Here is a 144,179-nt window from a genome sequence, read left to right as displayed (position 1 = left end):
TTGGGTATTCATTGTTAAGAAATCAAAACATGATAAAACATATTATATGCAGACCTAGACACAGTCAGGATATCTTAAAGGATGACATCAATATACTCACCTGTTATGATGAATCGTTGTGCTTACCTTGATCGCGGGGGTATGTCTTGGAATGGGACACACGGGCATAATAGTATAATATTACCTTAAGCATATCACGAAGTTGAAAAATTGAAAGTTGAGCGTTAAAGTTTAAGTGGACAAACATATTGGCAATCGCATAGACCAGTTTGATTAGGCTCGTACTGAAAAGTGTTCCTTAGTCTGCCTAAGAACGAATTTTGATCCCATTGCAATTGTAATTGTATATTATGGTAGTTGTTTATATTTTGATTTTTATTTGTTTTTAGTTCTTAAAATTAAAAAAAATAATTAAAAAAAATTGAAAAATTCAAAAATCCAAAAATAGAGTGCTTATTTGTTTTTCTTAAAATTAAAAATGTAACCGTTCTTGAAGATTAGACTGATCATCAAAAGTTGAAAGAATTTAAATTGTGAAATCCGAGTGCAAGTACTTGGATGTACCAAGTGTTCATATGGTACTCTCCCTGTTGCATAAGAAATGTTTGCTTATGAGTTTGTGAGCATGTGCAGAACTTGATTTCAATCAAGAACAGGGATTGATGAAGACTGAGATGCTGTTAGTTGCTAAAGAAGCCTAAAGCATCACAACAACAAGATGTACCTGAGTCAGAAGAACTGGATACGAGACGCCGTCTGACAATGAAAGTGCATTTGAAGAAGTACCGTGAATCTGCTTGAAAGATAAAGATTGAAGAAGAAAAGAGCTGCTGAGAATCCTCCTCTCACATTCTTTTTGACAAGATTTTCAAGCAAATGCTGATCGTGATCCTGATATTAAGCTAACCACAAAATCTGAAGAAAGAGACCCAATGCTGAGAGTTCAGAAGTCAAGAACTTCCACAACATCTGCAACATAGCAACAACCATAGATTTCGTTGAAGACGTGGCTGAATTCAAGTTATGAAGACAATTTGATGGCATCAGTCTAGGGGGGGATTGTTAGGCCCTAAAGTGTGAGACTGACGCATCAAATTAACACAACGGGTTATGGTTACGAACTGGGCTTTACCGGGTTAGTTTATATTAGGTTGTGGACCTTTATAGGTCACTTGGGCCAAGCTTTAGGCCATGTGGGCCAAGCAGGCCCAAGGGGAGCCCATGTAGGGAATTGGGCTTGAGTTAGTATATAAACAAGTTATTAACTTGTTTTAGGTTTTGAACCTCTTGGAACTTTATTGTTACAGATTTCCTAGAGAGAGAGCTAGAGAATTCGATTTGGTTGTGAACACTTGTACCAGACGGTTTTGCTTTTCAAGTAATAGAATCGTGTGCAAGTGTTTAAAGGTGATTCGGTATTGTTCTTGTTTTTCATATTTTTTCGGTTTATCTTGAATCATCTTGTGATTGGATTCCGCACTCTTACAAGATTAGGTTTGATATCATTGAAAGATCCGTTTTACGGGACTTACAGGGTGTGACCCACCGGAAAGGCGGCGCCGGAGGGGTCGCCGGAACCCTAATCCGGTGGCCGGATCTTAGAGAGAGAGAGGGAGAGGTGTCTTGGGGGCTAGGGTTCCAAAATGAAAGGGATGAGGCCATGAGATGAATTTATAGGCTAGGGTTTGGGGTGTATGTAAGTCGGGTTGGGCTTGGCCCAGGTGCACGAACCCGTTAGGCGTCATAACCCGTTAAAACAAATTGACCCGTTTAAATTAGCTCTTAAATATAATCGGGATTTGAGAAGATATATGCATGTGTGCGTTATGTTGAATATGTCCGGTTCGGGGTATTCGGTTAAATGGTACGTTTCTCTCGACGCGGTTATTATTAAATAATAATAAATAATCATAATAGTAGCAAAAATAATGTGAATCTAAGTAAAGTACCCTTTTCTCGACGACAAGAGTACGGGTTGTCACATTCTCCCCATGTTACAGGAATTTCATCCTCGAAATTTAAGCAACAGTCATACGATTTGTTAATAACCTTATTGTTATATCTAACTACACGTAGTCCACGAAAGTTCACAAGATGAACATCTAAGCCACATAGCACATAATATCACACAGCACGGATGTAAGCCACGTAGCACATAAGGTCACACAGCACGTGAAATCACATAGCATTATATTCACAAAGTCGTACGTATCTCACACAGTATGAATTTTCACAAACTTAACCATAACATCCAAGAAACGTACAGGAAAATCCGAAGTGTCACATTATCCCCAAGTTCAAGAAATTTTGTCCCGAAATTTAGCACGCAGCCACTGACAAGCTAGTGTGTTTAAACGTTTTCGTGGGGTGTCACATCATCCCCTTGTTGGCTTGAAATTTCTTCCCGAAATTTCGGCTGTAGCTTCAGCGCTGGGAGTAATGTCTGTAGACAACCGGGGATACGTGCGCATCAGTTGGTTTTCCCGTTCCCAGGTGTACTCTGGGCCATGGCGCGAGTTCTAATGAACCCGGTCGGTTGACATCTGGTTGTGCTCGAGGGTCACGGTCTCAACCGGTTCCTTAATAAGGTGGTAGAGCCAAGTCTATTAACTAACATCGAATATTAACCAAAAATGGTTAGGTATTCCTCGCGGGAATAGCAGTCTTAAAGGCATTCCTCCCAGGAACAGTAGTTCGAAAAGTATTCCCCCCGGGAATAATAGTTCGGTTGTCCATCCGTATTCGGGTGATAAGCAGTGCTTATGTTTAACTGAGAGCCAAAGGAATTATGCATAGCCTGTCACAACTCGGAAGTAAAACGTGGGTCTCAATCAAAGACAATAGAGGTTGGCACCCCGTGCCTAGCAATTGCTTCCTACAAGTAGGCAGCTGCGAGTTTCGAAAACCTGCCATTCCCTTTGTTCATAAGGAAGTGCGCAGTCTTAGTCAAACGATTTATGATCCCCCAATTGGGCCTTGAGGTCGTGATGCATCTTGTCCGCGTCGGGATGTATCATGTGGACTTGTGTGCTTCGCCCATCACAAGCTCTCGAAGATTCCCGTAAGATGGAATCCAGATACATTCCATAAAGTAGTGAGCGCAATTGCCTTTGAGTTCGAGCTGCTTCCCATGCCCCGCATGGGCTCAGCCAAAGAATTTTTCCGCTTGCAGAGTTTCTACTAGAGCGTTTCAGGTTTGATCAGGAGGTTCGAAGGAATGGTAAACTGTAACACACCTACCTGCTTAAGTTTAGTCTCCTGTTAGCCTAGTCTGGATGATGCCTAATCGCGCATTCGTGATCGTTTAGGAGTTCGACCCCGTCGGTGCTGTCGCGTGTTCAAGGACTGTGCTGGAGACTCTCGTGATCGGTGTAAATCGTGTAGTTGGTACCGTACGAGCAATGTCTCCCCATTTTGAGCGCAAGGACTACGGCTCCCAATCCTGAACCGTGTGTAGAGTAGCCCCCTTTCGGGAACTTTGACGTGAAATGCGAGCGATCGAGAAAAGCGGGCCTTGCGATGCCAAAAGTCGAGCGTTGAAAACTTAGCGTAAAGCGGTTTGTGTCGTAGAGATTCTAGGGTTAAGCGTGAGAGTCGTTCGGATCACCTACTGGTTCTCGGAGTAGGTTCAGATGTCGTCGAAGGAGTCAGGCGTCAAACTTTTGACAAGGTGGGATAAATTCGAAGTCGTGACTCGGTGTTGATCGTATCAAGTTTGAAGGACCGTGCTTGCGATATCTTTACCTCCGGGGCACCCTTGGCTCGTTGTCCCATCGAGTAACGTTCGTAGAAAGTATTTCGTCCAAACGGAGGTTTGTGCAGAATAGGGTAGGATAAGGATCAGGGAATTCGTGAAGCATAACGCGGGTAGCAAGAGATTGTGCAAGAAGGGTAGTCGCAATCGATGCGTCCAACTTGGGGCAAACATAAAGGCTTTGGGATCAATAAGGATCTATCTGATGTTGATGAGGTAGCTGGTCGTACATAAGTTGCATGTGGTTAGAATAAAGAACGTCGCTTGTCGATATGGAGTGCTACGTCGATGTGGTTAGCACAATAAGAAGCAGCTAAAGAGGGATGATCGTCGTGCAGACTCGTAGGTTTGAGGATTTACTGAAACGCCTGGCAGGGTGTGATTTCCCAAAGCGGTAAGAAACCAAAGGCACCAAGTTCGAGCGGATTGTTCTAAGTCGGGTAAATGAGTTCGAAGCAGCGCTTGCGTCGTCAATGGTTTTCGATATGGAACTGCGAAAACAGGTTTTTGAGAAAGTATGATTGAAGTAACACATTGCTGGATTTCAAGGGCTGGAAAGTTTGCCAACTATAAATCGAGTTTGCCGAATTCACTAAACCGAAGAGAGGTTTGGTCAAAGCTTCTATATGAAGAAACGTGGATGTCGCTATAAAGAAACGCCAGAAGTGAGGATACCACCCCAAACAATAATTGCTGGTTCGTACGAAAGCTAGTGAAAGGATTCACATGATCAGAAAAGTCGTCAAAGAATAACGGCCCTTGGAAAAGGAAGGATAAGGTAAGCATCTAGGTCACCGTGCTCGTCGATGGGTTGTCTAGTTTATCTCTTCGGCGCGTCACGCCCCTAGCTATGCCGATTTGTAAGAAAGATATCAACTTGTGGGGTTTTGGGGCGTGCTGAGGTATAAGGTTGAACTGGAATAAGGTTTCACCACGTAATCGAGGAATTTAGGGAACTAACTTCGTGATTGATGGAAGCGCAATACGATCGTTGGCACTACAATGAAAAGCATACATCGCGCACGCTTCTTGTGTTTTGAGACGTGTAAACAGGAATCCGAAAAGTTTAGGCTTACTAAAGTGCTTTAAGAATCCATGTTATCAGTCGGATGTGGGAATGCGTCTCAATACTCAAGTCGGGAAAGAAGTACGTGAATACAAAGGGTGTGAATGAAGTCGTCGATCCTACTAATCTTGGCTAGTTGCTCCACACATGAAACCAAATAGTTGTGCTACTGCGCCATAGCAGTTTGTTTCCCCCAATAACGCGTGATTTAGAATTTGCTATCTTGTGTCGCTTTGCCATAGAAACTCCTTTCTAGGATCCGCAGCGGGCTCCTAGAGGTTCATCACGTCAGTTTGTTCTAGCCCAGAATAGAAATCGGAAAGAAATGCGTGGGCGAGAGAGCTAGGGATAACTGGTTCCTTGCCCTCCACGTGTTGTGATTTCGAATCGAGGTTAGGAGATTCCACTCCCGCTTAGCGCACATCAGGGTTGCGTAGTTTTCGTATGATTCACAGTACTGAATACCAACTATACAGCTACGTATTTACGCACATATGCTACATATATACATACACATTTACACATATATGTGTGCACAAGTAAATGCCGATGACTATAATTACCATGTGAGTACCTGAATCTGACGAACCTTGCAATCCGGAGTGTGGTGTCATTGTGGTTTTTAATAAGGAACGGTTATAGTCTGGTTTCCATATAAAAACATTTTTCATCTTAAAAATATTTTATATCTTAAACCCAGTTCACTATAACCAATGGCTCTGATACCAATCTGTCACACCCCCAAAATCCACATGCGGAGTACCACCGCTTGGAGGCGTGACGACCAGGATCTTAGCCACTAATTATTTTGAACGGATTAGTTATTGTCCCAAATAAGGGTAAAATTAGCGACCAATTTAAATTTTTCAAAACATAGTTTAAGTTTGCAGCGGAAAGGAAAGGAGAGCATATCGTAATTTAAAACCACAAGTTTATTAATTATGCAACTTACAACCACGCACTCCAGCCGATTGCAATGTCCGTCCTAAACTGTTTCGAGCAACCTGCAAAGCATGCAGTAAGGTGTCAACATAAAGTTGGCGAGTTCACGAGTTGTCCAGTTTTAGTTTTTTGAAAACGTGAGTTGTTTAGATATACCATTTACAATCACGTTATGGGGAGCTACCCCATCTGTAAGCTCACTAAACTGTAGATACCGAAACTGTTGACGGAAAGTTGTTGTGCCCCGAGTCAATGTCTATCATCATTGACCAAGTTGCAAGGTCTACTAGTTCACGCCCGATTCCCCCGGTCACGGTGTGAGGTTGTCAAACCTAATAGCGCTATCAACTAATAACCCGTTCGCCCCCGGCGATTAATCGGTATTGTAAGCAGGGACTTAGTGTGATAGAGTTTCGTTTAGTTTTGCTAGTTGTGATTTATAAATAATATCCAAAAGTATCTCCCCCGGAGATAGTAATTTAAAAGTACCCATTCGTATTTCCCCCGGAAATAACAGTTCGAAAGTGTTTTTCCCAATGTTGGCAGTTTATCCGGGTAAATGATATCCAAACGTATCTCCCCCGGAGATAGTAGTTTAAAAAGTGCCCATTTGTTTTTCCCCCGGAAATAATAGTTCGAAAGTAAGTTTTCCAAATATGGCAGTTTGTCCGTGTCCGTCCCTGGGACGCATGCTTTTAGTGTGTGAACTCGCCTTGGTTTGCTCGGCAGACAATTTACTTGTGTTAGGTTGGTCAACCATACCCTATTACGGTTATACATATTTATTAGGTTCGTGTGCAAGTAACGTCTCATATAAATTGAATGTATCTAACACGTAGCACGTAAATCCACATTTCATATAATACACACACTTTGTATAATATACAGTAATGGCAACAGTAATACGTATCATACCAGCATATATGTTTTTGGGCCTCTCTTAGCATGTGAACAGTCAAACAGTAACAGTTAAGCAACAACAGTAGCACACAGTCCAAGCACGTCATTACACATTGTGGCCCAATAAATAAGCAAGGAAGCCCAGTCGAAACCGGATAGTCTCGACTCGAGACTATGAGGTCTCGAGTCGCAACCACTGGATTCTGAGTCGTAAACGGGAGGTCTCGAGTAGTGCGGTTATGAGTCGCAACCACTGAGATCTCGAGTCTGGTATCGAGTCAAGATCAGGACATCTCGAGTCGCAACCTGTCCAGTCTCGAGTCCCCCGAAGTGTATATCCTGGTCTCGAGTAGTCACTAAGTGGTCTCGAGTCGAAACCACTTGATCCTGAGTCGCAACCACAGATGGGATCTTTCTAGAACCCTTATCCCGATGTACGAACCAATCATAATTCCTTAACATATTTCATTCTTCCGTACAATACCAATTTGGATCAAAACCGTATATTTCAAATGTTCATAACATATTCAACAAGTTCATTATTAGGGTTTTCAACATCATCCCTGTTTGATTAAGGCATGGCACTACATTTTTCATATCATCTAACATAAATCTTATTAGCCTATCTCCACAGTTCTAACCAATGGCATCTATAATCAAACAAATCAACATATGTTGCAAGAATATTATTAAACACCCCATTTTTCAAGAGTTAAGCAACATCAAAATAGTTAACCTACCTAATTGTTCAACAATACATCAGTCATGTGTGTTTTTATTTCACAACCAAAGCAGCCCTTTTTATTATTATTGTATTCATTTGCAAACACAGTTAACATTTATTCATATACTCAAAACCTCCAAAGTTACCTACACTATCACATAACTAAGAGGAGGAAAACACAAGACTATTTGACAAATTTCTACTGACCGAAAGTTTATGAAACATATATTAACACCTACTGACCAACATTTCACACATGCTTTCATTCTATAATCAAGAACCTCATACCAACGAATCCAACCAAAACACATTGCCACAATAAACATAAGGAAATCACAAAGTATAAAGTAATTTCAGCTAATCATCTACTGACCGAGGTCTTAAGGAGTGAAAGAGGGTTGTCCGCCGCCACTGCCGCAGCTTGATTCGGAGTTCCGGCGGTCCACCGCCGCGGGTGGGTCTCCCCCCACTGACCCTACTCGGAACACCGCTGCTCCCGTCTCTTCTGCTGACGCTATTTCACCGTTGCAGCCCCCTCCACTGCCCCCGACGTTCATTGTGGCTGCTACCTACTGCCGAAACCCCTCCCCTCTTGCTCGGAATTAACCGCCCCAAGCCAACCACCACAGCGTCACCGCCTGTGGTGGGTCTGATGCTGCTCAATGTTGTGTGCCGCCACCAATTGGTGGTGGCCGTTTGTTCCTTTAGCAGAGAAATAGAAGGGCGAGAATGATGAAGGAAGTGGGCAACCGGTTTGTTTGGGTGTGACCCACCGGAAAGGCGGCGCCGGAGGGGTCGCCGGAACCCTAATCCGGTGGCCGGATCTTAGAGAGAGAGAGGGAGAGGTGTCTTGGGGGCTAGGGTTCCAAAATGAAAGGGATGAGGCCATGAGATGAATTTATAGGCTAGGGTTTGGGGTGTATGTAAGTCGGGTTGGGCTTGGCCCAGGTGCACGAACCCGTTAGGCGTCATAACCCGTTAAAACAAATTGACCCGTTTAAATTAGCTCTTAAATATAATCGGGATTTGAGAAGATATATGCATGTGTGCGTTATGTTGAATATGCCCGGTTCGGGGTATTCGGTTAAATGGTACGTTTCTCTCGACGCGATTATTATTAAATAATAATAATAATCATAATAGTAGCAAAAATAATGCGAATCTAAGTAAAGTACCCTTTTCTCGACGACAAGAGTACGGGTTGTCACAATCATGATCCCCATCACTTGACTCGTCCAGTTCTTCACGAATAAACTCTACATTAGACCTAAATCTCTGCATATCCACTTTAATATCATACAACATATTATCTTCCTCGACATATTCATAATCAGAATCATCATTAGTATTCTCAGCTGATCTACCATCACTGCATTCTTTATCACTTTCATTTTCATTCTCAATTGCATTTTCAGTGGCAACATTATCAGTGGAATTTAAAGAAGCAATGATTAGGGTAAGGTCTTTTGGGGTGCAACAAATTTAGCATTCTCAACTAAAAAAAGAAGGTTGAACAACTTCTCCTGAGGGACCAAATTCATCTTATACAAATTGCAACATAACTATTGACTTCCAGTGTTCAACATACATGTCAATCATCTTAACACCTTGGCACACATGATCAAACATAGGTTCGAAATTAGTATCGCATCTTAGTATTCCAAGCCCAAAATCTAAAAACATATAAGGTTCCTTATAATGAATGTAGAATATGTTACCCTAACTTCTTAATCATCTCCTCTAAAACATCCATATTCAGTACAAGAATGTTTACATGATCAATGAAGTTAATTTTTTCATCTACATATTCCCGACTTGGATTATCAACAAAATTACCTCCATGGTGCACCCTCATTGAAAATTGTCTGTCATTATCATCTGTAAACAAACAACATCACATTAAAACAGCAAAAGCTTGAATTTTTTTACTTAAGAAGATGTTGCATGTTACTTACAGTACATATCGCTTGGTTTGAAGTACTGATCATCACCTCTAATCTTCCATAAATGATGATCCATTCTACAACTCACTGAGATTCAACTTCAATTCGTTCACTTGGTACTGATTTTGATGAACAACGACCGTCTATTTAAGAACTAGGTTAAATTGAGGGTTTGGGATTAAACAATGAGGAAAAACCAGGATGTAAGGCTGTGTTTGTGGCGAAAGTACCAAAATACCCTTGGTGGTAACATTCAAACAGACAACAAAATGACTAAAGAGCCAAGATTAATTGATTCAATCGGCCAGATGCGAGGGGTATGACAACATTTTTCTGAAAATACAAGGTAGAGGTGTCATTGCCTTCAAACCACAGGGGTAAAACTGCAGTTTACTCTTTTTTTTTTTCTTGTAAAACTTAGGTAGTTAATATGTACTTATCACCAACATCCGGGTATATTTTGATAAAATATGACCCAAAAAAGTTATAAAAAATATGTTTTTGTCCTTGTTACTTACAATTGGAAGTAGGAACATAAAGCTTATCCACAATCCACAATCAAAGTATGAAAGTGACAAGGGTAACTTGCACATGTAATTATATCCAGCTCATAAACCCAATCATCTCACTCTTCTTCTTCTTCTCTCTACATATACAGTCCCTTCATCAATTCCCACATGTAACACACAACCCCTCACCACCACTTCACTCCAGGTAGCTTTCTCTCTTTAATTTCTTCATTTTTTTCATTAAAGTTTTGTCCTTTAAAATGTCGGTGGCTCTTATTATGTCAAGCAATTAAGGTTTATACAAGGTTAGTGACTGCTAATCAAATTATTATTTGTTGTAGATCTGGGAATTTCTTGATTTTACTGCATTGTTGTTGTTATAGTTTCACTAATGGTTTTGATTTGAGAATAGATCTTGTTTCTAGTTCTTGATCTCATTGGAATCAGTAGTAGTAGATGAGTTAAACTTTGATTACAAGTTTGATTTCGGTTTGAGATTAAAATAATTGTGAAAATAGAATGAAGAAAATGATGTTTTTGAAGTTAAAGCAAAGACTAGAAGGTTAAAAAAAAGTAGAGTAAATTGCCATTTTCGTCCCTGACTATTGGTCCAAATTGCCATTTTAGGCCAAATAGTTTTTTTTTTCTCATCTGGGTCCCTGACTTTTCCATTTTCTTGCTATTTTGATCACATTGCCTAACTCGGTTTAAAAATCTGGTTATAACTAGGGGTATTTTTGGCATAACTATTGTGTAGTCAGGGGCGAAGGATAAGAGGGGCGGGGAGGGGGCGCCCGCCCCCCGAATTTTTCGCTCAGTAGTGTTATATATGTAGTTTTCGTATAGAAATTTGTGGGTATATACGTTTTCGCCCCCCCCCCCCCCCCCCCCCCCCCCCCCCCCGCGGTTCTATAGAAATTTTTGGGTATATACGTTTTCGCCCCCCGACCGAAAAATTCAAGCTTCGCCACTGTGTGTAGTGATAACCAGGGGTAGTTTACAACATAATTTATAAACCTCATAATAATTTAATACCAAAAATACCCCTGATTATAAGTTAGGCAATGTGATCAAAATGGCAAGAAAAACGAAAAGTCAAGGACCCAGAGAAGAAAAAAAACTATTTGGACTAAAATGACATTTTAGACAAAAACTCAGGGACTAAAATTGCAATTTACTCAAGAAAGTACCACTAGTTATATAGTGCCTGCTTACCTGGCACACAACTATGTAAGTAAAGTAGTATATGGGTCTATAAAGTAACATAACATGTTGCATTCTTTTATTTAGCAATCTAGATCCCATTTTATTTGTCTATTTAGTGTTGTTATTATGTGGGTCCCCGTTCTATGATGATTTGATTGTAGAACTTGTCTGGCACACGGCCCGAAACATGACATGAAAAATGAGGTTTTGGGTTGTCATTTCTAACCTTTTTAATAAACAGGTTGTGTTCGGGTTGACATGTTTAATTTAACAGTCGACCCACCAACCCGTTTATGATCTGTTTAACCCTTTTTGTTACATTCTGTTTATTACCCGCCAAGCGCCAACACATTTGACTTGTTTAGATAAATGGGTTATGCTGGTCGTGTTTAGGTTGCATGATTTTAAATGTGTATGATTAAGGGTTGATGTTTTTGATGGAAATAAATGTATGGGCCGTGTTCGGGTTCATCAATTGAACCCGTCAACCCAAAACGCCACACTACTAACACGGGAACCCCTACTTTGGTGTTATACATTTAAATAATTTTTTCTTTTACTGGTTTATGAAAGAAGATATGCCCCGCTTGCGGTATGCTAATGTATATATGTGTGGGCGCTCGCGCGGGGGGGGGGGGGGAGTGAAAGTGCACTAATTTTTAACGTTACTATACAAATTTCGTGAAAACAATGTTAAAAGAGGGGGATGGTTAATCATGCATCATGTGGTGGCGTTGATAGCCGAAAGACAAGGGAGTACATGCACTAATTGGCCTTTGTCTTAGTTGCCGAGTGTTGTGTGCCTTAAGTCCAAGGTTTGATGCAAAACTACCATCGAGCTGGGGGTCTCACTGGAAGCAGCCTCTCTATTCCTACGTGGTAGAGGTAAGGCTGTCTACATCTTACCTTCCTCAGACCCTACCTTAGCTTTGCTATTGGTGGGATTTACTGAGTATGATGATGATGTTTGTGGAAGAAGAATATTCGTAGTAATAAAGCTAATTAAGATGCTAATAGCGACTTCCTTGACCGGTTATTCATCTTTTGCGATTGTTTGGCTATATGTCATGATTTCATTAGGTACACCAAGTTTTTAATAGTATTAGCTATTAAGATGTAACAATCTTATTGCACAGAGAGTAAGAAATGAGAATCTTTTTTGTTACAAATAAGCCAAGTGTTTATTATTTCCAAACAGAAGCTGATATTCTCCAAATAGGAATAAAATTTCTCCTAATTGTTGAATTTAAATTAATAAATAAATAAAACGCGTTCCAGCCTGTATTCAGCTGGATTCGCTTCTTTTTCAACAATTTTCTCATGTGATGACACGCGTCGTAAAAAATTTCCGCTGTATCACGTCAGGCTCGGCTCTAAGTCTTCTTCTTTACTACGGCCACCAGAATTTGTGTTATTTTTGGATACAAAGCTTCATTTAATTTGTGGGCTAAAATGAAATTTCTAATATTTGTGAATACCTTCTTTTTTTTTTTCTTGTTTGCGGTTATTGCTCCACCGCATAGTTGTTAATGACAAATAGCGATTAATAGCGACTAGGTACCTATATGCTACATAGTGAATAGCGATAAATAGCGTGTGCTATTTTATAAATAGCCATACACTAGGAAAAAAAATTATATATATATATATATATAGAAAGTATATCGTACATTACGGCTTAACGTACTTCACGTACAACAATGTGCGTGATTTGTTCTATAACATGCGTGATTAATGTTTTCAATATGCGTAATTATTGTGTTTCAACATGCGTAATTTTGGATTTTTGAGTTATAACGTGCGTGATTTTAAAATGAATGTGCGTAATTACCTGTCGTACGTGAAATACGTTAAGCCGTAATGTACGTTAACCTTCCTCTATATATATACATATATATTATGTCAGAATACCCTGGTATATAAGCTATTTTACGTATATATTTAACGAAAACCTAAAATCCAGCTATTTCATAGCTATATTTAATCGCTATTTATATTAAAAAAAAACTGAAATCCCGCTATGTATGGCTACATACCTTGTAGAGACCTTCGACCTATACGCTACAGTATTCGCTATAGCGACCATAGCGACCGCTATTTCCAACTTTGATCCACCGAGATTATGTATTAGCGGGTCAGGCAGGTCTGGTAACAGGTCAAAACAGTTGAATTTTGTTACATGTTGAAACGGGTCGGGTTGAAATTGCCACGTCTACAGTCATACATTGTTCACTGACCCTGTCTTTAAACTCGATGCATGCATGCCTATTTTTGGCATACACCTATCGGTCGAACTCAAAGCACCATCATCTTATCTTTTTTAGGTGGAATTAATTGCTTTTTTGACCTACAAATGTACCAACTATTTATGATAAATAGACATCTTTCTTATTCCACAACTTATTAATAAATCACATTCTTGTTTCAAGATTCTAATAGTTATTCCATAGCCAGATTTTACCACCATGAAGGCACTTATTCTTGTTGGAGGGTTCGGAACTCGACTGAGACCGTTGACTCTCAGCTTCCCAAAACCGCTTGTTGACTTTGCAAACAAACCTATGATCCTGCACCAGGTGTGTAATCTTGACTCTTATTTCTTGAATATTAGCTCATGATTATGATGCAGTTTAGATTTAGAGTTAAATGCCATTTTAGTCCTTGTGGTTTGGGCCATTTTGCCAGTTTAGTCCAAAGGTTTCATTTTTCGCCTGTGGGTACAAAAAGATTTCACTGTTGCCATTTTAGTCCACTGGGTTAACTTCATCCATTTTTTCTGTTAACGAGAAGGGCAATTCAGTCATTTTATATGTAATTCTATTAACTAGAAGGGCAATTCGGCCATATAAAATTACCGAATTGACCTTCTAGTTTACAGAAAAAATAGATGAAGTTAACCCAGTGGACTAAAATGGAAACAGTGAAACCTTTTTGGACCCACAGGCAAAAAATAAAACCTTTGGACTAAACTGGCAAAGTGGCCCAAACCACAGGGACTAAAATAGCCTTTAGATTTATTTATCTATTGTTTTGTGTTAGATTGAAGCTCTTAAGGATATAGGAGTCACCGAAGTGGTTCTGGCTATTAATTATCAACCTGAGGTAAATTTGATGTTTTTTTCGGTTAATTTCTATTTTGGTTTACACTTTATTTTTACTCACAGAAGGCTCAAATTTTCAAAATAACTTGTAAAACCTCAAACTTAAAAATAAAAAAAAGAAGAAGAAGAGTAAAATGTTATTTTTCGTCCTTGAGGTTTGGCCGTTTTGCGACTTTCGTCCAAAGGTTTGTTTTTCCGCATCCTGATCCAAAAGGTTTGAAATCTTGCTATTTTCATCCGGCTCGTTAACTCCGTCCATTTTTCTCTACTAAGTCAGGGGTATTTTCGTCTTTTTTGTTAACTTAAAGGGCAACTCGGTCTTTTTCAGGGGTATTCGCTCATTTTCGTCCCTAAGGTTTGGCCAGTTTTGCGATTTTTGTCCAAAGGTTTGTTTTTCCGCATCTTGATCCAAAAGGTTTGAAATCTTGCCATTTTCATCCGGCTCGTTAACTCCGTCCATTTTTCTCTGTAAAGTCAGGGGTATTTCCGTCTTTTTTGTTAACTTAAAGGGCAACTCGGTCTTTTTCAGGGGTATTCGGTCATTTTACATAACGTGAAAAAGACGGAAATACCCCTGACTTAACGGAGAAAAATGGATGCAGTTAACGAGCTAGATGTAAATGGCAAGATTTTGAACTTTTTGGATCCAGATGCGAAAAAACAAACCTTTGGACAAAAATCGCAAAACTGGCCAAACCTCAGGAAAGGGACAAAAATGGCATTTTACTCAAAAAAAAAAAAAAAAAAAAAACCCTTGTCTGCAGAGAGGGTGTGGAATCTTAGTAACGTTGACCATGTTGACTTGTTTCGGATGTGGTTTAACCTTTATGTCACGAATAAAGTTTTAAACTTTTTTGTGCAATTTGCCTCGTTATCACACGATACGATTGATTCTTATGTTCTGGATGAAGATTTGATATATTTATGTTTATGCAGGTGATGCTTAACTTTTTAAAGGATTTTGAAAGTAAGCTTGGGATAAAGATAACATGTTCACAAGAGACTGAGCCGCTTGGAACCGCAGGGCCCCTAGCTCTGGCTAGAGATAAGCTAGCCGACGAATCCGGTGAACCGTTTTTTGTTCTCAATAGTGACGTCATCAGTGAGTATCCCCTCAAAGAGATGATTGCGTTTCACAAGTCTCATGGTGGTGAAGCTTCATTAATGGTGACCAAGGTAATATTCACTTATATAGTTTCCTTTGGTGGCACGATTTGCGGGCTAGGTAACGAACGGGTCAAGACAGGCCATTTTTTTGCAAGCTGGGTTGGGTTGGGTTGATTTGTCTTGACCCATTAATTGGTACATTTTTTGTTGCTATACTATTTAGGCCTTTAAACAACCGAACGTTCATGAACTGTACGTGAACTTGTTCGGCGGGAAGTTTGTTTATGTTCGTTCATTTAATAAACGAACGAGCATCAACACATTTTTCTGTTCATTTAATTAAACGAACAAACATGAACACACGTTTTGTTTGTTTATTTACGTTTGTTTATGTCTGTTCGTTTCAATTTAAATACATAAGTAGTTATATACGTATATGTATATAAATCTTAAATATTAAATGAACTTTCTAATTACTTATAGAGTAAATTACGATTTTGGCCCTGGTGGTTATATCAATTTTACCCTTTTAGCCCAAAAAAGAATTTTTTAACATCTGAGCCCCCAACGTCTTTTTTTCTAACCCTTTTGGCCCCTAACACTAACCCTATCCATTAAATGTTAGGGGCAAAAAGGGTTAGAAAAAAAGACGTTAGGGGCCAAAATGGTTAGAAAAAAAGACGTTGGGGGCTCAGATGTTAAAAAAATTCTTTTTTGTGCTAAAAGGATAAAAGTGGTATAACCACAGGGGCTAAAATCGTAATTTACTCTTACTTATATAAATGTAACTAATTGGTAATTGGACGTCTTAGTAATAAAAATGGGTTTTCCAATAGAATTAATCGTTCGTAATTAATCACTAATTTATATAAAAAATTACTTTATGTTTAGTCAACTGTGTTCATTTATGTTTGTTTAATTATGTTCATTTGTGTTGTTTATTGTTTGATAAATTATGTTTGAATAAGTTTATTTATGTTCGTTTACGACAGTGAACTGTTCGTTTAGGTTTTAAACGAACGAACATAAATGAACACGAGCATGCCCATTTTCTTAATTAACGAACACGAACAAAAAAAATGTGTTCGATTATATGTTCGTGTCCGTTCGGTTCATTTACAGGCCTAATACTAGTTTTAAATTTTTATTTTTATTTTTGTAGGTTGATGAGCCTTCAAAATATGGTGTAGTTGTAACGGAGGAATCAACCGGGAAAGTCGAAAGATTCGTCGAAAAACCAAAAATATTTGTGGGTAACAAAATCAACGCCGGGATTTATCTTTTAAACCCGTCTGTTCTTGATCGAATCGAGCTCAAGCCCACGTCAATCGAAAAAGAAATTTTCCCAAAAATCGCATCCGCAAATCAGTTATTCGCTATGGTTTTACCCGGGTTTTGGATGGATATCGGTCAGCCAAAAGATTACATCACCGGATTAAGACTATACCTCGACTCGTTAAGAAAGAAGACGCCATCCAAACTGACTAGCGGGGCCCACATCTTAGGTAACGTTTTGGTTGACGAGGGTGCGAAGATCGGTGAAGGGTGCTTAATCGGGCCCGATGTTGCAATCGGGCCGGGATGTGTGATTGAGTCAGGCGTCAGACTCTCCCGGTGCACCATAATGCGTGGGGTCCGCATCAAGAAACACGCTTGTATCTCGAGTAGTATAATAGGGTGGCACTCGACTGTCGGTCAGTGGGCCCGTGTTGAAAACATGACTATTTTGGGAGAAGATGTTCATGTTGGTGATGAGATCTACAGCAATGGTGGTGTGGTTCTGCCACATAAGGAGATCAAGGCTAGTATCTTGAAGCCAGAGATAGTTATGTGAAAGATCATTTTGTGTTCATGCTATAAGATAGTTGTGATGATGTGGTTTTTTTTTTTTTTTTTTTTTTTTTTTTTTTTTTTGTCAAGTGTGGTTTGCTTTAATCTTCAACAAGTGTATGTTCTCTTGCAATTTGTAATTTTGTGGTGTAAATAGAATAATAATGTGTTCATATGGATATTATTTATAATTTTGTTTAAAGTGTAATATTTGTAAGGATTAGGATCAAATACAAAGGATCCTAATTGTAAGAAGGATTCATAGAGTGACAAGTGTCTAATAACCTAAAAAACCCACTACACAAAAAAACCCCACTACAAAAAAAAAAAAAAAAAAAAAAAAAAAAAAAAACCTTAAACATTCACCACCACCAAAAACCTAACCCCCCCCCCTCCCACATCACCCACCCAAAAAAAATATATATATATATTTTTTTGCTGAGGGGGTGGGGGGCGGGGGTTTAGGTTTTTGGGTGGTGGTGGTGGGGGTGGGTATTTAGTTTTTTTTAGGTTTTGGGGGGTGAGGTGGGGGGTTAGGTTTTTTGGGGGTTTTTTTGGTGAGGTATAGTTTTTTTTTTTTTGTTTTTCTTTTTTTGTTTTTCTTTTTGCCAGGGGGTTTAGGTTTTTTTTTTTTTTTTTTTTTTTTTGGGGGGGGTTAGGTTTTTGGGTGGTGGTGGGGTGGGGGTGGGTGTTTAGGTTTTTGGTGGTGATGTAGTGGGTTTAGTTTTAGCTTATTGGACACTTGTCACTCTATAAATCATTCTTACACTTCTTACAATTAGAAGCATTTGTAGAATAACTTGACCCATATTTGTAAGTTCTGGTGTTGGGAACTCATGAATCCCCTACGATTACGAAATGAACATGTTTATGAACATTTACCGAATGTAGACGAACACAAACGAATACAAACAAATATTTGTGAACATAAATTAATACAAACGTACATTATACATTTCTTTAAAAATACAATTTACATACTAAAAATAAATAAATAATTACTTAAACATAATTAACACAAAATAAATTGGAAGTTTTTCAAACTTCAAAACACACTGAAATTGAAATGATGAAGTAAGGGATGTTGACGGAGGTGTATAGTATGATCAGTGTTGTAGAGATCGCTAGGCGCTAATCGGGCGGTGAGGTATCGCCTAGGGATTAATTGGATTGGACTTTTTATGTATATTTTTACAAAATTATATAAATATATAGTTAACTTTAAACTTTTTATATACAAATTTACAAGTTTGGGACCATATGTACAGTTGTGAAATACTCAAACTTAATTAAACCTAACCCACCATCTCTTTCATTACATGTCGCTTTTCCCCCTCTTATCAGACATGGCGCACAAGAAAGAAGCAGTAGCCCCTATTTCAGTTCAGTTTTGGTCCCAAACGAGGTAAGAAATCATTCCATTAGATCGATTTGGTCCAATTTTGACCGATTATATCCAATTTTTGACTGATTTCCCCAATTTTTGACCGATTTTGACCACTGCCGCCTAGTTTGGCCGATTTACCAAAATCTAGGCGGCAGACCTCCGATGACCGTTTAATCACTGCCTAAGCACGATTTCTGGAACACTGAGTATGACTATGATTTCAAATTTTAGAAATTAAAGTCAATAAAATTGAATTGAAATGATCAAGTAAGGATGTTGGCGAAGGTGTATAGTATGACTATGGTTTCAAATTTTAGGAATTAAAAATAACAGGCTTTAAAGTTTGAATTTTAAAAACTTTGATTTTTTTTATATAAGTTACTGTTCAAAAAAATCGCTCGAGACCCACAAAACAAGCGGACCTCCCCTCCTCTGGACCACCTAGTCATCAATCCACCATCGATGCGTTGTCCGTTCGGGTTGTTTGTTGAGTGGACCGCTTGCTGTTGATGCTCTTAGGCTGGGTATGAGGGTCATGATTGGGTCATGATTTGCCACATGGGACCATTATTCATGCACTACACCATCCCCCTAATTAAATCATGGTGGTTCGCGTGGATTAAACCATGACAACCACGACCCTCCCATTTAATCATTTTAAGACAAATAAATTAAAAAAATAAAAGGGATAGTAGTTTGGGTCATGACCACACCCTTAGGGTAGTAGTTTTGAATGGTGGATTAGAGGTGGATGAAATGGCGCCTATGTGGAGGATCATAGTGGTCATGACCACACCCTATAGCCTTATGCGCATATTTCAATTGGCGGACAATGGCCAAGGCCCAATCTTGTTAATTTAATTTATTATAGTTTAACTAGGCCCAATAACATTCATCAATTAGTTAGGCCCAAGCTTGATTACACACCCAAATTCGTTTAAACAATCAAGTGTGTCATTCCTGATCTTAATCAATTAAAATTACCAACATGAATTGATTACACACCCAAACTCGATAAAACAATCAAGCTGAATCAATTAATTAATAACGAGACCTATTCAACAAGTTAAAACATAATATTTACAGGTGATTCATGTCGGTAATTTTAGTGATTATCGACTTATATAATAATGACATATAATAACATAATACTAATGTTAATATAATTATAGTGAAACATCTGTCAATATCCTCATGAGCATATCTTGACTTTATTTTTTTAGTTTTCACTTTTGGTTGTTATATTGAGTATCGGTATCGTATCAAACAATATCTATATCTGTTTCTTTTCTATAAACCATACAAGAACACATGTAACTAAATGAGGAGCTATCCCATTTTGTTATAATTAGATTAGATAATTTTTAAGCTTTAAATATATTTTTTAAAAATTCAAATATAACTTGGAGAACAATCAACAATATATATATATTTAGTAAATATATATAAAATCGCCCTACACCACTTATTATAAATAAATACCTTCTAAACCTCTAAACTTCATTAAACCCTTCTAAAACCCTAATTCTTGTTAACCAAAAATGGCTTTGAGTACCATAATTCGACGGTCTGCTCCCACTGTTGCTGCCCGACTACTGATCGGTCAGCGAGCCTTGATCAGTCACCAATGCGGTAGCGCCTTGTTGGTCTCCGTGAATCGTTCTAAGAAGATCACTACTGAGGATTCGTTTTTGGGTCCGTCTGTTTCTCGCTATTCTTACTCGGCTTCTACTGCTCTCGCTCGCTCGAGTTCCGATGACTCGCTCCTCCGAGTTATTGAGTCTGAGATTAATTGCTCAGAAGAAAGCTTCGAACCGGTTTGTTTTTGATAAAAGTTGTCGTTGGTTGCATGTTTTTAGAAATATGTTTTGACTTTAGTTTTTTTTTTCATGGTTCGAATTATAAATATTTTTTAAAAGTGTAAAATATTTAAACTGGTTGATTATTTATAAAATGTTTTTTGATTGAATTACAAATATTTATTCTTTCATGGTTCGAATTATAAATATTTTTGATTGAATGTTTAAACTGTTTGATTATTTATAAAGTGTAAAATAAAAGTTTAAAAATAAATTGGTACACTTTAAAAATACCCACCTAAAAATAAATTTAATATGAGAATTAAGATTAATTCATTTTTAATATGAAAAAAATAAATAAATTTCTTTTTTGGGTTGTTGTGCCAACCTACAACAATTACACGAGTCATGTTCGGGTTGACGGGTGTGACACAAATTTCATGTTTGTGTCATGTTCGGGTCGCACAACCTGTTTTAATTAACCTTTTCATATTATTTTATTATTTTAATACGTTTTGATTGAATTAGAAATATTTTTTTTTTCATGGTTCGAATTATAAATACGTTTTGATTGAATGTTTAAATTGTTTGATTATTTATAAAGTTTAAAAATAAATTGGTACATTTTAAAAATACTCACCTAAAAATAAATTTAATATGAGAATTTTACGATTAATAATTTTTAATACAAAAAAAAAAATTTATTTATTGGGCTGTTGTGTCAACCTACAACAATTACACGAGTCATGTTTGGGTTGACGGGTGGGACACAAATTTCATGTTTGTGTCATGTTCGGGTCCAACAACCTGTTTTAACCTTTTTATATTATTTTATTATTTAAAAAATGTTTATGTATTAACTTAAACTTTTTGGTTATTTTTATGCCAAGATTTAACAGTTTTTTTTTAGAAGCTGACATATTATAAACATAATTGTTTTATAACATTATTTTCAATGTAGTTTTATAACATTATTTTTAATGATCCTTAATAATAAGATGATGTAATTATCTTGAAAAGTAATTGCTTATGTATTCTAATATGGTTAGGGTGAAGGTGCTCCTGAAGGTTTCCCTTTTCAAGTAAACGATAACCCGGGGCAGCAAACAGTGTCTCTAACAAGAGAATACAAAGGCGAAAAAATCCATATCGATGTTGAACCATCGGCCCTGATAACAGGTGACGATGATAGTAGCGATTCAGATGATGATAAAGACAGTCAATCCAGTCTCCCAATGGTTGTCAAAGTTTCCAAAACCGGTGCACCCTCTTTGGAGTTTGGTATCACTGCTTATACCAAAGAGATCGTCATTGACAGCTTAACGGTTAATGATCCAGACATTACCGAAGATCAGACTCCTTATGAAGGACCTAGATTTGAGTAAGTATAACCTTTATAACATGAATCGACTCGTTCATTTTTATATATACTAACTAAATGTATGTATGTATGTATATGTAGTGAACTGGATGAGAATATGCAAAAGGGATTCCACAAGTTTTTGGAGACAAGGGGGATAAAAGCGGATGCGACAAAGTTTTTGCATGAATACATGGTGAACAAAGAGCATAGAGAGTATACTATCTGGCTTAAGAACCTTAAGAAGTTTGTTGAGGCATGAAGGTTAATTATCAAGTAATATTATTATTATTATTAGGTTTTGACAATATCTATTGACATTTTAAGGATTTGAGTATTTAATAACATTATGTTTTGTCTCTATATCTATACACTTTTGAGTACGTGTTTAGTTTTGTTGTGCATAACTACCGACCATTGAAAGATTAAAGGAATGTTCCCTTGGTTTGAAACTATATACATACAATACTTGTTACTCTCCGCTCAGTAGTGTAATATATGTGGGGTAGGGGGGGCACCCCCGAACGTTTCGCTCAGTAGTGTAATATATGTGGTTTTCGTACAGAAATTTTTGGGTATATACATCTTCGACCCCCTGGTTCTATAGAATTTTTTGGGTACATACGTTATCGACCACTCGTCGGAAATCTCAAAACATGGCTACTCAAACTCTCAAAGGAATGTAAAGTTTTTAATTTGTATCCCCATTTAGCAACACTGACCACCACCCCCAAGTTAAGCACCCAATTAATTATATTTATCTTGTTGTAGGTTTTGTATCTCATAGGCATATCTGTTGAAGTGTTGAACCGCTCACCAAAACGGTTCAAATCAAAGCCATACCGCATACAGATTCTACAATAACAAACATGGTCAGGTTGTGATATGAAGCCGATTTGAGATAGCTAATCTCCCAAAGAATATAGACGAGAGACACGAACTTTGAACATTTTTTTCTGCTCATCTATTCACTATTTCATTTGTAACCCCAATAGCCTTTTCTAGCCTTTGCTAACATTACGCATAAAAAAACAAATGCACTGGCTGGAAAAAAAAAATGAAAAAAGGTTTGTCTGAGCCCGGGTTCGAACCGGGGACCTCTAGTGTGTGAGACTAGCGTGATAACCGACTACACCACCCAGACAAATTTGGTTTTATGTTTAGATATTGCTATGTTATTCTAAAATACTAGCAAACTAGTTAACCTCTATTGTTTCATAACTTCATTATTGGAACAAATAGTTCTTTGTTTACATATATATAAATTAAAATAAACATGACATTACTTAATACTTAATAATACGTACGTCGTATTCAGTAATAACTAATAAGTAATTTAGGTTTTTATTTAAATTATTTTTTTGAACTGCTTTATTTATCCATTATAAATTATCAACATGTTGATGCATAGAGTAGTTGTACTCTATACTTAGGGAGATTTTTAAAAAAAAATTGATATAATTACACTTTTAACCTAAAACTATTTTGGTTTTTTACTTTTAACCCCAAAGCTTTTTATCTTTGTCAATTTAACCTAAGAACTTTTTTTACTTTCAACTTGGTACCCTATACTTTTCATATTTCTCAAAAATTCGTTTGACGTTTTGTTTTAAATTTTGTGAGTTAACACGACGCAACGTTCATGTGTGGTTCAACATTTTTACGTTTTGTTTTACGCTTCGTTCTAAATTTGGCGAATTAACATTACGCAACGTGCTTGTGTGGTTCAACGTTTTTATGGTCGTCTATTTTTTTTCCCGTTTGATGGGTTCATCGTGACGCACGGGTCCTAAATCGACTTAGTTATTATTTTCTATGTTTTATGTTTCGGTCTAATTTCTCCGCATTAACACGTCACAACTTCAGTGTTGGTGGTCGTTAGTGGTGTTGTGGCCTTGGTGCTATTTGTCATGATTTTACGCCCCCACCGCAACGCGGGGGGCTTAATACTAGTTTAAGTTAATTATGAACTGGAGTAAAGATGTTATTAATGTAACATTTATTAATAGACATGTATTCTCTCTTTTATTGTAAATAAGACCACTCGTAATGGTTAAAGCCTCATAAAGGGCATTTTTCACCGCATCAATATTTTAAAGCCTTTTCAAAAAGTTGTAATCATGTATTCTCTCTTTTATTGTAAATAAGACCACTCGTAATGGTTAAAGCCTCATAAAGGGCATTTTTCACCGCATCAACATTTTAAAGCCTTTTCAAAAAGTTGTAATCGTTAGGGGTGTTCAAAATACTCATGGCTCGCAGCTCGCTCAAAACTCGTTCGAAAAAGGCTTGAAAAAAGCTCGGCTCGAAATTAGCTCGGTTGTAAACGAGCCAGCTCGGCTCGGCTCGGTTTGTAAACGAGCCGAGCTCGAGCTTGGCCTGGCTCCGCTCGTGAGCTGGCTCGATAAGGTTTACATACTTTGTTTTTTTTTGTCCCACATCGCTTAAAAAATAAAAACTAAGGGAGTGTCTCCCCTATAAAAGAAGATAAAGACAATGTACAAAGTGAATAACTATTTATACTTACATATTTAGCCACATAGTTAAATTAAATGGCAATTATGACCCTTAGTCTATAAAGAAATTCATTTTAAGCGCTTCTTAAGTAGTAAATTTTGCGGTTTTTTGTTAGTTCGAGCTAGATCGAGCCAAGCCGATCTAGCTGGAATTCTAATCGAGTCGAGCTCGAGCCTCAAATCTCCGCTCGATTTGAAATTCGAGCTCGAGCCGAGCCAGCTCGAATCAAGTTCGAGCCAAGCTCGAGCTAGGTCTAGCTCGGCTTGACTCGGCTCGTTTACAGCCCTAGTAATGGTTAATTCCCCCTTAATGTCGTTTCATTCATTACTTTCCTTGTTTTCTCTCCTGATTGGGCATTATTCTAGAAATGCCCCAACCTTTTCATGCCCCTATAATGCCCATTACCAATGGTCTTGCAAAAGATATTGATTTTTATGGGAAAAAATGATTTCTAAAAGTTTTGAGGCAAAATTTATACTTTATGATGTTTTGCCTAGAAATGAGTATGAAAAAACTTTTTATGTAAAACCGGAAATTATGTATGATAATAATCGGCTACGAATGATGAAGACGTGGGGGAATCTATTTTCGTAGAAAATGGTGAGGAGTTGTGTCTATCTTTTGTGGTATTATAGTTGTGGGCTTCTGTTCAATTAAGAACCACCACGAGTTGTGAGAATCATGAGAACTCCTACTTTTCGCGCAAGTTGGGCCACAATTTTTTGCACAAACGTAGTTGAAAATATTATAAACACATAGGCTTGTAAATGAACTGAACGAACACGAACGAGCCATGTTCATGTTCGTTCATTTACATTTAACCGAACAAACGATCGGACACGAACATTTAAATGAACGAATTTTCTTGTTCGTATTCGTTCGTTAAGAAAATGAACATGTTCATGTTCGTTTATGTTCGTTTGCTAAAAGTATAAACGAACGGTTCATGAACATAAACGCACACAAACACACATATTTGAACATAAAAGAACATAACAAATCATAACGAATATAATTGAACAAGGCTTTGAATTGTATAGCAATAAAAGAGGAGAAGAAGAACCAAAATATAGATAAACCTTAATTCACGTTTCATATGATAGAAAAGATTGCTTTTAAATTGGAAAATATAAATCAAATATATTAATATCATATGAAAGATAGTTTTGAAATCGGAAAGTCAAAGCTAGTTATGGGATAATAAAGAAAATTAAATAGATTTTTAAATTTAATTAGTAATAACTAAATTTAAAAGATGAACATAAACAAATGGATATAAACGAACACGAACGAACGAATATAAATAAACGGACATAAACAAACGTAAATGAACGAAAATAAACGAACGTAAATGAACAAACATAAACGAGCGTTCATGAACGTAAATGAACAAACGGGACATTGTTCGTGTTCGTTCGTTTATTTAAATGATAAAAAAAAGTGTTCGTGTTCGTTCATTTATTAAATAAACGAACATGAACGAATTTCCTGTCGAACGATTCATGAACGGTTCACTTCAGTTCATTTATAGGCCTATAAACACATATGCAAAAAAACAAAAAAAAAGTTTCGAGTTGGTAGCTTCGCCTGATGTAAGTTTTGTTTACGCGCTGATGTAAATTTTGTTACGGCGATGATTTTTTTTACACCTCAAATATATTTGTGAATGCGGCATTTTTTTAATTTTCTTTTGCTAAAACAAATGATTTTTTAAAACTTTTGAGATTTGTTTTTTTTTTTTTTTGAAAAAACCTTTTGGAAGGCCCTTCTCATTTTATCTTAACCCTATAGTTGTGAATGTGTGTATATATAGTTATTGGATTGAATAAAAAAAAACCAATATAGCCGTTTTTTGAGCCGTTGCCCAACGGCCTTATTGGTCAAACTTTCAACAATCTGGCGTTTTCCTAGACACGCCCAAGCAAAAAGTTTAGAAAAAAACGCCCCGAGGGCGGTAGGGGCGGCTTTGCGGGGCGTTATAGAAGAAAAACACGCCCAGACCACCCCCCACTACGGGTGGTCTAACTATTGAATTGTACCATGAAATATCTTATCATTAATGTTATGAATATGAAGCATAACTACTTTGGACCCTTAGTTAAAGACCTGAAAATCTTTGGACGTCTAATATGGACCAGTATAACTTTTTCCCATGGTATTTAGGTACTGTTTGTTTTTTGGCCAGAAGCACTTCTGGCCATTTATGTCTGCGTCGCGCAGACATGCGCAGATCTTTGGGTCCTGCAGCTTGTTTGTTTTCCAAAAGCACTTCTCACCTTTTACCTCTTCCCCACGCAGACATAAGCCCACCTCTTCTCACCTCTTCTCTCTTTCAAAACACAACACTCTCCACCGCCTCTGCATCCCCGCCACCACCTCCACCACCACCACCACCACATCTCCACCACCACCTCCACCCCCACATCTCCGCAACCACCTCCACCACCACATCTCCACAGACCTGCATAAGAGGGAAAGAAGAGAGAGACCCTAGAGAGAGACCCTAGAGAGATAGAGGTAGCGGCAGGAGAGAGAGAGGGAGACCCACAGACCTGCCCAAGCCCAAGCACCACCGCTGACGGCGGATTCGTCGCCGGATACCACTGTATACCACCACCGCCGTTGCCGGATTCATCGATCTGTGCTTCAGCCACCGTATACCACCACCGTCGTCGCCGGATTCATCGATCAGTGCTTCAGCCACCGTATACCACCACCGCCGTCGCCGGATTCATCGGAGATCAGATCGATTCTTTGAAGTCGTCGAAGAATAGGGCTGATTTTGATTTGAGGATGGTGTGTATGTGTTTGGAGTCATATCGAGAGGGAGAGGAGAGTACTGTGAGGTCTGATTTTGATTTGATGATGGTGTGTGTGTGTGTTTGGAATCACACCTTAAAAGTGGTTTTTGTAGAAGTATAAACAACAAACCCTCTTCTCCTTGCAGACTACAGACCTTTAGTACACCTCTTCTCCTGCAGATGTGGTCCGCAGACTGCAGACCTTTTGCATCTGAAAAAACAAACACCACCTTTAGTCTTGTATGTGGACCTGAAAGTTGTAAGAAAATTAATTTCTTGAAAAATCATCGGACAAGAAAACCCATCTTATAAATGCATATTGACGAAGATGTGATTAGGTTGACTCTAGATGTAGATATCCAAATTGAGACTTTTCAATATATATATATAGGGGAAGGTTCATTTGAGAAGAAAATTTAATTGAGAAGAAAAAGAACAAAGGGTAATTTTGTAAAACATTAAATAGTTTTTTCACTTAACTCATTTATTATCATTTTTGACTAATTAATTAGTCATAAAGTCTATTATCCTCCACATTAACCTTTTTTGCCTATACACATCAAAAGTTATCCTACATATTTCGAAATTCACCATACACGTTGAAATTTATCCTACACAACTCGTAATTTGTCCTACACAACTCGTAATTTATCCTACACTTTAAATTATTTTATTTTATGTTTTTGAAAAAAATATATATTTTGAAGATAAGTTACAAAAAATTTAATGTATTAGCTATTAAAGAGGAAGACTACAAATTAATGGCCAATGTAGATTTACCAATGTACTATTGTAGTTACATTAAATGCTTATATTGAATGAAGTAAAATAAAGCATTTTTATTGGTTGAAATTTGTTCTTTTTTCTTCTTACAAAAAATTTCTTCTCATTTGAACTCTCCACTATATATATATATATATATATATAGGGCAAGGATAAATCGAAAACCCGGTTGAGTTGACTAAACCCTGAAAATCCATTAATCACCATTGATCAAACAAGATGAATGATTGTGATCCATTTGCAGTAAAAGTAATCACACTTTTACTAAAATAATAACAATAAGGACAGACAAGGGTATTTTCGGCAATGAGGACAAAATTTGATTATTTTGAAAAAAGTGTAATTATGATGATTTGAAATTGTCAGATTACAAAAAAATGGTTCTTGAGAGATGTCATTTCCCAATGTAAGATACTTTCAAAAAAAGCTAGAAAGTACAAATTTTCTCTCATAGTTGTTTTCAAACTACACCATAATTCATCTTTCCTATTCTCTCTCTCTAGTATCGACACTTTTTGTTTTCATTTTCAAATATATATGTAACACTTAATTCAAAAATTAAAACCTACTGCATTTATTTTATATACATAATAAAAACTTGAACAATATATGTAAATAATTACAAACAATAAAGTCATTTTTATCCAATGTTTGCAAGAATCTTGATCCATATCTTTATAATCACTTACATCACTACACCAACATTATTTCTGTAACACAAAAAATGTAACAGACAATTTTGTTTTGATTGTTACATATTTCTGTAACACAAAAAATGTAACAGACAATTTTGTTTTGATTGTTACATTTTTTATGTAACACAAAAAAAATGTAACATGCATTTTTTCTTCGATTGTTATATTTCTAACACCCGGTTACATAGTGTTACATAAAAAAAGCCTAGATCTTGGAATTTCATAACTAAGATGCAAAGAATTGTTATGAGAATTGTTACATAAAAAATATAACACGTACATAAAAAATATAACTTCATTAACAAGAATCCAATACATAAGAACTTAAATCAAATTGTTTCATATCTGAAAACAAATTTTACACCAAAAAATGAAAAAATGAGTAATAAAAAACAACATATCCAGAAAACAAGAACTAAATGCTTCAGATCTAAAACATCGAACCGTCATATGAACCACACCATGCTTCACGTCACTCTACAAAAATCAACAAATTTATCAAGAGAAAAACTACAATTAATAACAATAAACAAGAAAGTAACTTCGATTTTAATTCAATAAACACTTTATTTTTACAATAATCTAAAAAAGTGTAACAATGCACTTTATTTTATGTAAACGTACATTATTTATGTGACACGGAAAAATGTAACATGCATTGTTTCTTGAACAAATTTTACACAAAAAATTGATAAATCAAGAAATTGAAAACATTCATCTTCTTGAACAAAAATAAAACAACATATCTAGAAAAAAAGTTGCATGTAACAACACACTTTATTTTTACAATAATCTAAAAAAGTGTAACAATATACTTTATTTTATGTAAATGTACATTATTTATGTGACACGGAAAAATGTAACATGCATTTTTTCTTGAACAAAATTTACACAAAATATTGATAAATCAAGAAATTAAAAAAAATTCATCTTCTTGAACAAAAAACAAAAAAACAACATATCCAGAAAAAAGTTGCATGTAACAACACACTTTATTTTTACAATAATCTAAAAAAGTGTAACAATGCACTTTATTTTATGTAAACGTACATTATTTAAGTGACATAGAAAAATGTAACATGTATTTTTTCTTGAACAAATTTTACACAAAAAATTGACAAATCAAGAAATTAAAAACATTCATCTTCTTGAACAGAAAACAAAAAAAAATACAACAGATCCAGTTCAAAAAAGTTGGAGATCTACAAAATACAAAAAAACGAAGAACTACAAAATGCAAAAAAAAAAAATTGCAAATCTGAAAAAAAAAAAACTGAAAACATACTTATGGACCTGGAGGATCTTCTAGATCTGGAACATCATTTTAAACATCGAACATCTTTTGGGTCATCTTCAACATCGAACCGCCATCACATCATCTTCAACATCGATCATTTTAATCTTCAACATCGAACCGCCATCACATCATCTTCAACATCGATCATTTTAATCCGGATCTGGAGGAGGATCTTCTAGATTTGGAATATCATGTTCAAACATCGAACATCTGGATGATAATCTTCTAGATCTGGAGCATCTGGATGATGATCTTTTGAACCGGAACATCTGTAGCATCTTTTTTTATTCGGGGCATCTTTTTGTTCGGAGCATCTGGAGTTTGGGTGGTTGATTATGAAGGATTTTTATAAGAAAAAGATTTTTTTTTTATTTCAGATCTTAGACCTGGAATGAGGTAGAGAAGTGTGAGGGTAGAGAAGTGTTTACATGGAATGAGGTAGAGAAATATGGTGGATCCAGATCTACATGACGGTCCAGATCTAGATCTAGATGGCGTTTACAAGGATATGATGCTCATCAGTTTCTTGATTTCATTTGTGATCTTGTTTTATATCTATTAGAACAAGAAAGAGATAGGGAAAAGTATGGTGGAGAGGATAGATGAATGAGGAGAGATATAGTGAGATCTGGTACAATTCATAAAACAAGGGGCAAGTACAATTCATACTTAATACTCCAGAGGAGAAAAGAAGCTAACACCAAACATTGTGCCGTCTCTCATACACATCTAGTCAACATTAGGGGAAAATGACGAAATTACCCTTGTCTCATTTTTATACATAAGATGATGTGGCTCAATCCTAGCCACATGTGTGAGTTTTCAGGGTTTAGTTAACTGGAGTGGGTTTTATCCTTATAATTAGCCTATATATATCCAAATTGAGGTCTATTATGTTGTGTGTAAAACCAGTAACACATTATAAGGCATTACAAGAAAATTTAATGTATCTTTAGCTCATGTTAGTAGCACGTATTTATTAAATATCTTTAGCTTATGTAAACGGCATGTGTTTGTTAAGCAGGCAAAATGCACGAACATGTGGTGACCAAAGGCCATTTGGTCCGGCAGTAGCCCCATGCTTTCCTTATGGGTGGTTATAGATTGGAGTCTCACCTAGTACAATTTGCTCCTTGTTGAGCTAGGAAGTTTTTCCAGATGTGGGTTTCCTCTTGGGCTAATCACCACGTTCTGTTCTTCAGACAAAAGGGTGACTCATTTGTCAGGTGATCCAAGGGATCTCGGTGTCTCAGGTCCTTGTTGTTAAAAGAAAAAAAGTTGGGCGTACACTTGCTAAGACCACCCGTAGTGGGGCGTGATTTTTAAAAAAATTGCAAAAAAACGCCCGGAAACGCCCCCATTCCCATTACGGCCGGCGTTTTCCGGCGTTATCCTTGAACAAATTTGTTGCTGGCGTTTTATTTAAAACGCTTCAAGGTGTTTGACTGGCCAATCAATTGAGGACATGTGGGTTTAGAGAGAGAGATGGGTTTGTGGCCGGATTATTTGTCGGATTTTTGGCCGGATTTTATGGGATTGCAGGTCGCAGGCATGGGCACGAAGAAGAAGAAGGGTTTTTTTAAAACTTTGATATTGACACTTAGGCCCCTATACTTTTAACCTTTATTATTTTCTGTTTTGACACATTAGGCCCTAAAGTAATTTTTTAGTATTGTATTTTTTTAATTTTCTGTATTTTAATTTTCTGTTTTTTATCTTCTTTATTTTTATTTTATGTTTTTAATTTTTTAGTATTGTATTTTTTTATGTTTTAAATTAAAAAAAAATTGGAAAATGATTGCATGGGCGTTATTGAAATAATGCTCCACTACACCACTTTATGCTATAATGCCCCATGCTGACTGGGATGACACGTGTCGCAAAACGCCTCATGGTAGGGGCATTATATTGATTTACCACTACACATGGTCTAATGCCAAACAATGTTTATGTGAAATAAGCTACACATTAGTTCAACTATTTACATGTTTGAAAAAAGTTATGTTATTGCAACTTATATTTAAAATTAGTTACAAAACACGTTATATGCCATGTAGACTACAATTACAAATAAGATGCCATGTGAGTGTTTTTGAAACATACGTAAACATTTTGTAACCTGGTTGCTAAAATTGGTACTAAAATCTAATAATTGGTTTGTATAAACGCATTATTTAAAGTTGTTTGCTTTACATTTTGCCGTTCAAAAAAAAAAATAATAATAATAATAAAGTTGTTTGTTAAAATCTGGAAAAAAATGTAAAGTTTTGTAATTCATCACGCGGCTTAATATTGGATGCGTTGCCTTTTTTAGTGATATTGATTCCAATTGGTAACGAGATATTAATTACACAATGGAGTTGTGTGGGTATTGTGTTTCCTATAAACAGTCATATTTTGCATGTATTCTGGTAAACCCACACTTTTTAGTTTTGATATAATGTGAAGGGATCAATGAGAAGATTGAATATTGAAGTAATTAAATGTGGTTATAATGCTTTAACTTTAGTATTTTTTTTTTTAACGGAAAATTTGGATCACTGACGGATCACTGGAGTATCATTGTGCCACCAGCGTAAACCACCCGATCATATCCATCTCCACTAAGCATAAATGTCTATACACCAATTCAGGAGGAAACCCAATAAATATGGGAAAAACCCTTTTGTGGGAATCAAACCCAGGACCTACTAGTCTCAAAGTCTTATCCCATCCCCAGAATGCCACTAGGCTATAAAGCTATGGACTTCAACTTTACTATTAACACAAGCACTAGAAGTTGTGTGTATTTTCCTGTTCATATGTACTCCAACTACACTACTAGCTAATTGGACCAATGGCCCAGGAAGTTAATGTCACACCTCTTCTCACGGACCTCACCTATATTGACCAAGACATTTCAAACATCCGATTGAGGTTGCGTGCTTAATGCTTCCAACTCGAGTTTATATAAAGCTTGCTATGGGAACTGATATATCATATAAAAATATCAACACACTTTGAAACAACATTATGAGAAATAATATTTTCCATAAGCTTATGCTTCTTATTTTGTTGCTATGGTTAAAGGCGACAGCCATCATTCTGGTGGCAGCAACAAAAGGAGCAGCTCCTCAGTGCATCGACAAGGAGAGGAATGCTCTTCTAGATTTCAAATCATACATTGATCAAGACCCGTACGACCTTCTGTCTACATGGGCAGTTGATGAAGAAACAACCAAGGATTGTTGTAAATGGGGTGGAGTCACTTGCAACAGCCGAACAGGGCACGTCACTAGCCTTGACTTGAGCTCTGGAGATCTTGAAGGTAAAATTAGCCCTTCATTGTTTAACTTAAGCTACTTGAGTCATTTAGACCTTCAGGGGAATTCATTTAATGGAACCACTCCCATGTTAAATGGCTCTATGACGAAATTAAGGTATCTTGACCTCTCCATAAATTCATTTAGTGGAGTCATTCCCATGTTCATTGGTTCCATGTCTAGGTTAAGATATCTTGACCTGTCCACAAATTTCTTTAATGGATCCATTCCTGTGTTCATTGGTTCCATGACTCGGTTAAGGTATCTTGACCTTTCATACAATTCTTTTTCTGGATCCATTCCTCCAGATCTTGGAAGCCTCAAGAACTTGCACTTTTTATCACTTAATTCCCTTAGCAATTGTACAATTGAAAACATAGACTGGTTGTTTCATCATTCTCATTTGCACCACCTTGAATTGGATGGTATTTCCCTAGCCAAGGCAAACCACTGGGTAAATGTGATTCTAAGTCTTCAAAGACTATCATATTTAAGTTTAGGGGGATGTGACCTATGGCAGGTCATGCATCCGTATTCTCCGTCTGTCAGCTATACTTCTTCATCTATCATTAGCCTATATCTTGGAAACAACAGTCTCAATTCATCCACATATCATTGGTTGTTCCCACTGACTAGCAATAGGCTTGTAGATCTTGATCTATCTGGCAACAAGTTGGGTGTGATTCCCAAATATTTTGGAAATTTTTGTAATTTGACAATTTTATCATTTGATAACAACTCAATGTCGGTAAATCTCCCTGATTTCCTTAATAACTTGTCTGGATGCACATCGGTTACATTACAAGAGTTGGATGCTTCGAGTGGCAAATTCACGGGGTCGTTGTCAGATAATATCCAAAAGTTTTCATCCCTAGAATATTTGTCCATTTCTCATAACCAGTTAAATGGCAGTATAAGTGAAAAGGTGTGGCAACTACCCAAGCTTGAAACTCTTGATGTTTCTTCCAATTCTCTTAGTGGTGCCATCTCTAAAAGCATTGGAACATCAAATATTGTAAATGTAAACCTTTCAAACAACTCACTCAAAGGAGTTCCTTCTGAAGCTTACATGTCAAACCTTTCTAGTGTAGAACAAATTGACTTGAGCTCTTGCATGTTAGGGCCTAGTTTCCCTAAATGGATTCAAAAACTGAAAAGTCTTAATTATCTTGATATTGCCAATACCAACATTTCTGACACAATTCCTGTGGAATTTTGGACCTTGTGGCCTTCTCAATTGACACATTTGAATCTCTCTTCCAACAACATTACTGGGGAAGTAACAAATCTATCATCAAATTTCAACCCTAATGTTATGTCAAGAATAGATTTAAGTTCCAACAACTTTTATGGTTCTATACCATATGTCCCGTCCACTTTAGAATGGTTAGACCTTTCCAGAAACAAATTGAGTGGAGGAATTTTCTTTTTGTGTGAGGTTGTTGATGGACATCTATCATTTCTTGATCTCTCGGACAATTCACTGGCCGGACAAATTCCAGATTGTTTGTGGAATTTCAAAGCACTAAAAGTTCTTAATCTGGGACAAAATAAGTTGTCTGGAAGGCTTCCTGCTTCTATTGGGTATTTGACCAATCTTGAGGTTTTGTATTTATACAACAACAACTTCTTTGGAGAACTGCCCCCGTCTTTAAATAATTGCACTAAGTTGTTCTTTTTGCAATTACAAGGCAACAAGTTTTCTGGTCACATGCCTGTTTGGATTGGGGAAAACTTATCGGAGTTGTATGCTCTTAACCTAGCATCAAATAACTTCTTTGGAACCATCCCTCTACAATTATGTCAATTAGCACATCTTCGAATTTTGGACTTGTCAAAAAACAATCTTTATGGAACCATCCCCTTATGTCTTAATAATCTCACGGCAATGGTTCAAGAAGGATTGCCACCTCATGAAAATGTGCAGCGTTTTATCCATGAGCATATGTATGTTGACCATGCTTTCATCAAGTGGAAAGGATATCTACGTGAATTCAACAACAACCTGAGATTGCTAAAGTACATTGATTTGTCATGCAACAATTTAACAGGAAAAATCCCATATGGGCTAACCGATCTCCATGAATTGATTGCACTGAACCTTTCAACAAACACTTTACTTGGAGAGATTCCACCAAAAATTGGCGAAATGAGAAACCTTCAAATTTTGGATTTATCTAGAAATAAGTTTTCAGGAGGAATTCCACCAAGCATGTCTCATATGACTTCATTAGATTACATGGATGTGTCATATAACAATTTGTCGGGTAGAATTCCATCTGGAACTCAACTCCAGACCTTTGAACCTACAAGGTACACCGGAAATACAGGACTTTGTGGACCTCCCCTAACTAAATATTGCCCCGGAGATAAAGAGTTGGAGGTGGCACCCCTTGTTTATGGAAGTGAAGGCGAAGGTGAAGATGATATTCAGATATGGTTTTATATTGGTGGGGGTACTGGCTTTGCAACTGGATTTTGGATTGCATGTGTTGCTCTACTTGTCAATCCGCGTGGGAGGAAAGCTTTTTTTCACTTTCTTGATATCTCAAAGGACTGGGTATGTGTAAAGCTGATGATGCTAATTGCAAAATGATAACGCGCTAAGCATACATAGTAGTTTGTCTACATTTTGATGTTTCTTCATTATATTTCAAGTTTCTTACTTTATATGTTGTCATTTGATTGTTCTTGTTCTTATATATTTGTGTTAAGAGAGAGAAAATATTATAATGTCATGAATCAGTTATAATTCATAAAGTTTTTAAGTCTCATTATCAAGAAATTGCCACCAATACCACGGGTGGCCATTTCCCCTTCTTGTCTGAACTAATCTATTTTTTTTCATTACGATTCTGAATGTCTACTAGCTTTGTTATGAAGAAATAAGCTTTATTTGATAACATCTGTTACAGTTATTTTAATTTGCAAGCATTACAAATATCTCGGGTTGATGGTGGGCACTAATATGAACCGGATCTCAAATTGGAAACCTGTCAATGACAAATTTAATTTCAAGTTGACCGGGTCGAAAGCCAAATCGTGAACTATGGAAGGGAGAGTAGTCATTTTGATTAAATCAGTTATGGGGAATCTCGCCTCGTATTATTTATCTTTGTATAAAGCCCTTGTTGGTGTCATCCGGACCCTGAAGGCATTCAGCCGAAATTTCTGGGGGTTATAATAGCCTACGTCAAAATATCAGGAGGGTTGCATTGGAAAATATTACGTCTTTTTAAAAGATTTAGAGGTTTGGGTGCCGGGAGTATAAAGGAGGTGAATATTGCGTTGTTGTTGAAGTGGTGGTGGCACATTAAATCCACACCCTCTCAGTTGTGGGCTGAAGTAGTCAAGGCTATTCACGATGGAGGCAAGGGGTCAAACTTAATGCCGGTTAAAAAGTCGCCTACAGGGTTTGAAGAGAAATAGAGGGGGGGTCGATAAAGACCTACTCAAAGTTAACATGGGGTACAATAGTATCTTTCGCTTAACGTTGGGAAAGGCGAAAAAATGGCTTTCTGGATGGACCATTGGATTCAAGGGGGAACTCTTAAGAGCAGGTTCCCGTTGTTATTCAAACGTATTAGAATTTTAATAAACTGAACTTTAGGATAATTATTCCGTATTATTTAGAATAGTTTATTACAACTGCCATTCCAACTTTTTTATAAATCGAAGTGTCCGACAATCTTTGTTGGCACCAAGATTGAATTCAATCAATCAATTCATAACGTTCTCACTTTGTCTGCAAATTTCTTTAATTAAGCTTGATACAAGATCAAACTTAGTAATCTTTGTTCTCAAATGTTTTATTCGAATTCATTCAAACGTCGATCCGTTGTGAATTTCTCTTCTAACAAATCTTGCAAAACAAAAGTTCCCCACTGAATCCAAATGGAGTGATCATTTGGGATTGGGCATGGAAAAGGCTCCCACATTCATCAGGCAAACAAGAGGAATTCCAGGAGTAGAAATGATAATATTTTCAAAGGGATGCACACCTATTGCCACAAGATGATATATGATATTAAAGAGGTGTCATACGGGTGGGATACTAATAGATCCAGATGGAAAAACATCCCCTAGATAAACTGGAGCAAAGGTGTTGGAGATGAGCTTTTTATGTAATTTGTGTCATTTGTGGCTGTTGTTGGGCAACCTTTGCTGTTTTGTAATTCTCTTGTATTCTTGCTGTTTTGCGGCTTTCTTAGTTCTTTGCTAAGTTTGGTTTGCGTTTTTCTATTGGAATTCTTTGCTTGTCGTTCAAAAAAAAAAACAGATGATTCTTTTAAATTAAAGCACCTTTAACGATATAATTCACTGCAATCTAGTAGCAAACACACTGAAACTTGGTCCTATAATTAATATAACCTGGCTTACATGCTAGGACTAAAATTATGTTGAAGTTGCTGAGAACTACAGCAGTTGATGCATATGTTGGCTTCAACCCAAATAAAAGCACAAAAAATAAAGATGAAGTGAAGGAATGCTGTAATCTTAGAACAAATAGAATGGACCCAAATAAATTAAATTTATTAAACCCTTGACTTACATAGTTACATGCATGAAACCTACGACCATTTATATAGAATAAACAAAACATCCTATCCTACCCATACTAGAATTAATTTACTTGCATGACACTTAAACTACATTAATCCTAAACCTACCATAATTCAAAGCCTACAAACTAGGAATGCAAAGACTAAAAGATAAACATACTAACTGACTCGATAAGCATTCAAACAACTAATTAAAAACTAAATCCATCTTGCTACTTTTAACCCTCCATCTTTCTTCACTTTTTATTTTAGGATTATAACCTTCAATCTCCCCCTTAATCCTAAAATCCGTCTCGTTCTTCTTCAAAACAATGATAAATTGTTGACGTCTTCCGCTAGATTTGCTTCCTCTTTCTTTTCATCCCACTTGGTGCATTCGTATCCAAAGTGCCCAAATTCACCACAATTGAAACACCGAAACCTGCTTTTATCACCACCTCGACCCGTACCTCTTCCTCGTCCTCTTTCACCTCTACCGTAGCCTCTTCCACGGCCTCTTCCTCGTTCGCTACTTTCACCATACTTTTGTTCGGCCATCAAAAGTTGGCTTTGCTCTTCTTCCTTTTCACCACGGCTCTTTCTTCTTTCTTCATACGACTTTAGCCTTCCTACCACTTCATCAAAGAGCATTGAATCCAAATCGAAACATTACTCAACCGAAGTTACAATTTGAAGATAGGAGTTTGGCATTGCATCAAGTAACCTTCTCACCATTTCTTCTTCTTCAATTTCGTGCCCGAGACCCCTCAACTTTGAAACCAATCCACTCACCTTAGAAGCACCATCATCAACGAGTTCTCCTTCCTTCAACCGCAAACCTTCAAGCTCTCTTCTCAATGTTGCAATTCGAGCCGCCCTAACTCTATCTACACCCAAGTATCGTGTTTTCAAGCCATCCCATACTTTCTTCGGGTCCGTGTAACTCGACATTTGCAACACCATCTCCTCGGGTATAGCTTGAAACAAGAACGCAAGCGCTTGTTTCGACTTTTTCTGATTTGGTTCTTCTCCTAAATTCCTTGTTTCGACGGTCTCCCATATGCCGTAAGCATCCATGATCGCCTTGACTTTTACCGCCCATGTCGGATAGTTCGTAGGGGTAAGAGTCGGGACTTGAAACGACAACGAACCTTCATCCTTTTTTGCTTGTATCATCGCCATCCTTCACTTTCTTTCTTTCTTCTTTGAATCGACTGACCTTTCTTTCTTTATTTGTCGATTTCTTCTTTCTCGGTCTCTTTCTTCCTGAGTCGCACCTGCGTTTTTTTTCTTTCTTTCTTACGGCACCGAACTTTCTTCTTTCTCTTTCTCACGGCACCTCTCTTTCTTCTTTCTCCTTTCTCACGCAGGTTGCACTATCTTTCTTCTTTCTTTGCTGATCTGAATCAGCTTCTTTCTTTCTTCTTTCTTGCGAGAATCTTACATAAACTCGCTTATGTTTCTGTCACTATCCTCCAAGGATCGAGCCCTATGAGCTCTGATACCAATTGTTGGCTTCAACCCAAATAAAAGCACAAAAAATAAAGATGAAGTGAAGGAATGCTGTAATCTTAGAACAAATAGAATGGACCCAAATAAATTAAATTTATTAAACCCTTGACTTACATGCATGAAACCTACGACCATTTATATAGAATAAACAAAACATCCTATCCTACCCATACTAGAATTAATTTACTTGCATGACACTTAAACTACATTAATCCTAAACCTACCATAATTCAAAGCCTACAAACTAGGAATGCAAAGACTAAAAGATAAACATACTAACTGACTCGATAAGCATTCAAACAACTAATTAAAAACTAAATCCATCTTGCTACTTTTAACCCTCCATCTTTCTTCACTTTTTATTTTAGGATTATAACCTTCAGCATATTCATCCTCATTTGCAAAACTTGCAAATTCACATTGCAGCAACAGTTGGTGTTTATATCATGTTTCTGAGTGTCTATCTCAGTACCTTCCAACAAATCTTAATAAGAACAAACATATTTATTACTTTGTAGAATCACAAGCAAAAGAATAAAAGGAGAAAACAAAATATACAATATTGAGTTGAATTTTTCGAGTATTATTTGAATTATATATAGGGATATCTCCTTCTAAAGAGAGATTAAAATCATATAATTATGAAACTAATAAACTAATGTAGATTGTAGATATATGTACAATAAAACAGATAGATATAACTACTCTTAACTTATCTTTAAAATATGATTCAACTAATTTATCCTAGTTGCTGTTGTTTTCTAACCCAACAGGTGATGAGACAATCGAACTACTGATCAAAAAGATCAATACAAATGGAGACAAGTCTGAATAACGTACCAAAAAGCTGAAATAAGTCTCGTTTAATTAAAAATAATTAATCCGTAGACATAATTTCAGTTTTTTACATAATTAAAAAGCGTGCAGGCATACACAGAAAGAAACTCAAACCTAAACAATTCAAGAACTGAGTGAATGAATCCTTAAATCTATGGAGTAAACATACTTAAACTCTATACAATTGAGAACCAGAAAAGACCACTTTAGGATAAGGAAAAAAGAACAATTTATAAGCACAACTTGAGAAGAATTAACTATATTAATGACACAAAAATATATCTTCAAGATGGGGATTGCAGCAAGTCACATTGGGATGTTAAGTTGTAAGTAGTTATATTAAGCTATAATGTGTTGTAATGGATGTTATGAGACAGTCACCATGGGTATTAAGGGTCACGTTTAACTTTTAACGGGGGCGTAATATGCATGTCATATTAGATTTTAACGAGTTAGGTTGGATTTTAACGAGTCATGCATGTTATGTTGTAATAAGTTATCATGATCGCTCTAATGGGGCAAGATTGAGAATAATGGTCTTGATTGATGCGTAGATTGAGAACAAGTTGTGTTAAGTCATGATGCGTTATAAAGGACTATACAGGTCTTAGTAGACATGGACACATCGGGACAAACTTGATGATTTTTAAAGTCCTTTAACGTTAGGCCAAATGTAATTTATTAATTCTTAAATCGTTTAACATCAGCTAAGAATAAAATAAATATATTTTAGATATGATGTTAAATAGTATATATATTTTTTATTATTTACAAAATGTTAAAAGTTATATATTTGATTTTGGGGTAACTTTGTAAAAATGTAATCAAGTTTCCTAATTGTTCCAATTAAGTCACTCAAACTTTTTTTGTCTCTTTAAAATTAAAATCACTAAAGTTTAGTTTAGTGTTCTAATACTATGTAACTATTAGGTTACCAGGTAACCGTAGTGATGTGTCAGGTTTCAATGTTTTTTTTTTTTCAAAAAAGAAATCTTTAATATGATTATCGAAAAATCTGTCATTACATTTCACCAAATACTACTCACCGAGATCTATTTTACTTTATATTAGTTTAACGACTTTTATCATAATGTATTATGAATTCATATTAATTCGTCATATACTATTACTTCATATTAATTTCATCGGATATCAATCTCCCATCATCTTTTAATACGATAAGAAACTCGTCGTCCGGCAAGCCATTGACATCGGACATCAAGCCTTGAGAATTTAATAGGATGACTCTCAACGACTCAATCGATTCCCACCGTACTCCGCCGCTACCATTGATGGTTCTTCCACCATCGTATCCTGGCGACTACTATAAGTTTTGCAACTGGTGTGGTTTCTCCAGCGACGTAGTTTTTGTCATCTTGAGCGGAGATATTGAGGGGTTGCAGCCGTTGATGTCCTCGTGTTTTTCTCAGCGGGATATAGAAGATTGAGGCGGTTGATGACAAACTTATCAGTCGTGGATGCGAATTACCGGGCGGCGTGTGGTTGCTTGCAGGCAGCTTGCAACGAAGACTAAAGACTTGCGGGCGGTGGGCGAGAGGCACAGAGTTGCAGTGGAATTGGCGGAATCCGGTTTTGATCCGTCGGCGTAGAATGCGCTATCTCCATTGCCACCATCGTCACCGCCGCAACCATCGTCAGCTTTGAAATGGGTCCTCGCCGGAATCTGGTGTCACCGGCGGCTTTAAAACATACAGCAGACATATCATAAACATTATATTTTATCATTTTATTTAATTTAATTTCTTTATATGTAGTATTATATATACGCATATATAAAACAAATTAAATAATAATAATACTAAAAAAAGAAATTAGATAAAAACATATACTGTATTCATCCTTAATTCACAAAGAAAAAGAATGGTAACCTGATGACCTGGTAATTACACACTAATAAAACACTAAATTAAAGTTTAGGCATTTTAAAGAGACAAAAAAAAAAAAATTGAATGGCTTAATTAGAACAGTTGACAAACTTGGTTACATTTCTATGGTGTTTCTCTAAATTTAGTTACTATTTATTGTTTTAAGAAATCATATATTTTGATAAATAAAATATATAATCTAATTTCAATGCAGTCATAAAAGCATATGATTAATTAAAAGCATATTAACTTTTATGGAACGATTATAAAATATTACTTTTACATAAATTTTTATCATATATTGGATTGTAACGAGTCGTGTTATATCACAATGAATTGTAACGGACCACATGTCTCAATGGACATAGACATATTAGAACAAACGTGCTCTAATATTTATGTGCTTTGCTAAAACAACTAGACCAAATCTAAGAATTAATTCTTAAATCCTTTACAGCAGACTAGTGAAATCGTTAAACCGGACATGATAGAATAAATAGTTTTATTTTAAATTTAATAAATATATTTTGGACAATGTTATATATATTACAAAGTGTTAAAAATCATATATTTCCCTACCTTAGCTTTGTTATTGGTGGGATACACTGAGTATGATAATGATGATGTTAAAAATCATATACTTAATTTTATTTTAAGTTTTTAAGAAATCATATATTTAACTAAATTCTTATTAACTTGAATAAATTGTCATTTTAGTCCCGAAGCTTTGGCCCAAATTGTCATTTTAGTCCAAAGAGTTTTTTTTTCTCTTTTGAGTCCCTAACTTTTCCATTTTCTTGCCATTTTAATCACATTGTCTAACTCAGTCTATAAATCTGGTTATAACCAGGGGTATTTTTAGCATAACTATTGTGTAAATGATAACCAGGTGTGGTTTACAACATAATTTATAAACCTCATAATAATTTAATGCTAAAAATACCCCTGATTATAACCTGGTTTTTAGACTAAGTTAGGCAATGTGATCAAAATGGCAAGAAAAATGAAAAGTCAGGACCCAGAGATGAAAAAAACTATTTGGACTAAAATAACAATTTAGACAAAAACTTAGGGACTAAAATGGCAACTTACTGTATTAACTTTTATGAAACCATTACAAAAATTAACAAAAGGGTAAACGACCATTTTGGTCCCTGTGGTTTGGCCACTTTTGCCATTTTAGTCTAAATTTCAAACTTTTAAATCTGGTTCCCTATGGTTTCACTTTTATTGCCATTTTAGTCCAAAAGTGAAATCAAACCAGATTCGCCTAATCAAACTCTCAAGTTTCGTCCTTTTGCACAGAGGTAATTTTTTCATTTACGTTATATTTCAACTTATTATCAATTAAAATTAATAAAACTAAACCCTATAAAAGCCATCTCCTTACCCAGATCCATCTTCCAAAATCCAACCCTATAAAAGCCATCTCCTTCAACAGAAGGATACCGGAGCATGGAGACGAGTGGTGGTATGGCGTCAGAGAAGTGACGGTGGAAGCGGTGGGATGTTTTGGAAGATTGATTTTGGTTGTGGGTTCGAAGGGTGCGGGTGATGTCCGGGGTGTGATCTCCGGTGACCGCGGCGGAGGTTTGGTGTCAAATCTGAGATATATGTTCCTGTCAAGTGCTGAAAGTTGAAACGAATGGCGGATTTGGCAGTTTTTGTATCGGATGCGGTTGTTTTGATGTAAAATCATATGTTTCCAGTGTGTTTTCGAGTTTGTTGTGGTAGTTTTCACTCTGTGAGGACTCAAGAAATCAGAAAGCACCCCCGATTGTAGCCCACACCTAGATCTGAACTACCGATTCACTCCTCACAAATTGATTCTCTCCCTTAGTCTGAAGGTCACTCAAAGGTGTCGCTGGGTGTGACGGGTCATTGCATGTGGCTAGGTTGTGACGGGTGGTTGCAGGTGTCGCCGCTGTTCCTTGGGCGTCATCAGAGTTTTGATGACTAGCGATGGTGTTGTGCACTAGTGCCGGTGTTGATGCTCTGTCGGGGAAGAAAAACGGTGTTTACGTGGGGTATTTGCAGGAGGTAGTAGGTGGTTGCTAGAGATTGTTGACGGCGGTGACCGGTTGTTGCGAAGAAGAAGGATTGGGAGGGCGGGGTTGGTTTATAATAGAGATATTTTTAATCAATAATATGTTATAATAACTCATAAAATGACCAATTTGCCCCTGAACAAGAAGACAAAATAGGCAGCTTCCAACAGTCAAATAAGGGGGTTTTTAATTTTGGATTAAAATGGCAATAAAAGTAAAACCACAGGGACGAAAATGGTAAACTGCCATTTTGGTCCCTGTGGTTTGGGCACTTTTGTCATTTTAGTTCAAATCTCAAACTTTTTAAATCTGGGTCCTTGTAGTTTCACTTTTATTGTCATTTTAGTCCAAAATTCAAAACCCCCCCTTTTTTAACTGTTGAAAACTGCTTGTTTTGTCTTTTTGTGCAGGGGCATTTTTGCTGTATCAGGTTTTATTATAACATATCAATAATTAATAAACTAAATTAAATATATTTAATTCCTTTTATACCCTAATATTAAAATACATTTACAGATCTCATCTTTATTGTCATCCCCCCCCCCCAAATCATCTTCCCCCAAAGAGAGCCATCAGTTCTTAATTAATTAATTATTATTATTATTACTATATATTATTATTAGAGTAAACTTCCGTTTTGCTCCCTGTGGTTTGGTCACTTTAACGGTTTTGCCCCAAACCTTTAAAAATAGCCATTTTACTCCCTGATGTTTTGGTTTTGTTGCCAGTTTGCTCCCTGCGAGGAGCAAAATGGAAAAACAAACAATTTGGAAGGAGTTAGAGGCAGAGAGCAAACTGGCAAAAAAACTGAAACATCAGGGAGTAAAATGGCTATTTTTAAAGGTTTGGAGCAAAAACGTTAAAGTAACCAAACACAGGGAGCAAAACGGAAGTTTACTCTTATTATTATTATATATTATATATTTATTTATATTTATTTATTTATATTTATATATTTATATATTTATATTTATATATTTATATATTTATATATTTATTTATATTTATAATACAAACCAAATGAACAGTAAGTTTATTACATTATAATAATATATTCATATAATAATTATTATTATTATTATTAGAGTAAAGTTCTTTTTGAGTCTCTATGGTTTGTGCATTTTAACCATTTGAATCCAAAACCCAAACTTGTCTTAATTTGGTTGATTTTCTTTCAATTATTTTTTACTATTTTTTTCATTTTCTTTTTATTCCTGTTAGTGGTTCCGCATGCAACGCGCTCATAGTGATTTCAAAACACATGTAAACACAAAATAAATAAAAAAGAAGTTCGCCGCAATGCGCTAGGGTGATAAACCTAGTTAAAATGAAACATAAAAGTATTAGGTCATGTGATGTATATTTTAATTTGCTATATTGTATATATGTGAAAACAAGTGATACTATAACACGAAATACATACATGATTAAAACACAAGAACATAACACGAAATACATATTGTCTGGGTGGTGTAGTCGGTTATCACGCTAGTCTCACACACTAGAGGTCCCCGGTTCGAACCCGGGCTCAGACAAGAACATTTTATTATTTTTTTTCCAGCCAGTGCTTTTGTTTTTTATGCATAAACGCTTTGGTATCTAGTGTCTCTTTTTAAATCTAGAGTTTCATAACCACATTCATCTTTATCAGGGGGAGCGGGGCACCTTCGGTGACCCCGTGCGGGAACCATGCTTGCCGATTGGGGCAGTGCCGCCATCAAGGCGGTGAGCTATTTTGGGGAACGAAATCGGTAGGGAGTCACCGATGAAAGGAAGGATAGAGGGAAATGATGGACCAATGAAATTTTTTTTTTTTTTGAATAAAAAAACAATTCCCCTAAGAGGGGTGCACCCCGTACGTTTTTGGACAAGAGGAAAATTATAGAGGGGAAATGACATGGCAACGTATGATTGGGTTAAAAAAAGTTTTCCCTCACCTAATTAGGGGGGTGCCCCCTTCACCCTTGACGAGGTGTGACCCGCATCGGTCACCCGACCCGGTTACAACCTTTTATATTAATATAAATACAAAGATTTATTCTAGAACCTTCCATATCTACATGGAAGGTGCACAACTAAATCTCCCACTTTTTGGGAAGATCGCATAAATCTCCAACTTATCGGAACGTATCCTGAAATAAAGGAAACCCTAATGGAAAACCTATAAATAGAGACAAATGCGTAAGGTATGATCATCTAATTCCCCTACGTTTTCCTCTCATATACTTCTCCCAAGAACAAATACTTATTCTCACGCCGGAGGGTGGTTACAGGAATAACCCCATTCCTGTAACGAGTCCTAACGGTGTTTCTGTTTTGCAGCCACTCGTTCAAGTCACTAATCATTGAAGCTATTGGTGTTGTTAAGGTCAGTGTTTCTTCATTGGCGCCATCCGTGGGACCGTAAGAGCAACAAAGAACTTCATGGCAAGTGATCAGAACATGGCTGGTCAAAGGTTGACAGATGATAACTTGGCACTGGGGGCGGGAAGCGGGACCACCCCACTATCGTCCCCGGCCGTTACCAGATCATTAGATCCAGAGTTCGAGGCGGAAGGGCCACCACCAGGGTTTGATAATATCACCACCGTCTCTTCCCAGGCCGTGGTTACAAACCCTTTCCTCTATATGCCCTCACAAACACCACCTGGAAGGATGGAGGGGACAGGCGGTGGCGCCTCCGCTCCAGGAGCTGCTGTTTTCTCGCAGACTTCACGCCTTTACTCCACTCCAGTCATCACCTCGGCGAGCCCCAGTATCTTAGTATCTGGAACCAACACTCCCCAATACTACCAACCGTTGGTCTCCAATCCAATGCCACCGTTGTATTCAGCCGCGCTTACGGCGGCGTTATCCACCCCACCTCATCAGCCTGTCATCATGCCAACCGGAGTAATGAATGCCCCTGTTACACCAGGAAACCAAATGTATTTCCCGGGATATTGCTATACGCCCCCTTTTGGGTATTTACCCTCGTACGGGGGAGCAGTTTATCCGCCTCAGGGAACAGCGCAAGGGAGCTCTCAATCGCCATACGCGGCTTACATGCCGCCGTGGTGGAACTTTCCGACGCCACAGCCAATGTATACCCAAGCGCCAACGGAGCCTGTGCACAACAGAGAAAATGCGGTCAGACCCCGGTTGACTCCTTTAGAAAACTCCGGTCCAGGAACAGGTCCCGCCCCGGGTGTGAACATCCCACCTACACAGCCAGTGAATGTAGAAGATGACGAGTTAACCAAGCCGTACAAGCCAGTGGATGCAACATTCCGATCCAAATTCACGCGTAGGATCGCTGAAGCCCCTATCAAAGAAAAACCGAAGATGCCCCAAACCGTCGGTAAGTACGATGGCCTCACTGACCCGGATGATCATCTTAATTTATTTAAGAGCGCGGGTGAAGTGGCTTGTTGGCCCATGCCCCTATGGTGCAAAATGTTCGTACAAACTTTAGTGGGAGCAGCACGAGTATGGTGGGACAGCTTACCCACGGGTGAGATAGACAGTTTTGAAGATTTGGAATCAAAGTTCATCCTACAGTTCAGTCAACAGCGCCGACATACAAAAGATAGGAACGAACTACTCCATATCCGTTGTCGAGACAATGAGACGGTGGAAAATTTCATCATCAGATTCAACAAAGAAAGCCTGGCGATACCAGGTGTCACCAACGATTTGGCATGTGGAGCTTTCCTCCAAGGGGTCAATGATGATGAGTTACTGAGAACATTGCACGGAAGGGATGGGGTACCCCCGACCATAGACGAGATACTCCGGATCGCCAAAGTATACGTTATACAGGAGAAAGCGGTAGCGGCCAGCCACGCGGCCAACAGAAAGAAAGAAGCCCAGAAGAACCAGGAGGAAAAAGATAGTCGGGGGTCCAAGAGTAAGCACAAGGGAGACCGATACCAGCGAAACGACAAAGACTCGCGGTATGATAGACACCGGAGCTCCTACTCAAGGAATGAGACGTCAAAACCTCGGTCCGAATATCCCAATTTGAGCAAGACCCCGGCAGAAATTCTTGCCTCAGAAAACCTCAGGCTCAATCCACCAAAACCGCTAAAAGACAACCCGAACAAAGATACGAGCAAATACTGCGAGTATCACAAGGGGAGCGGGCACGACACTAACGATTGTTTCCAGCTTAAGAAACAGATCGAATATTTCGTGAAGTCAGGAAAATTGGCACACCTAGTGCGAGACATAAAGCAGGGCCCGCCCGTGGTTAAGGAGGAAAGCGATAAGGCGGCAGGAAAAAGGCCACGCGAGTTGAACATGGTTCATACCGGTACAAGAAAAGGGGCGAAGCGGAGTTTCTCCACACTCGAACCTTGGATGTTGGCAACTATGACAATTGAACCACGAATGGAAGATTTGCATCTTACCACGAACGCCCTGATCATTTCGGCGGCGGTAGGAGATTACCGTATGAGGCGAATCCTGGTCGACACCGGAAGCTCGGAGGATATCATCTACGAGCATTGTTTTGATAGAATGCAACCAGAGGATAAAAAGCTGCTCGAATCAGTACATGCTCCTATTAAGGGTTTCACAGGAGAGAAGGTAGATCCTATCGGCCAAATCACCTTCCCGGTAACTTTCGGGCAAGCACCCAAAGAAAGAACGATACTACTTACCTTCCTCGTGGTCCGCGCCGAATCGTACCACAATGTGATCATCGGAAGGTTCACCTTGGGAAAGTTAGATGCCATAGTCTCCACGGCGAGAGGTTTTATGAAGTTTCCAACACCGCAAGGTATCGCTACCGTGTTTCGCGATAGAATTGGAGAGATATTGGATACCAAACGATGTCGCCAAGGGCCCGCGGGGGCCACAGGACCAGAAAGGTGGGTACTGAGCACACGCCACCCGGACCAAATGGTCACCATCGGCGACACTCTATCCCCAGAAGTAAAGAGCGATTTGAAACAATTGCTAAAAAGAAACGCAGACATTTTCGCTTTCGAGCACGCCGATATGACGGGAGTCCCTCGCGATAAAGTAGAACATAAACTCGCCACGCTCCCAGGCATTAAGCCAGTCGCCCAGGGTAAACGCAGCATGGCCCCGGATCGCCGGGCAGCGGTCGTTAAGGAAGTACGCAAGTTAGTGGAAGCTGGAATCCTCAGAGAAACACAGTACCATACTTGGGTGTCTAACCCGGTCATGGTTAAGAAACCAGACGGCACATGGCGGATGTGCATCGACTTCAAAGATTTGAACAAGGCGTGTCCAAAAGACGCATACCCGTTGCCCGAAATCGACTTAAAGGTTGACTCCCTGGTGCCGTATCGATATAAGTGTTTTTTGGATGCGTATAAGGGATACCACCAGATCAAAATGTCCAGAGAAGATGAAGAGAAAACAGCCTTCCACACCGACGTTGGCATCTTTTGTTACACCAAAATGCCATTTGGGCTCCGGAATGCAGGAGCTACCTACCAGAGGCTCATGGACAAAGTGTTCGAAACACAGATCGGGCGAAACCTGGAAGTCTATGTAGACGACTTGGTAATAAAGAGCAGCGAAGAAAAGCAAATGTTGGCAGATATAGAGGAAACTTTCCAGCGGCTCAGAGAGTACAACATAAAGTTAAACCCAAAGAAGTGTTCTTTTGGGGTGGAAGAGGGGAAGTTTCTGGGGGTGGTAGTTACCCGCGACGGCTTTAAAGCTAACCCAGAAAAAATAACCGCCATATCGCGAATGCCTTTCCCCCGAACGCTGAAGGAAGCTCAAGCCCTAAATGGACGACTGGTAGCAATCAACAGGTTCCTGGCAAGGCACGCTGAAAAATCATTGCCATTCATAAAAACGCTAAAAGATTGCCTCGACAAAAAGAATTTCAAATGGACCGGCGAAGCAGAACAAGCTCTGCAGGAAATGAAGCGTTTCATAGAAAGGCTACCCACGCTGACCGCGCCTAGACATGGTGAAGTGCTAAAAATGTATCTTGCGGCGGCCCACACAGCAGTAAGTGCTGTGCTCATGGTAGAACGGGAAGGAAAACAAACGCCAATATACTACATTAGTCGGGTATTAGCAGGACCTGAAACGCGCTACCCTACGCTGGAAAAGCTGGTCTTAGCATTGGTACACGCCACGAGGCGATTAAGAAGGTACTTCCAGGCACATCGTGTACAGATCTTAACTAACTATCCGCTACAGCAGGTCCTGCACAAACCGGAGGTCTCGGGTAGGTTGGCCAAGTGGGCTATCGAGCTGGGAGCCCTAGATATCGAATATCAGAAACGAACGGCGGTTAAGGGGCAAGTAATTGCTGACTTCTTAGCCGAAATACCAGAAGGAGAGATAGTTACGGACCCGGTCACCCAAGACATACCTGAGACCAGTACAGCGAGAGAGACTTGGAAACTGTACACAGACGGATCATCTAGCGGAAAGGGATCCGGGGCGGGTCTAATGCTGATAAGTCCAGACCAAATCAGGCTAATGTACGCCTTACGTTTTGACTTCGAGTGCTCTAACAACGAGGCGGAATACGAGGCGCTACTGGCAGGGTTGCGAATGGCAAAATCCATGGGGGCGGCCAGGGTAGACGCATACGTCGACTCGCTGCTGGTCAACAATCAAGTCAACGAAACATATGAAGCAAAAGACGAGGCAATGGCAAAATATCTGGCAAAAACCAAAGAGCTCATGAATTCTTTCGACAAAGTCACGCTTAACCACGTGCACAGAGGGAAGAATCAGATAGCAGACGCCTTAAGCAAACTCGCCACCTCCGGCATGGAAAGGGAAGTCAAAGTTGAAACATTACAGACGCCCTCAATCGAACCGCGGAGCGTCTCCGCTGTCACAATAGAAGAACCCTGTTGGTATACCCCGATCCTACTCTTTCTTAAAACAGGCGAATTGCCTCCCGCCAAGGGCGAAGCACGAAAGATACAAACGAAAGCGCTGCAATACGAAGTCAACGATGGTGTCCTGTATCGAAAATCTTACCTAGGTCCGCTGCTACGATGCGTCTCCCCGGTAGAAGCGAAATACCTCGTCAGCGAGATACATGAGGGCATATGCGGTATACACGCGGGTCCGCGAGCAGTGGTCGCCAAAATTCATAGCGCGGGGTATTATTGGCCCGGGATGCACGAAGACGCTGTCAGAGAATTGCGAAGATGCCTCAGCTGTCAGAAATTCGCCCCTCAAACAATACGGCCCAAAAATAGTCTGGTACCGGTGACATCAGCATGGCCTTTTCAGAAATGGGCTGTAGATATCGTGGGACCTTTCCCGCCAGCTCTCGGGAAATTAAAATACTTAATCGTGGCGGTTGACTACTTCACCAAATGGGTGGAAGCGAAACCTTTGGCTAAGATAACGGCAGAAAACGCCAAAAAGTTTCTCTGGGAACACATCGTATGCAGGTTTGGCTTACCACTCTACCTGGTGAGTGACAATGGGACGCAGTTCACGGATAGAATTTTCCAGGAATGGTGCGCCGATCTCCACATTCAGCAGATCTTCACGTCGGTAGCACACCCACAGGGTAACGGGCAGGTGGAGCGGACAAACAGGAGCCTGCTAGAAGGTATTAAAAAGCGGCTGGGACACGAGGGAAGCTCGTGGGTGGAAGAGTTGCCACATGTCCTTTGGGCGCATCGAACAATGCCCAAGACTAGCAACAATGAAACCCCATTCAGCCTTACCTATGGAATGGAGGCTATGATACCTGCTGAGGCAGGGTTGCCGTCGTTACGCCGTCTCAAGGTAAACAACAACAATGACCAATCGCTGAGAGAGGGCCTAGATTTGTTGGAAGAAAGGCGCGAGGCGGCCGCCATTAGCGAGGCACGATACAAAAAAGCTCTGGAAAAGTACTACAACAAACGGGTGTCCAAACTAAGTTTCAAGGTAGGCGATTACGTCATGCGCGACAACGAAGCAAGTCGAATGGAACCAGCGGGAAAACTGGGCCCCAACTGGGAAGGCCCCTATGTCATCCAAGAAGACCTGGGCAAAGGGGCCTATCGCCTGTCCCGACTAGATGGCACGCCAGTCCCGCGCAGTTGGAACATCGCCCAGCTGAAGAAATGCTACTTGTAATGCCTTGCTCCTAACAGCAAGAGTTAATTACCTTTTCCAGTTTGCATTTGTAACCCGTCATGGGAGTTCTACTTTTTTTTCCTTTTTTGCTTAATGCAAGTTTAATAAAGTTGCAAGTTCATCTGTTACAAAAGTTACCATCGCACAATGAATGCATTAACCGGTAAAAACAAAAACAAAACCCTTAAACACGAAATATCTTTCATTATAAGTCATAGGGTAACCACAACAAGCGCTTACGGCGGGTATCTTGGTAATAGATGCATAAACCGCCTCAAAAATAGATAGGCATCATCACATATACATAGCCTATCTCAAAAAATTAAAAACCAAGTACTTGTCCCTATTCTTAAAAAAACCAAACATAAGGGAACCAAAATACAGAACATGTTCACAAAACACCTATTGAGGAAGGATGGGTGCCGTCACCACTGCAGGGGTAGGCACCCCCACCTCATCATTGTCTTCCACCACCACCACAGGGTTGACGGCCAAGTGATCAGTTGAGCCACCAACCATTCGGAATACCAAGCCAGAGTCATCCATCGGCTGCCTCCTCGTCCGACCACCGGACTGACGTTGGTAGGTCAGGCGATATCGCCGTTCAAGGTCCACCGGGATCAAGCCAGTCAGCACATCAGCCGATAGCTGCACTCTGGGATCCTCTGGTTGAGGATCCAGAATAACAAGGCTTTGACATGCTCGGTTGGCACGAACCGGAGCAGCATTTGGGATTGGTCGTCTGCCTCTAAGCATTGATCTTGTTACCGGATGCTGTAACATCAACAGGCCATCAGCAGCATCAAGCACCCGAAAGATCTCGGAAAATCTTTGCCTGTATCGTTTTCTTTCCATTGCACAAACATACCCAAAAAATGGAAACGAAGGGTGAATTTATAACAATAGTTAAAAAATTTTGACAGTGGTGACATCAGCTATATTAATTAAAAGTAATCATCACAAGTCACAGAGTCATATTTTACAAGCCGGCGGTGTCAGAAATCATGACATTTGCATTAATTTAGCTGTCAAATCAAAACAGATAATGGGCACTAAACCCAATTAAAACAGTGTCAACAAGAGCACACAACAAGAGTACACAACAAGCAATAAGATGAATAACGGAATAGTCAGTCTTCTTCGGATTCATCCGCGGGGTCCAGCATCAGACGTAGAGATTCTATTCCATCCTCATTAACTTTATCCATCAGATCGCCATAGCACGGTAGCGGCTCGGTATACGCAGCTTCAAGAGCACTCGCCATATCAGCCTGTAACTTATTCTTGAGAGTTTGGAAATCCGGCGGCACTCTTTCCGCTTGCTGGCAATCCATGTAGCCTTTAAGTACGCCGTCATGATGACCAGATTGGTAGGCAGCGGCGAAAAGACGGTCAATCAGGTTAGTAAAATGGGACGACTCACGCAGATATTCGAACGCCCCCACTAGCCCATTAGTTATCAACCAATTCCTGTCTCCCCGCATAGCCGCTAGCTGGTTGGTCAAATCATCGATCTCTGCATGGGATTGTACCAGCGCGTCCTCCACCTCCTTTAACTTCGAAGATGACGATGCAGCAAGCTTGTTGTTTTGGGTGACAAGGGAATCACAATGATCCTGCATCTCCTTGAATTTTGCTTCACGCTCCTCCAGCTCTCCCTGCATCAGTCGGATCTTGGTATGACAGGTCTCTACTTCAGCTGTCAAATCCTGGTACCACTCCTGAACCTGGGACACAAAATCAGTGTCAACACGAAATTTTTCCAATTGGGCTGATAACTCGTGTCTCACCTTCTGAGCCTCCGCCACAGCCTTACGTTCTAACTCCTCTTGTACATTTTTTGCTTGAGCCAAAACCCGATCTTTTTCCGCCATATCGCGGGCCCATAAGATCCTTTCCTCAGCAAGATGTTCAGTTACCCTCCGCAAATCTTCCTCGGCCTTATTCTTCTCTGACAGAAATCGGGCCTCTTTCAACCCCGCGGTTTGCAGTTGACTTTCGAGGCGATGCTTGTCATCCCTCAGTTCTTGGATAATGGCCCGGGCCTCATGAAGTTGGGTGTTATCACGCACCCACCGGCGCCGAATCTCTACCAACCTGCGAGGTAGGGTCACGGAGTCTGATATGGACGAATTCATCAAATCTTCATTATTTAACCCCTCAACATACGCCGCTTCAGCAGGTGGATACGCTCTCTCGATCCAATGTTGAACCACAGGAGGAAAGATCAGTCGGGAGGATTCAGCAATTTTCCATTGAGGCTGATAACGCTTATCCTGAGCGTGAGGATCCCAGCAGACGGTGGGTATAAACAGGTCATCAATCAAACGGGCACCATCATCAGCAATACCGCTGCTTGACGCACGATTGTCACCTCCACCCATACTAGTCGCCTCATGCGCAGTCGACGTAGCAGCAGCATTAGTATCGACACCAGCAAAAATGTCTTTGGGCGAGTCAAGTAACATTGTGTCAAGACCGCCTGATAGAAGCGATGATAGCGGCTCCACAGATACAGCTACCGATACCGCAGGACTAGGGAGTGGCATCACACAGCTCACGGCGGGAGCAACGGAAACTAAAGATTGTGGGCCCATAGACATGCTGACATTACTACCAGGACATGACACCGCTACGGTCGGCGCAACAGTAGATGTCACAACTCCGGATGATACTCCCATGATGGTACCTGAAACATAAGCCCAGAAGGACGTTATCAATATGAACACCAATACGCCATAAGGATAATTAGCAAGAGATACCTGGTGAAAAAGCACACGCGGCTTGTACCGCTTGAAACGCGCTCAGAGTAGGTGCTACGAATATTTTCCTTTTCTTCGAGCCACGACCAGGACTGGTCAGATCGGAGACCAAGGGAACATCGCGCCCCATATTGGGCGTCTCCTCCGTTGTGGGCATACTCCCGTGAGTTGCTGAGTGTTTTTTCCCAGACAGTTTTATTCGGGCAGGTTTTTTCTCCGACGAAGCCACGACAGCGATCGTCATACCCGATAGGGGAGCAATGTACGCCAGTGGGTCCGCTGGCACAGCGGGTAGAAGAAATTGCTCCAAATGCACTTTCAGCAAATCAGGCTCCCCTTCATCCAGCATCCGGTCGGCGGGTTTCAACGCGAGATGACGGGGTGGATCGATAAAGTCAAACATCCCCCACTCCCCTGCGCGAAATAAGTGATTAAAAATAATAATAAATACGGAAAAAACACACCATAAAGGCTAACCCGGTGCGACGATGTCAGCATACCTCCATCTTCCCGTTGAAATGAGGGATAACGCTTTATATCCGGCCATAACAGACTCATGCCAGCCATCACCAGTGCACCTTCTGGAATGATGGTGCACTCAAAAGGGCGGCCACATAACTTCACATATAACGCGTTCGACGCGTACAAATCCGCAGGAGGAGCATCATCCTTCACTTTATCCTTCGGTCCTTTCTCTTGCCAATACATTTCCCCAGGAATAGCACCGGCGTCCAGATAGAAGAACTTTTTCTTCCAATCTTTGTCCCTAGAACTAGTGGGGATCTCCCTCAGGCACGATACATCTGTATCCCTCCGATCAAAAGTAAAGAAAGGGGATTTCCACACAAGCACGAAGAAAGCCCTAAAAACAATTAGTTCTGGGATATGGCCCAGAGCTACGCAGGCATATTCGAATTGTCGAAGTTTTACAAGGCCAAGGGGATGTACTTGTGAAATGTGGATACGGTAGTAATCAAGCACCAATTTCAAAAATTTGGTGATGGGTAGTCGGAAGTTGCAAAATTTGAAAAAATCACTGAATAAAGTGATTTTACCTACCTTCAGGGGAAAGGCGGTGTCGGTTTTCGATGGCAACACAGGATTCCACTCAGCCCTAATACCATAATCATGAACTAGATTGTTGAAGGATGTCACACCCCATTTGCACAGTAGTGCGTCCGTGGAAGCGGCAACGGCGGAAGATGATTCGGTCGTTTTCGAAGCCATGGAATAGAGAGGATGACGACGGTGTAATTTGGGGGGAGATATCTTGAACCCCCATATAAGGTATCGTCCTTTATAAGCTACGGAAACTTTTCAAATTCAAAAATGTGTACGAATCGACACACGTGTCAACCAAGGGAATGGACAGCTGTCACTAACATAGTGACCCAACTGTCACATCCTGTATTTTCGCCGTATTTTGCAAAGGTCGTTGTAAAAATCATCATGAGTTTACCTTTTTCTTTTTCTCTTAGTCCGACCTAATGGACTCCCTCCATGAGCTCGGACTGGGGGACATGACGAGGTGTGACCCGCATCGGTCACCCGACCCGGTTACAACCTTTTATATTAATATAAATACAAAGATTTATTCTAGAACCTTCCATATCTACATGGAAGGTGCACAACTAAATCTCCCACTTTTTGGGAAGATCGCATAAATCTCCAACTTATCGGAACGTATCCTGAAATAAAGGAAACCCTAATGGAAAACCTATAAATAGAGACAAATGCGTAAGGTATGATCATCTAATTCCCCTACGTTTTCCTCTCATATACTTCTCCCAAGAACAAATACTTATTCTCACGCCGGAGGGTGGTTACAGGAATAACCCCATTCCTGTAACGAGTCCTAACGGTGTTTCTGTTTTGCAGCCACTCGTTCAAGTCACTAATCATTGAAGCTATTGGTGTTGTTAAGGTCAGTGTTTCTTCAACCCTCATATTTGACTGTCACTATATTGCCTGATGTCACTATAGATAAAGATGAATGTTATCTTTGTAACTAATGTAACACTTGTTAGATGATATACATTCCCTCTTTTCTTATGAATAAATAAATGTTCATGTTTTTATTTTAAGTTATTACACGATAAATGTTTATTTCTAAAACTATTTGTCTAAGTTTTGATAACCTTTTAGGGGTTAGACTTTAGAGAATATCAGGTATATACACGTGTTTATCTCATTTGCCTTTGATATATTTGGTTATCTAGCCCCGAAGGCGGTAGAATTCCTCAGCAGGGTCCAGCGGGTCGTGAATAGTATTTTCTCGACCCTTGAGAGTCGCTTTGTCTTTAGTAGGATTGGTTTTGCAATTCATGACTGATCATAACATTCATAACGTATTGCCATATCCAAACCAACCGACGCCACCCAAATTGCCATTTTCAATCAATCAAAGCATTCACATGCAAACTACCAAAACCTAAATATAGACAAATTTTGATAAAATAGCTTCAAAAACATAAATATTGAATTATTGATCATTGTCTAGGCCCATGAACCATCCCCTCAACATTCTTCTGCTCACACTTACATCTTTGTGGACATCAAGAACTTATTTTTCTTCTCAGCAGGTTTAAGGATTTGAAACGAACACATTAAATTCTCGTCAACGCTCATCATTGCACCTGCGTTGTCGAATTCGCCGCAATAATTTGGGGCGGAAAATATGGTCACAAGCTGTCTGTCCGCAAAGAATTCATAACCATCCTCCACAACCTGCGCCATTACAAACGAATTTTTCGAATAATTTATATTTTTGCTTGAATTCGAATTCGATTAAAAACTGGTTAATTCGATATGAATTCGTATTCGAACTAAAATGCCAATTCGTATTTGATTAAAAATTTGAATTCGGATAAATTTGAATAAATTCGTTTTGATTCAAATTCATTTAAAATAGAGTTAATTACTGCTTTCGTCCTTGTGGTTTGTCAAAAATCACTATTTCAGTCCATTAGTTTAAAAATTGCGATTTCAGTCCCTGTGGTTTCACTTTCATAACCATTTCATTCCCTGTGGTTTCACTTTTGTAACCATTTCAATCCATTATTCTGTTAAGTACAGGGACTGAAATGGTTACGAGGTGAACTGAAATGGTTACGAAAGTGAAACCACAGGGACTGAAATCGCAATTTTTAAACTAATGGACTGAAATAGTGATTTTTGACAAACCACAGGGACGAAAACAGTAATTAACTCTTTAAAAAATATATATAAATTCATTATGGGCTATTTGGTCTTGGTAATTGGCTATTTTAGGACTTAGATTAAATGTATAGATTAAGTTAAACTATAGCCCAAATTAAAGTTATATGGGTGTATTATATATATAAATATGTATAATTTGAATTCGAATTTCGAATCGAATTTAAAACAATAAATTCATATTCGATTGACAGTACTCGAATTCCAATTCTTGATAATCGAATTTCGAATTTTTAGAATCCGAATCGAATTCTGAACACCCCTACCCATTACACAACTCACCAAACCCGCCCATTTTTCCAACTCTAGACAAAGAAATAACGATAAACACAAAAAAATAAGTTATAACCTGGTGGGCCCGACAAACAAGATCAAGATCATGATTCGTTAAGAACTCGGATACTTTATCAGGCCCAAAAGTATACGAAACTCCCCGATCATTCATCCCCCATCCTTTAGCATCTTTGCAAGGATCCGACCACAACAAATCACAAAGCAAACCCGTATCGGGAATCGCAGTGGATCGTGGCAAGTTTCTAATTTGATCCAAATTAGAAAGATCGGGGGACAATCCCCCGTGCATACACAATATCTTGTCATCAATAAGAGCCGCAACGGGTAGACAGTTAAAGCAGTCGGTAAACGCTTTCCATAGCTTCACATTGAATCGTCGTTTGCATTCGTCGTAAAATCCATAGATTCTATTTATGGAAGCGCATTCATGGTTTCCTCTTAGAAGAAAAAAGTTTTCTGGGTACCTGATTTTGTAAGCGAGAAGAAGACATATTGTTTCTAAACTTTGTTTGCCTCGGTCCACATAATCGCCCAGAAAAAGATAGTTGGATTGTGGAGGGAACCCGCCATATTCAAAGAGTCTTAAGAGGTCACTGTATTGTCCATGAATGTCACCTAAAACAAATACATAAAAGAAATAATTATTGTCAGAAATAAAATGTTACGCCCTACTTGCGGTATGCACATGTAATGTATATATGTGTGGGCCATCACGAGGGGGGGGGGGTTGCAAAAGTGAAAGTGCACTAATTTTAACGTTATTTTACTAATTTCGTGAAAATAACGTTAAAAGCTGAGGACGGTTAATCATGCATCATGTGGTGGCGTTGATACACATGCACTAATCGGTCTTTGTCCCGATTGCTGAGTGTTATGTGCCTTATGTCCAAGGCTTGATGCAAAACTACTATCGAGCCGAGGGTCTCACTGGAAGCAGCCTCTCTATTCCTACGGGGTAGAGGTAAGGCTGTCTACATCTTACCCTCCTCAGACCCTACCTTTGTTTTGCTATTGGTGAGATTTACTGAGTATGATGGTGATGATTGTCAGAAATAAAATGTTATTATAATCATAACAGTCTTGATCTTTGGATATAACAACTTAGGATGTTATATGCATTAAAGATATAATTTGGGTGCCTTTCAACAAGCTCCCCCTTTAGATATACTTTTTAATTTGACCCATTTGAGATAAAAACACAACTAAAGACGACCCATTAATAATAAGTAGAGTAAACTTCCGTTTTGCTCCCTGTGGTTTGGTCACTTTAACGGTTTTGCTCCAAACCTTTAAAAATAGCCATTTTACTCCCTGATGTTTCGGTTTTTTTGCCAGTTTGCTCCCCGCGTCTAACTCCATCCAAATTGTTTGTTTTCCCATTTTGCTCCCTGCAGGGAGCAAACTGGCAACAAAACCAAAACATCAGGGAGTAAAATGGCTATTTTTAAAGGTTTGGGGCAAAACCGTTAAAGTGACCCAACCACAGGGAGCGAAACGGAAGTTTACTCTAATAAGTAAATGCATCGAAATGGCTATCTTTATCTTAAAACAATCCAAAGCCATAACAAATGAAAATAAAAGAAACAAACTTGAGCCATGATGTAACATATGATTAAAAAAATATATATGAAAGTATGAAACTATATGTATTTTGGATCCATAGTGCAACTGGTGACTGATAGATAGGCCTAAGAACTTGTCATATATCTAGTATTATTAGAAAACAAGTAGTCGAGCAAAGTCGGATTCGTATCTAACATAATGTGAGGGCGATCATAAAACCATCAAGGCATCAATTAGATAGAGTTTGTTACAACATTAACAATTCATTGTAGGGGTAACATATGTTCCTATAGGAACCATACAACAAACCATCAAACTCATCACTTCCTTTTCTTTGATGACAAGGATTGTTAATAGCGAATGGCGGACGATAGCAACAAGCTACCTATACGCTACGTAGCATAAGCGATGAAATAGCAGGCGCTATTTTATATGTATATTATATCCAAATACGCTGGTTTATATTTATATTTAACAAAAAACCCTAAAATCCCGCTATTTATAGTAAAACATAAATAAAAACAAAAAACCTATAATCCCGCTATTTAACTGCTATGGAGGTGCCAAAATCAGATAGCGACACATGATTGCTTCGCTACGCTATTCCCTATAGCGCCCACTATGAGCGCTATTGACAACCATGGACACAATGCAAAATGTTTGTTACAAAGTAAACCTTGATACGTTAGCTTTGAACGATTTTTTCATTAACGGTAATCAGGGGCGGACCTACCCTTTGGCCAGGGTGGGCGGCCGCACCCCTTGAATAAAAAATTAGTGTGTATTTTTGCCAAAAGAACCCGACCGCACCCCTTGAAAATATGGTTGAACACCTCATCCACACCCCAGCAAATAATTTCTGGGTCCGCCACTGACGGTAATTGTCACATTTTTCTGGAAAAATAGTTAGCATGCATGAAACAAACAGTCAAAGTATGACTAGAGACCAATCATTCAATCCTTAAGATTAACATGATCCATAACATTCAACAAGTATACACATAAATTTAATTTCCCAATACATTCTCAAACCCTTAATAATCTTTAGAGTTAAATGTCATTTTAGTCCCTATGGTTTGGGCCTTTTTGCCAGTTTAGTCCAAAGGTTTCATTTTTAACCTATGGGTCCAAAAAGGTTTCACAGTTGCCATTTTAATCCACTGGGTTAACTTCTTCCATTTTTTCTGTCAACGAGAAGGCCAATTCGGTCATTTTATATGGTTGAATTGTCCTTTTAGTTAACAAAATTACATACAAAATGACCAAATTGTCCTTCTCGTTAACAGAAAAAATGGATGAAGTTAACCAAGTGGACTAAAATGGCAACTGTGAAACCTTTTTGGACCCACAGGTTAAAAATGAAACCTTTGGACTAAACTGGCAAAATAGCCCAAACCACAGGGACTAAAATAGCATTTAACTCTAATCTTTAAAATCAAAGTAAACCCTAAAATCACCACTAAACAATCAAATGAAATAAGATCCCCATTTGGGCCAAACTTTACAATCTAACAAACAATCAAGTCAAACAGAGTCAAAGCATCAAAAATACCCAAATCCCACAAAACAAAAATACAATATATATATATATATATATATATATATATATATATATATATATATATAAACATTATAGAAAAAGATTTTAAATAAACATACCACAAATCTTGATAGGGGCTTCAAGTTCAAGGAGATTAGGCTGATTGATAAAGATATCACGAGAGACAAGACAAAGCTGTTTGATTTCAGCCTCTGACAGCTGAACCAACTTTCCGGGTTTGTTCGATCGAACTTCGATTAACCGTTCGATTATCCGGTCGAGGGCTGCTGGGTCCATCTCAAGAATCGATTTTTATTTGAAATTTGGTTGAAAAGGAGTGTGAATCGAAATGGGTCAGCGGGAAAGTGAATGATAACGAGGAAGACGAAGACTTTTTTAGAGCTCCATTTTCAAAGCGAAGATGAGGGAGATCACTAAAGAGTGTCGTGATGTGATTGGTTGCTAGATATTTCTAGTGATATTTTCAAGAAAGTCTTTGAATTTACTAAAGGTTTTTTTTTATAATTTTTTTTAACGCCAACAAAATCAATCCCGACCATTCTTAGGGTGGGCGGGGCACCCACCGAAAACCCACGCAGGGACCCCTCTTGCCGATTAGGGGAGACACCGCCATCAAGGCGGTGAGGTAGAGAGAGGGAGGAAAGCGGTGGGGCTTCACCGAAGAGAGGGGGAGGAGAGAGGGAGGAGAGAGGATGAGTGGACCAATCAAAACTTTTTTTTTTTTTTTAAAAAAAATCAAGTCACCTAAGAGGGGAGTGCCGCCATCAATTTAGGGTGTTAGGGGAGTTTAAGAGGGGAGTTGACGTGGCACACGAGGATTGGTTGGGCGTAAGAGAGGGGACTCACCTCTTAGGTGAGCACCCCTTACACCCTTAGGACACCCACTGAATTAAACAGAGTACTTAGAGAGTAACTCGAGTTCATCACCAATTTCGGGTAAAATCTGATAACCCACCCGTATGTAGGCATGACGGTGAAATTATCGGTAAAACTCGTTTGGCTTAAGAATCAAACCCAAGTTTCCCTGGGTCTTTTATTATTGTCCACCAATGTCTCACTCTACACCAAGTGAGAGTTGAATATGCATCTTTCAAAAGAAATACACGTCTTCCACCACTTGATCTAGAGATCATTGACACATGGTTTTATTTTATATAGAGTGGCCCCACCATTAACCCCCTCTATCCTCTTCCTTACGCGGTGACTACTCTCGCTATTCACAAGTTCACCGCACACCGATGGGGGCCGGCGACGTTGTGGTTGCGCAATAAACCCCATCACCGCTCCTCTTCGCCGCACACTCCCCGCACAGCCTTACATCTACAAGTTATGATTTCTCATGAAAAGATATGGTAGAAATAAGTTAGTTGAACCATCATGACCTATTGGTGTAGTGGTATAGTGTTACCTTCTAAAAAATATGTAAATTCAATTCGTTACAAGTATAATATTTTGTGATATTTAAGTGTATAATTATGGGTTAAAAAATCAAAAGATGTTTTGTTAGCCTCTACAATATGGTTTTTCTTGTTCACCCACGATTCACAACAATAGGAATACAGGATGAATGGTTATTTACATATTTCATGCCTTGTCTATATATCTTTAAATACTCGAATATGCCACCGATTACAACTAGACAAGAATAAGGATAGCAAACTCAAGGTTCCATTTCTTGGATGATATCATCCCTTGTTGAAAATATGACTTATATTAAAAGAAATTTAATATTATGAATTAGCAATATTCGGTGTTGTACATCACGCTTTAGATGTGTTTTAGAGGACACGGGGCGGGTGCGTTATGGAATCCCATAACGCGTTGAAACATCACGGAACACCGCCGCCGGTGTTTCTATAACGCGTGGAATGTTCAACGCGTGGTGCACATAACGCGTTAAAATTTTCAAAAATCCGACCGTTGGGCGCACATGACCGTTTAAAACGGTAACTTTTAATAAAAAAAAATCCATTTTATCTATATATATATCCACATTTTAACCATTTTTTCACACACCAAACTATATCTTTTAAACCATTTTAAACCCATTTCACACAATTTTTTATATCTTTCTCAAATGGAATTCCCTACCGATTCGACGTTTCCGATGTCTAGCGATACCGATACCGAGTCGTCTTCCGACAACGACACGCTAAACTATTTTGTGTCGGTGTATAACGAGCTTGATGCCGAGTCGTCCCGCCCAAAGAAGAAGATGGTCGGCCGTGATCGTATACGTGCCAACGAAGTTTTGATGAACGATTATTTTGTGGAAAACCCGCTATACAATGCCGAAACGTTTAGAGATCGTTTTCGTTTACCCAAAGAATTATTTTTAAAGATTGTTGGAGACATCGAGGCAAGCGAGGGATGGTTTCAAGAAGGTTACGATGCGAGGGGCAAACCAAGTTTCACGCCGATTCAAAAATGCACGTCCGCCATTCGCCAACTAGCGACAGGTAACCCACCCGATCAATATGATGAATACCTAGCTATGTCTGAAAGAACTTCATGTGAGTGTTTGCAATTTTTTTGCAATGCGGTCATTAAGTTGTATTCTAACGAGTTTTTACGTAAACCGACGAGCCACGACATCTCACGTATTTATGCCGCACACGAGGCTAGATGGCATTTTCCCGGGATGCTCGGTAGCATCGATTGTACACATATCGAGTGGAAAAATTGTCCAAGAGAGTTGCGAGGGGCGTATGTGAGGGGAGACATCAAAAGACCAACCATCATACTAGAAGCGATGGCGTCGAATGATTTATGGATTTGGCATTCGTATTTCGGTGTCCCAGGTTCAAACAACGACATCAATGTGTTGCACACGTCGCCGTTGTTCCAAAGCGTAACGGATGGTACCGCACCTTCCTCTCCTTTCTATGTTAACGGTCGACATTACAGACGAGGCTTTTATCTTGTGGATGGTATCTACCCGTCTTGGTCTGTTTTTGTGAAAGCTCCCTCATTTCCCGTCGAGGCTAAAGAAAAGGCGTTCAAAAAATTGCAAGAATCGGCAAGAAAAGATGTTGAGAGGGCATTTGGTGTTTTAAAGGGTAGATGGGGTATACTACACCGACCGGTTCGTTCGATGACCAAGAAAGCAATACATAGCATAGTGTATGCGTGTATCATATTGCACAATATGTTGATCAAACACGACGGACGTGCAATATCCCCGGATTGGGTACCGGATCCTCCTACACAAGTTCAAGTTCCACAAGATATCAATTTACAATTGCGTAACGAAGAAACTCACTTTCGGTTGAGATTCGATTTAATCGAACTAGTAGGTTCTCTAGGTTTGGAGTTTCCGGATTCGGACGAGGAGTAGGTTTTTTTTTTTAAAAAAAATTGTATGTTCCTAGTATGTTAAATTCGAGGAGTAGGTTTTTTTTTTTAATTGTATGTTTCTAGTATGTGAAATTGAAGTAGTATGTTTTAAAATTAATGAAATTTTTAATTTTAGTGTTTTATTGTTAATTTCTAATTTAAAATAAAAAATTAAAAAAATTGGGAGGGAGTGATAGAATTCCATCACTAGTGATTCCACCCCTCCTCCATTTCTATCACTAGTGATGGAAATTGGATTGATGACATGGCATTACTTGATTGGATAGTGGGAGTGATGGAATTCCATCACTAGTGAACCACCCCTAGTCCCCTTATACATGATAGGAGTTCTACTCTTGCTAATAGGGTTGTACTCAAATTTGGGTATAAAACCCCACATATCTCTCTCCATATGTAATTCACATTCTCAGATCATTCTCTCTCTATAAATTTTTTTTTTTTTTTTTTTTTTTTTTTTTTGAATGGCTCAGCGGAACACACCTAGACGAAGTACCTCCGCCCCCCGGGATCGACCCCCGGGCCCCCCCTAAGGTCCAGCCCACACCAGCTTTCGACCGGCTGGTAGTCGACCCCTTAGCTCACCCGTGCGGGAAAACCGCTCTAGCCCGGGATCGAACCCGTGACCAGAGGGTAAAACCCTCACACCTCCACCCAGCTGAGCTGGGCTTCATTGGCCTCTCTCTATAAATAAGTTCCCTCCAGTGACCACGATTCTCTACCGATTTATGTCGGTTTTAGTGGTTTTTGCTTCATGTTGTTGAGGTGTTGGTGACGGTGCCGTTGTCTCGTGTTTACACAATGTGCGGACGTTGTCAGTTTGGTGTTGTGGTTATTTATGTAAGTTTTCGTGGTTTTTTGGTGAGGTGCCGTTGACGTTGACGGTGTCGATGTCTCATGTTTACACCGGGTGTTGTGGTTCTTGGTGTAGTACATGATGTTTGGGAAGTGTTTTATGCATGAAGGGGTTTGTACTCTTGGTTGTGGGGTTGTACCCTTTTTTGGGTATAAAATCCTTACCTCCGGTGACGTTGTCGGTGTACGCCGCCGATGTTGGTTTGGTGGTGTTGTTTTGCTCAGTGGTTTGTACTTGATGGTGTTGAGCTGCCTATGCCGATTACATTGTCGGTGTCCACTTTGATTCTAGCTTTGATGAGTTGAGAAATTTACTTGAACATTCATGAAAGGGGCATGCATGATGTTGGATGGTAGGTCTGAACCTGCATCCCCCTTGCAACTTCCTCTTTAAACAACTAAGCCTATGTTTTCGGTTTTGATTTTGGTTTTGTTTTTGAGTTTTTGTTCTTTGTTTTTTTGAGTTTTTGTTTGATACTTGGTTTTTAAGTTTGAGTGATGGTTAGTAATGATGAGTGTGTGTGCGGAGGAGGACGATGGTGGATAGACGGTGATGTAAGAATCAGATAGGATTTTGGAAGATTTTTGGGTTAGATTGGAGTTCGAGTGTGGGTTGTCAAAATACATTAGCCACAAAACAAAGTGGGTAATCAAAATACGTTGAGTTGACCAAAACTAAATGATGAGTAATGGTCGGAAACTAAAAAAATAAATGAAAGATAATAAAGTTTAGGGTGACTCAAAACTAAATGTTGTTTGTGTAATTATCTTCACCGGATTTTATTTTGTTGTTTGTGTAATAATAAAGAAAATGGTAGCACTCTTCGGATGTGAAGATAATTATCAAAAACCATTTAATTTGACCGTCATTCCATATCTCGATGTACCCACACTTAGTGACAGCTTTGATATATTGGGAATGCAAATGAAGGAAACAATTTCACGTGACAAGTCAGAATTGTTTTTAAATCTTTAAATGAATATTTTGAGTGGAGTTTGGATTGTTAATCATAAAATAACGTTTGGTGTGAAATTATAAAAAAATGAAATAAAAATGATTATTTAGCATTCAATAAAAATCAAGGTTTATTGACTTCTGATGAAACAATGGTTAACCGGGCAGGGTTAACACACTGGTCTCGTCAAGAAGGGTTAATCCCTTCCTCTCGAGGATCGCTGGCTGGATCACCGGTGGTTGATCTCCTGCACAAGGAAACAAGCCGTGACTCGTAACAAGGAGGATGGGGTGGGGGGTGCTCCTTGTTACCACTCTCCGGCGTGAGAATCAGTAGTTTGCTTGGGAAGCAAAGTAAGATAGTAGTAGTAGTGAGAGAGTTGTGAAGAGATACCTCAAACCTGGTTTGGGGTTGGTATTTATAGCCGAGGAGTGAAGGAGGAGGATGATGGATGGACTGACGACGTGCTGCACCTTTGCAGGTGTGTCAGGCTTGTCGGTTGTGGAGGTTACGCCACGTCAGTCCATTGTTTACGTAGCTCTGACAGGTAGCTGCCATTGGTGCCACTTGCACTGTGGTGTCAGTCCCACTTGTTGAGTGCATAGGATGCGGTGCAAGCCGCATCGCTGCATGCGGTAACGTCTGAGGTTACCGCGTCTCCTATTTGTGATCAAGAAATACGCGAGATGCGGTGCTGGCCGCATCGTCGTCCGCGGAGACTATTTGCCTGCATCCCTTGTCGTGACGAAAATGCCCATATGGTGCGGTGCCAGCCGCACCGTTATGTTCATCTTCTTCTATGCCTAAGGTAAGGCTTCCTTGTATTGATAGAAGTGTTCACTGGACGTGGTGCGGGGCCGCATCGCTGTGAATACTTCCGTTTTCATACACCAGATGTGATGCTATGTCGCATCACTCTACCGTTCTCATGTTCCATGTAAGTCCTCCTTCGTTACTAGATAGATTGGATTCAACCCTTGTGCCGACGAGTTCTCGCGTGGGCACAAGTAGGTTGTTTGCTGGTGGGGGTTTTGATAAGGGTAATGGTCACTCGCGGTCGATGCTGACGCGAGATCTGGGACCATACCCCTTTAAGTCCCCCCAGTCTAGTGTTGCTGCCACATACAAGTTGTATGTGGGAGGAGTACTGGACTATGGTGTTTGGAAGGTAGTTTGGAGTCTGGAGAAGATCCTAGACCATGTGGATGGTCTTTTCTGTATGTAAATCAAGCTGGAGGTCTGGAAGGGTCATCTGACGCCTCTTCCGTATCGGTGAAGGAATTTCGTCTGGTGCGAAATTCTCAGCCGTTTTATGTTACCAGGTGGGTTGCCACCTGTTGTTGTGCCGAAGGTCTCTTGGAGACTTTGTTAGTAATGCTGCACAAACTTCGAACCAACCTCTGAGATGGTGGTTTGAAGGTATGCGCAGGCTTTCAACCTTTGAGAGGTGGTCTTGTCTTCACACCAATTGTTGAAGTGGTGCATGAAGAAGAAAAGAAACTTTGGATCAATCTCTGAGATCGGGATCAAAAGCAGTTGATGCTTGTAAGTGCTTTGCTCAAGCTCTATGTTCAGCATCTAGTCATGAGATGACGATCCCTTTTTTGTTGGGTTTTCGTGTTCGTCGTCATAGCTCTCTAGTAACCGCACGTCCTTTGCGGTTACCTCGTTGCGTCATTGTTGGCCATGTTTGGTCGAACAATGTAGATTTGTACTATGGGTAAATAAACATGGTCATAGGGAAGGGTATGCCCACCATTGTTTATTCTATGCGGCCCATAGGCGGGCAAACAAAGTCATAAGCAGACTTGTTACCGCTATTCGGACGCTTGCTGTTTGACAAGGGCTTGTTTAGAGCGCTTGTCTGCGTTCTTTCTGGAGCCACTTACCTTCACGCTCCAATACCGAGTTTGCCTTGAAGTAGCTTCGCTCGGTGATGTGGAGTTAGCTTGGCTCTTCCGTAGCAACCAGTTTGCGGAAGCTATGGTTATGTCCGTAGCTACTCGTGAGTGTCTGCGGTTTTGCATTCCCATATTCGCTCGAAGCGGGTGTGTTGCTCGGATGTAGCTCTTGAAGGTTCAGGAGACAGGGTTGCTGATGTGCGCGCGCGTACATTCCCTTCTTTCTTTATGTTAAAGAAGGTGTTCATGTACACTCTGCGGTTGTGAACCGGACAGGAGGGATTTGAAGCTTGAAGAGAATGAAGGCGATGCGGTTTACCTGTGTCTGAGGTGCGGTTCAGTCCAAAGAACAATGCTGGTTCTGAGCATCTGACACACCTGAACGGGCTCGTGTGTGTCATGTCCGCATATTCCACGTGTGCTCGTGGGTAGTGCGGATAGGTATTATACCCCCTTATAGTGTAGAGATATATATTTTTACCTATTTTTAGGGGTATGTAAAAAAACGACATGCGGTATGGGTTATGGTGCGGTACACCAGAGAAACCGCATGCCGCTTATAATTGGATAATGTAGTCGCTTTTTGTTGCATACGTGGCTGATCTCACGTGTGAGTTGGTGGAAGTTGGTGAGATCTTCTTGGCATGTGCTGAAATGAAAGGACGTTTGCACTGCCCGAGGCATTAAATGCACTGTAGCAAAGAGTGTAAACGTCTCTTATGTCAGGCGCGTGGGCGGCCACGCGCGCGTGATAAACGTTAGCGAAACCGGCGCTTGACACGTGGTGTCGCGCAATTCGTTCTTTTTGAACGTGATGATTCGTTTTCTCCCTCCGCATTAATTGCGATGGGTATATAAGGGGAAACCGTTCGTGGTTTCCCCTCACTTGTTCGAAATTTCAAAAATTTGCCGGTGAGAGAAAACTTCTTCTTTGTCTTCTCCGACGATATTTCTTGAAGTTCCGGTGAGGTTTTTAGTTTTTCCACTCACTGTCTTCTGTTTCTTTGATATACCTGATGGCTGAACCATCAAGTCCACACAATGTGGAGGGTGAAAACCCTAAACAACCGGTAGTGGTGGAGGAAGAAGAAGAGGGAGCCGCCGGTGGTGGTTTACCGGCGTTAAAGTGGACCAAGAAGAGCTTTGATCGTCTGATTCTTGATGTCCAAATGCCCCCTGAATATGGGGCTTGCTACCCATCGGAGGGTGACACTGGTGCCGACGCTTCGGCCGGTTACGTGACCATGTGGGCAGACTTTTTCGGTGACTGCAATCTCCGGTTACCTTTGACCGTTTTTGTTGTCGAGGTTTTGGAGTGGTACAAGGTCCACATTTCTCAAGTGAGTCCGTTTGGTATGATCCGGATTCGAAATTTCGAATTCACCTTTCGTGCTCTTGGTATAGAGCCTACCGTTGGAGATTTCCGACGGTTTTATCAACTGACGGTGTCCTTGGGGTTCTTTTCTTTCCGTCAGCGAGAGGGTAGTCCCAAGCTGATGACTCCTCCCAAGGGGATGACGATGTGGAAAAAGAAGTTCTTCTACATCAAGGCTGCTGCCATTGTTGCAAAGATGACGTTTCGGAACGTGACCGAGACGATCATAGCAGAGACCATTGGGGTCCCTAGTTTGAAGACGGTGGAGTGGTTTCCGCAGTTGCAGACCATTGAGTCTGTGAAGTTGACCAACACCCAGTTGTGGGTGTTGCGCATGATGTTGACACGGAGGAATAAGAAGTCAAAACCCGTGGTGCGGGAGAAAAGTGGTGGTACGTACTTTTCATTTGTTTAACTTGCTAATCCCCGTATGCGTTACTGATTTGTGCGTTTGCTATCAGAGGAGGCTCCTGTATGGAGGATGTTTGCCCCGGATTTCCAGGGTCAGGTGGAAAAAGTTGTTTGTGCGGATGGCGAGGAGGAGTTTAATGTTATCATTCGAGATAACTTCCGGGTGCCTACTGAGGCCGCATTAGCAGTTGAGTTGCCGCGGGGCAAAGGTATGTTTTAGGAATCCTTTATTCTTGTGATAACAATAATGGTTGCACTGACTCACCTCTTGCATGGTTTTCATGCAGGTGATCTTGGGGCCTTAGGTGACCCTGATGCGAAGGGTGTGCCTAAGAGGCAGACGGTGAAAGGTGTGCGCTTTCGCCAAAAGAAAATATCGGAGGTCACTGTTGTGCCTCATTTGGTACCGCAGGCGGCAGGTATCTCTCACTCTTCTTTTCGTAGATACTTGGATTATGTGATAGTATCTGATACCCTTGAGGGTTTGGGTACAGCTGCGGGCTCGCAGTCTTGTGCTGGGAAAAGGCAAGTGGAAGAGACGGCTGCTGGTGCCGGTGGACCGAAACGTCGGAGGCTGCAGTCTAAGAGAACTGTTCCGACATCAAAGAAACCTGCGGTTATCGTTGGTAAGTGTTGTTTAGCTGGTCTCAAGTGTGATGTATAACATGTGTTTTGATAGCTATTTGATTTTGTTTTGCAGAGCTTCAAGATAAGGATTTCTCTATCTTTGATGCTCCAGAGTCACCGCTGCATGATGCGGGTGCGGGTGTGACTGAGGAACCGTTGACACCTCTTGTCAAGGTGGTGCCTGAGTCACCATTGCGGAAGGAGGGTACCGCAGAGAAGGTTGCGACCCAGATATTTGATACCGTTGACTCGTCCAACAATCTGATCTCTCCCAATGAGGGAGATAATTTGAGTGTGCGGTTTGCTGATTCTGGGAAGCAACAGTCTGATGCAGAACCGCAAAAAACTGATGCTGAAGCGCGGCAGCATGATGCTGAGCCGCGGAGATCTCCTGCTGGTGAGAAGGGTACCGGTTCGTCTGCCGGTGGTGCGGGTTATGATGGGACTCCAATTCAGCCTGGGGAGTCTGAATTGGAGTATTACTACCGCACCTATACCCAGGGTCGAAGTACTGTTTATCACCGACCCCCCTGGACTGTTATGCAGGGGGATGATATTTCCAACGACCCTTCGGCATGTAAGGAGATTCTGGGTGGTCTGGGCACCCCCTTCGAAGTTGAACGTACCCGTGCCGCACCTCGTGAGCTGCGTATAAACCAGCTCTCAACAATGTTAATAGGATCTTCCATTGTGGCAAATGCCATTTTGGAAGATTACAAGGTGTTGGGCCGCCGCGAGGAAGAAGCTGCTCGCATGCGGGCTGAAGCGGAAAAGTTGGTCGAGGCTGCTCGTGCGGGTGCGGAGCAGCTTGAGAAAGATAAGGCTGCTTTTGAGAAGCAGAAACAGACCGCGGAGTGGGCTGCCACTGCTCAGCTGAAACAGGTTCGTACTCTTGCTAAACTCCTTTCTGATGAACGCAAGAGTTGGAACGAAAAGTTGTCCAACGAGCGCAAGAAGTGGAATGAATCTTGGGCTAAGCAGAATGACAATTTGTTCCGTGCTCGGCAGGAGTTGACGAACGCCAAGGCAGCAAATGTTGCCTTGGGCAAAGAGAAAGCTGCAGCTGAGGCAATTGCGGTTAAGGCGCAGCAGGCAGAGGCCGAGGCCCTAAAGGCGCTTGAAGAGGCCAAGGAAGCCGGGGCGCGTGCTGCAAAGGCCCTTGAAGAGGCCGAAGAGATGGAGAGCCGTTCTTCTAAGGCTCTTGAAGAGGCGAATGCGGAGCGCATTCGTTTGGATAAAGTTGTTGCCAGCCTTGAGGTATGTTTCGTTACCTCTATATTTGCTTCATTGTTTTGAAAATGTTTATCGAGTAAACTGTTTTCTGTTTTTTGACAGGCTGAGGTTCAGGCCCGGGAGGTCGCGGTTGGAGACCTTACTGCCCGCGTGTCGGTTGCGGAAGAGCGGGCTGATGCCGCTGTTGAGGCCAAGGATGCCTTGGTGTCCTCTATGGACCAGCTGAAGGCTGACCGTGAGTGGTTGCAGACTCACGGTATCGCGCGTGTAAGTATCCGGTGCCTTTATATTTGCTTGGATTAGCATCCGAAACTTATGATCCTTTTATTGCAGATTGTTGAGGCTATCATGGATGCCCCTGAGACCGCAGCTGGCTTGGACTTGGTCAAGCAGCGTGCTCGTGACGCTGGTTTTAAAGCTGGTCATAACCGTCGTATTTCCCATATGAACGTCATGTCTATAGGCGGTGATATCGAAGAGCGATCCGGCTTTCGGGACGTGGATACCGAGTCGTTTCTTAAAGCGGCCGAAGTCTCCTTTTATGATACGTCCCTTGCCTGTGTAGATGAACTGGACAATTGTTTAGAGGCTGCGGACTATGTTGATCGCCTGCGGATGCTTTATCCTGATGCGGAAGAGGAAGATCCCGCTGGTGGTGCCGGAGGAGGTGCGGGAACCAGCGGTACAAAATAGGGTTTAGGTTGGCTAGTGTGCCTCCTTTTTGTTTTCCTCTTGTATAGAATAGGAACTTTATGTAAATCCATTAAGCACCACGTGGGTGCTTGAATTTTTTGAATATAAAGTTTTTTGTTCAGTTTGTACAAGTGTTTTTAATTCTTGTATGTCTGAACGTATGTATATGGAACTTTGCCCATTTGTGAATGGGGTCAAGTATACTCCATACCTTTGTCGTATGAGTACGCGTCAATTCTGTTATTTACCCCGTTGGGGTTTTAGAATTGTGTAAGCTGTGTAAAAGCTTATATATCCGGAACTCTACCCATTTGTGGATGGGGTCAAGTATACTCCATACCTTTGTCGTATGAGTACTCGTCAATTCCGTTATTTACCCCGTTAGGGTTTTAGAATTGTGTAAGCTTTGTAAAAGCTTGTATATCCGGGACTCTACCCATTTGTGAATGGGGTCAAGTATACTCCATACCTTTGTCGTATGAGTACGCGTCAATTCCATTGTTTGCCTTTTTGGGCTCAGGAATTGTGTTAAGTGTTAACAAAAACTTGTTTATCCGGCCGGATAAATATGCAAGTCTTTTTGCCTTCTGCTGGCCTATTACAATATTTGTGTGTGGTTACCACTTTGTATGGGTATCGCGAATGAAGATTTTGCCAATCTGTTTTTGGGATACCGCAAAGTGGAACACGCATTTGTAATAGTAGTAACAAACAATAATGTATAAAATTGCTTATTTATTTATTTGCAAATGGCCTGCGGCCCGATGGGTTACATAGAAAAATGTAAGAACATGGCTTACATATAACAGCGTCGAAGCTGTTGTGCATTCCATGTTCGTGCGATAGGTTCGCCTTCTAGCGTTTGTAATTTGTACGCGCCTTTCCCTAAGACCTCTTTGATGAGGTAGGGTCCTTCCCACTTGGGGGCAAGTTTACCTGGGCGCTCGGCATTAGATGCCTCATTGTCGCGTAGGACGTAGTCTCCTGGGTTGAAAGTACAAACGCGGACGCGCGTGTTGTAGTACTTTTCAAGTTTGGATTTATATTTGGCCTCGTTGATGGCAGCGTTTTCGCGCCTTTCTTCCAAGAGGTCCAAATCGATCCTGCGTTCCGTGTTGTTGTCTAGTTTTTTAATAGCCAACATTCTAGGAGAGGGGAGACCTACTTCTGCGGGGATCACTGCTTCTGAACCTTAGACTAGGCTGAAGGGTGTTTCCCCATTGCTTGTTTTTGGGCTTGTACGGTGAGCCCATAAGATACTTGGGAGTTCATCGACCCAGCCACGCCTGGCCGTTCCCAACCGTGCCTTGATCACTTCGACTAGGCTTTTATTGATACTCTCAACTTGGCCGTTCCCTTGCGGGTGTGCGACTGACGAGAATATGTGCTCAATATGTAGTTCTTCTAGCCATTTTTGAAATTCGTCGGCAGCGAAGTTGGTGCCGTTATCGGTGACAATGCACATTGGTAAACCGAAACGGCAGATGATGTGTTCCCAAATGAACTTTCTTGTTATTATAGCGGTGGTTGAGGCGAGCGGTTTTGCTTCTACCCATTTTGTGAAGTAATCGACCGCTACTATGATAAATTTAACCGCACCCGGAGCGTCAGGGAAGGGTCCCACAACGTCAATTGCCCATTTCTGAAAGGGCCATGCGGTTGTGACAGGGACTAAGTTGTTCTTTGGCCGCAAGGTTTTTGGAGCATGACGTTGACAGTTAATGCATTTGCGCAACTCTTTGACGGCGTCCAGGTGCATGCCGGGCCAGTAATACCCGACATTCATGATTTTGGCCACTACCATGCGTGGTCCAGCATGTATGCCACATATGCCCTCGTGTATCTCTCGGATGAGGTATGTGGCATCCTGCGGGTTGACGCATCGCAGGAGTGGCCCGAGGTATTACTTTCGGTATAAGATACCGTCTCCCATTTGATAATGGCACGCTTTGTATTGTAGCTTGCGTGCCTCTGACTTGCTTTCGGGAGTCACACCTAATTGTAGATATGCGATAATAGGTGTCATCCATGATGTTGTACCGTATTGAATGACATTGACTTGGCGTAGGGGTACCGAGGGATTTTGTAGAATTTCGAAGCGTATCTCTTTTGCCAAGTGTTGGAAGCTGGTAGATGCAAGTTTTGATAGTGCATCTGCGGACTTGTTTTCGCTTCGGTTAATATGGCGAATATTGAACGAAGCGAATTTGGATATTAGTTGCAGGGCTTGCTCGAGGTAGAGGATCATGATATCCCCTTTTGCGGCATAGTCGCCGCGTATTTGGCCTGCAACTAACAAAGAGTCGACGTGTGCTTCCAGATGTTGCACGCCGATTTTGACTGCTAAACGTAGCCCCGCTAACAGAGCCTCATATTCTGCCTCGTTGTTTGTGCTTTTGAAATCGAGGCGGATTGCATATGTAAGCTCTTGGCCGTCAGGGCTGACGAGTCGCAGTCCTGCACCCGCACCTTCCTCGTTGGAGGCACCATCGGTGAATAGTGCCCATGTTTCTAAGGAGGATGGCGTTGGTGCAGGAGTTTGTGCTTCTTCGCATTCTTGGATGCGATTCACCGGTACTTCGGCGGCGAAATCAGCTAAGATCTGACCTTTAATCGCGGGGCGCGGTTTATAGTGTATCGTGTGCGCGCCCAGCTCGATTGCCCATTTTGCTAATCTCCCAGAGATGTCGGGTTTGGATAGGATCGGGCCGATCCTGTAATTGGTTAGCACTGTGATGACGTGGTTTACGAAGTAGCGTCGTAACCGTCTTGAAGCGTGCACTAATGCTAGCACCAATTTTTCCATTATTGAGTATCTCGTCTCTGGGTCGTTGAGCATCTTGCTGATGTAATAGATGGGTGTTTGAACCCCCTTTCGCTCCACTATCAATACCGCACCCACCGCGTTATCCGCGGCGGATAGGTATAATATGAGTGGCTCATCCTTGCGTGGTGCGGTTAGAGTTGGGAGTTGTATCAAACACTCCTTCATTTCCCGGAAGGCCTGTTCAGCCTCTGCGGTCCACTGAATTGTTCTTTCTTTGAACAGCTACGCAGGGTCTTGATGAACGGATAAGACTTAGCTGCATGGTTGGCTAAGAATCTGTTGAGTGCCGCTAGCCTGCCGGCTAGCCGTTGCATATCTTTCATCGATGAAGGCGATGGCATGCGCTCGATCGCCTGGACTTTCTCCGGGTTTACCTTCAATCCATCTTTAGTCACGATGAACCCAAGGAATTTGCCTTTTTCCATTCCAAACGAGCATTTCCCTGGATTGAGCTTTATGTTAACGCTTCGCAGAGTCTGGAATGTTCTTTCAATGTCTGTGAGCATGGTATCTTCCTCCATGCTCATGACGACTAGGTCGTCCATGTAGATTTCGACACTTTTGCTTATTTGGCCGCGGAAAGTGTCGTTTATCAGCTTTTGATATGTTGAGCCCGCGTTGCGCAACCCAAACGGCATCTTTGTATAACAGTAATTTCCGGTGGGAGTCCGTAATGCCGTTTTGTCTTCATCCGGGATTGCCATTTGTACTTAATGGTACCCTTTGTAGCAATCGAGGAAACACTTCCACCTGAATTGTGCGAGATTATCGACTTTTTCGTCGATTTCTGGAAGCGCGTAACAATCCTTGGGGCAGGCTTTGTTAAGGTCTTTGTAATCGACGCACATGCGCCAGCCCCCGGAAGGTTTTTCTACCATGACTGGGTTGGATAACCAAGTCTGGTATTTGACTTCCCGCAGGATGCCTGCGGAGAGCAGTTCTTCGATCTGCTCTTGCATCGCCTGATTTTTGGTTGACCCAAGGTGGCGTTGGCCTTGGATCACTGGCTTAATACCTGGCAAGGTATTCAAGTGATGTTGCGCAATATCACGTGGGACCCCGGTCATGTCTGCGGGTGTCCACGCGAAGATGTCTTGGTTCCTGAAGAGAAGCCGCTTCAGGTGCGCTTTGGTGGTCGGGGATAAGGCGTGACCCAATGTGACCTTTTGTTCTGGGTATCTCGCGTTGAGAACCCATTTTTCTGGTTGGTCGTTGGGAGTGGGCCTTGCGACCTTGGTCGGACGTACTTCGTCCGACATCATGACGTCCCAGCGGGCATAGATTATCGCGACCCCCGATTCGGTTGGGAAACCAACCGCAGAGTGGGGGACGGATGTAATCATATTGAAATCTCCTTGGGATTCTCTCCCGAGGAGTACGTCATATCTGGAGGTGTGAGGTAAAACCATGAAGTTTACCTCTTCTGTCCTTGTGTGATTTCCGTTGAAAAGACGCACATGAAAAGTAATTTGGCCCAGGGGAAAGACAGTTTCCCCTGCGAACCCAGCCAATAGGTAATCTACTGCTTGCAACCGATCTTTGTCCTCCTGGTCGAACTGGTTGAAGCATTGTTCGTAGATTATATCAGAAGTACTGCCCGAGTCAATGAATAGACGCTCGGTGCAGTAGTGTGCCAGTTGGCCTGAAATAACGACGGCGCGCCTATCGCGCGGTCCGCCTCGAACTTTTGGAAAGACGACTTGCTCGTCTTTCGAGTCATTGTCCGGCCTTCTCGCCGCTTTGCGCGGCCTGCCTTTGCCTGCGTGGATCATGTGGGTGGAAGCCACGTACATGGTTCTCTTCCCGGAGGAGTTACCTTCGCCATGAGGGGTGATGCGCTTGGTGGGTTTTTGCCCACCTGGCAAAAGGTGTTGCAGTTTCCCCTCCTTTAAGGCCCGCTCAATCTCCAGCCGGAGACTGATGCAGTTGTTGGTGGTGTGGCCCGAGTCCTTGTGGTACTCACAGTAGAGTGTGAGGTCCTGATTTTTCTTGGACTTCATTGGTTGGGCCGGTCGCAAGAACTGTGGGTCCGCAAGGAGAACCTCACTTGGTGACATGGTGATCTCGGTCCAGTTGCGGTCCCGAGAATCTTTTTTTGACGCCCGACTGTCTCGGGCGGGGTTGTAGTTCCTTGGGTTGAACGGGTTGGTTCGCGGGAAATACGGTTTGGAAATATCACGATTTCCAACGTCCCGGTTGCGTTTATTGTTACGCTTGGACCCTTGGTGGGACGTTTCGGCTTGGGCTTTGCCTTTGCCACGTGCGGTTCGAGTGACCGCTGTGTCTGGGCGTATGTCTTGACCGCGGTCATGACATCCTCCCATTTTTTGGGCAAGCCCTCCTTGCCAGAGATGGTCATGATCATCTCTCTGTCTTTGACGGCCCGGATGAAGTGGTTTCGTGCCATCTGGTCTGCCACGTCACCTATCTCCAGGCACTCTTTATTGTAACGGACGACGAATGTCTCGAGAGATTCGTCGTCCCTTCGCCAGATGCTCATGACGTCCAACGAATCACGTTCGTGGCGTCGCTGCTGGCTAAAATGGGTGAGGAACTTGGTACGCAAGTCCTCGAATGAATCCAGTGATCCCACTGGCAAAGAATCGAACCATGCCCTGGCCAGGCCCGCAAGGGTCTGACCAAAAAATTTCACCAAGTGGGTTCATCCCACTGGCCGTTGATGCCCGCGCCCATGAAGATGTTCATGTGGTCGTCCGGGTCGGTCGAACCACTGTATTTCTCAACGTTGAATGGGAACTTTGTCGTGGTGACACGGGCGTTGGCGATCCGCGATCCGAACTTGGAATTTTCGGCCGCTGCCTTTGGTCTGTATGGTTCATTCGCAGGGCGCTTAGCCGCCCTGAGGTATGTGTTGCGGGGGTGACTGGGAGGAACATAGTTGCGTCCTCCCGGTCTGCTGCTGGTGTCATGTGAATCCCCGCGGTAGGTATGGTCGTCAGGGTCGGTATGACCATACCCTTCGGTGTATGGTAGTGGGCCCAATCGGCTTTGAATGCCTGGGCCGCGTCGGGAGGTTGATCGCCTCCTGTCCTCGCCATGGGGGCCAAGGCGGGTATGCACCGGTCCTCTGGTGTGGGACCCGTACGAGGAATCGTCCTCGTTGAGGGTGTGGACCGAACAGTAAGACGATCTGCGGTCTTCACGTCGGCTTCTTGAAGCCGGACGTGAATGTACCCTGCCGTCGTATTGTAAAATACGGTCAGCAGGGGTGTGCGGTGCTGGGGTAGGCCCAACTTGTATATGCGCTTCCGCACAAGCGCGGTTGTATGTTGCTGTCAGCAGGGCTGCCTGCTGCTCGTACCAGGTATGAACGTCCATGCCCGGTGGGATCACAGATGCGAACTGTGATAAGTCATGTCCAAACGCAAAGGAGGGACCCCTTTGCGTGGACGTGCCGATGTGTCCGGGTTGGGAGGTCGAGGCATTGACCCCTACCGGAGGTGGGATTGGGGGATTTTGGTTATCCGCAGTGTTGTTTTGGTGATCAGTCATGATCTTGAGAGAGGAAAAGGATAGATGAGAAAATGCTAAGAGTAGCGGTGGGCGCCAATGATGAAACAATGGTTAACCGGGCAGGGTTAACACACTGGTCTCGTCAAGAAGGGTTAATCCCTTCCTCTCGAGGATCGCTGGCTGGATCACCGGTGGTTGATCTCCTGCACAAGGAAACAAGCCGTGACTCGTAACAAGGAGGATGGGGTGGGGGGTGCTCCTTGTTACCACTCTCCGGCGTGAGAATCAGTAGTTTGCTTGGGAAGCAAAGTAAGATAGTAGTAGTAGTGAGAGAGTTGTGAAGAGATACCTCAAACCTGGTTTGGGGTTGGTATTTATAGCCGAGGAGTGAAGGAGGAGGATGATGGATGGACTGACGACGTGCTGCACCTTTGCAGGTGTGTCAGGCTTGTCGGTTGTGGAGGTTACGCCACGTCAGTCCATTGTTTACGTAGCTCTGACAGGTAGCTGCCATTGGTGCCACTTGCACTGTGGTGTCAGTCCCACTTGTTGAGTGCATAGGATGCGGTGCAAGCCGCATCGCTGCATGCGGTAACGTCTGAGGTTACCGCGTCTCCTATTTGTGATCAAGAAATACGCGAGATGCGGTGCTGGCCGCATCGTCGTCCGCGGAGACTATTTGCCTGCATCCCTTGTCGTGACGAAAATGCCCATATGGTGCGGTGCCAGCCGCACCGTTATGTTCATCTTCTTCTATGCCTAAGGTAAGGCTTCCTTGTATTGATAGAAGTGTTCACTGGACGCGGTGCGGGGCCGCATCGCTGTGAATACTTCCGTTTTCATACACCAGATGTGATGCTATGTCGCATCACTCTACCGTTCTCATGTTCCATGTAAGTCCTCCTTCGTTACTAGATAGATTGGATTCAACCCTTGTGCCGACGCGTTCTCGCATGGGCACAAGTAGGTTGTTAGCTGGTGGGGGTTTTGATAAGGGTAATGGTCACTCGCGGTCGATGCTGACGCGAGATCTGGGACCATACCCCTTCAACTTCCTTAAACTCATTATATAAACTCAATATATAGTATCTTACTTCAAAATAAAGCTGAGTGTGAGTTTTCTATAATATGTTAGATCTAATATTTGTATAACATTTGAATAAGTGTATGGAGAAACCATGTTTGACATATAGAACATGTTGATTTAAGTACCTTTATTCTACTTTCTCTAAAAAGTTGTACATTTAAGTTTAATCTTTTAATTGTTAAAGCGATTGTTGGTATTGTAGGAAAACATGCCGCAACGTCGTGTACTTCTATTGTGTTTAATATGTAAGCCCTCGGCTGCAACGCGCCGGGGAGTTAACCCTAGTTGGTTTTATTTATAACTAGGTTATAACCCGTGGTACCCCGGGTCGCTCTATTTTTAAGGATATTAATATTTTATTAATTTTATTACAAGGATTTTTTTTATTAAATTTGTGAGGATATTTATACAATGATTCAATCTGATTTGATAACCCTTCGTGCTAGGTTATCACCCGGGTGGCCCACCTGGGTAGGAAAATTTAAATTAAATTAATCATACATGTATCAATAAAAGTAATGCAAATAAAGTGACATTGCATAAATTAGTAACAAAGTGGATTGTATCATTAGGTATGTTATAAGTCGTGTACAAAAACATCAAGAAAAAGACAAATAATGTTACATTTACAATTTACTAAAAGTAACATGAGCTCAGTCCAGTTGGTGTAGCACGCCCTACCACATCCAACGTTATAGATGCAAGTCCTCTTTGATTTAACAGACACCTAAAATTCGATATCCTTGAAGTCGCTTAATAAATCATAAACAAAGTGATACCCATATATCATTGAGAGTGGGGCAGCCAGAAAGAGCTATTTTGACATTAATGTCACCGCTATAAGAAGAGTTATAAAGTTTTCAAAATTTAGGCAAACTTGTTAACTGCTTATGATCCATTAAAGATCACGACTTTGGTTGTCAAGGCGGTCCAGCATCAGCCGCACGCACAAAAATAGTAATATTTATGCAGACAAAAGATACTTTTTTTTACTAAATCCTATTTTACATGTCATACTAATTGCTCTAAAGTTCCTTATTCTAAATATATATATGTGGATATCAATTCTCAAATCCGCCAAAGTTGTAAGCCATCTTAGTCCCTTAAACCACAACCAACAATACTAAGATGACAGTTTTATGAAGAATATTCTTCACCTATTCAATAACCATTTAATGAAACCAGATGTTCTTATCCCTTGAACTCATCTATATAAATCAGTAAAATAGAAAATTTTCACAAGAATAGCATAAAAAAGTTGTAAAGAATTGAACGGGTTAGACGGGCAAAAAGTATTTTTGAAGTCGTTACATGCATACATGTGAAATGAAAGTAAACATCCCTCCAATTTGGTAAAGACCATGTGTTTAAGGAACATAAGTAAATAAGTAATTTGAGTGTACCCTTGAATAATCTCCAAGCACATGACGTATCTATATGATATCCAAGTACATGACATACCTATATGATGATAAACAGGTGGATATGACTTTCAATTAAAAGCAAAATGTATAGTTATTAATAGTATGCAATTTTGTTAAAACATGTATTAACAAAATCATCATATGCATACAGCTTATCATGGATGAACCATTAATGACGGCTTGACGAAGCATCATCAGCATTTTTAGCAAAACAGTTGCAAAAAAAAAGTGTAATTATTTTTGTATTCACGGTTTTTAAGGGAAAACAAATATTGATATATTGTTTTAAAAAAAGTTGTATAAAATTAAGACTACCGAACCTTTCCTTGAAGGAGACGACCTGTTCAATGTCATAATTAATGAACTTGTTGTAAGCATGAAATTAACTGGAGACATAAGCACACCCTGAAAAGAAGATGATAAGAAAAGTATTAATAAATATAAAAGCAAAGAACAATTAATAGACACCAGAACATTTTCTTCTAATCTACGGATACACAAATACAACTTGCAATTGTAACAATACCCTAGGCATATGATGACCTGTATAGACATAAAAGTAAAGGCTAGTTTAAATATGGATAAACCTAACTATAGATAGTTAAGAAGTTGGCACAAAGTGTCTCAACCCGAATCATAACTTTACCTTTTATGACTTACAGAGTGATAAATTAACTAATAAGTAAACACAGAAACATTGATTAAATTTAGATATTTAATAAAAGCACAACAGACGTGGTATAGCTTTTGAAGGTCTTCCATGTCTCTCCATATCATATCTTTCTAAAAACAAACCGACTACAACAACATCATTGAAATAGGTAATTGCCATGAAAACTTACAACCATGGGTACAGGTCAATATGTATTGTGTAATTGCTTATTTTCATTATTTAAATTTTAAAATTTCAGTTTTATTATTCTACATATTCATAGAAACTCCTTTAACATCAAGATCACATTAAGATCATCGTGACTATTATTCAAGTTAACTAAATTCTCACCTTTATAAGTTTTGACCCGTTATAATCTTAACTAATCACAATTTATAAGTTTTGACCGGTTCTAATCTCATTTGATCAGACTTTCATCTTTGCGATTCTTCAACGCATTTGATCACGTTACCTTAGAATGGGTCAAATTCCCATCCCTAGTTTTCTCTTTTAAGTCAAAAGAATAACCTCACAATTTTATCTAGTCCCCATGCGTCTCTCAATAATATTGATCATTTACTTGAGGACAGTCACTACAACGAAAGAAGAAAAGTTCTTGAGCCCCTTTGCAAGCTTTCTTAAAAAATACTATAACTGAAACTGATATGAAAAAAAGGAAAACTTTACCTCAATACATTGGTACGTGATTGCTTCCTTTTTAGTCTCTCAAATAGCAACTCCTTTCAGCAAAAATATAACTGCAACGCCATAAACCTAATACAGAAATTGATTATTTTCACTACCACAAAAAGAAGAAAAGTTCTACAGCCCTCTGAAAAAATATATCCATATATCATTGAGAGTGGGGCAGCCAGAAAGAGCTATTTTGAGCTTAAGTTCATATTTCAACATTTCTTCTAACTCCATACTCTCCCTTTTGCGGCCCAACCCATACACAATTGGTCTCCCAGTCTACAATGTCATACGATATCATGAGTAGGATAAGAGATAGCAAGAGATATGATCGAACTAAAAATTAGTAACTAAGGAACATAAATGACTCCCGATCACTAATCTTTGTCATGTTGTAAGTAGATGCCTTCACGGTTAACTTCTAAATTCCCATGTTTCCCTTGACACGTATGAGAATAAAATGACCTTAACATCTCCGTTGACCTACAAAAAACGGAAAAAAAATGAGTCATGTTGGGTGAAAAGTTCAGTGCACATAAACAACTTTTAGCCAATATTTAGAGATATAATGTCACCATTTGCAGCATTTAAAAAGCCTTAACGACCTTTGATCTTGACAGTCATTTTGAGTCATAACCAGGTCGATTTCATTGGGCTCCACACCAGTCTCATCTACACCTACATCACCAGACCAACTTGTCTGAATTTTCCAATTGAATTTTGGCCTAGATGAACTCATGGCATAACTAATTGTATCGGTATAAACACATAACAGGGAAGAGATACTTCTAGTCGCTATCCATAGAATTTTGGCCTAGATGAACCCATTACAAAGTGTAAACCACAGGGACCATCTGTGTACTTTCTAAGGACCAAATCCAATATTTTGGTAAACCATAGGTGCCATCCATGTACTTTACTCTAAAAATAATATTATTATAATCAGATCTAACATATTATTTAATAATAAAATATATAAGAATGTGCAGAGAATATCCCTTGGAAATAAACCCCTCCAATTACTCTGGGTACCAAATTTTGGAGGCAATTCAGCTGCAAGTACTACTTCACGTGATAACTTATATATACCAGCGGGTAACTTATTCATAAGTAACCTGAACGTTAAAAGATAACCAACTTCAAGATCTGATGCAATTAAAATAGAAATCCAAAATGAGCAGCTTATGAAATGGATTGACCCATTCATATTAGATGGTTGAAACAGCAACAGAAAGTAGTCCAAAAGCAAAAGAATGATGAATAAGCTAAGCAGTAATGCGGTAAAAAATTGGATATCATGTTGAATTTATATATATAGCAACTTAACACTAACAATTCAGTATACTCTCCTGCCATTAACAAATTAACCTTTTGCAACTTGCAACACTAACAATTGTAGCAAGCAGGAACTGATTAAGACTTAAAACACTAACAATTAACAATTAAGACTTAAAACACTAATAGCAGCAATAAGAAGAAAGACGAATGGTAGAACTAAGAAGAAAGGTATTGATATCGGGAAAACCGTTGAGATATTGGTCCGATATCGGTCAATATCGCCGATAATATCGGTACCGATATTTTGCACCGATATCTCACCAGGTGACCAATATATTTCAGAGATATTATCTACATAGGGAATAAGAACCTATAATATGTGCGGGGAGATACGTCTTCAAGGAAAAGATCACAAGACTTCCACAAGTATCCAATAGTAGCCAAAATTGCATCACCGTATACATTCTGACCAGATAAATAACTTGCCCTCGCATTTAAATACGACCCATCTTTAAAATTTTCTTTATCCCACTTGTATGAATTCGGAGCATGAGAATACAACCTTGTTTCAGAAGAAGATTTTCCAATGCACCTGGATATACAAAAGCATACTGAAATGAAATATATTTAGCATACTGAAATAATATGCATATAATAGTTGTTTGGCATACCTGGAGAGCGAAACCATAGAAGCATCTGCAGCTCCAAGTTCTCTAGCAATGGCGTCTATGTAATACGTGTTTGCCGAAACATCTAGAGTCAAAGGCTCAACAACCTTTTCAACCAAATATGGCATACGAAGAAATTTAACATAAGTTTTTTATCAAAGTCAACTTCCATAGATTCCAAGACATCAGGAGGGTATGGACTTGTTCTTTTCAACGACATAAACTCATTAGAAATGAGTACAGGTTCAGATAACCTCGTGGCAGCATCCCTGATTATCGACATTACTTCCAATGGTTTTGAGCAGTTTCAGGTGTTATGCTCTTACACAGTAAGATATCTTTGAATAAAAAATGGGCATCACTGAAATGGGGATGAAACCGTTGAGGGAACCCGCTCTATGTAAAGCTGCTCGAATTTGACCGCTCATTCGATGACATATGGAATAGATCTGTTGACAGGATCAAGAACCAAAATGACGAAAAGAAATAAAATATTAAGAAGTACAAATAATGCATAGAAAAGCGTAGAATGATGTTTCATTACATAAAAAAACTACCTCGTTTGAGAATAAATAGGACAGCCGGCTAACCAATTGATCTGATGCATCTTCAACAGGAGGATCACTTAACTGTGCAAAAAAAAAAGAAGAAAGAAATAGCAATTTAGCACAATATTGAAAGTTTGAAACATAATTTCCCTTTACTACTGACTCAAATTAAATCAAAATTATTACTGTGTAACACATATCCTACAAAACTTTAAACCTTTTATACTCTATTCTCTAGTATGTCCTTTTTTTTCTTTTCATACATATAGGACAGCCGGCTAACCAATTGATCCGATGCATCTTTAGTGGGTCGGGTATACTAATTCGGGGCTTCAAAATTAAGGAAAAAAGCAGACGGGATTTTCCCGCCAAAAAGCAAAATTTAGAGGCCTCCTAGCTTGACACATCAGCAAAAAATAACACGTTTATTATATATAATAGATATAAGATAATTTGGGATGAATGTTAGTCATTTCTTGTGTTTGAATCTGGTTAGGGGGGGGGGGATATTTAAGGAAACATAATGCAGCTCCTAAACTAAATCGGCACTACATATGCTATATATTAAGCATTATAAACCAAATCATCATCATGAAATACATATGCAATATGAAGGATGAGGTGGCTATGACTACAAAGAGCTGCAAAATGTGTACCAAATGGCCCGTTTGACACGTACTAAACTCGCCCTTACATAATGCGCCCAACCCACCCATCTTGCAAGCTCCTAGTACTAAAACAATTCCAACATAAAGAATTGCAAAACGAAAATCACACGACGGGTCATTTGGATGCTGGAAAGTTGGAAAGTCTAAACTTTAGCTAATCATCCGGTGCTCTTTCCAAATTTATCTAAAAAATATGGACCCAATATCTATCACATCCAACAAAAGTAAACGCTATTAAGTGTTCATTATGCATATTAAACCTTCTAAACTATGAACGATTGATGATTAGAATTATAGAACACACATTTGAATGATTGATATCAGCAAGTTGACAATATTTTTCAAAACACAAAGACCAATCAATATCACCTAATATGTTCAGTTCCATTAATCAATAAAACAATTAACAACAAATAAATAAGGATTTAAAAAAATACCTGACACTACAAGTGAGCGTAGGCAAGACACCATAAGCACCCCAGCTGCAACAATATAAAAGTAGACTTAAAAATTATTTATTTCAATATAACAAAAAATCCTTATAATATATAAGCAATTAAAACGTACTTTTCCATATAACGTTGTCATTATGTAAAGTTATATGCCTTGAGATGCTACAAGGAGCCAAGATTAACCCATGAATAGCACAAAAACTATTAGTATTAAGTGTCATATGAACTTATATAAAATTACCGAAAAAGTTAGTGATGAAAAAAAAACCATGAGGTGGCATAATGTTCTTAACAAAAAGAAATCAGATTAGCAGGGGCCAGACATTTGCAATTGTCACATGACAATATTAAGTGTTCCCATAATAAAATTATTTGTAAACACCTTATATCTTCACAATTTCAACCCGTTTACTTATGCAACAATCCCTAGTGATGGAGTTAAAAATTTCAGCTAAAAGGGAAACGAAGTCAACCCAACCATCAAAACTCGTACTATCTTTTTCTCTTCAAATTGACCCGTTTGACGTATTACTCAACCCGGCCACAACCCACTCAGAAAAAAATAAATTTATTCATATATAATTGAATCCCAAGAGAGAAAGAAAAAGAGTACTTGGAAATTCTTGATAAAATCCAATAAGTTCTCTAGTGATATAATCCCTCCGCCTGTCACAAAATTTAAAGACTTAAAATTAGCTAACACTAATCGTATTACATTTATTCCATTCTCATATCAAGGTTTTCAAATTTACGATACAAATCACCCAACAAATGCTTGTTTTGTTATCAACAAATTAGTAATCACACTAACAACGATTTCAACGAATGAAAAATAGTGATTAATGTCTTACACCGTCTTTACCTTTCAAAATTCCAACCCTAGAAACTAACTTTGAGCAGATAGAGTAACTATAACCTGAATTAGTAACCAATATATGCCAATTTCTTCATAATTACACCCCAAACCCTAACGACAGATGAAAAATAGAGCTTAAAACATTGTATCTTCTTCAGATTTGAAAATTCTAACCCTAGAATGTAATTTTAAGCCGAGAGAACACTCAAAACCTACTTAGCAATCACGGTATGCCGATTTCTTCATACTTACACCTAAAACCCTAGCTACTGGTAAAAAAAATACGGCTTAATGTTTTATATTCTCTTCAGATTTCAAAATTCTAACCCTACAAACTATTATTTAGCTGATGAGGGAAGCTAAAACCTAAATTAGGAACAAAATTATGGATAAAGGGGTACACAGACCTCTTCAAACGTGGGTTGTAAAGATATCCATAGCCGATTCGCCAGTGAAGAACAAATTCTTGCTGGAATCACACAATATTTGATCATAATCGCTTCGAACTGGATCGTGATACGAATATATGTACCTAAAAATCGACTATCGATAAGCAAGCAGTGTTGTAGATTATAGACAGAGAGAGTGAGTGCAGTACAGGGTTATAAGTACCTGACCGGTTAATCGGTGATGGAAAAATTCTTGTCTTAGTGATGGAAGCAAGAATCACTGAAGATACCATATTATGTTGATTGTTGATGCGGTTCTTGGTGATTTTGAAGTCTTGATTCCTTGCGAATAGGAATGAACGACAGACAGAAGAACGCTGAGATAAAAATTAGGGTTTGTAAGGAAGTACCATTACCACTTATTCACACAAACGTAATAGAGAGGTAGAGAAGAAACGGCAGAGGAATCTAATTGAAAATGAAATTAGGGTTTGTGTGGTGGGGAAGAAGCCGTGAGTTTAGAAACAATATATACCCGGGTCAAAATCCGGATCCCTTGTGCATAAATGTAAAGAAAAAAAGACCCGAAATTTTGGAGCCAAAACCAAATTCTAGAGTGCCTATGGTGATGCCACATCATTTTCCAAGCCCTTATATCATGACACATCAGCCCTATTTATCATGTTTATATATATACTAGGTTATAACCCCGTGTATTACACGGGGCTGGATAAATGTTGTTTTATATACGAAACAATAAAAAGTTATATATTTAAAAACTTCGTGTATTGCATTGTACGGGTTAAATAAACCCGTGTATTACACATATAGTCGTTATGATATGCTTAAAAAATAAACTTTGATGTACCACTTATTTAATATAATATGAGAGGATTAAGACGTATTGGAATCCTAGTTTAATCACAAAATTAATAATACAATCTTAATTAAAATGTGACAGGGTTAGAAAGAGTTACTAACAACATATAAACAACTTAGGGGCTGTTTGGTAACATCTGAATGGTTAAGTGTTGAATCAGTAAGAGCTCTGAACCATTAAGTGCTGAACCAGTAAGATGTCTGAACCAGTAAGAGGTCTGAACCATTAAGAGCCATTATAATGTTTAACCGTTCAGAGGCAAATGTCTGACAAACTCAAATTAGAGGTCTTAACCATTCAGACTCAGTAAAGTGCTTAACCATTCAGAGGCAAATGTCTGAACCATTCAGACATTTGCTCGCGAAACAAATAGTCTGAACCATCAAGTGTTGAACCAGTAAGAGATTTGAACCATTAAAAGTCCCATTAAGAGGTAAACAAACAGCCTCTTATTTATGTTGTTTCAAATACGGAGTTTCTTAAAATGGAATGTTGTCCAAAAAAACGAAGATGGGTAAACTTTTAAATAATATAATATATAAAGTTTGGATAAAAAATAAAAGGTAACATACTTTTAAAATAAAAAGAAAAACAAATTATTTACCCCATATTAATATTTGAAAAAACACATTTTAACAAAAAATTAATATGCATGGCAACGTACTTTTAAATCAAAGATAATATATTTACCTTCATATTATTAGTTTTGAAAAAAATTTTGATAAACGAATACAGGAACATTAAAATAGAATGTTTGAAAAAACAAATTTTATTTTAAAAGTAAACTTTTAAAATGGATACTTATCATATTTAATTAATTTATAAAAATCAAGTATAGATAAAGGAGAAATACTTATTATATTTATTTAAATTTTAAAAATTAAATAGAGATAAATGAGAACAAATATATTTTAGGCCAGAAAACTCTATGGAGATCACTCCAAAGGTGACATGTGTCTTCCATTTGATTTATTAGATTTGATTAAATATTGTTGATAATAAAAATTTGTATTAGATTAGATTTTAAATTTGATTAAATATTATAATAATAAAAATTTGTATTAATTTAGATTAAATATTATTATTATTAGTATTATTAATAATTTTAATCAATTAAATGAGAGAATGACAAGTGTCCCAAAACAGGTTTCTTTTATTATATAGTATAGACTAGACTAGTTTAAGATCCCGCGAATTTCGCGGGTGGACTAACACACAAATACATAACTTAAAATTGTTGAAATAATTCTTTGAAAGAAATAAACGTTCAAGTAACGAAATCCATCCCTCTACCAACGGGTACGTAATGTCAAACGAAGTTAGAAAACCAACGCACTATTTTTACGATCTAATTAAACAAACAATACAAATACCGTTCGGCTCTTACACACACGTCCCAACGTATCTGAAAGGTAAAATAAAACACACTATTTTTACGGTCATTAATATTATATGTAAATGACTTGCTTTAATCGAATCTATTATAAAGTCAAAAGAAGAATATTTCTGTAGTCGAAAGAAGATAATTGAACTCTACATGTTTGGTATCGTTTACATATTGGTTTTTGTTTGCTTATGGTGGGTTACAACTCCTTTAATAGGAAAATCAGAAAAGAAAAAAAAAAGTTTCACAAACAAAATTACTAAAATACATATGGACAAAATTACTAAAAAAGACATGAAATGGAAACAGTATATACAAACATCAAGCGGGAAAAGTGGTTTAGAAGAAACTACAACAGGTGTTATTTGTTCTATTGTCACATAATGGTCCCCTAAAGCATTAGTTGCACAACCAAGGTTTATATAAGAAGAATTAACACAAATAAAAATGAATTTGTTTAACTGAAAGAGAACCAATCAATGCTTAGTAAAGCTATATTATAGTTTGGATTGAACTCCGATTAAGTGTTTCTCCGCACACGTAACATGTCTGCAAGATACCAAAAAACCAACAAACTTAACTACCACACGCGGCAAAATTTGAGGTTTGTTTGAAGTAAAATACGACAAAAGAACAGTACCTGATGTCAACAACCAAAGGCCATGTCTTTGATATTAGTAACCAAAATTGGGCATTGCTGAATAAGATCCAAAAAAAAAAAAGAAAAAAAATCATCACACCTCGAATTTAACCAAGAACCGTGTTAATGCAAAGTACTTTGAAAGAACTGTATGAATTAGAATTTTTTTTTTACGTGCAGTAAAATGGGCCAATGAGTAACGGGTCAGAATGGACTTGAGCCAAAACGGTAAATGTTCTGACTGTCAAATGTGTACCTGGTTGTCAATTGTTGCTTTATATTAGAAGGGATTTCCATAAATGCTAAAAGAGCAAATTCGGTCTCTTTTCGTAGTATTGCAGCTACATTATTTGACATGATTTCTGTGAAATTGACAAACTAAGACAACAAATAGAATAACATCAGAAGTTACAATATCTTAGTAGCACACTATAGATACTAAAAAATAACATTAGAAGTTACGATATCTCAGTTGCGATCAGGGATATTATCGTCAAATTCTTTCACTATGTCCCACGGCCCATCACTATCCTCAAGTAATACGATAGAGAGTGGAAGCTTGCTGTACAAAAATATATATTATACTTTACCAAAAGCCGATAAAAATTCTTACAAATAGAAACTTATTACTTAATAAATGTTGTAGAGTGTAGACAATCACCTTGCTTCAAAGATACATCAAACTTAATAAATTCTTCGTTGTAGAGTGTAGACCTCCAAATATGAAGCGCCTTCATAAGAAGTCATTGTGGTTAGTTTGCCTTCAAAGCAATTTGTTATAAAATAAACAATGATTATTTTGAAAGAAGCCCCATAGTGCGACCCAGTCCATGGTATGGATCCTAAAACAACAATGTTCAGATTTATCTTATCTTAAAAATCCCAATAAAAAGCATTAAATTCAAAGCGAAAAGTGACCCGATAACTTACTATTCCATAAGATCACTATCAAGGCTTATTCCCACCACTAATTTTAGTGTAGAACACCACCACATTTAGTTTTTTTTTTTTTTTTTTTTTTTTTTTTTATCATTTTGCATTATTCAAATGACTCCAAACATTCTTTATATAATCACAGATATACAAACTCAGAAAAGATTCAAAATGCTCTTGGTAATCTTGATTAATTCATCAAAATATACTTCTTTAAAGCTACAATAAAAGATGTTATAATCCGGTATTAAAAGGGAAATCAAGAGAATTGTCCACCTGATTATATTAACGATTCAGATATCTTGCTTACACAATGTCGTTAATCTCTTATATCCAAAACGGGATGAATTTTGTAACCCACCACCGAAGCAACCTGAGCCCAAGGTCGGCAACACTGCCTAAACATAATTGACGAAAATCATACCTAAAAAGATAGAAAAGATCAGTAATTTGATATCAAACCGACGACATGAGAATCCAAAACGAAGAATCAACACTGGCGAGTATAGAGGTGAAGAAGCGATTTGTGGTTTGAAATCGGAAAGAACGATCTAAGATATATCAAATTAACAATCAGAATATGAATCAACAAAAGGAAAATACATACAAGATTGATTATAGTGGCTGGATCTTTGAAGAAACAATTGTAGCGGCTTGATCTTAAAAGAACCATCAAATCTTACCATATGGAAGACCGAAACAAAAATCATATTGATTACAGCATCACGCGATATTATAAAATTATAAAATGAACCAACAGAAAGAGAAACTTACCATATGGAAGACCGAAACAAAAATCACGAATCTTTGCCGACCGTTGTTGTTCAGAGATTACGTTTTCCGTTGGTTCACTGATTGCTTCTCCATTGACATATTCTGTAGTACTTGAATTTGGTTTCCCTAAAATAGCATTATGTGATTTTAATGTACAATTTAGAACTGACTTACTATCTAACTAAATCAAAGATTGATTTGATTTGGTGTCACAAGAGTAAGAAACTGAGAAGAGAAGAATACGATTGTAAAACGTTTTGCCGCTAAAACATATCTTACCTTCGATTGTCCGTTCTGTAGCATGGTGTGAAAGATCCAGATAACGAAATAATTTCAAATCTTCCCTACAACAAACCATATATTTCCGTTAAATGAAATAATTTCATAAATTATTCAAATTAAGTTCCTAAGATCATATGTTACGGTTCCTACAGAAGAACTGGCATGGGGCAAAGTCACATGTGAAATAACTTCTAAGCCCGCTATTGAACACGATAAGATCCGCGCCTTTCCATTTCACAGAGCCCCAATCCATTTTATCGAGTTTCAAAGTGGTCCTCACTTGTTTTGGTGAGCCAGCTGGCGGTCGACTCTGCAGGACCAGGTATGGGGCCCGGTAATACTCGATCGTGCAATTAAACTCAGCGAATTTAAACACCAAGAAACCAGTATGTTTAGTTATTAGTCTCCTGTTAACTTCATATATTGAAGATTTGTTTGTTACAGCAGTTGATAACAAACACAAAAGGGATTCCCATTGGTTTCTTCCAATTGAATCACCAACAAATGCTAATCTTCTGTTGCTCAGTCTTTCTAGCATAGTTTTTGCATCAAAGAAGATAAAAAACTAAGGATTCATTTGCAAAGAAAAAACTTTTACCAAAAACTCCAAATGATTACTTTTTATAAAAAACTGAAGTCAAAGATGCTCGCCAGACTACCAATTCATTTCCATAAAGTGAGTGTTTTGCATAAGAATATGATTTGCATCAAATAAATATAAGCAGCACATGATAATAGGTTTACTCATGTGCATCCACTTGTTACATCAAAACCCAACAAAAAGTTAAGCAGACCAAAGTGTTACTCTTTTAATATGTTCCCCTAGATAAACTTTATCAATTATGTCCCAAAACAATACCTAAAGAATGTTTATTAAGCCAAAAACTCACAATTTAGTGCACCCGTAGTGGTTTCGAAACGAAATAACTGATTTTTAGTGATAACGAAAACCTCTTTTCCATGAATACCAAATTCTTTGGGTTGATTTGTTTCGGCACGCTTGATCCGACCCGTGTCACACGTTATCTATAAAATTAATATAAAGGTAAAAAAATAACTAAATATATCGGGTTATCTTTTATACCTTCAGCAATCTCCATTTTGTATATTTTCAGCACAAGCAACTCCTCAATTAACGTGCTGACTGGCTTAACCGGCCTTGACACGTTTGACAAAAGCCCAAAACGCTCCAAAACTACCCATTTTCCAGTAACAAATAAGTCTCTACACATTGCAAAATAATAAACAAATCGAAAGCAAAAACCAAAATAAAAATTACCTGAAATAAAAAAAAAAATCTAAAAGCAAATTGAAAAGCAAAAACTGAATGAAAGCTTAAACATGAATACAAAAGTAAAAACATTACCTATGTTGCTTCATCGAGTGGTTTTCCACAGTCGATGGCTTCAAATTTGGCGAGTTCCCCTTTCTTTCAGTTTACTGCACATAAATGAAAGCTTAAATATGAATACAAAAGTAAAAACATCACGAATACAGATTCAATATTTCATCCGGCAAATAATCAATTTTCCAGCAAGATATTCAAATACAAATCAGATTCAGATGATAAAAATCAAGAACAAAATAGTAAATTACAAATCAGTAACCATAACTCATGGATAATTCTGTAGTATTTTAATTACATTCAACAAAACTTATGGATATTGAAACCCTAGACCTCAAAAATCGTAATTATTGTTCCAAAACTCATGGATACTCAGATTCAAAAACACAAACCTGATGGTTGTTGAAAAAAACATCTACAAAAAACAAATTTAAGATATAAATCTACAAAAAACAAATTTGATTTACCATATCAGTCGATTTAGATCGAGAGATCACCGTCATAATATTAAGTATAAACCGAGTCACCGTCATAATCCCAATCGGAACCCTAAATCGAATACCTTAAAGATGAAGATGAGAATCCATGGTCTGCGGCTAGGTTTTCTCCAAACAGAATGCGAATGAGGGATTATGTGATGAAGAGGAACAATGGAAACAAAAAAACCCTAATCCCAGTATGAGATAATGAGAGAGAGAGACTATAAAAGAAGCGTATGTGAGAAGCTTCTCCAATCGATGTATATTGCCGCTCAAATAAGAATTGTGAGGAATATTAAGTTGACAGGTGGCAATAATAGGATTAAAATAATGCCAAGTGGCACCAAAGTGTTTTGTTTTAATATAGATAATAGATTAGAACCCCGTGTATTACACGGGTTGCATAAATGTAATTTTACATAATAAATAATAAAAAAGATATATCTTTACAATAAAATGTATGGCGTATGTTATAGTGTTGAATAAAAAGTGTTTTGGTCAAACATCGGTTAAGGATAATATAACAAAATTTGATTAGTGAGGTAGAGTGCTTAAGTGTTAAACAATGATAATGGCAATGAACACAGTGATTTATACGAGGAAAAAACCCTTGATCTTTAGAAGACCTTCGGCATAAAAAACATCGGGTGATGGAAACTACCAATCACCAACTATATTGAACAAAGAATAATGCAAAATTCAATACAACTTCGGATGATGATTGAGCTCAATAAAAGCAATCACTAGTGTGTGTTTCATAAAGAGAGTATTCGAATGTTGCTAAGTGTGCGAGTAGTGAGTTCTGTTCTGATGAGCTCATCATCCCCTTAATATAATTAGAAATATCTAACTAACTAACTAAACGAAAAAAGTGCAAGCCCCCCACGATCGTCCATAACGGCTACTCCACATTGTGCACGTGCTTTATTCAAAACATATTCACCGAGATTCCAGCTTAGACTAAGTCCACATCGTTCATAACCTGCATACAAACATTAGAAACATAGGAACAACTGTTAGATAACGTAAGTAATAATAATAAGGATCATTGATCCTCAGACTCCCTGTACCATCATTTAAGGATAAGTGATCCAGCCAACATTTCAGGATACATCATCCAAACTTAATAGAATCCATGCCCTAATAAAAAGTACCAAAAAATGATACGTGTCCAAATGAAAAAATATATAAAGGTTCAAAATATTAAAACATACTCATTAAAAGAATAATAGTTATTATTTTGTAGAATCTACAAAAGAAATAGATGATTATTATTTTTAGATGATTATTATTTTTAAAATCAATGTTAGCTGAAACATAGTTAACGCTTTCTATCTAAATTTGTGTTTAAATTATTTATAGAAAAAAATATATTTATTCTTATCTATTGTTTTTGTTTAAAATTATAATAATAATAATAATTATTATTATTATTATTATTAGTATTATTATATAATATGAGAGATAAATAGGCAAATAATGTGAGAAAACACCACAAAGTGACATGTGTCCAAAAAAGATTTTCATTTATTAGTGTAGGAAGATATAGATTGTCTAAGTTTGGAAATACGGCTAGGGGTGAAAGTAAGGTCTTATTTTTAGCTGTAAGTTGCGTCCTTTATTTGTATGAATTTTAATAAGTTTCGGATTGGTTTTGAATTTTGATAAAGGGAGAATCAAATAGATATTCTATAATCATCATGTACGTTTAATAAAATTAAACATGGAATTTCTTGAAATGGTATAAGACTATAAATTGTAAGGATGATTAATGGAGAAATTTGAGAGTCTAGAATAATTTTTATAGTTTGTGTATAAAACTTTAAATAAATATTTTTGAACTACCAAAGAGCATGGTTTAAAAAAAACTTAAAATCCACCTAGCCGATAGGATCCCAAGCCAAGGCACAAAACATAAAAGCACAAAACATAAAAGCACACCGCTTCACGTACACAATGCGCAAGGTGCTTAGACCATGTGTTATGCCCTTAATGCTCTCATTGAGGTGCCGGGCATTAAACACCGCCCTAAGAGGGCGTGAAAGTGTGTGGGTAGGCTCATCGCGAGAGGAATCACAGGCTTGATTTTGGAGTGTTTGTGGACGAGATGGTAGAGCCAATAAAAAAATTCCATATGGGAGGGGGTGTGAAAAGGGGAAAGCATAACAAAGAACCTTATATAACATTAAAAGTTTATATTTATCAAAGGTTCCTAGTATCACGTCCCAAAACTTAGCTTTAGATAACCTCTATACATGATGATAACCTAAAAAGCTATATATACAACATCTTGATGCACAAATCTTTCATTTACAAAAGGCACGTCCCATGACTTTGCCTCAAGCCATTTTCACTTGCGCCCATTGTGCATCCTGTATGTCCGTTACCTCCATCATGTCAGAAGCGATGAAGCCTGTGCTTAAGTACGCCTTGCACCTAAGCACGCCTTTTAATACCCATTTAGATAGATATAGTGGCCAAACCATCTAAGGACCACAAACCTATCTCTTACCATATAAGCCTTTTTTTTTCATTTAGAAGTTCCCCAAAACAATACAAATTACCCTTGTATTATCACTTAATCTTACGTTTTCTTATAAGTCATTTCAAAGAGTTGCCAATATTGAACATAAAACTAGACTAAATACAATCTAAATATCACATACAATAATAGATAAGAATGCCATATCAATAAAGACTACATACATTTGAACCATTAGTCATGAGAAATATTTGAAGTATTTGCAAGCAGTGGCGGATCCAGCCCTATTTTGTGGGTTCATATGAACCCACTCGGTTATGTAGAAATGGAAAAAAAAATTAGTGAAAACCTTGTATGATTTGAAAAAAATTAGTGAGAATATATCAAAACGATGTAAGATTAAATATATTATGTGATAATATTTAATCAATAGCCATTATAATCATTTACATGATAGAGATCAAAATATATTAGAACCTATTAAATAATTAGTTGGTAATTGTTGATGGACCATATTACCCTTAGTAACTAATTAGGTTTCCTCCTGGGTGCTTATATAAGGAGAATAAGGTGGAGGTTTAAGGGTTACTCAGTTTCACAATTCACACCCCAATAAGTCATAACATCAATAAGGTTTTCGGCCTCCTCTCCATAACCGATACCCTTTTCGGTTTCTAAGTTCCCATCATCAGTCAGCACCCTAAGGAGGAACCAGATCAAGATGACAGGCATGTCGAACTCCCTCACTGGATTCTCCTCTGCTCTATCTGCTGTGACAGGTATGATTTATATTTGTTTTCCTTCATACACAAACAGAACTGAACCAACATGTGGTATCAGAGCATATGTTGATTAGTCAGTTCTGTTTTCGTATCCATAATTCTGGGATTGAAACTTGGAAAACGGAATTTTTTGAAACCGTATGAACATGACAGCCGATTTCGAGTTCATCAGTTTGCGACTCGAGATCTCTGTTTTTTCGATGAAAAGGTCATTTATTTGTTCACCGAATTAACTGGATTATAATTTTAGCCGAAATCTGTTTAGTAAAATTATTAAAATTCAGGTTTCGGGTTCCAGGATTTTATTTTTTATGATTAGGGTTCATCATGTTTATGTGAAAATTCGAATATTCTGTTATGTTTTGGAATATGATTTGGATTATTAAGTGTTTTTCCTGATTTTGATCTAATTTTGTCCTCTAAATTTTTAGAAAAACTGTTAAAAGATAAAGAGATTGAAATTTCGAAATCTGTTAACAAAATTAGATCAGCTTAAACAGGAAAGGATATCTTTTAATCCCTTAGATTTCGAATTTTCGGTTATGATATCAAATTAACAGCTGTTAGCGAGGTTGCTACTCGAAACCATGAGGTTGCTACTCGCAACCATGAGGTTGCTACTCGCAACCATGAGGTTGCTACTCGCAACCATAACGTCATTAGTCGAGACCATGAGGTTGCTACTCGCAACCATAACGTCACGACTCGCAACCATAACGTCATGACTCGCAACCATGAGGTTGCTACTCGCAACCATAACGTCATTAGTCGCAATCATGAGGTTGCTACTCGCAACCAGAATGTCATCACTCGCAACCATGAGGTTGCGACTCGCAACCATAACGTGACTAGTCGAAACCGTAGTTGCGACTCGCAACCATAACGTGACTAGTCGAAACCGTAGTTGCGACTCGCAACCATAACGTCATTAGTCGAAATCGTGGTTGCGACTCGCAATCTCATTATTTTAAGCTGTTTAAATGTGAACTAAAGAATTTTTTTTTTTAAATGAATGGTTTTGTAATTTACTTAGTTAATTAATCAGAATCAGATAATGTAATGTTTTACAAAACCAGAAATAGCTTAACTTGAATGAGCTTTTGATATATCATTTCTGGCCAAAGCTGACTTGATACATCTATTTATCATTCAAGTATTACGAAAGCTATGCTAAGTGTGCATCATAAGCATGAATGTTTTAATATCTGGCCAAAGCTGATTTAATTCTTTCATAGATGGCATACTTAGCAAGTGCATAACTAAAGTGATTGTTTCAATTTCTGGCCAAAGCTGATTTGTTACAACCACTTTGCACATATGCTTAAATGATTACACTTCTGGCCAAAGCTGTTTTGTCTTCATTTAAGTAGAATTTTTAGTTAAGTCTATTATTTTGATGTTAGTAATAGACATTATCACAGCTTCATTATGTAAAATGGTCATTATTTTGCCTGCCTTAGTTTAACGTGCCCATAGATCACATTAGTTTTCTTTCCTTAGTATCATAATTTGCTCATCTTATTTCCACTATCAGCACCCAACTGCGGAATTCCACCTTTGACTGGTGATAACTTTGCTGCATGGAAGGATGCTCTCATGCTTACTCTCGGATTGCTCGATTTCGATTATGCTCTAAGAGAGAAAAAGCCAGCGGACCTTACCACTCAAAGTACTGCTGCTGAGCAGTTAACTCATGAAAAGTGGACTAGGTGTAACCGCATGTCTCTCATGTTTATGAAGCAATCCATAAGCAATGCAATCAGGGGAGCTATTCCTGATTCTGAAGATGCTAAAACCTACTTGGAACATGTGGAGGCTCAGTTCAAAGGGACGTCTAAGGCGCACGCTAGTACTCTTATTCTCAAGCTGGTGACAACTAAGTATGATGGGAGGAGCGGCATTCGCGAGCACATCATGATGATGAATGACATGGCAAATAAGCTGAAGGGGCTGGAAATGGAAATCAGTGATGGTTTCCTTGTTCATTTCATCATTACTTCGCTTCCTTCATCCTTTGAAGCGTTTAAGATCAACTACAACACTCAGAAGGAAAAATGGACGATGAGTGAGCTGGTCGCTATGTGCGTACAGGAGGAGGAGCGCATGAGGATGGATCGCACTACTGATGTTGCCAATTTCACTACCTCCAATCCTAAGAAAAGGAAGCACAATTATCAGAGGAAGGATGCTTCTAAAGTCCATAAGTCTAATCCTAACACTAATGCAAGTGCACCTTCCAGCTCTAAGAACTCCTTAGGCAGTATCCGCTGCAAGTTCTGTAAAAAGACAGGACATATGCAGAAGGAATGCCCTGACTTTAAGGAGTGGCTGGCTAAGAAAGGTAACGATTATTTTATGATACTTGAGTCCTATAATTTAAGTGTTCCCGCTAATTCTTGGTGGTTTGATTCTGGTTCTATGGTTCATGTTACCAATTCTACTCAGGGATTCCTTTCAATCCGGAAGCTGGAAAGAAACCAAAGAACGCTTAAGGTTGGGGATGATCGAGAATTAGAAGTGAAGGCCATTGGAACATTACAATTAGTTATGAAAACTGGTTTATGTATTAAACTTTATGATACCTTATATGTTCCTGAGGTAACTCGGAACCTTGTATCAGGACCAAAGTTAGACATGGACGGTTTTATTGTTTCCCATGGTCATCGCAAACTCTCTATCCATTATGATTCTGTTCTTTATGGTACTGGTGTTCTGGATGGAGGACTCTATAGATTAGAACTAGATGATGGCTTTTCCAAATCTTTGTTGTCATATAACATTAATGAATCACTCACAAAGATGGAAGAGAAACGAGACTTAGAGACTTCATCCATGTTGTGGCATCAGCGTTTAGGCCACATTTCAAAAGAGCGATTAAATCGTCTCGTAAAGGATGAAGTCTTACCTCCTCTCGATTTCTCTGATTTTGGAACATGTGTCAAATGTCTTAAAGGTAAAATGACATTAGCGAATAAGAAAGGTGCCACTAGGAGTTCTAATTTATTAGAACTCATTCACACTGACATTAGTGGTCCCTACCAAATCGCTGGCATAACAGGACATACTTCATTTATCACTTTTATTGACGATTATTCTCGTTACATGTACTTGTATCTTATTAAGGAGAAATCTGAATCTCTAACAACTTTTAAAGATTATAAGGCTGAAGTTGAAAAGCAATTAGATCGTCAGATTAAAGTTGTGAGATCAGATAGAGGTGGTGAGTATTATGGAAGACATACTGATGTGGGTCAAGCTCCTGGTCCATTTTATGAGTTTTGTAAGGGCCAGGGGATTGTGAACCAATACACCATGCCTGGTACACCTCAGCAGAACGGTGTCGCTGAAAGAAGAAACCGTACCCTTATGAACATGGTGCGCAGTATGTTAGCCAACACTAACTTACCATTATTCCTCTGGACTGAAGCGTTAAAAGCAGCTGTTCATATACTCAATAGAGTTCCTTCTAAGTCTGTCCCTAAAACTCCTTATGAACTTTGGACAGGAAGGAAACCGAGTCTTAAATATATGAAAGTATGGGGCTGCATTGCTGAAGCAAAACTTTACAATCCTTTCCTAAGGAAACTTGACCCTAAGACAGTTACCTGTTTCTTTATCGGGTATCCTGAGAACTCTAAGGGTTATCGTTTCTATTGTCCTTCCCATGTCACCCGTATCGTTGAAACCAAGCGTGCCGCGTTCCTGGAGAATTTCAAGGTCAGTGGGAGCAGTACCAACCCTTACGAAGAATTGCAAGAAGTACAAGACGCGGGGGGGAGAGACTCGTCGCTTACCATTACTCCGATTACTCCTCTTGTACCCAATGCAACTATTGTTCCTGAAGCTACTGCACCAACTCCAAATTCACCTCTACAATCAGAACCCATTATACCTCATGACGAAGGCACATCAAACGCTCAAAACCAAGACAACGCTGAACCCGATAATCTACTCAGGAGGTCATCCAGGCAAAGAAGGCCTCCTAACTGGGATGATTATGTTACCTACCTGACTGAAATGGATCCCGGAAAGCTCAATGATCCTATCTCTTACAATGAAGCCATTAGCAGTGATCAGTCTTCTGAATGGAATAAAGCAATGATTGATGAGCTTGATTCCATGAAGAAAAATGACGTTTGGGATTTGGTAGAATTACCCAACGGAGTCAAACCCGTAGGATGCAAATGGGTGTTCAAAACAAAACTGGATCCGAATGGTAACGTTGAACGCTACAAAGCGAGATTGGTTGCAAAGGGCTACACTCAGAAAGAGGGAATTGATTATCAAGAGACGTTTTCACCTGTCTCTCGTAAAGATTCATTAAGGATCGTCATGGCCCTAGTAGCTCATTTCGACTTAGAGCTGCATCAGATGGACGTTAAAACCGCTTTCCTTAACGGAGACTTGGACGAAGATGTTTACATGAAGCAACCTGAAGGCTTTGAGCCTGAAGGTCAGGAGCATCTAGTCTGTAAGCTGAAGAAATCCATTTACGGGTTAAAACAAGCATCACGTCAGTGGTACCTCAAGTTTGATGAAGTCATGAAGAAGCAAGGTTTTATGAAGAATCAAGTGGATCAATGCACCTACCTCAAGATGAGTGGGAGCAACTTTACTATACTTGTCCTTTACGTTGACGACATTCTATTGGCAAGTAATAGTTTAGACATGTTGCATGAGTCGAAGCGTTTACTCTCGCATAACTTCGACATGAAGGATCTCGGAGATGCATCTTACGTCATTGGCATCGAAATTCACCGAGATAGAAACAAAGGGATCTTAGGATTGTCCCAAAGGGCCTACATAGATCGTGTCCTTACACGGTATAACATGCAACAGTGCAAACCCTCCGTCGCTCCAGTAGTTAAGGGAGATGTTTTCGGTTCGTTTCAGTGTCCGAAAACAGAGGTTGAGAAGGAGCAAATGAGCCAGATACCTTATGCATCAGTAGTCGGGAGCTTGATGTATGCTCAAGTCTGTACTCGTCCAGATATCGCTTATATTGCTGGAATGCTAGGCCGTTATCAGACTAATCCTGGCCTAGATCACTGGAAAGCAGCTAAGAAGGTACTTCGATATCTGCAAGGGACGAAAGACTATAAGCTGACTTATAGAAGGAGTGATCATTTAGAAATGGTGGGCTATTCTGATTCTGACTTTGCCAAATGCAAAGATGACAAGAAATCCACTTCGGGCTATATCTTTATGTTAGCAGGCGGCCCTATCTCTTGGAAGAGTCATAAACAACAGTTGACCACAACTTCCACAATGATGGCAGAGTACATTGCTGTTTATAACGCAACCTGTCATGGAATGTTGATTAGAAACCTGGTCACTGGACTCAAAATCATTAATTCCATTTCTAGACCATTGAAGCTTTACTGTGATAATTCAGCTGCCGTTAGTTTCTCGAACAGTAACAGTTCGACTGGAGCTGGTTTATATCTCGATACGAAATATCTATTTGTACGTGAACGTGTTGAGGAAAATAATCTTTGTATCGAGTATATTAGTACTAAGGATATGCTTGCGGATCCGATGACTAAAGGTCTCCCTCCTAAGGTTTACGAAGAACATGTTCGGAATATGGGATTATGTAAAGACCTTATTTGAGCATATTGTACTAGCTTATGTTTTATGTTTAATGAAATTTCCTCAAGTTTGATTTTGTATGTCTATTAGAATATGTTCAACCGGTATAATGGCATATAGACAAATAAAAGTTACAAATCAAACAAAGGGCTTACGCGTATTTTGATCATGACGATTAGGTTTTAAATTAAGGCTATAGTATGATTAATGGGGGTCCTGAGTCGCATAATGATTCAACGGCTGTATTTTTCTGCTATAGTACTTGTTTAAGGCTAAAATGAGTGTTAACTCCTGATCAGGCTTATCTAATACTCATAGTAAATGATTACTCGGCTAAGTGGGAGAATGTAAGATTAAATATATTATGTGATAATATTTAATCAATAGCCATTATAATCATTTACATGATAGAGATCAAAATATATTAGAACCTATTAAATAATTAGTTGGTAATTGTTGATGGACCATATTACCCTTAGTAACTAATTAGGTTTCCTCCTGGGTGCTTATATAAGGAGAATAAGGTGGAGGTTTAAGGGTTACTCAGTTTCACAATTCACACCCCAATAAGTCATAACATCAATAAGGTTTTCGGCCTCCTCTCCATAACCGATACCCTTTTCGGTTTCTAAGTTCCCATCATCAGTCAGCACCCTAAGGAGGAACCAGATCAAGATGACAGGCATGTCGAACTCCCTCACTGGATTCTCCTCTGCTCTATCTGCTGTGACAGGTATGATTTATATTTGTTTTCCTTCATACACAAACAGAACTGAACCAACAAACGAACCCACTAAAAAAAATTTCTGGATCCGCCACTGCTTACAAGCCAACATTGTCACAACAAAACTATTCATTGCCTATATTAGTATAAAAAAATCATGTGGAAGTATATAAAATGAGACTTCTAAACAAATGAAATTTTCTAAAACTGCATATAGAATTCAAAATGAAACCAATGATATAATCCCCAAACAAAGGGACAAACTATATCTTTGTGTATAGAAACAAAATTTATAATTTAATCGTGATTATCGCTTTATCGGGTGATGTCATAACCCCGTGTTACCTGTATGACTAAAAAAAACGTTGTCCGTCTGCACGCCAAGTCATCTACAAGCGTCTAATTTTGAGAATACTTGCTTCAATTTCTCACAAGTCATGAATAAAATTCCAATGCTGGGCACCACCTTATAATACTCAGGCAAAATTCCTCTATATATACCACGAAACCCTTCGGCTTTGATTATCTGCCTGAATGTACCCAAAATACCCGTCTTATAAACACGGGCCCTACCACCTGCTCCTTCTAACTGCATCCGCCGCCTCACTAGATCCAGAGGAAATGTCACTGCAAGACAATGTTCATTTGACCCGTTCAAGATAAAACACAAAACAAATCGACCCATTTAACCCCTCATAGTTTTACGAATCTAAAAACGAAGTCTGCTAGTTTTACATAAAGTGAAAAAGACCAAATTGCCCTTTAAGTTAAAAAAAAAGACGGAAATACCCCTGACTTAACGGAAAAAATGGATGGAGTTAACAAGCAGGATGAAAATGGCAAGATTTCAAACCTTTTGGATCCAAATGCGAAAAAACAAACATCTGGACGAAAGTCGCAAAACTGGCAAAACCTCAGGGACGAAAATGATATTTTACTGTAGATACAATCACTATTCACTAACCTGTTGATGACGCAATGCCCGAAAGACTGCCACAAGCCAGGCTGACGAGGGCGGTAGAATCTTCCTGTCTGTCGGCAACAAAACCGACATCAATTAACGAAACACAAACAAGAAAGCCGACAGAAAAACAATGCCTACATCTTACCTATGCAACTGCCAGTAAGATCGTGCTGTGTCATAAACCGAAAAGCTAATTGCTAGATTCGGACCAACACCCTGTAAAAAGTATGCAGTCAGTTGAGTGAAATTTTAGATATAAAAAAAATTACCTTATAGAAATGATACCAATAAACAAGCACCGAGTCCTTTATAGAGGCCGAAGATGCCCTCTTCCCTGCTGATGGTGCGTAACGCATGCGATATACCTCTGTAATACATAACATTTCTCTGCAAGATATAAAAAAAGGTTTATATACAACAAAAGGCGTGAGGCGCTACTATGCGTTTAGGTCCTAAAATACATGATGCATTGCTACGACGCGCTTTTTAAGCACATGTTTTTAAGTTTATGATAACTGATTCCTAATTTCCTACCTGTGCTGAAAGGCGGGTCCGTACAAGATCCAATGGGTGTGTAACAGAAGCGGCAGTTATCCCAGCCAATCCACCACTGGCTGCTTATGTTCGACTCACCATTCTCGGCTCTCATTATCAGTTGCAGAAACTATAAATTACAAAAAAAAAAGAATATTATAAAATTTAATATTTTTAAGCAATTTATATAGTCGAGAATGATCAAGCAGCAAAGGACGTTTGTACACCAACATTCTTGTAGTGTTCAACTGCATAGAAACTAATGGACGAGTAAGGCAGGCGGTGAGCAACCGTGACCAGATTCCCCTTCCAGAATGCGCGAAATCCTTCTTCGTTGACTATACGTGAAGCCTCGCGCCATAACATTGACTTTCGTAATGTGGATGCATCAGAGTGCATACCTTGCACCTGCAGAGCAACACTTGACCCATTTGTCAATCCAAATGAAAAAAAAAAACAAAGAATCGAGTTTTGATAAATGAAAACCTGAAAGAGGATAGTAAGGCGAGCGAGAGGAGCAGTGCACGTCTTGCTAACGGCGCCGGCGACACCACCAGGAATAAGTTGAGAAACCGTTTCTACCACCAGTGAACCACCGCTTTCCACCACTCCTTCCGTTTGCATATTCAATCAAAAATGACGGTGAAAGAAAGAAAGAAAGTTAATTAAGATCGAGCTGTTGAAGATGACCGACCAGACCAATTGATCTTGTTTTATATACGTTACGTAGCTGTTAGGTGTTGAAACTTCAGACAAGATAAGGCTGTCCGGGGCACCCTCGGTGACTCCCTTCGGGGACCAAAGTTACCGAGCGGTGAGGTGATGCCAACCAAGAGGGGAAGGAAATCGGGGGGCCAAATCGGTGGGGATTCACCGAAGAAAGGAAGGAGAGAGGGAGGAGAGAGAGAACTCATGAACCAATGAAAAATTTTTTTTTTTTTTTTTTTTTATATAAAAAACCAAGTCACCTAAGAGGGGAGTGCGGCCATCAATTTAGGGTGTTAGGGGAGTTTAAGAGAGGAGTTGACACGAGGATTGGTTATGCGTAAGAGAGTGGACTCCCCTCTTAGAGAGTGCCCCTTACACCCTAACAACAAAGTAAAATTATTTTGTTTTAAACTTCTACTAGCTTACAACCCCGTGTATTACACGGGTTAAATGACAAAAAAATATAAATAATAAACTTGTATATAATCCTTATTAATGAAATGACTTATTTAGATAAAATAGTAAAACAAAAGAACAGTTATAGTTTCGCTATTCAAAATAATTTTCTAAGTTTTCACTTCTCTTTTGAGATACTACAATCCATTTTATTATGTCTTCAAAAGAAGTAACACTAAAAAAAATGATCATAAAATTGTAAGTATTTTTAAAAATAATTTATAAGTTATGAGGTTATGGTAAATGAATTGTAATTAAATTCTACTATGTATATTAAAAGAATCATACTAAAAATAAAGTATACGTTTAAAAAAGTAGGACTAAAGTTTTTTAAACTATAAATTTGAGCGTCTACAACAACTTTTTTAATTAATAGTTGACATTTAAATATTCAAATTAAATTTTTTATAATATTATATAATGTCTTTATTTAGCATGATGATAATGTCTTTAGTTGCGTAATATGATTGAAATTAAGTTTAATTTTTAAAACTCAATGTTATTAGGAAGTTGGAGCATTTTTTAAGATGAAAACATATTGATAGTAACATAAATTTAAAATTGGAAGAAAATATTGAACACGTGTATTACACGGCCTAAGTAAATATAATGTTATATACTTAATAGCAAAAAAATATGTCTTTTAAAAACCATTTAGTGTTCACTTTAAAGATAATTTGGTACTTTATTTAGATAATCCACTTGTAATTTTAGTCTTCTAAGTTATATACTATAAGTACTTGTACATGTAGTTTGATACTTTATTAGTAATTATTGTTTATATCCAAATAATATATTTTATCTTAACTAATATATATGGTTAGGGTAAAATGAAAATTTCGACAAGTTGTGAAAACTTAGAGAACTTGGCCTTACAAGAGGTTTTTTGAATTTTTTTTACAGGGGGTGTGAATGAGCGGTTAGAGACTCAGGACGTTAAACTTTTTGATTTTGGATTCAAATGGTTAAAACTACTAAAACATAGGGATTCAAAAAGTAATTTACTATTAATTAAATTTGAAATTATACGTTTGATCTCTAAATATATTAAATAATATTATACTTATTATATTATTTGATACATTTATATTTGTTATAGATAACTAGGTTAGAACCCCGTGTATTACACGGGTTGAATACACGTAATTTTATATAGTAAGTATAAAAAAAGTTACAGCTTTAGAAAACCCGTGTATTGCACGGATTGAATAAATATGTGTATTACACATGTTGAATAAATATAATGTAATCGCATAACACATACATTCGTTAAGATATGTTTTTAAAAAATGAATTTCAATGTACTATTTACTTATTATAACATTCTACTTTGTTCTTTTATTTATTATTAGGCTAGACACTTGTGTATTACACGTGGTATAACATTGTAATTTGTCCGTTTTTAGTTATTAGGTTACAAACTTATGTATTACATGTGGTTAGATCAAAGTTGGAAACATAAGAGATAAGTGGAAAAATAAAATAAAAGGCTATTAATTAATGGAAAAAAATAAAGAAATGATTAAGAAAAATATATTAAATAAATAAATAAATAAAAGATAAACTGAAAATTATGATTTAATAATATATTATATCATAAGAGAATTAGCGGCATAACTATGATTTAACATTATTATTTATTGAAAATAACATAAATATTATTGTTAGATATAATCTAAATGTTGTGTATAGCCTTTTGCCCGTTTGGGTCGGAGGTGTGTTTTTAATGAACTTATCTTTTCAAAAAAAAAAAAGATATAATCTAATATACATTAGTTATAGAAAAATAGATTATCTAATATTATATTTAGAAAAAACTTAAAGTACTTATATATACAATTTTATCTATACATATTTTTGTTTATAACCATACATGCGTCCATAGTCATAATTATGTTGTGATACATATTTTCTAATAACATACTTACATATTATCAGATATAATCTAAATATTCTTTAGTAAAGTAAAATTGATACCTATCATATTGTTTGAATTTGAAAAAAAAAGTTGGGATAAATGAAGAGAAATAATATTAATTTATTACTTAATTAGTATAAGATAAGTATGAAAAATGCGGGAAACAGAAAATTGAAAGGCTCTAATGAATGACATGTGTCACACACTGGTTTCTTTTATTATATGTATAGATTATTAATTAAATTTGAATTTATACGTTTATCTCTAACTATATTAATTAATATTATATTATATTTTGTGTATAAAATTAATACGTAATACTATTATTAAAAGGGAGGAGGCATCAGAGAGTGACACGTGTACAAAAGGATTTTTGTTTATTAGTATAGGAAAATTTCGTATATAATACTTTTCTTTTCGGTTTCATAATTTGAAAAGAATCGAATTGAGTTTAAGTCACGTTAACTTGAATTTATAATCTTTGGTCTAAGTTGCAAGCTCGTCTTTGTGTTTAACATGACTCACTTTCTTGTTCGACTAGATTGACTTGTTGTTTCTTTTTTAATTGCAGTTTAGTTGAGTTCAAAGGGTCATGCATAGTAATGTTATGATTCCGAGATCTATGCACGTAGTTAGTTTTGCTATTTAAAAATGGGTAGCGGCGTACCATTTTGCCCGTTTACCGTCTATCTTTCTCGATATAAATTCATAACATAAGAAGCTGAGTTTCTAGCATAAAAAAAACTAACTTTTCATGAAAAAATATAAGAAACTATTATTTTGATCCGCATTGGTAACTCGAATTTGTACTGGTAAATATCTTACCCGACTCGTTTTCGAACAAACTTACGTCAAAATGTAGACTAACTGAATCCATACATGAAATAAGCACGAAAACGTATTATATTTGACCTGACTCATTACCGAGAAAAAATTATGTCAAAATGTAAACTAACTTGAATTTACAACGTAACGTATTTCTATAAAGCACGTAAGAAAATAGTATTTTTTAAGTTAAAGAGTGGAACCGCGCGTTGTGACGGCGTTAAAACGTAATGTAACTCGAACTTATATACCGCCTAGTGAAAACGTATTATATATGACAAAACGTAGACCAACTGAAAATATGCATAAAAGTAAGCACGAAAACGTATTGACAAAACGTAGACCAACCTAAAAAGATACATAAAAATAAGTACATAAACATATTATATTTGACTCACGTACATAAAAATAAGGATGCAAAACTCGATAATGTCAAAATAATATTTTACAAATTTTTATAAAGATAAGAGGTATAAGTGACAATGCCGAATGTTTAAGGTAGAATATAAAAAAAACAAAAAGAACAAAAGAAATAATAAAAGACCAAAAAAAAAAAAAACCCTTTACAAGACAACCACTTGAGTAAATACTCATTTTAGAAATGTTATATTTATAATTATATGCTTTTACACAAGTTTTTATATTTAGTTAACAAAAACATTCAATTGTACAAATCATAATAATAATAATAATAATAATAATAATAATAATAATAATAATATTTACTAGCTTTAATGATTTTTAAATAGTTACTATCAATATACTCATCTAATAATTAGATTGTTTCATGCTACATATTATCATAATCATGTTTTATAAATTTAAAGCACCTAGGTTTTTATAACCGGTTCAGTCAATCAAGCAAGTCAGACCGGCGAGATCCAAATTTAGTTTCGTGCACATAAATCGTTATGTTTTGAATCGTTTGGTCTCAACTAACATATATGGAATTTTTATGTGGAAATAGAGGTCAAAGATAATCAGAATACAAAATCACTAGAACGAATACGCAATTAACGATAGATTTATTTCAATAATCAAACTCAAGTGATTACAAACCAAGAACTTTAAAAAAATTGTGACGAAGACTTACAATAAGAGAATATACACATATGAAGCACATAGCTTTCTTGCACTAACGCTTTTCGAAAACTAAATTAAAACTTAAACCTAACATTTAAAAAGTTAAAGATATTATTTTTATAAATAAACCATTAGTCAAGACACAAGAATACATACTTAGTAAAAAAAAAAAAAAAAAACAAAATACATACATATACACATTCCATACACAAAACACCTTGAAACATGCAATATCATGAAGAAACAGGGAGTAGACGTTTTCATGAAAATAGACAAATAACTTTTTATATAAAAAAACAAAATCGCCGCTGCCGGGGATCGAACCCGGGTCACCCGCGTGACAGGCGGGAATACTTACCACTATACTACAACGACTCAAGTTGACTACATATCTCCTTTCGTTTATTTAATCAGGGACGAATATAAAATATATACACGTTTACAGGGATTATTAATAGTATTATGCGTTACAGATTTTAAAGATTAATACTTTATTATTTAAATAATTATTCTATAGAAATTGTGTAACATAATTTTTTAATGATAAATATATGCATTACGTGAGTTTGTCAATAAAAGATAGTAATGTGTTAAAACTCATATGTAGCTAGTAATAACCAAAAAAAAAAAAAAAAAAAAAAACAAGTGAGAGACAAAAGTTAGATCAAACATAAGTTTGGAATTTTAGATTCATCTAGAGTTAAAATGGTCCATAAAGTATGTACATAATTACAAAATTCTATCACATGAAGCCCTAATTTTTTTAATGATGGGGTTGTTTTTGTTTTTTGTTTTCTATTTTTTTTTAAATTATGTGAAATATGTTGATTGTAATCGTTGACATCATTGATTCATGTGCTTATTTAACCATCTAGTTTTAATATAGACTTATATTATTAATATATATTCATCAAATGTTTAACTTTTCCATAATCATAAGATTGATTTATTAGGTTTTTTTTCATTCTTGCATTGCCCTTGTTGTAACGTTTTTAAGGTCCACATAAAATCAGAAGCTAAGGAACAAAATATACAACTTTTTTCTAATAAACCCTAACCTAAACACCATGATTCTACTAGGAGGGATAATAATCCTCATTTGTGGTGTATTTGTAACTTAATCAACAAACAAAACATAACATAACACAACATAACAAACCATAATTATATTGGTAAACTGGTCGAATTCCTATTCTCTTTCGAACTCAACGACCCATCATATCAATGTTGCCATGAGCATGTGGCATCTCTCCATTTCTGGCAAAATGACAACCGCGAGGACCTTCAAGCAACTAACACTAACGGCTCTTTCCCTTTGTCTCACCAATAAGATAGTTTGTCAATGCACATTTCACTCCAAACCCCCGTCAAGGAGGCTTGTTGCAATTACTGGTCACTGATGCCGGGGCCATGATGGGTCCCGATGATAACTTTGGAGTTGCAACCGTAGATTTGTGTGGTGTCCCCATAGACGCCATGCACTGGATTAGGTCTCGTTTGTGGGAGGTTGCATCCGCATGAGATGGAAAATTTTTTGGCTGTCTAGTCAAATCATCCACGTAAAGTAAATCATCGATTCGTGACACGATGTTGAAGGCTAAACTCTCCATAACTCTTGAGTAGCTCTCCAAAATCGATTTTCCAACATCCTGAATGTTCAAAGTAGAAGATTGTAAACCGCTAAAACCGACTAAATCGTCAAAACTAAAGAAACTTGGAACCGACCGTGAAATTGAACCGGTTGTTTAACATCATCATTTAAGATTTTTTTTTTCATTTTAGGAATATAAAGTTATGAATATATATTATAGTCATGTACACTTCATATCATTTTCTAAAATTTAATACAAACTATGTTTTTGATTTTTTTTCCTAAGATGCAAAACCGAACTTTCGGATCATATAACTGTGAAACCAGCCGGTTGGACCGGCCAGACCAACCCGACTGGTTTGTTTGTTTTTTTTTTTTTGAGTTAATTACTATTTTCGTCCTTGTGGTTTGTCAAAAATCACTATTTCAGTCCAATAGTTTAAAAATTACGATTTCAGTCCCTATGGTTTCACTTTCGTAATCATTCTGTGGTTTCACTTTCGTAACCATTTCAATCCATTTATTATGTTAGTACAAGGACTGAAACGGTTACAAGGTGGACTGAAATGGTTACGAAAGTGAAACCATAGGGACTGAAATCGTAATTTTTAAACTAATGGACTAAAATAGTGATTTTTGACAAACCACAAGGACGAAAACCGTAATTAACTTTTTTTTTAAACTATAACTAGCGTTTCGGCCTGAAATTTTTGTCAAAATCCACCAAACCGGACCGTGAACATCAATAGTTTAAAGTATTAAATTATCAATAATCGAATATAGGTTCTTCGAGTTTCAAACAATAGATCTATTATTACCTTGTTGTGTTGAATCTTGGTGATGTCTAGTGAGGTTTGAGTTAGACCAGGAAACCGATGTTTGAGGCAATGTAACAAACTTTCGGCTCGATCGGCTAGCAAATCCCTCTTGCAGCTATCAATTATAAGGTCCTTAAACATGTCCCACATGGCTTTTGTTGTGGAGCGGTTTGGGTCCAGTAGATTTGGTCTCGAGTGAACCCTTTTACGCCAGATGTAGATCGATGTCTCCAAGCGGTTGGCGATCTCTAGAGCCACCAGTTCCGACGAAATATTAAGACAATCCAGCAAGCACTCTGCTGAAAATTGTTCTGATGTTATATAATGATATATAACATCTCCTAAACAGTCTTTGCCGTTCTACAAATCAAATAAACAAAGCTAGTAAGCATTCGACTCAAATTCGTTGTTATGATGGTGAGAGCTTGCAAAACGTGGCGTGTGTTGTTAAACACGACAAAACACGGCCATTTAACTAAACGTGTTGTTTTCTTAAACACTAACTCATCCATGTTTAATACATTGGTTACACGACACAACATGTTTAACACTATTAAAAGTTACCAATTAAATAACATGAATGGCACATTTAAAACGATTAAACCACATGATTGCTAAACCCTATAAAAAATAATAGGAAACAAATAACACGATAAAATAAAGGGGAATTGGCCTGTAATAATCCCATCTAGACCTTATTCGCCATTAATAATCCCACCTCAGAATATTCCCCCACCAGTCCCACCTTTCACCTATTTTTCCTACAATGGTTCCCCGTTAAAAAAACTTAACGGAGTTAAGTTTTATTTCCAAATTACAAACAGATTTTTTAGGGCTTGTGATCAGAACAATGATACGCGTCCATTGATGTAAAACTTCCTTCGAAATGGTGCTCCAAGTGACTTGATTTTGGTTAATTGGAAATTTAAACACCCGAATGGAAGCGCCGTTTTCATCGTTTGGAGCACCGTTTCGAGGCAAGTTCTACATCAATGGACTCGTATCGTCGTTCTAATCAAAAGCCCTAAAAATATGTTTGCAATTTGGAAAAAAGCTTAACTCCGTTAAGGTTTTTTAACGGGGGACCATTGTAGGAAAAATAGGTGAAAGGTGGGACTGGTGGAGGGAATATTCTGAGGTGGATTATTAATGGCCAATAAGGTCTAGATGAGATTATTACAGGCCAATTTCCCTAAAATAAAACTTATTAAGCAGTTAAATAACATGAGTGACATGATGCATTTAGCATGATTATTGACACAGTTGCTAAACAATATATAAATAATAGGAAACAATTAACACGATAGAATAAAACTTATCAAAATTTATTCATCTTTAGTTACTTATAAAACTATGCCGTTTTGATAAAATGATGTATAAACGTGTGGTGTCAACCTATTAACCTATTTAAAAAGAATAAGTTAAACGTGTGGTGTCAACCTATTAACCTATTTAAAAAGAATAAGTTAAACGTGTTATGCGTGTCATAAACAGGTTAAGCAGGATGAACTTGGTTAGACATGTTTTTAATCATGTCTTTAACTTGTCGACCTGCTTATGACCCGAACCTTTGGAAAGGATTCAAAGTATGATTCAGGAACTTCCATTTCTTCTAAAGCAACACTATTAATTGCCATGGCTGCTTTCAAAATCTGATTAGCACATTCCCTTTTGTGAATTAACTGTTTTCTAGTGTCTTCTTGGAGGCCACCGGTGGGGACGTGTGGCACTGGCAGACACCACTTTTCTTGGTGGCGTTGAAGCGGTTTACGCATAGAGCCTGAACCGTCGGCATCTGGAGCTACTATCCCCTGATCAACGTACCAGAACTCCGTGTTGATGAAGCTATCTAGTATTCCTGTAAAAAGATGATCAAAATGTTGATTCTATCATTTCTTAGATTAAGTGTAACCAGTTAACGCCCCGGTGATGTGGCTGTTAAAGGGGTGTTAAACACCGATCCTAGGGGTGTTAAAAGGGGCGTGAAAGCCCCTTCTGTGAGCAGCGTAACAGGAGTTAGAGAAGGGATGATGGTGGGCCCCATGCACTTCAACCAATCAGATGTTTTATTTGTTCTTTTATTTTTAATTTATTAGATTTATATATTATTTTTATAGGGTAGTGGCATGGGTAGTGAAAAAGTTGTGAAACTATTACATGTTAAATGTGAAAAGAAAAAGTTAGTAAGAGCTCTTAGCTACGTGACAGTGATGTGACATACACTTTATGACGTGACAGTTAAAAAAACGAAACCATTACACATAGTCTTAGCAACAAAATTGAACACTAACCAGAAGCATGTTGTCTAGTTTCCGTAGAGCCAGGAGGTTGATAAAAACATCGGATCTTGGTCTTCGAGTCATGATCTCGAGCTTACTTCCATCGGGGAATGTTTGCGATGATGGTATCAACTCGACGATGTGATCTCCAACGCAAAGAAGACAATCCATTTCCCTTTGCCACAATTGTTTCTTCTCATATTGCAATGATTCTAATCTCCACAACTGGCCAAATGTAGAGGCTGTACAAAGAGTTAAACCACTATGGCACTATCCATTGATCACATAAACATATTCTTCATTTAATGAACCCTAAAGTGAACAAGAATAAAAATTACCATAAAGATTTGTAATGGCATTTGAAATGGCTAAAGCTGTGCAAACCCCTTTGCCAGTCCCAGACATATCCTCACCAAGCAACAATTTAGCAAACCTCTCTTTTATCAACTCCATTTCTATTCAAATCCAAGCAGCAATAGATACAGGATTTTATGTGAGCAACGACAAAAAAATAAAAATAAAGTACATAAACGTGTCAAATTATGACCGTGGCCTAAAACGCTAAAATTAATACATCAAGACATGTATATTAACCAAACTAAAAATCTAAAACGGATCAAGAAAGAGTTGGATTTGTTAACGCTTTAAGTTCGTATGACGACTGCTCTAGCCTCGAGTGGGCTACTGGTTTTAAGTTCTCATAACTTACTAATATCTATAAGTTAATCCTAAATGATACTTACAACCATGGTTGTAAAAATCTCGACTAGTCAATCACTAATCGGAGGTTCACAGATTAGTGGCCGATTAATCGCTAGGCAGTCAATGGCGGTCCTATTCTGGCCAGACGTCGGCCAAATTTCGACCAAACCATATAAATTTCTTCCAATTACTTAAAAAAATGGGCGGGTTAAAACATGTCTACTTTAAAAAACTACACACAAAAATGTGTGTGTGTGTATAATTAAAAATTACATATAAAAAAACTCAATCTGATTAATTCCGATTAATCCCTATTAATCCCGATTAATTGCTAGTTGGTACCTCACCGTCCGACTAGCGCCTAGCGATTTTACAACTTTGTTAACCCATGAATACAAAAAAAAAAAAAAGATTTAACATAAAAAAATTTAACAGTTTAGAATCTCTATATACAAAGTTGAAATATTATGCACCCCCCCCCCCCCCCCCCATGGAAAATTAAGCACCAAACAAGCCAAAATTAGAGTACTAATTACCTGAAGCATCGTAACTGCTCGAATTTGAGCTACTTGTGCTGCTGTCAAACGAATCAATCGTACTTTTATCACCTAAACTTTCCATCTAAATCTTTAACACTTCACCCACAAAATCAAAACCTTTTAATTTGAAGTAGTTTAAAGCCAAAATGCAATATGGGCTGTGTTCTTTTGCTTGATATTGTGATTGTTTTAGAAGAATACATGAACAACAAGATGTAAATTCACTTGGAGTATTGATTCTGTTTTGAATATGCTTAAGATTTTCAAAATGGGAAGAAAGTTGTTATTTTTTTTGCATGAATATTATGCAAATGGGGTTTGATTTAAAAAGGGAAACAAAATGATAAAGAAATAACAAGGCAAATATAGCCGTAGGGGGGACGGGAATGTCAAAAGAACGTATTTTGCAAAATTTGATCCTTGGGATTGTAACATTTGATCGCAAGGGCTGAAGGGTGTGGTTAGAGGCTTTATCATGTCACCTCAGCGTTACGTCATGTCCACGTTACACAGGGGACTTTAAAGCCGTTTTTTTTAACTTGCAGGTAGGGCTGTAAACGAACCGAACGTTCAGCGAACAGTTCATGAACCGTTCGGCGGAAAGTTCGTTTATGTTCGTTCGTTTAATAAACGAACGAACATGAACAAGAAATTTCGTTCGATTAGTTAAATGAACGAACATGAACAAAGGTCTCGTTCGTTCAATTGTGTTCGTGAACGTTCGGTAAGGTGTTCGTGAACATTCGTTCATTTGCGTTCGTTTATGTTCGTATGTTCGTGTTTTAATTAAAGATTTTTATACTTTCATATATTTTATCTATACTTTTTATACTATTAAACTTTTATTTATATCATTACCCTAACAATTAAACTAGGAACCCCTCTTTCACCTTGTTTATGCACCATTTCCCTTTCTTTTCTCATTATTTACATCGACGTATATGATCTACCTCCGTTCCACAATAAAGGATTCAAGTTCTAGTGCTACTCTCTGGGCCATCCACCTTTATCCTTCATCGCGTTCGCCAAATTTATTTGTGTTCGCTTGTGTTCGTGTCACGGCCCCCAACCCGGTTTGACCCGTTTCAGGAGCCGCGGGACAGGAATCCCGTGGTATTTAATTTAAGCGACAGCGGAAGTCTTTTTTTTTTTTTTTTAAACAGGATCTTTCAATAATTTAAACTGCTCGTTTCATAACTTAGGGATAAATTCCCGAAATTTACAATAATGTGATTTCTCAAGGAAATCTTTATTTTCAAAACATGTTCATTTATTTATTTACTTTGAGCCACTTTTCTAAGCTGGGAGTGCTCCACGGCACTTTTCTTTGCTCATACCAGATCACCTGAAATATGTTTGGAAAAGGTTTTGTCAGCGGGGAAATACTGAGTGAATCATTCATTTTACTGAAAACGACACATTTGTTATAATCTACAGTATTAAGGGGAATTACAATGTTTCTGATATCAAACCAACTACCCACAGTATTTGTCACTCGACCATCCATTGGCTAACCCATTTGTCCAATGGTGTCTGTGACTGTGGTCAGATCACCCCTTGGCCACCCGTTTGTCCAAGTGTGACGGGAAACAAGTAATGTATACAAAACCCCACATACCGGCTGTAACTTGGTGATTACATAGACTTAATCACTATAACTATAACTTTGAAAACAATTTGGAGTTTTGTAAAACAGTTGATAAAAAGAGAATAACTCACAAACTGTGAGAAAAGAGAATGACTCACATTGCAGATTTACGAGCAGAGTATAAGCTTTACTGATTAGCCTGCTAACCTAATTTAAATAACAATGCACACACAAACGGGATTAGTAACTAATTCAGCAGTTACGTCAATTCACGAGATTAAACCCTCACAACTATTATCAAGTGCGATACTTAATAATCCAATGGATTCACAACGAATGACAGAGTATAGTCCGAATTCGAACAGCACTCAAACATTCAAGTTGAAATCACAATGAATAACAAAGTACAAGCTCAATTTGAGCAGCACTCGGACAATCGTTGGATAGTTATAATCGATCGGACGTTGAATCGTAATAGCGATCGAGTTATTACCCTGATTGCGGCAACACCTCGTGATCGTGTGTGTTTAATTATGATATAACAGCTCTAACTCGACGTACACAGAGAGTTTGTGCGTCGTTTCAAGTTCTCTGTTCAAGTCCCAAGGTCGGCTATTTATACTAATTTTTGGGACTCCCTTACGGACCGTATACCTGACCCCTTACGGTCCGTAAGCTAAGCAGTCTAATTCATAGGCTGCCTAGCTCGGGTATAGCTTAGGTGACTCAAAAATCCAGCCAATCAGAACATAGCTACGTTTTATTTTAGATAATTATCAACTAGGGTTTGCCCCCCTCGAGTTTTAGGGGCCCTGATCCTAATTCCGATTGTCCTGAAAATTTTAGGGTTAGTGCAGAATTACTTGGGTGTCTCAATTAGGGTTTTCTTATTGACTAGTTATTGTCCTAATTATTGATTTTAGTGACAGTTGTTACATCCTCCCCACCTTAAGAAAAATCTCGTCCTCGAGATTTACTGAAATAGATGAGGGTACTTTTGCTTCATCTCTGATTCCAGTTCCCAAGTATACTCTGGTCCTCTCTTGGATTCCCATTTGACTTTTACTAGTACTAGTCGTTTGTGTTTGAGAAATTTGATCTTCCGGTCTTCTATTTGTAAGGGTTTCTCTACGAATTTCAACTTTTCGTTTACCTCTATATCTTGAAGAGGTACTACCAGGGATTCGTCTGATAAACATTTCTTGAGATTGGATACATGAAACACATCATGTACTCCAGCTAACTCTTCTGGTAGTCGTAAACGATAAGCTACTGGTCCTATTCGTTGGATCACTGGGAATGGTCCGACATATCTTGGACTCAGTTTTCCTTTCTTACCAAATCGTACTACTCCTTTCCAAGGAGATACTTTCGAAAGTACTTTGTCTCCGACTTGAAATTCTAATGGCTTACGGCGATTGTCTGCATAGCTCTTCTGACGATCTCTAGCTGTCTTCAATCTTTCCTTGATTTGAGTTATTTTGTCTGTAGTTTCTTGTACAATCTCTGGACCTGATAACTGACTTTCTCCTATTTCTGCCCAGCAAACGGGAGTTCTGCATTTGCGTCCATACAGTGCTTCGAATGGAGCAGCTTCGATGCTCGAATGATAACTATTGTTATAGGAGAATTCAATTAATGGTAAATGGCTATCCCAATTACCACCAAAGTCAATTACACATGCTCGGAGCATGTCTTCCAGGGTTTGTATCGTCCTTTCACTTTGTCCGTCCGTTTGAGGATGATATGCAGTACTCAAATTAAGTCGGGTTCCCATTGCCTCCTGGAAACTTGTCCAGAAACGGGAAGTGAAACGACTATCTCTATCCGATACAATGGAGAGTGGGACTCCATGTAAGGATACTACCTCATCTACATACAACTTGGCTAACCTTTCCATGCTAAAGGTTTCCTTCATTGGTAGAAAATGAGCTGATTTGGTTAATCGATCCACAATTACCCAAATAGCATCATTGCCTTTTCTGGTTTTGGGTAACTTAGTAACAAAATCCATTGTTATGAGTTCCCATTTCCATACAGGCATTTCTAACTGTTGTAGTAGTCCTGAAGGTTTCTGATGTTCGGCTTTAACTTGTGAACAGGTTAGACACTTAGATACGTATTCGGCTATATCCTTTTTCATACCTATCCACCAAAAATTATTTCTTAAATCTTGGTACATCTTATTATTCCCTGGATGTACAGTATACCTTGATTTATGAGATTCTTCTAAAATCTTATTTCTTAATTCTCCTTGTTTTGGTACCCAAATTCGTTTCTTGTGGAATCTCCAAATTCCATCTTTTCCTTGTTCTAATTCCTTTAGGTAACCTTTCATTCCTTCGGCATCGTCCTTGATTGCCGTTTCCTGAATTTTCTTCAATTGTTCCATTAAATCTAATTGTAGATTTAACCTAAGAGCACGGACTCGCTTTTGCTTTTCATGATACTTACGACTTAAGGCATCTGCTACTACGTTCGCCTTTCCTTCGTGATATTGAATATCACAGTCGTAATCACTTAGGATTTCCATCCACCTTCTTTGCCTCATGTTTAACTCTTTTTGCCCAAATATGTGCCTTAAACTCTTATGGTCCGTATAAATAGTAAACTTACTTCCATACAGATAATGTCTCCAAATTTTAAGGGCGAAAATTATGGCTCCTAATTCTAGGTCATGAGTCGTGTAATTTTCTTCGTGCTTTTTCAATTGCCTAGAGGCATACGCAATTACCTTTTTGCGTTGCATCAACACACATCCATATCCTAATTTTGAAGCATCACAGTAGACTTCAAAGTCTTCTATTCCTTCGGGTAAAGCTAAAATTGGAGCATTTGTCAATTTGTGCTTTAGAATCCTAAAAGCTTCCTCTTGTCTAGATCCCCATTCAAACTTAACGGCTTTACAGGTTAGCTTAGTTAAAGGTACAGCTATTTTAGAGAAATCTTTAATAAATCGTCTATAGTATCCAGCTAAGCCTAGAAAACTTCTAACTTCCATAACTGTTTGCGGAACCTTCCAACTTGTGATTGCTTCTATTTTAGCAGGATCTACGTGAATTCCTTCGTGATTCACCATATGTCCTAAAAATTGCACTTCTTGTAGCCAGAATTCACACTTCGAGAATTTGGCATAAAGCTTTTCCTTTCTTAACAATGTTAAGAGTGCATGTAAGTGCTCACAATGTTCCTCCTGACTTTTGGAATAAATGAGTATATCGTCAATGAACACGATTACAAATTTATCCAAGTATGGTTTACAGATTCTATTCATCATGTCCATAAATGCAGCTGGAGCATTTGTTAATCCAAAGGGCATGACTGTAAACTCATAATGACCATACCTAGTTCTGAAAGCAGTTTTAGGTATGTCCTCCTCTTGCACTTTCAGCTGGTGATATCCTGATCTTAAGTCTATCTTAGAGAAATACCTAGCTCCTTGCAATTGATCAAAAAGATCATCAATCCTAGGTAATGGGTATCGATTCTTAATTGTAACTTTATTCAATTCCCTATAATCGATACACATTCTCATTGATCCATCTTTCTTTTTCATAAACAACACTGGTGCACCCCAAGGGGATGAACTAGGTTGTATGAATCCTTTGCTTAGTAATTAATCTAATTGCTTTTTCAATTCTAGCCTTTCAGTAGGTGCTAATCGATAAGGTGCCTTAGCTATTGGTGTAGTACCTGGAATTAAATGAATTCTAAACTCTACTTCCCTATCGGGTGGTAAACCAGGTAATTCTTCAGGAAAAACATCTGGGTATTCTGAAACTATAGGGATGTCCTAGAGTTCCTTATTTTTAGTGTTGATGATTACAGAAATCATATACACCATTTCTTGTTTCCTTGAATAACTAGCTAATTTCATTACTGAAATGAATTTCAGTGGCTTTCGAGGTCTATCTCCTGAAATTAGAATTACTTCTCCTGTGGGGGTACGGATTTCTACGGAATTCTTATCACACAGGATTCGAGCATGGTTGGCTATTAACCAATCCATTCCTAACACTACATCGAATCCGGCTAATTTCATAGGTAACAGGTTTGCAGAAAACTTATGACCTAACAATTCTATCTTTCCTTCTTGCAAAACCTTGTCTATGTTGACAGAATTTCCATCTGTCGTTTCAACAGTAAAGATCTGCCTAAAGGTAGTTAGAGGTAAGTTAAGAGCTTGGCAGAATGCAGTATTAATGAAACTTTGGTTTGCACCAGAATCAAATAATACTTTTGCATAGACGTTATGCACTAAGAACGTACCCGCTATCACGTCTGGAATGAGTTCGGCTTCTTGAGTGGTCAGCTGAAATGCTCGTGCATTTTTCTTAGTAGTTCCTTCGGTCGTTTTAGCTCTACTGTCTGCTGGTTTAGCTAACTTAGGACATTCAGATTGGAAGTGTCCCGTTTCTCTGCAGTTATAACAAATTCTTGTTTTCCTTCTGCAGTCTTCTTCCCGATGTCCTCTTGCCTTGCAAAAGTTGCAAATTACATTGCATTGTCCATAGTGTTTCTTCTTGCAATTTCTGCAGAAAGGAGGTGATGAGGATTGCCCTGTTCCCCTCTTTTTGAACTTATTATTACTATTACCCACGCGAAATCCTTGGGTAGTCTTCTGAGCCAATTCCTTCTTGCGATCTTCCTCTCTGGTGCGGACTAGTTCATCGGTTAAGGTATTAGCTAATTCCACAGCATCGTCAATCGTGCATGGTCTCGCAGCTTTAACGATGTTACGGATTTCTCCAATTAATCCCCAAATATAACGGGAAATGAGTACCGGTTCTGGCGAAGCCAGGGAAGGTACCACTCTCGCATATTCGAAGAATGTCGAAGTATATCCTCGACAGTCTACACCTATCATACGATGGCTCAGGAACTTGTTTGCCATTTGTTCCTTGTCGTATTCGGGACAGAATTTTCTTTCTACAAGACTCTTAAATTCTTCCCAATTCATCGCATAGGCCATCCTTCTTCCTTTTGCTTGTAGCACCGTGTTCCACCATTCTAGCGCCCCTTCTTTGAACAAGTTTGACGCATACATCACTTGATCTTCTTCAGCACATTTACTTATTGCAATTACTGCTTCGGTTTTCTCTAACCAATGCAGTGTTGCAGTTGCCCCTTCATTACCTGCAAATTCTGCGGGTTTACAGGCAAGAAATTCTTTGTAAGTGCAACCAGGCGTTGCAGCTTTCATTCTCTTAGGGAGTGGGGCCTGTTGCGGATCATGATCGTCATGATTGCCACCTCCATTTATGCTGTTACTGCCGTTATCTTCCGGAGTACGTTTACTAGGAATTAATGGTTGTGGTTCGACAGGTTTCTGAACAGCAGCCACAATTTCTGGAATAGCATTGGCTATCCCTTGAGCAATAAAGTGCTCAATATCTTGTCTAGTTAGATATTGATCTTCCTGATTTTGCTCAGACTGATTTACTTCATTAACTGGTTCACTATTAGCGTTTTCCATCTGCTAATTAGTATTAATAGGAATTATTAGTGTCTAATTATTGATACCAAAATCACAGATAAATACACAGATCATTATAACATGTAAGCATAGCCAAAATTGTCGATACCTCGACTTCTGTTTTGTTTTATATATTATACCTGCTTCAATACACACTTTTTATCTTACATTGTTTTATTGCACATTTTACAGAGTCAGTTTTACTATATTAGTTATAATACAAACAAAACCCCTCCTATCTTTCGGTTCACTGGCAGTTTCAGTAACGACGCTCCCTCTCGTCGTACTTCCAGGAGATTTGTTCCCCCATTTCCCGAATCCTATTCCCGGTGCCTATCAGTCCTTCACCAAACTGACGCAGTTCAGCTAAATTTTCGTAGCTCATTGGCGGATTAGGGATAGGTTCTGGATCAAACTGTGGGAGAAAACTATAGGGACTATTGACTATATTTTAGAATTGCCAGTCACTGGTCCACCATTCCTCCATCTGGCCTAATGGTCGTGTGTGGACTAGTGGGTCTGGAATAGCTGGTTCTAGGTTTATTGGGAATTGGGCTGTAACAGGATAAGAGAAGAGATTATCGTTGATAGGCTCTAGTACATCACAATTATCCAGTAGGCGGTCTATTTCGTCCTGGAATGTGATTTCCTCAGGCTGTTTAGAGCTTTCTCCGATCTCTATTCCCTTTTGCTTTAGGTCTATCCCTATTTCTGCTGGCTTGGAACTTTCTCCGGTTTCTATTTCTTTTCCCTTGCTCACACTCACAGGATTTTCTATTTTAGGGAGTCTCCTAGGTTTCCTTCGGCGCACCTTTCACCACCCTACATATCTTCTCCTCTTTTTAGGTTTTGCTTTTTCCAGCGGTGGAGTTTGGAATTCTAGCGGTTCCTCTATGTCAGCAATGTAACCAGTGAAGTTGTGGGAGACTTCAATTGGCACAGGATAGAGGTTGAGGTTCTGAAATGCTTCCGACATCTCATTCATGCTGTACGGCATATATGCAAAATGCACAAAATGCTAAGTTAAAACTTTGGAACAAAGCTTAACAAATAAACATTTTTATTGCACACCAATTTGTACAACATAACAGCAAGCAGAACACACTCAGATTTATTTATTTTATTTACTGGGAAGTGTTGTTACTAACTTAGGGTTTTTTTTTTTTTTTTTTTTTTTTTTTTAAGATTTGCATTTTCTGCTATAGTAGCAAGCATATACAGGTTTGCCCATTTTTTATCTAAATTGTCTAGTTCCTGGACTTCTGGGTTAAACCTCACTCTCTTGACTTGGGGTTTCTTTTTCTCTTGACCCTTTCTAAGAATTGAATTCCTTTTCTCCGGGGTAAGAGGGTTTTCATAATTTGCCTTACGGACAAAGATTCCTTCTTCTAAATTGGTGGGAGATTTGGAGGAAGAGGTTCCCTGTTCTTTGGGTATACTATCTAATTTGCGGTAGATAGCAGAAATCTTTTGTTTACCCATACTATAATTTTAACAATTAGTCAGTTAATAAGCATATATTCACAGAATGACAAATGAAATTTTCCTAAGTACTTAAATTAAAATAGTGAGCTTAATCAGTAAGCTTAAAACAGTGGCTCTGATACCACATTTTCCTAAGTACTTAAATTAAAAGGTTTTGTCAGCGGGGAAATACTGAGTGAATCATTCATTTTACTGAAAACGACACATTTGTTATAATCTACAGTATTAAGGGGAATTACAATGTTTCTGATATCAAACCAACTACCCACAGTATTTGTCACTCGACCATCCATTGGCTAACCCATTTGTCCAATGGTGTCTGTGACTGTGGTCAGATCACCCCTTGGCCACCCGTTTGTCCAAGTGTGACGGGAAACAAGTAATGTATACAAAACCCCACATACCGGCTGTAACTTGGTGATTACATAGACTTAATCACTGTAACTATAACTTTGAAAACAATTTGGAGTTTTGTAAAACAGTTGATAAAAAGAGAATAACTCACAAACTGTGAGAAAAGAGAATGACTCACATTGCAGATTTACGAGCAGAGTATAAGCTTTACTGATTAGCCTGCTAACCTAATTTAAATAACAATGCACACACAAACGGGATTAGTAACTAATTCAGCAGTTACGTCAATTCACGAGATTAAACCCTCACAACTATTATCAAGTGCGATACTTAAGAATCCAATGGATTCACAACGAATGACAGAGTATAGTCCGAATTCGAACAACACTCAAACATTCAAGTTGAAATCACAATGAATAACAAAGTACATGCTCAATTTGAGCAGCACTCGGATAATCGTTGGATAGTTATAATCGATCGGACGTTGAATCGTAATAGCGATCGAGTTATTACCCTGATTGCGGCAGCACCTCGTGATCGTGTGTGTTTCATTGTGATATAACAGCTCTAACTCGACGTACACAGAGAGTTTGTGCGTCGTTTCAAGTTCTCTGTTCAAGTCCCAAGGTCGGCTATTTATACTAATTTTTGGGACTCCCTTACGGACCGTATGCCTGACCCCTTACGGTCCGTAAGCTAAGCAGTCTAATTCATAGGCTGCCTAGCTCGGGTATAGCTTAGGTGACTCAAAAATCCAGCCAATCAGAACATAGCTACGTTTTATTTTAGATAATTATCAACTAGGGTTTGCCCCCCTCGAGTTTTAGGGGCCCTGATCCTAATTCCGATTGTCCTGAAAATTTTAGGGTTAGTGCAGAATTACTTGGGTGTCTCAATTAGGGTTTTCTTATTGACTAATCATTGTCCTAATTATTGATTTTAGTGACAGTTGTTACAGTTCGTGAACACCCTCATTTCCTTAATGAACGAACACGAACATAAAATCTCGTTCGGTAAGTGTTCATGAACCGTTCGTGAACACATTTATTTCCTTAACGAACGAACACGAACAAGGCCTCGTTCGTGTTCGTTCGGTTCGTTAACAGCCCTACTTGCAGGGTGTGGTACAAAGCCCCTATCATTATTACCTAATTATTTTTTTATTTATATATTTTATTTTTTTTAAATTAAATGCCAATTTTAATAACTAGAAAATTTTTAAAAAATATAATTTCATTAAAGTTAAATAAAAACATTACAAAGTCCTAAAAAATGCAAAGTTAAAAAATAAAGTACTAGAAAATAAAAACTATATATATTTCGCTCGAATGTGTGCCTTCCACGGGTCTGTTCGATAACGGTCTTCTTGCTTGTTGTTGGGATTGTTTGGCACACTTTGCCAAAACGGATGGCTCGGATCCCACACGTTTTGGTTGCTGGGAAATATTGTGTGATTATTTAAAAAAAGTGTAGAGATTTTGTATAAAGAGTGAGGTAGAAGGGATGAAAATTATGGAAAAAAGTTGGGTATTTATAGGTGAAATATAAAGTTTAAAATTCATTTTTTATTTGAATGTTACCGTTGCAAACGGTAACTTTGACCAACTCTTCATCGTTCAAATCAATTTCCCCTCGTTAGCGTGCTGGCGAGCTTACGACTGTGCCCCCCTTTCAATGACGCGGTGTGGCCGATGGCGTCTCCGGGGCGCTATGGAGGATGAGGTGACGGGGTGGTGTTAGGTCACACCCACCGGCCTAACAATCTATATTTTAATTAGGGATGGCAAAAATACCCGAGCCCGATCGGTATACCCGAAACCCGACACAAATGGGACGGGTATACCCAATACCCGACGAGTATTGGGCCGCGTATACCCAATACCCGACGAGTATTGGGCCGGGTATGAGATTAGTTTTTAAAATTTTCGCAGTTATGGGTCGGGTATGGGATTAGGTGATACCCGACCCGATTACCCGAAACCACATACCCGTTTACCCGAACTTTATACCCGATCATATACCCGGATTTGCTTAGTTTATATTTTTAATTTCCATTAACCCTTGTCTATTAGTGAATTATTTTAGTATGTTTATAATGTGAAAAAAAAATTCTTTTAGTATACGTGTTTGACAATAATATTTATATTTTGTATGTTGTCAAGTATATACATATAATTGTATAAATATTATAAAGTTATTATTAATTTATGATAAAATTTATTTTATGTAATGTACATTTTTTATTTGTAATAGTTGCTGTATAAATAAAATATATAATAATTATGATAGTAAAAATATGTATTTGAAAACCTCAACGTATATCTTTTAACAAATTAATGGGTATACTCGATACCCGACAAATACCCGATGGGTATTGGGTCGTGTATGGGACATGATTTTACAAATGGGCGCATGGGTATGGAATTACCAATACCCAACCCATTGTCATCCCTAATTTTAATATTGTTTTAAAAGTAAATTACAAGTTTTGTCCTTTATGTATGTCCCAAATTGCAGGCGCTCTCCTTTGTCTTTAAAATTGATGAGTTTTGTCCTTAATGTTTGCAAATCTTGCACGTTATGTCCTTTAGGCCAAACGCAGTTAGATTTTTTGGTTAAATAAGACATGTGCAAGGCACATGAGGGCACTTTTGTCATTTTGCCTCCCTAGAGGTTATTTTGTAAATAACTTATAACAAGGGTGCATTGTGTAAAAATAAAAAAAATAAAGATATAAAAAAAAATTGTCCATGCTCTCTCTTTCTCTCTCTAACTCCCTCTCTCCTCTCTTTACAAAATGTTCTCGGCCCTCTCTCTAGAATTACCCAAACAAGATCAAATTCAAATTACCCAAATGAATATCGATCCTGATAAGAGACAAAATATCAAACCCTGATCTGTTCTAAACCCTGATCTGTTCTAAGCCCTAATTACCCACACAAGATCAAATTGCAGCAAGTGAGGTGGGTTAGAAGCGGCGGTGGGTGAAGGGGTGGGTGGTTGATTGTGGTGGGTTAGAAGCGGCGGTGGGTGAAGGGGTGGGTGCGGCAGGCGGTGGTCCAGTTGAGGTGGAGTTGGGCCATTGCAAGCGGTGGTGGCCGGAGACTGCTTCACAGGAATTCTCTGCGTGTTATGGTCGAGATCTCACAGCTAGAATGTCGATATTCCAAGGGCTGATCTTCAAAAGTTGATGATCAAAGTGCATATTCTAGGCTTTGTTTTGTCGGATCCTCGTAAGTTTGGATCTGGTTACCCATTATCATGCTTCAAAGTTTATTTCAACCTTATTTCTAATATCTTTTGGATTATTATCCTGTAATTTCTTAAGTAACAGGAATCATGACTTGTTGAGGTGAAGCAATCTCATAAAGTAGACCAAGTTGAGCACGTTTAATTTGCATCAGGAGTTATGGTTGAGAGGGAGAGTTTTCTATTTGGGGAAGTGTTGAGAGGGTTGAATGAATTAGACCTGTAAAGTGGAGAGGATAGGGTTGAGAGGGTTTAAGGAATTAGACATGATTCGCCGGAATTCTCTGGGGTGGGGTTGTGTTGGTGAAGGTTGTGGGTGGTGGACGGTGCTTGAGGTGGTAGAGAGAGGCAGTAGTAGAGAGTTAGAGAGAGAGTTGTAGGTAGAGAGAGAGAGAGAGAGAGAGGGGAGAGATACAGAATTTTATATATTTAAACAATAGTAATAATAATAATAATAGTCTTTTTTTATTTTTTAAATAATAATATTAAATATATAGGTAAAAAGACAAAAATACCCTTTGGTAAGCAGATTTAACCAAAAAAATCTAACTGGGTTTGGCCTAAAGGACATAACGTGCAGGATTTGGAAACATTAAGGACAAAACTCGTCAATTTTAAAGGTAAAGGACAGCGCCTGAAATTTGGGACAAACATAAAGGACAAAACTTGTAATTTACTCTTGTTTTAATTAGAGATGAAGTCTTTAAATCTTGTAAAACGCACGTATCAGAATATTTAAGAATAGGGGAAGAGTTAAGTTTTTTTTTGTTTGGTATTATTTTTTTCCGATACTCGGATTTAATATATCCCAGGGTCAAAGATTTTGGGTTAGGTCGGGTCGAATTACATAATAAAAACTAGAATTAATAATCTGACAACGTATCATTAGAATCAATAACTACACCCTAAATTATTAATCATGTCTAAACGGTCTAATTTCCAGTTAAACCAAGTCTTAAAGCCATATAAACACAATTAATTTCAACCTTCATGTCTAAATGTCTATTTTCTAATGTCAAAGTTTAAATAAGAATAAAAAACACTAACATTTGTCCAGGAGTTCTTCGTTCGTTCGTCCGTCCCAGTTCATGAGTTGATCGTGCCACTTCAATTCTGTTCCTGGCGGTTTTTTATTTTTATTTTAATAATTAGTTATTGGGTTTTAAAGTCTACATATACATAAGATGAAATCAAATAGTTGGGGGTATTAATGTCGGGCTAGCCCACTTGATAGAGGTTTATGTCTTTTAAATGAGATGTCTTATGTTCAATCCTGGGCAAGGGTGAATATTTAGAATTGTTGGTCTATAGAGCAGAAACAAGCGTTACGAGCAATAAAAATAGTTGGGAGTAATTTTTCAACTATAAATTTTTTTATTAGGTAAAATGTTTATATAATTTGTTTATTTAGTAAAATGTATATTTAGAAGGTGTTTGGAATTAAGTTTGAAAATGACTTATTGACTTTTTCGAAAAGTCAATAAGTTAAAAATGTGTTTGGCAATGGTAAAAGTGTTTTTTATTTTGTTTTTTTTTTAAAGTAGAAAGTTCTTTTTCAAAAGCCACAAAAATCTACTTTTTAAATGGCTTTTTGGCTTTTTGATGATAAAATTACCTATTTATCCCCATCTTTAAAAATAGGAACTAAACATAAAAACTTATATTATCATTGTTAGTCGTTTTACCTATTCCACCACAAAAGTTAATCTAAACACTTTTTTTAAAATTTCGTTTGAAAAAAAAGCCATAAGTTAATAAACACTTTTGACAAAAAACACTTTTTGAGTTAAATAATCAATCCCAAACTTAGTCTTTGAGAGGAGATCCTGTACAAGAGAGATTTCTTGTACGGAGTGTAAGAGACAAGCTCAGCCATTGATATCTCAAGATCAATGGCTCAAAATTAGGCGATGTCATTTTTGCATATGTAAGGTTCAAACAATTGTATAAACAAATAGAGAAAGGGTATTCTGGTCATTTCTCACTTGAACTTCTTCCCCCTTGATTTTCAAACGGCTAAAACTTTTTCATACGCTAATATTTCTTAAAAAAATACATCGTATTAACGAGCATTTCATTCTTTTTAATTCAAGCAGTCTATTGCTATAACTTTCTTAAAAAAAAATTACATGATTTTGAATACCCATTACGTGATTTTGAAAACCCAGCACATGATTACATGATTTTGAATACCCATTATGTGATTACGTGATTTCATTATAATATGTGAAACTTCACTAAGTGATTACGTAATTACGTAACAATAGTTGACTATGTATTATTACGTGACCACGTGATTTTGAATATCCGTTTCATGATTACGTGATTTCATTATAGTATTTTATGTTGAACCACATTGAGTGATTACACAAAAACCAAAACATGTAATGCATACTATTTCATATGGATACCAGATATTTCTAGTCTAATTAGGTATTAAGGATAAATTATATACAAAACATTAGTCAAATCAACCTATAATAACCACATAATGGCGTAAATTAGAGATTTAATCACGTAAGAAATAATAAACAATCAAGTTTTTATTATTGAATGTGTAATCATGTAATAAGCATAATTGTAATAATATCGGTTATAACAAATTATATTGAATGTGTAATCAAGTAATTGATTTATATTGTATGCGTAATAACGTAATGGGTTCAAAATCACTAGTCATGTGCTGTGTATTCAAAATCACGTAATGGACTAATTGGTATTTAAAATCCTGTAACTTTTTAAGAAAATTATAGCAATAATCTGCTCGAATTAAAAAGAATGAAATATTCGTTAATACGATGTATTTATAAAAAAATATTAACGTATCAAAATGTTATAGCCATTTAAAAATCAAGGAGAAGTTGTTCACTTAGGGAAAGGACCAAATTTCCCTTCCTGCCAATGACACTTGTCCTCAAATCCTTCTCACGTATTGTTATGTACATCCAACCACTTTATGCCAATGGGGTCATTCAATGGTGTTAATTGTGAAAGAATAATAGTGCCACCCAAAAATTTCCTATTAAATGTTATATGTGATATGTTAAATACATTGGTGTCGGATGAACCCGCTCACATCAATGTAGCTCTGTCAATATCCATCTAAGAATAGGTTAGTTTGTCGTTAAAAAAAGTGATTTAAACACATTAAAAATAAAAACAAAATATACAATAAAAAATTGTTAATATATATATGCATATGTTTACATGATTTGATATTGTAGTAATTATTTTTATATTTCTTTTATATGATTTTAAATTTCAAAAAGTTCAGAAAAAAATCAGATTTAATATGTAATTGGTTTTAGCATAGTTTTTTTAAGTGCCAATGACAATCACATGACCGTCAATACCTTTTAACTATTTTGCTAGAACTAATTATTTTAAAAGTGTATATTCAAACATTTAAAAAATACAAGCAATTAAAATGTTGGCCATTTGTGTGAAGAAAAAAAAATGATAAAAAAAATTCAAAAACCATTCTTGTATTTTGTTTATGGGATTAGATCAAATACAAAGGCTCCTAATTGTAAGAAGGGTACAAAGGCCCCTAAAAAAACCCACAAAAAAAAAAAAAAAAAAAACCCTTAAACATCCACCACCACCCAAAAAAAACCTTAGGTTTTTGGATGGTGATGGTGATGGGGTGGGGTGGGGGCGGGTGTTTAGGTTTTGGGTGGTGATGTAGTGAGTTTAATTTTACGTTAGAGTAAAATGCACGGATAGTCCCTGTGGTTTTGCAAAATAACATATATAGTCCCCAACTATTGGAAATTACACAGGTGCTCTCTGTGGTTTGACAGTTTGTTACTCGGATAGTCCCTGGAGTGGATGACGGTTAGTTTTCTTCGTTAAGTGCATGTGAAATGACAAATTTACCCTTCATCTTCTCCACTCTATAAAAACAAAACAACCCACCTCAACCCCCCCCCCCCCCCCCACCCCCCTTCTCTCTATTTCCCCAAAATATATCACCAATATTAACTGGATAGATCAGCATACACCACATTAGGGGAACCAGAGTAGTTCTTTAAGTAAAAATCTGGGCAGAAACAAATGGCACTAGGTTAATCATGTAAAAGTTTAAGCCCATAATTGCCCCTTGCCTAAGAAAAATATGTAGAATATATATAAGTTTAAGTTTTACCTATTCTGCAATACATGTAATGCCACAATGATTAACCATTTCATAGGTTTCACCGAGAATTGGATTAAACGGCTTCCAGGTACGTTGCAAAGTATAATATACTGATATAAACCAAGATGCTGTAATAGGATAAAATTTATCAATTTCAGATATTTCATGTGTTTGCAAGTATATAAGACACTTAAGTACCAATATGCATGAGATAAATAAGAGAAAGATAGACCTGTATATACTAATCGCATGTATGGATCCTCACATTCATCTGCTAACTCCAAAAGATGGGAATATTCCATCAACTACAAAAATAATAGTGTCTTGATATAAACAATTGAACAAGCAACGTATATCAAGTGTATTGATGAAGTCAGGCAAATCTCTGCCATTTTTTGCAACATTGTCATGGGCTCAAATATGAGTGTACGGGTAAAGTCACCATTGATGTGATATCAACCCCCACATACTTCTACATCGACCTCTAGTGGGGAAACATAGAGAAAGTTGGGTGGGGTTGGGTTGTTTTGTTTTTAAAGAGCGGAGAAGATAAAGGGTAAATTTGTCATTTCACATCTATTTAACGGAGTAAACTAACCGTCATCCACTCCAAGGACTATCCGAGTAACAAACTGTCAAACCACAGGGAGCACCGGTGTAATTTCCAAAAATTGAGGACTATAAATGTTATTTTGCAAAACCACAGGGACTATCCGTGCATTTTACTCTTTAGGTTATTGGAAACTTGTCACTCTATAAATCATTCTTACACTTCTTACAATTATGAGACTTTGTAGAATAACTTGACCCGTCCTGATCTAAGTTATACAGTAAAGTTTCCATTTAATAAAAACTATCGAGTGAAGTTGAGATTATGGACTAAAATGTCACTTTTCACTGAAATATTTAAAGACCTGCATGTCGTATGTGTTGGATCAGTTCTGTTTATACATGATGGAAAACATGAAAACATACCTGTCACCGCAGACAGTGCAGTGGAGAATCCAGTGAGGGAAGACGACATGGAGTTCGACATCTTTGTCAAGGTGATCTGGTTCCTCCTTAGGGTGCTGACTGATGATGGGGACTTAGAAAACCGAAAAGGGATATCGGCTAGGAGAGGAGGTCGAAATTATGATGTTATGGCTAATGGGGTGTGTGTAATTGTGTAACTGAGTAACCCTTTAACCTCCACATAATTCTCCTTATATAAGCACCCAGGAGGAAACCTAATTAGTTAATAAGGGTAATATGGTCCATCAACAATTACCAACTAATTATTTAATAGGTTATAATATATTTTGATCTATATTATGTAAATGATTATAATGGCTATAGATTAAATATTAACACATAATATATTTAATCTTACATTCTCCCACTTAGCCGAGTAATCATTTACTATGAGTATTAGATAAGCCTGATCAGGAGTTAACACTCATTTTAGCCTTAAACAAGTACTATAGCAGAGAAATACGGTCGTTGAATCATTATGCGACTCAGGACCCCCATTAATCATACTATAGCCTTAATTTAAAACCTAATCATTATGATCAAAATACGCATAAGCCTTTTGTTTGATTTGTAACTTTATTTGTCTATATGCCATTATACCGGTTGAACATATTCTAAGAGACATACAAAATCAAACTGAGGAAATTTCATTAACATAAAACATAAGCTAGTACAATATGCTAAACAAGGTCTTTACTATATCCCATATTCCGAACATGTTCTTCATAAACCTTAGGAGGGAGACCTTTAGTCATCGGATCCGCAAGCATATCCTTAGTACTAATATACTCGATACAAAGATTATTTTCCTCAACTCGTTCACGTACAAACATATATTTTGTATCGAGATATAAACCAGCTCCAGTCGAACTGTTACTGTTCGAGAAACTAACGGTAGCTGAATTATCACAGTAAAGCTTCAATGGTCTAGAAATGGAATTAACAATTTTGAGTCCAGTGACCAGATTTCTAAGCAACATTCCATGACAGGTTGCGTTATAAACAGCAATGTACTCTGCCATCATTGTGGAAGTTGTGGTCAACTGTTGTTTATGACTCTTCCATGAGATAGGGCCGCCTGCTAACATAAAGATATAGCCCGAAGTGGATTTCTTGTCATCTTTGCATTTGGCAAAGTCAGAATCAGAATAGCCCACCACTTCTAAATGATCACTTCTTCTATAAGTCAGTTTATAGTCTTTCGTCCCTTGCAGATATCGAAGTACCTTCTTAGCTGCTTTCCAGTGATCTAAGCCAGGATTAGTCTGATAACGGCCTAGCATTCCAGCAATATCTGGGCGAGTACAGACTTGAGCATACATCAAGCTCCCGACTACTGACGCATAAGGTATCTGGCTCATTTGCTCCTTCTCAACCTCTGTTGTCGGACACTGGAATGAACCGAAAACATCTCCTTTAACTACTGGAGCGACGGAGGGTTTGCACTGTTGCATGTTATATCGTGTAAGGACACGATCTATGTAAGCCTTTTGGGACAATCCTAAGATCCCTTTGTGTCTATCTCGATGAATTTCGATGCCAATGACGTAAGAAGCATCTCCGAGATCCTTCATGTCGAAGTTATGCGAGAGTAACCGCTTCGACTCATGCAACATGTCTAAACTATTACTTGCCAATAGAATATCATCTACGTAAAGGACAAGTATAGTAAAGTTGCTCCCACTCATCTTGAGGTAGGTGCATTGAGCCACTTGATTCTTCATAAAACCTTGCCTCTTCATGACTTCATCAAACTTGAGGTACCACTGACGTGATGCTTGTTTTAACCCGTAAATGGATTTCTTCAACTTACAGACTAGATGCTCCTGACCCTCAGGTTTAAAGCCTTCAGGTTGTTTCATGTAAACATCTTCGCCCAAATCTCCGTTAAGGAAAGCGGTTTTAACGTCCATCTGATGCAGCTCTAAATCGAAATGAGCTACTAGGGCCATGACGATCCTTAATGAATCTTTACGAGAGACAGGTGAAAACGTCTCTTGATAATCAATTCCCTCTTTCTGAGTGTAGCTCTTTGCAACCAATCTCGCTTTGTAGCGTTCAACGTTCCCATTCGGATCCAGTTTTGTTTTGAACACCCATTTGCATCCTACGGGTTTGACTCCGTTGGGTAATTCTACTAAATCCCAAACGTCATTTTTCTTCATAGATTCAAGCTCATCAATCATTGCTTTATTCCATTCAGAAGACTGATCACTACTAATGGCTTCATTGTAAGAGATAGGATCATTAAGCTTTTCGGGATCCATTTCAGTTAGGTAGGTAACATAATCATCCCAATTAGTAGGCCTTCTTTGCCTAGATGACCTCCTGAGTGGATTATCGGGTTCAGCGATGTCTTGGTTTTGAGCGTTTGATGTGCCTTCATCATGAGGTATAATGGGTTCTGATTGTAGAGGTGAATTTGGAGTTGGTGCAGTAGCTTCAGGTGCAGTAGTTGCATTGGGTACAAGAGGAGTAATCGGAGTAATGGTAAGCGACGAGTCTCTCCCCCCCGCGTCTTGTACTTCTTGCAATTCTTCGTAAGGGTTGGTACTGCTCCCACTGACCTTGAAATCCTCCAGGACGCGGCACGCTTGGTTTCAACAATACGAGTGACATGGGAAGGACAATAGAAACGATAGCCCTTTGAGTTCTCAGGATACCCGATAAAGAAACAGGTAACTGTTTTAGGGTCAAGTTTCCTTAGGAAAGGATTGTAAAGTTTTGCTTCAGCAATGCAGCCCCATACTTTCATATATTTAAGACTCGGTTTCCTTCCTGTCCAAAGTTCATAAGGAGTTTTAGGGACAGACTTAGAAGGAACTCTATGGAGTATATGAACAGCTGCTTTTAACGCTTCAGTCCAGAGGAATAATGGTAAATTAGTGTTGGCTAACATACTGCGCACCATGTTCATAAGGCTACGGTTTCTTCTTTCAGCGATACCGTTCTGCTGAGGTGTACCAGGCATGGTGTATTGGTTCACAATCCCCTGGCCCTTACAAAACTCATAAAATGGACCAGGAGCTTGACCCACATCAGTATGTCTTCCATAATATTCACCGCCTCTATCTGATCTCACAACTTTAATCTGACGATCTAATTGCTTTTCAACTTCAGCCTTATAATCTTTAAAAGTTGTACGAGATTCAGATTTCTCCTTAATAAGATACAAGTACATGTAACGAGAATAATCATCAATAAAAGTGATAAATGAAGTATGTCCTGTTATGCCAGCGATTTGGTAGGGACCACTAATGTCAGTGTGAATGAGTTCTAATAAATTAGAACTCCTAGTGGCACCTTTCTTATTCGCTAATGTCATTTTACCTTTAAGACATTTGACACATGTTCCAAAATCAGAGAAATCGAGAGGAGGTAAGACTTCATCCTTTACGAGACGATTTAATCGTTCTCTTGAAATGTGGCCTAAACGCTGATACCACAACATGGATGAAGTCTCTAAGTCTCGTTTCTCTTCCATCTTTGTGAGTGATTCATTAATGTTATATGACAACAAAGATTTGGAAAAGTTATCTTCTAGTTCTAATCTATAGAGACCACCATCCAGAATACCAGTACCATAAAGAACAGAATCATGAAGGATAGAGAGTTTGCAATGACCATGGGAAATATAACAACTGTCACTAAAATCAATAATTAGGACGATAATTAGTCAATAAGAAAACCCTAATTGAGACACCCAAGTAATTCTGCATTAGCCCTAAAATTTTCAGAACAATCGGAATCAGGAGCTGGGCCCCTAAAACTCGAGGGGGGGCAAACCCTAGTTTAATAGTTATCTAAAATAAACGTTGCTAGCCTCTGATTGGCCAAAATTTTGAATCACCCAAGCTATACCCGAGCCTAGGCAGCCTATGAATTAGACTGCTTAGCTTACGGACCGCAAAGGAAACGGCTTACGGTCCGTAAGCAGGTCCCAAAAATTAGTATAAATAACAGACATTGGGACTTGAACAGAGGAGTTGAAACGACGTAAATAGCTTCTGTGTACGTCGAGATATCACTGAATAATCACAATTAACACACATGGGTCACGAAGTGCTGCCGCAATCAGGGTAATAACTCGATCGCTATTACGATTCAACGTCCGATCGATTATAACTATCCAACGATTGTCCGAGTGCTGCTCAAATTGAGCTTGTACTTTGATTATTCGTCGTGATTTCGACTTAAATATTTGAGTGCTGTTCGAATTCGGACTATGCTCTGTTATTCGTTGTGAATCCGATTGAATTATTAAGTATCGCACTTGTTAATCGATGTGAGGGTTTGATCTCGTGAATTGACGTAACTGCTGAATTAGTTACTAACCCGTTTGTGTGTGTGCATTGTTAATTAAATTAGGTTAATCACAGGCAAATCGGTAAGGCTTAAACTCTGCTCGTAAAATCTGCAATGTGAGTCATTCTCTTTTTATCAACTATTTTACAATACCTCAAATTATTTTCAAAGTGTTATAATTACAAGGACTAAGTCGTGGATATCTTGATTTATTGGTTAGTGGGGTATTGTGCACATTACTATTTCTCCTAGTTAGGTTCATTGACCTACTAGGGAGGAACGTCACTATTAGAGTTCATTGACCTAATAGTGGTATGACCATCGTCACCATTGTGACTTGTCACCATTGTGACAGAAAGCCAGATAAAAATAAGATATGAACCATTGTAATCGCTCTTATGCTGTAATTTATAACTATGAGTCATTTCCTAAAACCTGAAGGAACTCACTCAGTATTTCCCCGCTGACAAATCCTTTTTCAAACATGTTTCAGGTGATCTGTTATGAGCAAAGAAAAGTGCCAGGAAGCACTACCGGCTTAGAAAAGTGGCTCAGTGTAAATAAATAAAGAAACATGTTTTGAAAAATAAAAGATTTCCTCAATAAAATCACATTATTGTAAATTATGGGATTTTATCCCCAAATTATGTAAACGAGCAGTTTTAATAATAAAAGATCCTGTTTTAAATAAAAAGAGTTCCGCTGTCGCCTAAAATTTAAATACCGTAGGATTTCTGTCCCGCGGCTCCTGAAACGGGTCAAACCGGGTCGGGGGCCGTGACAGAAATAAGGTGGTATCAGAGCCACTTCTCAAGCCACTGTTTTAAGCCAATTAAGTATTTAGAAAATACTTAATTTCCATTAATTGCTATTTTGTGATTATTTGTTTATCTGACTAATTGTGTACAGTATGAGCAGATCTTTATATGCTAGTCAATGTAGTAAGTAATGCAAATTCTTAAATAATTTGACTCAAGTATTAGTACATTTATTATCTACAGTCTAGAAGTCTTATCAAGGAAAATCATAAAATTTACAAATAAAACCTCGTGTGATGTAAATTTCAGTTATTGTAATAGTACCCAGTAGGAACTAGTATTTAAAAAGTTTTCTATAAATGTTATGAATTCTGACTATGTCTATTTTGCTAAACAGCATGAGTAACTTGTCTGAGGCCCTTCAGAATTTAAATCTCTATCCAGTAAGAGTAGAGGTTTCCAGAGATTTCAATAGATATATACCAGACATAGAAGAACCTATAGAATTCGATGCTTTACCTCTCGAGAAACCCAAACCTAAGGAAATAGAAATTGGAGAAAGTTCTAGGCAAATTGAAAAGTTACCATCTCAGGAAGAGTTAGATTTTATAATGGCAAGCTATAATACTATTAAGTCTGTTAATGAAAATATTTTCAATCGCTCTCTTGAAACACAACTACCAATGAACTTAAAACCAGGTATTTCAAACCCTTCAATCCACTCGCAAATAGACGAATGGTTGATTAACGAAATACAGTTACAAAACCATCCCTATAAGCTTTTTCCTCAGTTCAATTCAAAAACTTTACCAAATCCACCAATAAGTAACGAGAATACAGCTGAACTTCGCCTTGGTGAAGAACTAATGGACAATGGAAATAGGATCCAAGAGATTAGGGGACAGATCTCCTGGAAATACGATGAGAGGGAACACCATTACTAGAATATCATCTGACCACAGGATAGGGGATCTATAGAACTGTGCTTGTATAATAGTAATAGCAAAAATCAACCTATAAAATCATTACAAGGTAAAAGTGTGTATTGATGTCTCCTATAAAATATAAAAATAGGAATCAAGAAATCGATAATTTGGTTATATGTATATTGTGAGATTTATATGATGATTTTAGGTATAATTGTTGATACTAATAAATTATATATTTATATATATACATTAATTATCAGATGGAAAACGCGAATAATGAACCAGTTAATAATTCTGAGCAACAACCGGGGGATCAATATATGACTAGGCAGGATATAGAAAATATCGTTGCCCAAGGGATAGCCAACACTATTCCAACAATGATAGCTCAAGGGATAGCCAACGCTATTCCAGCAATCGTTGCTGCTGTTAAAAATCCAATAGAACCACAACAACTCGTTCCTAGCAAACGTATTTCTGAAGATAACTTCACTAATAGCGTAAACGGAGGCAATGATCATGTTAATCATGACAATGAACCCCAACAAGCGCCGCTCCCTAAGAAAATGAAAGTTGCAACGCCTGGTTGCACTTACAAGGAATTTCTTGCTTGTAAACCATCTGAGTTTGCAGGCAATGAAGGAGCGACTGCGGCACTACGTTGGTTAGAGAAAACTGAGGCAGTAATTGCCATAAGTAAATGTGCTCAGGATGATCAGGTCATGTACGCGTCAAATCTTTTCAAAGAAGGGGCGCTAGAATGGTGGAATACGGTGTTACAATCAAAAGGAAGAAGGATGGCGTATGCTATGAACTGGGAAGAATTTAAGAGCTTGGTAGAAAGAAAATTCTGTCCCGAATATGAAAAGGAACAAATGACAAACAAGTTTCTAACCCACCGGATGGTGGATGTAGATTGTCGAAAGTATACTACGACATTCTTCGAGTATGCTCGAGTAGTACCAACCCTGGCTTCGCCAGAGCCGGTACTTATTTCTCGATATATTTGGGGATTGATTTCTGAAATCCGTAACATCGTCAAGGCTGCGAAACCTCGCACGATTGATGATGCGGTGGATTTAGCCAATACTCTGACTGACGAACTAGTACGGACAAGAGAAGAAAATAGAAGGAAGGAAGTAGCCCAAAAGATTACCCAGGTAATCCGTTCGGATAACCATAACGATTTCAAGAAAGGAGGGAATGGGCAATCTTCCACTAGTCCTTTTTGCAATTTTTGCAAAAGAAAGCATTTTGGAAGATGCAAAGGATACTGCAATTTTTGCAAAATTCCGGGGCATCAGGAAGAAGACTGCAGGAGGAAGAAATTTTCAGTTTGTTACAACTGTGGAGAAACTGGACATCTTAGGCCAAATTGTCCAAAACTAAACAAACCATCTGACACTAAAGCCCAACTTGCAGAAGAAGTAAAAAGGAATGCAAGAGCCTTTCAATTGACTGCTCAGGAAGCAGAGCTCATTCCAGATGTAATAGCCGGTACGTCCTAGGTTACAACGTTTACACAAAAAGTATTATCTGACTCTGGTGCAAACCAAAGTTTTATAAATACTTCATTCTGTCAAACTCTTAACTTATCATTAATCGAACTTAGGCAAATCTTTACAGTCGAAACAGGCAAAAAGGAAAATATAGAACTCTCAGGTTATAGAATTCTTCGCCAATCTAATTCCTATGAAATTAGCCGAGTTTGATGTTGTATTAGGAATAGATTAGTTAGTAGCCAACCCTGCTCGAATTCTCTGTGATAAGAACTTTATAGAAAATCCAGGCACCCGCCGGAAAAGTATTTATGATTACAGGAAATAAACCACTTAGATCCTGCTAAGATAGCAGCAAATTACTAAAATGGAAGATTTCGCAATCCCTAAATGGAAATTAGGAATTTTGTAAATTTAGCCAGATACTATAGGCAGTTTATTAAGGATTCTCTTAGATAGATATATCCTTAACTAAGCTAAAACAGTTAATTCTAAATAAGAACCTAAACAAAAAGAAGCCTCTAGCATAAATTAACAGAGGTCCCAATCCTAGCCTTACCAGAAGGAATAGAAAATTTTAAAGTATATGGTGATACTTCAAAGATTAGGATTTGGATGTATGTAATGCAACGCAAAAAGGTAATTGCGTATGCATCAAGGCAATTGAAAAAGCATGAAGAAAGCTATACCCCTCATGACTTAGAATTAGGAGCCATAAGTTTCGCCCTTAATAATCAGAGACATTATCTGTATGGAAGTAAGTTTACTGTCTATACGGGTCATAAGAATTTAAGATATATATTTGAGCAAAAAAAAGAATTAAACATAAGACAAAGAAGATGAATGAAAATCCTAAGTGACTACGACTGTGATATTTAGTATCACTAAGGTTGAAAAACGGCTAAAGACCGCCAGAAGAATTATACAGATAGTAGACGAAAGCCGTTGGAGTTTTAAGTTGGAGACAAAATGCTATGGAAAGTATATCCTTAGCAAGGAATTGTTAGATGTGGTAAGAAAAGAAAGCTAAGTCCAAGGTACGTAGGACTACTTTCAATGATCCAACACATAGGACCAGTAGCTTATCGTTTACAACTACCAGAAGAGTTAGCAGAAGTACATGATATGTTTCATGTATCCAATCTCAAGAAATGTCTATCAGACGAAACAGGTAACTGTTTTTGGGTCAAGTTTCCTTAGGAAAGGATTGTAAAGTTTTGCTTCAGCAATGCAGCCCCATACTTTCATATATTTAAGACTCGGTTTCCTTCCTGTCCAAAGTTCATAAGGAGTTTTAGGGACAGACTTAGAAGGAACTCTATTGAGTATATGAACAGCTGCTTTTAACGCTTCAGTCCAGAGGAATAATGGTAAATTAGTGTTGGCTAACATACTGCGCACCATGTTCATAAGGGTACGGTTTCTTCTTTCAGCGACACCGTTCTGCTGAGGTGTACCAGGCATGGTGTATTGGTTCACAATCCCCTGGCCCTTACAAAACTCATAAAATGGACCAGGAGCTTGACCCACATCAGTATGTCTTCCATAATATTCACCGCCTCTATCTGATCTCACAACTTTAATCTGACGATCTAATTGCTTTTCAACTTCAGCCTTATAATCTTTAAAAGTTGTAAGAGATTCAGATTTCTCCTTAATAAGATACAAGTACATGTAATGAGAATAATCATCAATAAAAGTGATAAATGAAGTATGTCCTGTTATGCCAGCGATTTGGTAGGGACCACTAATGTCAGTGTGAATGAGTTCTAATAAATTAGAACTCCTAGTGGCACCTTTCTTATTCGCTAATGTCATTTTACCTTTAAGACATTTGACACATGTTCCAAAATCAGAGAAATCGAGAGGAGGTAAGACTTCATCCTTTACGAGACGATTTAATCGTTCTCTTGAAATGTGGCCTAAACGCTGATGCCACAACATGGATGAAGTCTCTAAGTCTCGTTTCTCTTCCATCTTTGTGAGTGATTCATTAATGTTATATGACAACAAAGATTTGGAAAAGTTATCTTCTAGTTCTAATCTATAGAGACCACCATCCAGAATACCAGTACCATAAAGAACAGAATCATGAAGGATAGAGAGTTTGCGATGACCATAGGAAATATAACAACTGTCACTAAAATCAATAATTAGGACGATAATTAGTCAATAAGAAAACCCTAATTGAGACACCCAAGTAATTCTGCATTAGCCCTAAAATTTTCAGAACAATCGGAATCAGGAGCAGGGCCCCTAAAACTCGAGGGGGGCAAACCCTAGTTTAATAGTTATCTAAAATAAACGTTGCTAGCCTCTGATTGGCCAAAATTTTGAATCACCCAAGCTATACCCGAGCCTAGGCAGCCTATGAATTAGACTGCTTAGCTTACGGACCGCAAAGGAAACGGCTCACGGTCCGTAAGCAGGTCCCAAAAATTAGTATAAATAGCAGACATTGGGACTTGAACAGAGGAGTTGAAACGACGTAAATAGCTTCTGTGTACGTCGAGATATCACTGAATAATCACAATTAACACACATGTGTCACACCCCAACCGATGGCGGAAACATCGGGATGAGACGAAGTGTGTATAGATTGCTAGAGACGTCATAACACTATGTGACAATATTTAATTAAATTCAAATTTCATTGCAATACTAAATTGTCATACAAGATTCAAAAGAAATAACAACAATGTTTCATAGCATAACATAACAAAGAAAAGATAGATCTATCTAGGTGTGTATCTAGTCCACCTAAATCTTGTTTCGTCTTGCATATCATCTCAATAATTAACCTGCAACATGTATTAAAATAGAGTTCAATGCAAAAGCAAAGGCGAGTATACAAGTTTGACTACATAGCATAATAGAATAAAACTCATATCCAACATGTTACTAAGTGAATAAATTTACTAGCAATGCAATTTTTG

The 144,179-nt window shown here is 38.2% G+C and overlaps 4 protein-coding genes, 3 long non-coding RNA genes, 2 other non-coding genes and 2 pseudogenes across 25 annotated transcripts; 4 read left to right on the top strand and 7 right to left on the bottom strand.

Annotated features, from left to right (window-relative positions):
* Window positions 1-8,928: 8,928 nt before the first annotated feature.
* Window positions 8,929-9,664, bottom strand: LOC110910945. Its single transcript, XR_002576597.2, has 2 exons — window positions 9,342-9,664; window positions 8,929-9,264 (listed from the first exon to the last, which is right to left on the bottom strand). It is a non-coding gene; the product is annotated as an uncharacterized LOC110910945 (long non-coding RNA).
* Window positions 9,665-9,850: 186 nt separating this feature from the next.
* On the top strand, window positions 9,851-17,284 carry LOC110913000 (mannose-1-phosphate guanylyltransferase 1). Of its 4 annotated transcripts, none has more exons than XM_022157858.2 (5): window positions 9,851-10,043; window positions 13,499-13,620; window positions 14,084-14,146; window positions 15,082-15,321; window positions 16,415-17,284. In XM_022157858.2, exons 2-5 carry the CDS (start codon window positions 13,510-13,512, stop codon window positions 17,084-17,086), a joined length of 1,086 nt encoding a protein of 361 aa, XP_022013550.1. In that variant the 5' UTR covers window positions 9,851-10,043; window positions 13,499-13,509; the 3' UTR covers window positions 17,087-17,284. The 4 variants fall into 4 exon arrangements, with proteins under 4 accessions (XP_022013550.1, XP_022013552.1, XP_022013549.1 ...); XM_022157857.2 differs by having other exon boundaries at window positions 9,888-10,043; window positions 13,495-13,620; XM_022157860.2 differs by lacking the exon at window positions 14,084-14,146 and having other exon boundaries at window positions 9,887-10,043; window positions 13,495-13,620.
* A 2,700-nt stretch (window positions 17,285-19,984) lies between these two features.
* LOC110910944 (uncharacterized protein At2g39795, mitochondrial) lies at window positions 19,985-21,929 on the top strand. The gene is made up of 3 exons (XM_022155519.2): window positions 19,985-20,286; window positions 21,318-21,649; window positions 21,731-21,929. Exons 1-3 carry the CDS (start codon window positions 20,011-20,013, stop codon window positions 21,888-21,890), a joined length of 768 nt encoding a protein of 255 aa, XP_022011211.1. The 5' UTR covers window positions 19,985-20,010; the 3' UTR covers window positions 21,891-21,929.
* Window positions 21,930-22,698: 769 nt separating this feature from the next.
* Window positions 22,699-22,772, bottom strand: TRNAV-CAC. Its single transcript has one exon. It is a non-coding gene; the product is annotated as a tRNA-Val (tRNA).
* Window positions 22,773-32,733: 9,961 nt separating this feature from the next.
* LOC118487573 (receptor-like protein EIX2) lies at window positions 32,734-35,619 on the top strand. The gene has a single exon (XM_035984526.1). It carries the CDS (start codon window positions 32,734-32,736, stop codon window positions 35,617-35,619), a length of 2,886 nt encoding a protein of 961 aa, XP_035840419.1.
* Window positions 35,620-45,308: 9,689 nt separating this feature from the next.
* TRNAV-CAC lies at window positions 45,309-45,382 on the top strand. The gene has a single exon. It is a non-coding gene; the product is annotated as a tRNA-Val (tRNA).
* Window positions 45,383-57,030: 11,648 nt separating this feature from the next.
* Window positions 57,031-61,737, bottom strand: LOC110912979 (serine/threonine-protein phosphatase PP1 isozyme 3). Its single transcript, XM_022157828.2, has 3 exons — window positions 61,412-61,737; window positions 58,245-58,804; window positions 57,031-57,406 (listed from the first exon to the last, which is right to left on the bottom strand). Exons 1-3 carry the CDS (start codon window positions 61,587-61,589, stop codon window positions 57,218-57,220), a joined length of 927 nt encoding a protein of 308 aa, XP_022013520.1. The 5' UTR covers window positions 61,590-61,737; the 3' UTR covers window positions 57,031-57,217.
* An 18,911-nt stretch (window positions 61,738-80,648) lies between these two features.
* LOC110912978 lies at window positions 80,649-88,235 on the bottom strand. 14 transcript variants are annotated; one of them, XR_004880366.1, is made up of 13 exons: window positions 87,958-88,235; window positions 87,753-87,877; window positions 87,103-87,155; window positions 86,605-86,651; window positions 86,475-86,519; window positions 85,379-85,450; window positions 84,825-85,270; window positions 84,524-84,745; window positions 83,451-83,990; window positions 82,870-83,358; window positions 82,711-82,775; window positions 81,851-81,935; window positions 80,649-81,567 (listed from the first exon to the last, which is right to left on the bottom strand). It is a non-coding gene; the product is annotated as an uncharacterized LOC110912978 (long non-coding RNA). The 14 variants fall into 14 exon arrangements; XR_004880359.1 differs by having other exon boundaries at window positions 82,534-82,775; window positions 83,451-83,553; XR_004880360.1 differs by having other exon boundaries at window positions 82,655-82,775; window positions 83,451-83,553.
* Window positions 88,236-93,711: 5,476 nt separating this feature from the next.
* On the bottom strand, window positions 93,712-94,639 carry LOC110910929. Its single transcript, XR_002576590.2, has 3 exons — window positions 94,535-94,639; window positions 93,994-94,067; window positions 93,712-93,822 (listed from the first exon to the last, which is right to left on the bottom strand). It is a non-coding gene; the product is annotated as an uncharacterized LOC110910929 (long non-coding RNA).
* A 9,777-nt stretch (window positions 94,640-104,416) lies between these two features.
* On the bottom strand, window positions 104,417-106,153 carry LOC110914638 (annotated as a pseudogene).
* Window positions 106,154-111,817: 5,664 nt separating this feature from the next.
* Window positions 111,818-115,660, bottom strand: LOC110914637 (annotated as a pseudogene).
* Window positions 115,661-144,179: the final 28,519 nt, after the last annotated feature.

Source organism: Helianthus annuus, chromosome 15, assembly GCF_002127325.2.
Source record: "Helianthus annuus cultivar XRQ/B chromosome 15, HanXRQr2.0-SUNRISE, whole genome shotgun sequence".
Classification (NCBI taxonomy): domain Eukaryota; kingdom Viridiplantae; phylum Streptophyta; class Magnoliopsida; order Asterales; family Asteraceae; genus Helianthus; species Helianthus annuus.
Note: the sequence above shows the minus strand (reverse complement) of the source record. Positions and strands in the feature narration are given on the sequence as shown.

What these genes read in the sequence shown, in the direction of transcription:
- LOC110913000 (XM_022157858.2), top strand. Translation starts at nt 13,510, where the DNA reads ATGAAGGCACTTATTCTTGTTGGAGGGTTCGGAACTCGACTGAGACCG. An exon ending in AACCTATGATCCTGCACCAG is followed by an intron (nt 13,621 to 14,083) that starts GTGTGTAATCTT and finishes GTTTTGTGTTAG; the next exon opens with ATTGAAGCTCTTAAGGATAT. An exon ending in CTATTAATTATCAACCTGAG is followed by an intron (nt 14,147 to 15,081) that starts GTAAATTTGATG and finishes ATGTTTATGCAG; the next exon opens with GTGATGCTTAACTTTTTAAA.
- LOC110910944 (XM_022155519.2), top strand. Translation starts at nt 20,011, where the DNA reads ATGGCTTTGAGTACCATAATTCGACGGTCTGCTCCCACTGTTGCTGCC. An exon ending in CAGAAGAAAGCTTCGAACCG is followed by an intron (nt 20,287 to 21,317) that starts GTTTGTTTTTGA and finishes TAATATGGTTAG; the next exon opens with GGTGAAGGTGCTCCTGAAGG. An exon ending in TATGAAGGACCTAGATTTGA is followed by an intron (nt 21,650 to 21,730) that starts GTAAGTATAACC and finishes ATGTATATGTAG; the next exon opens with TGAACTGGATGAGAATATGC.
- LOC118487573 (XM_035984526.1), top strand. Translation starts at nt 32,734, where the DNA reads ATGAGAAATAATATTTTCCATAAGCTTATGCTTCTTATTTTGTTGCTA.
- LOC110912979 (XM_022157828.2), bottom strand. Translation starts at nt 61,589, where the DNA reads ATGGACCCAGCAGCCCTCGACCGGATAATCGAACGGTTAATCGAAGTT. An exon ending in AGCCCCTATCAAGATTTGTG is followed by an intron (nt 58,805 to 61,411) that starts GTATGTTTATTT and finishes TATTTGTTTTAG; the next exon opens with GTGACATTCATGGACAATAC. An exon ending in TTGTTTGTCGGGCCCACCAG is followed by an intron (nt 57,407 to 58,244) that starts GTTATAACTTAT and finishes GTAATGGCGCAG; the next exon opens with GTTGTGGAGGATGGTTATGA.